The 144,179-nt window shown below is 37.0% G+C and overlaps 1 protein-coding gene and 2 long non-coding RNA genes across 3 annotated transcripts; 1 reads left to right on the forward strand and 2 right to left on the reverse strand.

The window, feature by feature from the left end:
* Positions 1–7,348: 7,348 nt before the first annotated feature.
* On the reverse strand, positions 7,349–84,910 carry FGF13 (fibroblast growth factor 13). The gene is made up of 5 exons (XM_032264072.1): positions 83,941–84,910; positions 81,942–82,052; positions 76,436–76,539; positions 11,011–11,209; positions 7,349–8,754 (listed from the first exon to the last, which is right to left on the reverse strand). Exons 1-5 carry the CDS (start codon positions 84,125–84,127, stop codon positions 8,618–8,620), a joined length of 738 nt encoding a protein of 245 aa, XP_032119963.1. The 5' UTR covers positions 84,128–84,910; the 3' UTR covers positions 7,349–8,617.
* LOC116540532 lies at positions 54,952–74,850 on the reverse strand. Its single transcript, XR_004264485.1, has 3 exons — positions 74,837–74,850; positions 73,860–73,866; positions 54,952–55,105 (listed from the first exon to the last, which is right to left on the reverse strand). It is a non-coding gene; the product is annotated as an uncharacterized LOC116540532 (long non-coding RNA).
* A 213-nt stretch (positions 84,911–85,123) lies between the features above and the next one.
* On the forward strand, positions 85,124–89,675 carry LOC116540533. The gene is made up of 3 exons (XR_004264486.1): positions 85,124–85,245; positions 87,810–87,895; positions 88,970–89,675. It is a non-coding gene; the product is annotated as an uncharacterized LOC116540533 (long non-coding RNA).
* Positions 89,676–144,179: the final 54,504 nt, after the last annotated feature.

Below are 144,179 nucleotides of genomic sequence, written 5' to 3' on the forward strand. Positions count from 1 at the left end.
ATAAGTAAACTAAGTGAAATAAGCCAGATGCAAAAAGAAAAAAAATTACATGATATCATTTATATAAAAATAATTTTTAAAAGTTGAACTAATGGAAACAGAAAGTTGAATGATGGTTACCAGGGTCTAGGTGTTTAGGCAACATGGAGACATAAAAACAAAATTATTTTAATTTTTTGCCTTTATGTACCATTTAGATTTTTCATAGTAAATTTGTTACCTTAAAAAATAAAATATGCACTTTCGATGTAAAGATGTTGTTAGAACATAATTTTGCTGATTTTTTCCCTATATGATTGTACCAGTCAAACTACCCTATAACTTGAAGAACTCCTTTTTGAGCAGGCAAAATGTAGATTGTTCAATATAAGAAAAGGAGGAATTAGTAGGGCAATCTTCTATAGCCTAATATGGAAGGTTGCGAATTATACTTTGCTTATAGTACATTTTCTTTCATTTTATCTACTGAAGAGAATGATTTACTCATTACATTTCTACAAAACATAGAGAGCAACTCCATTTCAGAGACGCTCAAATAATACAGACCTAAGTGGCTCATAATATTTTTCTGGTAATGAGATGTAATGGAATGAGGCATTGCAGAAAGATTGCTCCTTTCCCAGACAGCACTTACATACCAGGGGCTCTGCTCCTTATTGTCCAGCTACACTACGCTAATTAATATTTTGGAGATACTCAGTGCTATTTCATGTGTCTTTGATGTGAAGCTCTATGTCTTCACTTGTACTATTCTGTTCTGTTTTGTTTTGTTTGACATTGAGTGTCTACACTTCCTTTTTAGCTGTTGAATTCCTACTCATCTTTTAGGACTCTACTGAAAAATTAACTCCTCTGTGAAAATGTTTAAATTTCCCTAACCAAAAATTTTTCCTCCATTGTGTTTTTTATATTACAGCATTTAGTGTAATCTAAGTGTGATGCTTGCATGTTTATCTACCACTCTAGACTGAGAGTTTGTAGAAAGAAGATCATGTGAATTCCGTTTTTAGTACAGTTAGCCTTGCAGGTGACTCCAAGGAACTTTGAAGCTCTCTTTACGGAAATTTCCCTACGAATAGGCAGCAGGACTTCTTTATTTAGTGTCCTGCCACACATACACACACACACACACACATACACACTAGCACACGCACACACACACACAATAGGATAGTGTTTGTCTTGTATATATCTGGCACTAAATATGTTGGTAAATTTTTTTTGGGGTGTATTTTGGAACGTTCTTAAGACCCATGAAAGTCAAACATTCTTCAAGCTGTTTTATTCAGCTGTTTTACATTAAGAAGAGACTTATACCTCTGGTACAATTCAGCTGTGAGCCCATCTGGTCCTGGACTTTTTTCAGTTGGTAGGCTATTAATTGCTGCCTCAACTTCAGATGTTGTCATTGGTCTATTCAGGAATTCTATTTCTTCCTGGCTTAGTCTTGGGAGGTGTAAGTGTCCAGGAATTTATTCATTTCTTCTAAATTTACTGGTTTATATGCATAGAGGTTTTTGGTGTTTGTAGTAATCTCTGACAGTAGTGTGTATTTCTGTGGGATCGGTGGTGACATCCCCTTTATTATTTTTTATTGCATCTATTTGAATCTTCTCTCTTTTCTTCTTTATTAGTCTGGCTAGCAGTCAATCTATTCTGTTGATCTTTTCAAAAAACCAGCTCCTGGATTTGTTGATTTTTTGAAGGGTTTTTTAATGTCTCTATCTCCTTCAGTTCTTCTCTGATCTTAGTTATTTCTTGTCTTTTGCTAGCTTTTGATTTGATTGACGTTGCTCCTCTAGTTTTTTTAATTGTGATGTTAGGGTGTTGATCTTTCCTCACTTCTCATGTGGGGATTTAGTGCTATAAATTTCCCTCTAAACACTGCTTTATCTTGGAACCCACCCAAATGCCCATGAATGATAGACTGGATAAAGAAAATGTGGCACATAGACACCATGGAATACTATGCAGCCATAAAAAAGGATTAGTTCATGTCCTTTGCAGGGACATGGATGAAACTGGGAACCATCATTCTCAGAAAACTGACACAAGAACAGAAAACCAAACACTGCATGTTCTCATTCATAAGTGGTTATTGAACAATGAGAACACATGGACACAGGGAGGGGACCATCACACACCGAGGCTTGTCAGGTAGGGGGCTAGGGGAGGAATAGCAAGGGGTGGAGGCATTGGGGAGGGATAGCATTAGGAGAAATACCTAATGTAGATGATGGGGCGATGGATGCAACAAACCACCCCCATGGCACGTGTATACCTATGTAACAAACCTGCAAGATCTGCACATCAGAACTTAAAGTATATATATATATACACTTTATACACACACACACACACACACACACACACACACACACACACACACACACACATATATATATATATATATATATATATATACCCAACAAAAAAAAAATACATAAAAAAACTGAAAAAAAAAAAAAGAAAGAAAAGAAGGGAACTATATTATAGCCAGACTTGAGAACTAATTCATTCTGGTTTTGAAATTTTTGAAGAAGAAAATAACACTTGGATTATAATCATCCAGTTTGTCCCAGGGTATTAGCGACAGAGAAGTTTCCATATGTGAAGAACATAAAACTGAATAGTTACTTTCAATTGGAGTTCCACTTTATTAATCCCAGTAAGGAAAGAAAAATTCTCTGTTACTCAGCCCCAGAGTATCTTTTTCTACAAAATTGACGCAGTGTCAATCCATTTATCTTTGTGTGAATGCTTTATCCCGGCCTCAGTAATGTGCTATGCAGCACTGACAGTTTTTAAGGTAATAAATATCTACTGATTCTTACTTAATCATGGTCCCATACGTTTCGTTTACTCTAATTGCTAACTTTACACAGCATTGAAAACAAATTATTAAGAGCATACACAATTATTCAGAGTACAAAATATGCAACTATGCTAACATGTTGTAGGGCAAACCTGGGTAAGACTATTTAGCATGCATAAGTGTCATAGCTGGAAGGATAGCTTCTGAAGCCAGAGAGCTGTGGATTTTGAACTTGACAGTCCCATTCTCTTGACTGAATAGACATATGATCATCCTCTCAGAGGAAGACAGAATCTCTGAGTCCTTTTGGAGGCATATCTACGTGTGTGTGTGTGTGTGTGTGTGTGTGTGAAGGTTTGTACAAAAGAGAAATAGGCAGTGTTTGTAACTAATAAAAAATGAGAAACTTTGCTGAACGCTGTGGCTCACACCTGTAATCCTAGCATATTGGGAGACCGAGGCAGGTGGATCATGAAGTCAGGAGTTCAAGACCAGCCTGGCCAAGATGGTAAAACCCCTTTCTATTAAAAATACAAAAATCAGCCAGGAGTGTTGGTGGGCGCCTGTAATCCCAGCTACTCGGGAGGCTGAGGCAGGAGAATCACTTCAACCCGGGAGGCAGAGGTTGCAGTAAGCCAAGATCGCCCCATTACTCTCTAGCCTGGGCAACAGAGCGAGACTCTCTCAAAAACAAACAAACAAACAAAAAAAAAAAGAAACAGAAATGATATTTGATTAATTACTTTACAATTCTAAAACTGAAAATCATCCACATTGTGTGTTCTAGAAAGATTTCCTGCATTATGACAGAATTGCAACTGTTACAAACCTCTTCCAGTATGCCCACATAGAAATTGGAAAATCCCCAAAATGATGCCATATATTATACTTGCCTGTATTCTTTATTGTGGTAAATGTGATGAGAAATACAAGATACTTGTACTTATGTGATATTAGCAAAAGGGTTCATTGATTTGTCATAGATTATTGTTCTCTGCACAACAAATGCAGACCAACATCTAAATAGCAACACAATGTTTAAAGATTAAAAATGCCCAGAATATGTGATGGTTCATGAAACAGTAATTTCCAAAATTCCCCTAAGCTGGGATATTTTTTTATTCTCTCTCTCTCTGTTTCCTGGAGATAAAGAGCAGTCTCAAATTAGAGACATGTTCTTTTTGAGTATACTATTACTTGTAGCATTCTCAATTTTGTGAAACCACGAGACCACATCTTTGTGGACAGAGCAACAAAAGGTATGAAAAGTTGTCTTTTTAAATATGGCTAAGAATTTGAAGGGTACTAGTTGCCTGACCTAGCTATACTTTGCCAATTGTTTTATAATTGGAAATGGCAATCTATTATACCACTGCCATATTCCTGTACAGATTTTTGTACTGGCAATTAGAATCCTGCTGTAATAAATTTCTAAAGTGCGGAAATGGCTTTGAATAGAGGTCGAAAGGATTTTCAGAAACAATATAAAAAAGTGTGGATTGTCTTGAAGAGACTGTTGTTTAAAAACTAAGCCAGTGAAGGCATATTTTAGTTTTACCCATGAATGACATCTCATCTAAATGAGGCTTCTAAGATACATTTTTATGAAATTTGTTTAAAATGGTTATCAGTTCTGATCCCACCACCCCTTATCCACAGAATAGTTGTGATCAGCTGATACAGACGAAGAGTTATTCATTTTCCCTCATATGTTCATTTGGACAATTGATGTTTGGAAAAATTAAATCCATGTAGCTGAGGTCTTTGAAAAACTCTTCAGTGAGATAGACTGGCTTAAAACTGGAACAATATACAGGTTAGGGAGGGGAGGTGTGCCACAGATCACTTCCCTCTTAATCCTTTAAGGATTCTATGGCAATGAGCATGTGCTCTTTTTGGGTACAAACAAAATTCCTGGGAGGGGGAATTGGAGCCTGTTTTGCATTCAAAACGTTGCAAATAGCCTGAAGTAAGTGGTTGTTTTCTTTTCCATATTCTATCTTAGGCTAAATACAGTGTAACAATTGAATATACATAGGGTGGAAAACTGACATAAGTGCTATGCCATAGAACAGTGGCTTTCAAATTGTGGTGTATCAGATTCAGGAGATTCCCAGGTCAAGCCTAGAACCAAAGAAGCATACAAAACATCACAGGTGATACAGGTACCCATAAAAAGCTTGACAACCACCTGTCTACTGCAATGTTAATAGACGCTCCATGAAAATACGGCTTTGTGGCCAAATAAGTTTGTCTCAGCATCTGTAAAAGTTAAACAGACTGTTTTAACATAGGACTTTTCAGTCCTATGTTAATCTGCTAATGCACACTAATCCTGAAGAGAGGAATAGTGTATGCCAGTGTGGTATAGTTTGGTTCTGTGTCCCCACCTAAATATCATTTAGAATTGTAATCCAAATGTGCTGAGGGAGGGAACTGGTGGGAGGTGATTGGATCCTCAGGGCAGTTTCCCCATGCTGTTCTCATGATAGTGAGGGAGTTCTCACGAAATCTGATTGTTTGATAAGTGTCTGGCACTTCCTCATTCTCTTCTTGCTGCCATGTGAAGAAGGTCCTTCATCTTCTGTCATAATTGTAAGTTTCCTGAGGACTCCTCAACTATGCAGAATTGCGAGTCAATTAAGCCTCTTTCCTTTATACCAGCGTGAGAACGAACTAATACCAGTGGTTCTCAAAGTCCCAAGGACCAGCAGCTTTAGCATCACCTAGAAACTTGTTAGAAATGCCAAGATTTGGGCCTACACAAGACTCATTCAATCAGAAACTCTGAAGGTGAGGTTCAGTGAACTGAGTCTTATAAGCCTTCCAAGTGATTCTGATGTGAGCTAATATCTGAGACCTAATATTATTTGATGTGTTTCCCAGAACTATTTGACTAAAGAATCTTTTTTTTTCTTTCATCAGTTCGGTGGCAAGACTAATATTTTCTGTCAGGAGGAATGCTGCTGAAGGATGTGTCTGGGGGCGTGGGGTGAGAAATGGTGTATGTGTAATGATGTTGTGTGAAAGTATTGGTATCATCACTTGTAGAAAGGTTTGAGGGCTATTTATTTACTTATACATTTATTTTAACACCACTGTCTGTTAAAAACAACTTTAAGGCAGCTCAAAAAGAATGCTGAAGGTAAAGGATTCTTCCTGTGCATTTTGACTCCTTCCTATTAATGCCAGGCATCCCTGAGACCCCACAGTGCTAATTTGCATATTATTACCAGCAGACCTACACTATTTCTGAACAACAAAAAAGCAAGACCAGCAACTGAAGTAGTCATTAACCAAACTTTAAGGTTCTTAGAGAAAGAGGGAGACAATGTACTACTTTTCCCTACTGATTGAAAATTAGTAAGACTTACTAGGGAGAGGTAGTTGAGTGAGAGTCTCCTTGTGTTTAAACCATAGTACAAAGGCTCCTGCATAAGATAGGCAGGTGACCTTACCTCATGTAGATGTGCTTTAGAACTCAGGCAGGATGAAGCAGAATGAGGAGGACTTAGGATGAAATCACAAGGTGACTAGACTGGGCTGGGGTGGGCAGGGATAGGAGCTCATGCTGAATCTGGCCCAAACATCTTAGAAATGAGGAGCCTCCCCTCCTTGAAAAAGCATGCTGTTTGGGGCCCCAGTAATTTTATTTGCAGATGCTCTGAAGAACACTAGTCAATTACATGTTATGTATTTCACAACTCTTCCCTCCATATACGGATGTTCCTTCATTTACGACGGGGGTCACATACCAATAAACCCATCTTAAGTTGAAATTACATTTAATACACCTAACCTAGCAAACATCATAGCTTAGCATAGCCTACCTTAGATGTGCTTAGAACACTTACATTAACTTACAGTTGGACAAAATCATGTACTACAAACCATATTTTGTAATAAAGTGTTGAATATCTCGTGTCATTTATTAAATACTGTACTGGAAATAAACAGCAAAATGGTTGTATGGGTGCTTGAGACATAATTTCTACTACATGCCTATTGCTTCTGTACCACATTGAAGCCCCAAAAATGTAAGTTGAACTATTATAAGCCAGAGACCATCTGTATTGACTCACAGTGTTCATTGCCAGATAATGGCAGCTTTGGGGAGCTAGAGAAAAGTCATCAGCATTAAAAAATATTTGCATTTTCCTTCAGTTCTCAAAGGTAGAAAAGACAGTAGATATTTAATCCTGCGTATTCCCTCTAGAGAGGAGAGAAATAAGCAACAGAGAGGGGAAATGACACTACAAGTGGCAGAGAAAATACAAGCACAAAGGTCTCATTTGTATAATTTGACCACTGAATGGGAATATGAAATCCACTGTACCAATCTGAAGTCCAAGTACAGTAAATAATAAAATAAACACACTTTAAAGTGTTCATGTTAATATGAATTGCTAGACTGTAGATTATCTGAGGGCAGTGACCTTATCTATATTATATACATTATACAATATTTATTCCAGTTGCTACTTCAGTTAATGGCACATAATGGATGCTTAATAAATACATGTTGAAAGATTATTCTTTGAATGAATATAAAGAGTTTATTCGGTGCGTATTTGGGTATACAACAACAAATATTAAACAACTTTTTTAAACTTTTTGTGCACAGGACAGAAAACTGCCTGTACATGCTATGTCCACTTTTGGAACACAGATTTAAACAACTGTTAATGCACAAAATCTTACATATCATGCAACTCTATGCCAAGAACCCAACTTTCTTCCATGCAACAGATATGAAGATCTAAATGGAAACCTAGCTAATTCTTAAACACTTTTCCAGTAGCAAGTATAATATATGTTGTTGAGGGAAAACCAGTCTTAATATTTCCATGTACACAATATTCATGTGCCAAATACAATGACAGAAGGACTCATACATATATATATAAGACATCTCTTATTTTAACAACACAAAAGACAACATCACAGTTCCACAGTTCCTGTCTTTACACAAGAAGCCACAACAATAGTTTAACATGATACACAAATGGAATTAAGAGAAATCTACACTTGATGATAATTTTTTAAGTTATTTTTACTGACTGGGGTTGACAGTACAACTCAATTTCTACTCACAAAGTACAGCACAATAACTTGAACCACAATGCTACAAATCTAAAAAGAAAAAAAAAAATTGGTAAAATCACAAGAACACTGTTACCTTGAGCCTGAGATGCCAATTCAGATTCAACCCTGAATTTGGTTGATTTGGATTAAGTGACACAAAAAGTCAATAGAACCATTGAATTTCAGAAATCATAAAGTTGCACTATGCCGAAGAAAATGTACACGTGAATCAAGCGTAGATAGAAAACATTAAGCCAAGAAAACAACACAGTTCACATAATTTTGTTTGCCCCGACAAAACATTTAAGCAGTTAATTTTGTTATGTTATGTTTTGTTTTGTTTATTTTTGAAGAACAACTGTGGTCTTTTAAATTTTCTTGGTGGTAGAGCAAATTTTGATCAGCATTAGTGCTGTGAAATATTTTTGGTTTGTGATCCCCGCAGTATAGGTGAGATCATGTGAAAATTTGGCAGTCCTTCTCCCCGATTTAGTTAACTGAAATGCTTGGCATTCTTTTGCACAAGCTCAATCTAAATAATGGGGCTTTAGTATGAATGATAAGAAAGTCTAATGGCAGATAGAATAGTGAACTCTGCCTATTTGTTTCGTAAATGTCACTGACAAATTTGAACTTTTGGGTGAAGGACTGCTAGAAGAATTCAACAGCACCTGGAGGTAAGGTTCTGTTACAGAGCCCTTGTTTTGCCCTCACTGGCTACGTTGATTCATTGTGGCTCATGGATTTGCCTCCGTTCAGCACGCCAGAGACACTTCTGCTCTTGGTTGGGGTCCCGCTTCCAGATCGGGAGAACTCCGTGAGATCGTGCAGTGATGGCTCCTTGTACATGGCCACTGAAAAGCACATAAAGATGGTGTAAAAGGCCTTCAATTGTTGTATTCTTGAAAATTTCTGAGAATGGTTTGTAAGTGTTTTATTCTACACACGTAAATGATAAGTATGTGAAGTAATGCATATGCTAATTAGCTTGACGTAGCTATTCCACAATGTATACATACTTCAAAATATCTTGTTGTTCATAATAGATATGTACAATTTTTATGTCAATTAAAATAATTTAATTTTTAGAAAAAAGAGAAAAAAAAATACATTAAAAAAATGGGCATACCACACTGATCCTCAACTTTTCTTTTGGTTACTACGCTACATTGCTTTCAAGGACTCAATAGAGAGTGGACTGGATCAGATTAAGCAAAGATCTAGCTTTGGTGTAGTAGTGTGTAAAGAATTTTAATGCGTAACTTCTATTACTTATGGTTATATAAGAGGATTAATAAAAAATGCATTTAATAAAGCTCTTAGAAGTTTAAATATGATCTATAGCATACTGTGCAAGGCAAATATTAAAATTTAAACATTTTAAAACACTGATTTATATCGTTCTTTAAAATGAAACACTTTAAGACTCTAAGTGATTAGATAGTTCTTGGTACAGTGAATGGTAATATTTATTATTGCTGTGTTATAAATAACCATACTAGTTTACAGTTATGGAACACTTATAACATGCTAAATACTGCTCTAAGTTCTTTGTATGCATTATCCCATTTAATCTCTGTGAGAATCTTCTAAGTACTCTTATCCATATTATACAGATGAACGTGAGGCATACACAGGTAAATAACCTGCTCAAGACCATCCATTAGTAAAAAGTGAAGTTGGGCCTTGAATCTAGGCAGTCTGGCTCCAAAAAATGTGCTGTAAAACGCAGCGCTATGCTTATTTGAATTCAGCAGTCTCTGCCTCTACTCTAAACCCCTACTCTAACCCCAGGCTAGTAACCTCTTTGAAGTCTTCCTCTGCCTTGCCTGCATTTTCTGTCTCTTCTCTACCACATCTCACTATTTCTTATATCCCCATTTTCCATAGCCTATTCTTATCCCCCACCCTTACTATTTTGCTATTAATCTGCTAATAATGATGGGAAAACTATAAACAAAAGTTGCTGAAATAATATGTTGGGCCCTTAGAGAGGACCCAAGGAGCTTTCTGGTAAGTGTTAAGTGTAGACACATTTTTAACACCTATGTTTCTGCTCAAGCAACATTTTAGTGTAATTTGGGGGTCTTGGCTGTCTTGAGTTAGCAAGTAACTTACTTCCACATGAGTAAAGTGTCACTATATGTACATGCGCTATGGAAAAATTAAAATCAGGAGAGCAAATGTTTTTGAATGTGACAAAATGCAAGTTTTTTAAAAATAAATATCTGAATATGGAACAACAATTTCACTTTTGAAGGTATGATAAAAGACTGCTTTAAATTCTTATTTCTAAGTGTTCAACATCACTAATCATCAGGGAAATGCAAATTAAAACCACAAAGAGATATCACCTTACTGCTGTAAGAATGGCCATAATTAAAATGTCAAAAAACAACAGATGTTGGCATGGATGTGGTGGAAAGGGAGCACCTTAACATTGCTGGTGAGCGTATAACTTAGAACAACCACTATGGAAAACAGTATGGAGAATTCTTAAAGAACTAAAAGTAGAACTACCATTGGATTTAGCAATCTTAATCCTGGGTATCTACTGAAAGGAAAATGAATCATTGTATGAAAAAAGACATCTGCACAGGTATGTTTATAGCAGCAAAATTCACAATTGCAAAAATATGGAACCAACTTAAGTGCCCATCAATCAATGAGTGGCTTAAAAAAATGCGGTATATATACACCATGGAATACTGCTCAGCCATAAAAAGGAATGATATGTTGTCTTTTGCAGCAGCATGGATGGAGCTGGACGCCATTATTCGAAGTGACTTAACTAAGGAATGGAAAACTAAATATTGTATGTTCTCACTTAAGTGGGATCTAAGCTATAAGGACACAAAAGCATAAACATGATATAATGGACTTTGGGGGCTTGAGTAGGGGAAAAGTTTGGGAATGGGGTAAGGGATAAAACATTACATATTGGGTACAGTGTATACTGCTCGGGTGATGAGTGCACCAAAATTTCAGCAATTACCACTAAATAACTTATCCATGTAACCAAAAACCACCTGTACCCCCAAAACTATTGAAATTAAATAAATAAGTATATTTAGTAGCATAATCCATAGTTTCCACAATATCAAATTTACCTTTTAGTGGTTTGGGCAGAAAATGAGCTGCAGGCTTGTTCTTCTTCACATGGTTGCCTTTCATGATCTCTCCTTCTTTGTTCAGACCCAGATACCACCCTCGGCCTGACTGCTGCTGACGGTATATCATTGATGAATATGTCACGTAATAATTTTCAAACACTGATTCTTTGAATTTGCACTCAGGTGTGAAAAGTTCCTGCAACAAAAGTAAATAAAAGTTCAGTGTTTATATTATAGCTATGAATTTCCTGTAGAATCATGTGGTATTGCCTTTTAGGAGGTTAAGACATGCTTTGTTAAAGCTTGTATGACTGGCGCTCTATTTTAATAGTATAAACTATCATCATTGGAAATCAGCAGACTGTATATAACATTTCCATGATGCTTTAGAAAAAGCCATAAGTGAAAGTGCTATTGATCAATGATTAGCTCTCTTTGTTATAGGTATTGGGAACATTAGAACAAGCCACATAAGTGAACTATATTGGACAAATACAAGAGCCAAGGATTGAAAAGACAATCATAAAACTGACATACGAAGCTTTGTTCCCTTCAGGATTCAATATGAGAAAATAAACATTTGGTCCTTGTACTTAATTTTCATGGATTCTTCAATTATTATACACTATGGTTGTCAATTGCCTCAGGCTGAAACCTGTGTTACAATGCTGGTTGCCTATATTTCTAAAAGAATGCTACAAAGAAAGCCTACCTTTGACTTCCAGGTAAACCAAATTGATTTTTTGGGGGTCATTGAACCTTAGCTTGAGACAGAAAGAAAAATTCCCCCCTTACCCTATTCTTGCCTTACAGTAATACTTACATGTAAATCAATACAAAAGCAAGGAATTTATAGTAATTCTACCAGCAGACATAATAGAGCAGCCCAGTGGATTCTGAACTCAGGAATGTGGTTTTCTGCCATGCATTTGGCCATCTTTACTTTAGACTGGGAGGGCTCCTGCCCTCAATAGACCATTTCAAGGAAAAAATAAATTAAAAAAAACCTTTTGTGTGTTTGAGTGTACGTGTGTGTGTCTATGTGTACAATAAGCAGCCATTCAAAATGATAATTTCAAAGCTAAATGAAATGAATAGCAGATTTGAATCTAGAAGTAAGCCATAGAGTAGCAAAGAGCCTACTTGGAGTGGAAGATTATCAGGAAAATGCTAACTGAGCTACATGTGATAGAGGCACCAATTAAACTATCAGATTTTTGCTAATTTGCTGAGATGTTATCAGGAAAAAAAATACTTGGTACTATCACCAAAAACATGTGTACAAATATTGCAAGCTTTCTGGGGCACCCGTCTTTTAAAAACAATGTCTCCATGGTTCTACCTTCCTTCACTTTCATTTTGGATACCATTCTAAGCAATACACACTAGCTGAGAAACAATATCTGAAGCACTCTAAGTCACTTCAGCAAGGAGGGGCATATTCCTCAGGCAAGGCAGCTTTTCTCTGAAATTTAAGCACTCACGCAATTTCCTTTCCTTTTTTCTGGGATTCTACAAACACTGTTTCACACAGTAATCTGCCTAATCTCCCCCCACTTCCCCAATCTGGCTCCTATAATGCACGAATTGGAGTATCTTCTGGGGTTATTTCAGCCTAGGGGCACACTTGATAGATCTTCAGAGGATTCACACAAATTCAACCTACTCAAGAAGCAATGTACTTCTAAGGCAACTGTCACATGTTAGGAACCAAAATGTTCTATTTATGGGCTGTGAAAACTCCTCTTTGTAGGATTTCTCAACATAAAGAAAGCCAAGAAAGTACAAATAAATTTGACTAGAAGTCTCCACATTTCTTTTAGTGATGAGGACAACTGCATAGAACGTTGCTGAAATTGTTTGAGAATTAAATCACTGTATGGAAAAACACATCATCATTGGAGAATGGATTTTCCTTTCATAAGGAGTCAGAAACCATTTGAATATAAATCTAGTGAACAATGCATATGATCAAGGCAAGTGATACCAATTAGCCACATAAACAATGTATGGCTAACTCCAGACTGGTAAGATGTGATCATTGCATATTCTAAGGCAGGTCCAGAAAATGGGCTGCATTTAATGCCTTATGTGAGAGCAGCATTCATTCATTCATTTAATACACATTTTCTAATGATCCATTATGTACTTGGTTGGTCCTAAATATTCATAGGCAAGTAATATGTGGCCTCAGACAGCTTATCATATATCTGTAGGCATCAAACACGTACCCAAATGGCATAGATACAATGTGTGCTACCATAACAAAAAAAGGAAGGTTTACAGGAGGTGCTGTATGAGAACAGAAAAAGCCAGACTTAAATCTGACTGAGGGACTAGGAAGGGATTCACAGAGAGGGTGTCATTTCAGCAGAGCTTTTCAATACAGAAAACAGGGAAGAATAATATTTGAAGCACAGAGCCACACTTCCTCTACTTTTCCTGTGTTCCCTGTCTTAATAATTGGAATCCACCATCCTGGCAGTTGCTCACACTTAACACTTCAGAGGATCTTTCATTTTATTCTGATGCTTTCTAGTCTATGATCCATAACCTTCACCTTCCATTCCCATTGCCACTGCTCTAGTTTGCACCTTATTACCTCTTCACTAGACTGCTGTCATATCCTCCTAACTGGTTTCTTCTCTTCAGCTGGTAGGTTTGCTTTCCTATAGCAAAGTTCCCTTCCTTGGGAAATTTTGATGATTTCACCTTACCTATAGTAAAAACAACAACTTGATGTAACATTGAAAAATTCTCTGCAATCCAGCCACTACCATGCCTTCCAGGATCATCTTCCAGTGTCATTCACCAAAGAACCATGTGTGCCTTCGTGTTTTACTGATGCCATTCATTTCCTTTGCTTAGAATGTCATTCCTTTGTTTTCCTACTGGTTTTCCTCTAATCCCTCAAGGCCTAGCTCATATATGACTGTTTCCAGAATCACATATAATCTCTCCCAATCAGAACTGATTACACCTGTTATCTGTGCTCCCATAAACTCTACCTACATCTCTAGCATGGCCCTGTGACTCATATAACTGTATGATTAGCTCCATACAGGTAGGGAACTTGTCTTACGTTTTTCCCCAATCTACCTTCCCCTCACAAAAATGACATGTTAGCACATGGCAGACCACTTGATTATTGTTTATATAATTTGAATTTAAGAGATTCTTATTTAAATATTGGAAATTCCAGGACTCAGAAGTATCAACTAGTAAAAAGTCTGCAGGGAGTTTCCTTAATACATATCAAGAAATCAGCTATATGTAAAATGAGGCTGTTACTGCATGGATAGATTCTGCAAATGTGATTTAATATCTGTTAAAAATAACATGGCACCTACAATGTCAGGAGAAAAAAACTTGACAATTGTTACAACTATTGGAAAATAGCAAGGAAGCACTCAATGAACTGAATGCTCTGTCACATCCTGGCAATTTCTTAGTCATCACCACTAAATTTGGATTCAAAAACTCAGTAGAAAGGGAGAAAAATGAGGCCAAAAAAAGAATGTTGAAGCAACTAAAGGAGTGTTCTGTTCTCTGTGTATGACACTGTCATTTTATCCAGTGTTGAGTAGGCAGAAGAGGCTTGATTTTTATCAAATGTGGAAAAATATGAGCATCCCACCCAACACAGGCAGGTCCACCAAAAGGGTACAGTTTCACTTCTATGTCTCTGCAGCGATACATGTGAATAATAGAAATTGGATTTGCCCCAACCCATGAAATCCCTGTTCAGAGGATACTAGGTAGACGTATGTCAAGAAACCAACCTACTTCGATTAATCTGGAGATGCTCAATAGTGCGCTGGAAGAAGGTATCATAGTGGTCTTGACACATGGGAAGCACTAAATGAAGGCAGCAATCACTGTGTTCTGGATTTAACAGTCACTAGATAAATGTCTGCTATTGTAATTAATGCATGAATGAGTTAAAAAGATGTCATGAATTCCCTGCATAGTCACTGAGAAATTACTTGACATGAGTATAAAAGAAAAGATGCTTTAAGTCTTACGACCTTTTACGTGTTGATTTCCCTTAAAAGTTGTTTACCACTCTTGCATATCTATGTTTTTTTCAGACAAATAACAACTTTTTAGTTCATGAAATAATCTGTCTCTAATATCTTTCCTCTGTATAATAATGTCTATTCCCCTTGAAGTTCAATATTTGTTTCTTGTCAGTAAATATTAAACTTTTTATTTAAGAAATTCATATCAGTTAGTATCATTATAGTATAATGATAGTATTTTGGGTAAGGAATGAGGAATCTACATTTAGAGAATCAGTGGATCCAGGAGCAAAATCTAATATTTCTTTTTACCAACATACTCACATGATTAAGGAAGAAATAATTATTTGAAGGTTGAAATACCACAGACAAACATCAAACATATTAAAACCTCTACACAGACTTTGAGAGGCAATTGAATAATTCATTAGTGTAACCAGCTATGTTGAATATATACAAATAACTGCAACACGTTTTCTGGGTGTGCCAGAAAACATCTTTTTCCTGGAACAAAGGCTTGGGAGCAATATACAGTAAATTGTTATTCTCTGTCATAGTCAGAAGAAGCAACAGTGTCCTGGCTTGCCCCTGTCACAGAGGGCAAAGTATGGACAGAGTGTAGTATATCTTTGGCCTCCTGGAGCTGGAGCCAGGTCACAAGAAGTGTGGGCTATGATGATGGCTTCCCTCAATGGAGCCAAGTAAGGGCCATGTCAGTCAGCAGATGGTGTGTAGCTGTATCCTCAGTAGTCATACCAAAATGATGAGATCTAAAGTATCTGTATAACATTTATGTTGTTTCAGCGTCTTAAACACATTCCCCAATACCAAAAGATACACACTAAGATTAAATGCCTTCCTGATTAAAATAAGTAATTTGGCAAACACGGGCCTTAATAACAGGATTTTCATACTTTTTTTCCACCCTGTTCTTGTATTTTCAGCTATAGTACAACTGATAGGGTGGCACTGTTTCATTTGCGTCTGCATCTCAGCAGGATGGGAGGCTTTGAGGATTGCCATGCAGACTGTAAATGTTTCCCTTTAACACATTTCTCTCAAAAACATATTTTTTTTTACATGGGCTGTACTGATTCCCTTAGATCCAGAGAGAGAGAGAGCAACAGAGTCTACTGAAGTTGTCCATACATAAAATGGCAACACTAAGTCCTCAGTCTGGCGAACAAAGCCTGTGATGGCAGTTGCCAAGTGCACACATCCTGGTGTAGATTAATGTTTCTCAATATATTTTGTTTAATTCACATGTAACATTTGTTAAAGCAAGAACCACAGAACATAGAAAGAAAAACAGTTTATAGATATTAAGAGCAGCATTTAAAGAATGTTTGAAAATGAACCTGGAAGCACATAGTTTCCTCTTTTCAGTAGGTTCTTTAAACCTATTTTCTATAAACCTTTCTCTTCTATGTTCCCACCTGTCTCTTCTTCGCCTCTCTTCCAGTCACATTTTCAGTAGCCTGATCATCCAATTAATTGAACAATTACTGCCAATAGCAAGGGTCACTCTTCTAATTCTGAGTCATGTTCTGATGATAATTATTTTTCCAGATTTAAAGTTAGGTTATTTAAGCAGGTCTGACTTGCGTGCATCAATTATTCCTGGCCTAATGAAATTAATATGCAGATTAAAATTAGATTCTGTTGAAAAAACTTGAAAAAACAGAATCTTAAAACATAAATTGTGCCCATGAGGGTGACAATGTAACTACCTATATTCTCTATACAGGCTTGCCCTCCACCAGTTATTTCAAAATCCAGGACTAATCATTATATTTAGGGTTTTGATGTTCTCTCCCAGTTCATTTGATGTGAATGATCTTCATTATTACTGAGATCAAAGCATGAGAAGGGAAAGATTGAGAAAGAGGGAATCAATACCCAGTGCACTGTAGCTAAGCATAATTACTAATTCATGATAAACAGAATATGGATTGCTCACTCAAATATCCACTGGACTATTAGATACTTGAGGGCAGCTCCTAACATAAGGTCTGGAATACATTAAATTATCAATGCATACCTAGTGAAATAAATAAATTAAAAATAGAATATATGAAGAAACTTTGGAAGCTCCCTTGTATAAATCCAAAAAAGGGTTAAATGTGGCACTACATTTTCCAATGAATAGAGGACTATTTTAAAGTAGAGACAGACAAGTCAAACTTGTCTGTGAGGGCAGAAAATGTAGGTGATTCTCAAAGGAGAAAAATGGCCTACAGATAAATTCGATTTAAATACTGGAAAGGATGAGAAAAAGGGAAGGAGGGGAGGTAGGGGAAGAGGGGGAGAGAGTGAGGGAGGAAAGCAGGGAGGGCGGGAGAGACAGAAGGAGGAAGAGAATAGAGAATAACAAAAGAAAAACAATACTTAAGCAAAAATAAAAAGAACTCTAATAATTCAGACATAGGCAAGAAACTTATACTCTTGTTCTTTATGTCTGCAAATAATTAAATGTTGCAGTTATATTCTACTAGCCTGATTTTTGTAAAATGGTGAAAAAAATCTACCAGTTCTGCTGATCTTACTGGTTGTTGTATGAGGTTGCAATGAGATGATCTATGGTGAAAGAAGCTCTGAAAATTGTAAAGCTCCATAAACATGAAATGTGGGCTTGCTTTGATAATACGGGCCCAGAAATCAAGCCCAAATAAATAAATTCACTTTTCAAGATTCTTTTTCACTATGGGATCAATTCACCAAAAAAAGGGCCTGACTATATGTGTTTTATTAACATGGAAGAATATAAATTCTGTCAAAAATTAGGACTGCACATGAATTACACTTTGTGTTCAGCACTCTCCTCCAAGCTTGGTTCTCAGAGAACTGTTTTGCCTCCTTTCATTTTTCATTTCTGTCTGCAATACACTGAAATGGCTGCAGTAATCCAAGCTACAGCACTAAAGAAATGCACTGCTTAAAAAGGGCTTCATGAAATACCATGCCACAAAATGACTTAAAAATACACATGTTAATTAGCAACCATTTGTAAAGAAATGCAAATTAGAATTAAGAGTGTGCACATTGGGACTATTTTTTTCTCATATGGTTACACTGAATTCTTGGTAGCATTTCTAGATTCTTAGATATTTCATAAGATATTTTAATTTACCATATGTTGACCCCACAAAATACGTCAGCATAGTGTTGCTTTTTCTCCTTAGTTCTTCATAAACAAAAATAAGAAAAATATTCAGGAAACTGTCAACCAATGGCCTGTTGGGAACAGAACTAGGACTCAGATATGACCATATTTCAGCCCCAGAGTTCATTTAGTCCTCTATATGGAATTGTTCTGGATTTTCAGATATTTCTGTAAAGCAATGTCATACAATGGATTATCCAGGTTGTCAAATCTTCCAAAACATATTTGTTTTATAAAACACACTGAAATAAGCTAGAAGTTAAAGAATGAGAGCAAACAAATACAATACATCCCTTCCAGAGGCTAAATGGGTTGTTTTTGTCAAGATATAAAAATTACATTATCCAAATGCCTCACTCCTGCAAGACTGTTCAGCAAATACATTTTGACATGGAAGTAACTTGTTCAGACTCATAACAAAGAAGAGAGATAGGCCATATGTCTTCAAGATTGTGTGACTGGCCCAAGACTGTGTTAGTCTGACCCTAACTTCCCCAAAGAATACAGATTGTTTAGCCAATCCAATTAGGTGACAGAGGGTGTACTTCATATTACATAAAATTATGTGCCAGAGAGACTGTGTGAACTGCTGCATATTTTAAAACTTATTAGGGGATCTCATTGTTTAACAGAAATCTGTGGAAACGTTTTTTCAAGTGAAGAACACTTCTCTAAGGTGAATAACCCCTGAATAATTGCCTACAAACCTGCTTATTATATGTATTAATTCAGTATATTGTTTTTTTTTAATGGCAGGGCTGATCCATGTGCTTTGAAAGGTGAATCAAATGTCAAATATGATTTCTAAAAATAAAGCTTCTAGTCTTTTAGCCAGTGCTGGAATTAATTTGTGCCCATTGGATACAGTCTTTCTATCATGAAGCTTTCTAATTTGTGGCAGTCCTCTTTGCTGTATTGACTTCAGAGTGGGATCTAAATCCAGTTGCAAGAATATGAGTTCTGAAGTACATGTTATCAGGAGAACAAGCTTAGTAGGTTGTGTCTTTTTAAATAGCTGTTGCAAGCACTTGACTAAAAATTCAAAGCTTAGGAGTTCTGTAAAATTTTCCCAGAGATCCAACCAACTGTCATGCACAAGACAAAGGTCCTTTTCTCCTACATGAATTGGACAGCTCTGGCAAGGTCTATTAAAAATAAAATGATACCAGGGTGGGTGCATATAATATTCTAGTACCTCAGGAATTTTTTTTTTTTTTTTTTTTTGAGATGGAGGCTTGTTCTGTTGCCCAGGCTGAAGTGCAATGTCGCAATCTTGGCTCACTGCAACCTCCATCCCCCAGGTTCAAGGGATTCTCCCATCTCAGCCTCTCAGGTAGCTGGGATTACAGGTATGTGCCACCATGCCCGGCTAATTTTTGTATTTTTAGTAGAGACAGGGTTTTGTGATGTTGACCAGACTGTTCCCGAACTCCTGACCTCAGGAGATCTGCCTGTCTCAGTCTCCCAAAGTGATGGGATTACAGGTGTGAGCCACCGCACCTTCCAAAAAATTTTTGAGAATCATAATTTTTACTCACATTGGATAGCAGGTCTGTTACATTTGGTAGGGTTTGTCTCTGAAGGAAAGTGTCACAATAATCAGGAGTCTGCTTCTTCAAAAACTTTGAAAGGAGATTTTCTTGAACAAGTAGAAAAGTAATGCTAGACAATAGCAACTGCTCAAATGGAAGTTACTAATACATTCTTTCTACTGTAAAACATAAAAGCTGGTGTCATAGGGCAAGATGCAAAGGCCTCATCTATAAAACAAGGATTTGAATGGATGAGAATGGTGCTGCAGAGGACTATTAAACTGCTGCATCACATTACATCTGCAAATGACTGCTAAGGATAACAAGTGCTAAAGAGAGGAATCTTTTTATGAAGAGTGCATTTCTACTCTCATCAGCTCCTTGAAAGGAGCTACATGAGAGGATGCTAGTGGCAGTCATTTGTCACAAATCTGAATGGAGGAAGTCAATTTATTCATTTAAGACTCAAATAGAAGAAGCAATTCTAATCTAGGACTTACTGAAAGCCTATTGTGTCCCAGGCACTGGGACAGCCCTCTTTGGAATATATAGCAATCTGCTTTACTCTTCAAGGCACCTCTCAGTAATTACATCCCTCTGGCTTGAGAAGAGAGTTTCTCCCACTTCACAGGTGAGAAAATCACAGCAGTGCCCTTAACAAGTCATTTTAAAAATCAACTCAATTGCAAGTGCACTTTTTCACCCACAGAGTAGTCACTGGGTGGACAATAGCAGTAATGTGAATTCCCTTCTAAACATGCAATTTCAACATTTGCCAAAGGCTCAGCCCTCCCTCCTATTTGTGTGCTCTGGCCCCTTTGAAGATATCAGTTCAAATTTGCCTCTTCCACTTCCCAGTTTTCTGACTGTAGGCAATTTGTGTGTTTTCTGATTCTGCATCTGCAAGATGGTGATAGCATCTTGTGCCTCATAGGGAAGATGACAGAAGGCATGGGGAAGCAGTTAGCCTAGGCAGAAATGCTCAACAATTACCAGATCCCTTATCTTCCTTTAACTTTCCATTTGTGTGATATATAAGAAAATGTAGCATTCTCCCCACCCTGCAACTTGAAACTGGTATAAAAATAAGTGCTTGTCAATAAAAAGCAGAGAATAAAAGCACCTTTCCATTTCTGTGAGGGGCTAATGCTACACATTAATTGTATGTGTGAGAAATGCTTACAGTAGTGATTCGTTTTCAAGGATGACAATACATGAGCCTTTAAGACTTAAAATATTCTAAGATTCTAATACTAGAATTACTATAATGTGTATCACTGAGCCCACATGATAATAAAAAGATTAGTGAAATAATCCAGTATTAATAGGCCAAATGACATTTATACATCTCACTTTAATTGCTATGCTACAAAAACTACATTATTATCTCACTTCTTTTGTTACAAACCACTGTTTCACTAGTTCTACTTTCATAATGTACGTTACTAATAACAATAATGAAAAATAAGTACTTTATGTTTAAGCAGTGCCTACATTTAAAGTTTTCTACAACTGCTTGAACAGTTATGGCATTCAAGTGACAAGTAACGGACAGTTTAATAAAAGTAATTATAACAAAAGTCATGATTATATGGTTTTGGTAGACTTTTAAAAAATTCTCCAAAGAGCTTGTTTTAGAGTCAAAGAAATGAAACTCAAGATGCTAATACACTGGAACCTGGCATTAACACGTTCTGCTGGAGAACTAATCCAGTGCAGGGAAGTAGCTCCTTCAAGAGGAAGCTGTAATCTGTTTAAGGTTGCTGGTACTGGCATGTAATGTGCCTGGGGCTGCAAGACACTGAAAACCCAGAAGCGTTAACTGATCCTGAGTTCCATAAGGTAGGAAGAGGTTTGACACAGAGCAGAAGCCAGGCCAGGCAGCCTTTCCTCCAGGCCACTTCTTTTTCCATTACAACAGGCAACAGCTTTCCATTTATCTTATATAAATCTGCCCACTTAACATTCTCCTAGATCATGCCATGAAAAGTTCACTCTTCTATTGCAAAAATATTCACAACTAAGTTTGGGCACATGCTGGGTTTTTTATTTCCAGTGAACTCTACTTTAGAAGTATTCAGGAGATGATTCCAGAGCACCTTTACTGAAATTAGGCTTCTGCCTTTTCAGGTACAGATGTTGGTAACACATATAAGGAGATATATAAATTATTTAGTCAGATTTGTGTGTGTGTCTGCATGTGTGTGCACTCATATGCATACATATGTGAGAGAGACAGAGTGAAACAGAGAAACACAAAGCAGATAAGGACAATAGAGAATGAAAACAGAGAAAGAAAAAAAATGGGCAATTTGCTTTTCCCAATTCTATAAACCTGTGGACTTTGAGAAATATCCACCACCCTCATCCATGAATGTTTAATGAGGAAGGTGGGAAAATTAGTTGTCTCCCCTCCACTGGCTAAGACATCTCTGCTTCCTGTCCAAACTCCCAGCTGTGCTCAGAGCTCAGGATAAAATCTGATAGGCTCCCCAATGTGAGTAATGTTCTTCTGTAAAGTTTGTATCTATAGAGGAACCAAATAGAGGAGTAAACTTATTTCTTTGTGGAGATTTTCCTATGTACAATGCACATCCATCTATTAAAAAAAGAAAAAAAAGGAAATCCAGGACTCTTGAGAAGTTCAAGATTGGTACAAAGAAATCCTGTGAAACTTCACTAAAACAAGACACTTTGAAATATGAATGCCACTATCATAAAGTGAATCACATTTTCACAAGGGACATATAATGCTTAGATGTGTAGCTATGTCACAGTAAACAAACAACGGTTTTCTATTTATGACTAAACTGCCATCATCTGTGATGCTGCTTATGATTGTTATCACCTTATATTATGGCTCTGTAGAAACCAACTGCAGTGAAGCCTGAATTCTAAAAATGCAATGCTTTACAGGAGTGTTTAGGCCACATATCTAGCTACAATTCATAACTGAGCTTCTAGCAGCTTAGTTCAAATTAAATTTGGCTCACTCTGTATTTCCTGAAATGCTGCAATATTTTATATTAATATTTTAAAAGGATTTTGATGACATTAATTTGAAATAGGCAAACTACAGTTCTTTATCAAAATATGCAATTTAAATTTTCAAATATTTGTTACCTAAGTATCACTGAAGCTGAAAACACAACAACACAATAACATAGTATAAACTATGAAAGTATATAAAAATGATTCATACTTCATAAGCTTTGCACCACGATTACCTATCGGAAATAATGTTCAGCTTCTATTTTCAACAATGTAGACTGTTAAAGCATTTGCATGAAAATGCAAAATGCAAATTATCCCTGCAGGGAGCAGTTAAAACTTAAAGTAATTATATAGCATAGAAGTGGTTTCAGAGAGCTCAAACAAATAACAAATAATTCTACAGTCACTCTTTAAAATGATTACTATTCTGTGCTACCAGTGATCTTGATCATTAAAAAAAAAAATCCCTCTTTACGGTTACATTTACATGATCAATTCTTACTTTGTTCTTTTACCATCAACCTCTTGCAGCTGGCTCTGAAAATTTGCATGCTATAAAAGCTGAACTAGTCAGCTAGTAGAGATGAATCCTACAGTTATATTCATGCTGTGAACAGAACCGTAACACTCCCTTAATATATCTTATCATTGCACTTTTATACTAAGCGTGCATCCAAATCAAGTCCTATTTTTTACATTCCTCCTGCTCAAAATCTTTTAATGGCTCTCTGCTGCCTACAGGATAAAATCCAAACTCCCTGGCCGGGCGTTCAAGGCCCTCCACAATCTGGCACCTGCTCTCCTACAACTTTACCATAATATTCCTCAACTCAAGCCAGATTGGAGAAATAAGTCCAGTATGAAAAGTAGCAGAGATGTTTTTCTTATGAATGGAAAAATACCTCCTACAAACCAATTACTGTACTTCAAGGGTAAGATATTTTCTGTGGGTAGAGACAGAATCCTTGGGTCACAAGGAGTATGTAACTAATTGCTCCTAAATCTTTCTTATGTTCTGCAGTATTTTTTTTTTTTAATCCTGAAAAATGACTTGCAGTTCTCGAACATCCTTGTTGTCTTATCTCGTGGTTTCTCACACTGTGATTCGGCAGGCAGTGTGCTTGTGCAAGGCTGCCACCATGCATGCAATTATTTGGGGGCCACTTGATAATAACAGGCACCTTTTCTTTTCACAGCACACAAAGAAAAAGAGTCAAACGTCAGCATATCAGAAACCTCCAAGCTCAGCGTTGGCAGGAATGCAAATGCACTTTACCGTTGATTATTTCTGAAGACTTTTCACAGCATCAAGGAAGAGGATAATGAAGTTGTATCTGAGCAGAAGGAAGCTAAATTATTTATCTCATACTAATTTTTACCAGATGGCTGGTGAAGAAAAATCTATACTGGCAAATATGCTGTATACATTACCTTAAGGATAATCAAAGGGCCTAAAACTTTAAATGTCCACAATATATTTGTGTATTTAGTCTTACTGCTCACATTGATTTCATGCACAGGTTCTTCTGAGTGCACGTGATTGGTATATAAAAAATTGTTATCACCAAGTCATTATAAGTTGCATCATCTATTCATCTTATTCATTTATTCAGCAGTTGTATGGCTTCGCATTTTTAAACTCTCAGATAAAATGTATTTGGTATGTCATTACATAAGGACGGCTATTATATGCCTCAACATCAGGAGAACACAAAAAACACTCCTTCCCCAAGAGAAAGAGAATATTGCCCTCCAGTGAGAACAGAGTTCTCAGAATTAAACTCCTTCACTAAGCTTCAGGCAGAACTGGTTAAATGCTGAATTCCAACTAAAATAAAGTCAGTTGATGGAAAGGTGATGACTGTAAGGGAGACAGGGTGTACCAGATATACATTCTTTTCCTTTCCTGGCCAAGTTATGTCTCCAGGGGGAGTGTTGTATGCACTCCACATCAGATTCTTCCCTCCCCTGCCCTGTCATGGATCCATTTGCACTGCTTTGAAACCCACTACTGGGGAAAGGAGACATAGACTTGTTCTTTGATTGACTCTCAAAAGCCAGTTGTTCAGGAAAGAAGACATTCAATTATATGTGCTGGTTTATATCAAATAAAATATTTTCAAATGAGCTTTGCTATTCTATTCTGTTCTCTAGGTAAAGAAGATATAAGTTCTGACTCCAGAAAGGAAGTGGTTTGTGTAAAGAATAACAATGCATGATTTGCCTAGAGGTCAGAACTCCTTTGAACAACATCTTCATATAATGTGTGTTGTTTAGCAGAATGTGTGGTATCACCTCTGACTGACTTATGAAGATCAATTTTTCTATATGCCATTTAATGAAGAGTTTACTCATTCAATTCAACAAAGAATTCTTAAGTGCCTATCATGTGCACTGGTTTTCCTAAACTAGATTCTGATAACCATGGTGCTTAGCACTTTTGGAATAGCATGTGTCTTTTCTAGACAGTGGTCCAAAGAGGACTTCCCAAGTCTCAGCCTGAAGTCATATAGTAGTCTAAAGTGTATACTTACAGCAAGAATACAACAGATCAAAACTGAGTTCTACAGTCTACAGTAGCCAAGCAACATATAACTCTACTTTGCATGAATGTCTTCCTACTAGAATAACCTGCGTAAGCATTTATTCCATTCCAAAAAAATTCATTTGGTAATTTCATGTTATTCTTAAGTATTCTATTGTCATTAGAAGTTGCAGCAGCTAATTACTTACCAATCTCTCTTAAAAAAATGTGATTATCTTAGATCAAGGTATAGTTTAAAATTGAAATAGCTTATGTTGAAACCTAAAAGCAGATCTTTCAGAATCACACTTCAGAATGACCGAAGGTGCCATCCTGACAGGACCTATAAGAACATACCAGTTATATGTGCTAAGGCTAGCCAAATATGAGTCAATTAATTGTAGTGAACTATAAACAATACTGTACACTCTATGCCAAAATAAGGTATTAAGATTCAATTTTTTCTTTTTCTCTTTAGTTGACACATAATAATCGTACACATTAACGGGATACAGAGTGATATTTCAATATAGGTACACAAGGTATAATGATCAAATCAGGGTATTCAGCATATCCATCACCTCGAACATTCATTGTTTCTTTGTGTTGTGATCATTCAAAAATCCTCTCTTCGAAGTCAAATTGTCTCTATTTGTACACAACATCATTGTATAATTAGAAGACCCCATCGTCTCAGCCCCAAATCTCCTTAAGCTGATAAGCAACTTCAGCAGTCTCAGGATGTGAAATCAATGTGCAGAAATCACAAGCATTTCTATACACCAATAACAGACTTAAAGAGAGCTAAATCAAGAACCAACTGCCATTCACAGTTGCTACAAAAAGAATAAAATACCTAGGAATACAACTAACAAAGATGCAAAGAACCTCTTCAAGGAGAAGTACAAACCACTGCTCAAGGAAATAAGAGAGGACACAAACAGATGGAAAACACATTGCATGCTCACTGTTAGGAAGACTCACTATCATGAAAACGGCCATACTGCCTAAAGTAATTTATAGATTCAATGCTATTCTCATCAAGCTACCATTGACTTTCTTCACAGAACTGAAAAAAACACCTTAAATTTCATATAGAACCAAAAAGTACCCATATAGCCAAGATAATTCTAAGCAAAAACGAACAAACAAACAAACAAAAAAACAAAGCTGGGGGTATCATGCTACCTGACTTCAAACTACGCTACAAGGCTACTGTAATCGAAACAGCATGGTACTGGTACCAAAACTGATATATAGACCAATGGAACAGAACAGAGGCCTCAAAAATAATGGCACACATCTATAACCATCTGATATTTGAGAAACCTGACAAAAATACGCAATGAGGAAAGGATTCCCTATTTAATAAATGGTGTTGGGAAAACTAGCTAGCCATATGCAGAAAGCTGAAACTGGATCCCTTCCTTACACCTTATACAAAAATTAACTCAAGATGGATTAAAGACATAAACGTAAGACCTAAAACCATAAAAACTCTAGAAGTATACCTGGGCAATACCATTCAGGACATAGGCATGGGCAAGGACTTCATGACTAAAACACCAAAAGCAATGGCAACAAAAGCCAAAATAGACAAATGGGATCTAATTAAACTTAAGAGTTTCTGCACAGAAAAACTATCATTAGAGTGAAACGGCAACCAAGAGAATGCGAAAAAAATTTTGTAATCTACCCATCTGACAAAAGGCTAATATCCAGAATCTACAAAGAACTTAAAACAAATTTACAAGATAAAAAAACAACCCCTTCAAAAAGTGGGTGAAGTAGCTATTCACTTCTCAAAAGAAGATATTTATGCAGCCAACAAACATACAAAAAAAATGCTCATCATCTCTGGTCATTAGAGAAATGCAAATCAAAACCACATTGAGATACCATCTCATGCCACTTAGAATGGCGATCATTAAAAAATCAGGAGACAACAGATGCTGGAGAGGATGTGGAGAAGTAGGAATGCTTTTACACTGTGGGTGGAATGCAAATTAGTTCAATCATTGTGGAAGACAGTGTGGCAACTCCTCAAGGATCTAGAACTACAAATACCATTTGACTCAGCAAGACCTTTACTGAGTATATACCCAAAGGATTATAAATCTTTCTATTATAAAGGCACATGCACATGTATGTTTATTGCAGCACTGTTCACAATAGCAAAGATTGGAACCAACCCAAATGACCATCAATGATAGACTGGATAAAGAAAATGTGGCACATACACACTGTAGAATACTATGCAGCCACAAAAAAGGATGAGTTCATGTCCTTTGCAGGGACATGGATGAAGGTGGAAACCATCATTCTGAGCAAACTGACACAAGAACAGAAAACCAAACACCGTGTGTTCTCACTCATGATTAGTTGTTTAACAATGAGAACACATGGACACAGGGAGGGGAACATCACACACCCATGACGGTGGGGTGGGGGTGGGAGGCTAGGGGAGGGTTAGCAGAGGAGTGGGGCACTAGGGGAAGGATAGCATTAGGAGAAACGCCTAATGTAGATGACGGGGTTATGGATGCAGCAAACCACCATGGCACTGTATACTTATGTAACAAACCTGCACATGTACCTCAGAACTTAAAGTATAATAAAAAAGAAATCCTCTCTTCTAGCTTTTTGCAACTATATAATAAATTACTGTTATGTTTCAGCCTTTACCACTGCAAACGACAGAATTCATTCTTCCTATCTAGCTGTAATTTTGTATAATAAGGCTCCATTTTAAAATCACCTTTCTGTACAGTAAAGATTGCTTCAATCATCTGAAAAAATATGCTATGAAACACATTTTGATGTCACTGCAGTTATATTTTATGCAATTCAGATCTACTGAGGGAATGTTTACAGAATCTGGATATTTGCTGAAAACCATAGGAAAGAAGAAGGAACAGGGGGACTATAAGCCAAGTGACCAGAATAAAAGATAGTATGAAGACTCTGAGTAAACACTAACAGAGGTTCAAATCTCATCGGTTTGGGGTAAGCTCCGCAGACTATATTTAGCTGCCAGGGGCTTCGCTAATTATCTAGCATTAGAAGGACATAGGAGTAGACAAATTAAGCAGGTATGAAGCCATTAAAATAGGGATGTTTAACTCTGTACAAGCACATTAAATTATGGGTACAATCCAACAAAAAAGCAAAGAGATGGGTGTGTAAACAGTAGTGATAGGAAGACAGACATACACGTAAGCAATGAAAATAACTTCATACAACACATGTTATCTTAGCAATATTAACTCTCCATTCTTTTAAGTATTCTCAATATTAAGTCACAGTTGCTCACTGTATTCTGAATAAGTAATAATAGATTCGATTTTTCCTAGCCTGAGTCACAGTCCGGTAGTAAATTAGGTACCTAGGAAGGTACTTTAGTTCCTTGAGGCCACTGAGCCATCATTTATGCTTGCCTTGGTTTATGAAGATACTCCTGACTCACTTCAGTGGGAGTTGTTTTTGCTGCACTACTGATGGCTGAGTTAAATGAGTGTACTCATTATTTTCTTTTTGCAGTATAGATGGGATGGGCTGAACTAATTATACTTTCTTACCAATTACATTCTGACCTACAGAGCAAATGTCCACAATGTTTTGTTAAAATCTGAGGTTCATTCTTTGTCTATGAAACCAAGCAAATTAAATGAGGCAACCTACATGGAGTGGAGGTGAAACTGTGAACTCCTTGATAGCATTTCCTAATTGACCCTGTTAGCTGGCCACTAGCACCATGTAAGCTATACGTGTAGTATAACATTAATTATGAATATAAAGCAGATCATGTCATTCTTTTACTCTACACCTTCCAATGGCTTTTCATTTCACTCAAAGACAAAGACCCTGACTTGGCCTACGAGATCATCTGTGATCTGACCAGTACTACATCTTTGCTCTTATATATCATTCGTCCTCTTTTTCACTTTATACAAGTTATAGTGGCTTCCCAGCTTGTCCTTTTAATATGCTAATATCACTACCTCCGACTCCTTGAACTGGCTGACACCTCCGCCTTGAATAATTTTCCTCCAGATATCCACCTGAATCTTCCCCTCTCATCCTTCAAATACTACCTCAACAGAGAAGCTTTCCCTGACCATCCTATATGAAAGAGGAACCCTTATCTCAGCACTCTCTATTGCTCTAACCCTTCTTGTTTGTTCTCCAAAGAAAACTATATCTTTATTTGTTTAATGTCTGTCTATACTCTTTACACTATGAGCGCCCTGTGGACAGGGATTATGTTTTGCTCACTGCTGTACTCCAGCATTTGGAACAGTACATGGTACTTTGTATTTCTGCCATAAAAATTTGCTAAATTGAGGGATAGATGAATCCTCATGGCCTGGTACATTGAGAGGATAAGTTATTTCAAATTATAAGGCCTTCGTATAATTATTAAACAGTTAGACCTGTCATAAAATATTTAGGAACCTACTGAGGTACAGCTCTCAGGACTTTAATTTTCATTGCTGCTATGAACTGCATTATAATTATGAATCTGCATCTCTACCCAAAGAAACAAAATAAACCTTTATGAATACTCTTTTGAGCTAAACATGAAAGGCTATTCACAAAAAAGGTAGGGCAAGATAAAAGGAAACAGCTAAAGAGAATACTTTTGAAAAGTGTGTCAACAGGTAATTAATCATTAAAAGCAGCAAATCCTGATGGTTAGTAAATTTCAAGGACTTATCCTAGTAATATATGAAAGTGAAATCTTCTCAACATATCAGAAATGCCAATTCCTTGTATTGAACCAAGAACAAATGAATACATTTTTCCAAATAAAATTCTATAATTTTGATGATTTAATTAAAATACATTTCAAATTACAGGTTAAACATCAAAACATTGAAATAACCAGGGACCTAGTACTTATCTCTGATGTTTCATGGCGCTTAAAACTTGTTATCACTCATGCTTAAATCGCTCTTTGTAGAACATGGGCATCTCAGGCTGAACACGTATAGTATAGACGGGTTCATGGTTAATTATTCTTGCCATGGCCACATTTTATCTTCAATTTACCAGAACAATGATAAGAATCTTTTTAGAAAGAGAAATATTAAACAAATAAATGTCACAACTTGCTAATTAAGTACAACGGAATACAAAAATCAATCACTTCAGTGCCACACTTCCAATGTTGTTTAGAGAAGGAAATGATTTGAAAGGAAGCATAATGAAGGACAAAGAAAAGAAAGATTAAGTTAGTTAACAATTATGAATTATTATAATTAAAAATTAAGAAATAATTTTAATTAAAAACTAATTAAAATTAAATTAAAAGAATGATTAAATTGTGAATTACATTTTACACAAATAACTTTTATCAACAGCAGTAAACATAAAATGTACCTTTATTCTTCTCACTGGCAAGTAGATACATCAGGACTCAGTCATAGTATGTCTTGCTCATAAGTGGACTCAGAGATAACTGCATCTAATCAAATACCTGGGTGGTTTAGCCAGGAACAGAGGTTCAGGGCCCTGACCTAAGAGCCGTGAGAAGGTTTAGCTGCACTCTCTGCAAGGTAGTCTCTTTTGTATATAAACTAATAGACTAGATACTAGACTCAAAATAAAAGTAAGGCAGCAAGCACATTAGGCCCTTTAGTTGCTCTTTTCATGGAAACTGGTTTTTAAGACATGCCCACTGCAATCCACTTTCTTGGCTTGCTGATTTTGGCACACTGGGAAAAAGAAAAATGGATAAGGGGCAATTACTTGCCTTTAAAAATATCCGAACTAAAGGCTAATGGCAAAAAGCTTCCCAGGTTGGTGAGCTGTACACTTTTTTGTTCTTCACTTTATATTCTGTATTAAGGAAACTTTGCATTTGCATACTGGTTGAGTTTTAAACGCAGTAAGTTGCAGAACAATAATTAGAACCCAGCCAAATCTGTCTAACTTAGTAGCTTTGGGCAAGTAATGTAACCTCCATGCCTGTTTCCTCATCTTTAAAATGGGGAAATTATAGTACATTCTCCATAAAGTTGTTGGAGAGATAAAGTAAGTTAAGATTTGTAAAGGGCCACTCAGCCCATAATAAGAAATACAATTTTCTAAAGCAGTTAATAAATTGAGGAATAAATGGCAGTATTTTAGGATGTTTGGATTCATAGAAAACACAATTACTTTGTGCCTGAATAAAACAGCATAGCAATGGCTGCCCCCATGTATAAGCCAAAACAGGACTAACAATTAATTAGTGTCTATAGTCAGCATCACATCCGTTTCAAGGTGAGTGATTTAGGGTTTTGGTTTTTAAAATGGGGTGGTGGGCCAGGCACAGTGGCTCATGTCTATAATCTCAGCACTTTGGTAAGAGGGGTGAGCAGATTGCTTGAAGTCAGGAGTTCAAGACCAGCCTGGCTAACAGAGATACCCTGTCTCTACTAAAAATACAAAAATTATCTAGGGCGTGCTCACACTCATCTGTAATACTAGCTACTTGGGAGGCTGAGGCAGGAGAACTGTTTGAACCCAGGAGGCAGAGGTTGCAATGATCCAAGACTGCACCACTGCACTCCAGCCTGGGCAATAGAGTGAAACTCTGACTCGAAAATTAATTTTTTAATTAATTAATTAAAATAAAATGGGGTGATGGCAGGTAATGAAATTCTGTAACCTCATTTTTTTTTGGTAACCTTCATTTTTCTTTCTGTACTTCATCAGTTATCCTTGGAGCATAGGTTAGAATCTTCCAACTTGAAGAATTTAAACTATATTTCTAAACATCTGGCTAAGAAATCCCCAGGAGATTTCTCTGTAAGTGCTTTTTCCCTCTGCTCTTTCACAGCTTTTGAGGAGTAAGGCTGCTCGTTCTATTGCCAGGCAATGAATTACAAGAGCTTAAATTTTGATAGTGACCGCCTAAAAATGCATTTCATTCTAGTGTACCTTCTTCTTGTCTACATACTAGTTCCTAGGTTTTTCTTGTTGTTTTGTTAATACCCTTATCTAAAATATTGTCAAAATGTTGCTCTGCAACAATAATCTGTGTCTGGTAGTCTTCATTTGGGATGGTCATATAATAGAAAGAAGGAAACCTGGAGTATCCACTGGCTTGTAATTCAACGTCTGTTCAACATTTGTTTCTCCCATTTCATGATAAGCTCAGAGAAGGCAGAGGCAGTTTTTGGCAAGTATCAGACAATTAGTGAATTATTGTTGAGTGAACAAATGTTTGGATGGATGAAAGGATAGAAGTATATAATATAGAAAGCTATCTTGACCATGGTAGAAGGAGTAAAGATAAAAGGATCAAAAATAGATTTATTCAGAATCTTACATTTGACTAAAGAAGAACAAGAGAAGTTGAGATTGTGTATATAATTGGTGAGACTATTAATAACAGGTAGAAAAAGTGAAAAGTGAGAGAGGGTTAAGACATGCTAAGGAGGGGCTACCAGGGTTGATGAATGTGGGTGACAGTTACTTGAGAGGTGAAGGGCCTTTTCGAAGCTGCTACCCTAAGCAGATTTTAGCCAATCAGTAATGATACTGCATAATGATGGTAAAATGATAGTTATTTATTATGTAATCAAATGATTTTTAATTACATAAAAGTGCTATTATTATCCAACCTGAGATTAGTATTTGGAGCATAATTGCTAATATTAATGCTTTGCATCTATTCATAGCAAATATGTTGATTTTGCTAACCGTATGGTTTGGGAGTATAACTGGAGAAAGCACAACTTCTTTGAGAAGTACTCTTATTCTGTTGGAGTAATTCAGAACATGTGATACTAGGATACTTTTCATTCATTCATTCAACAAACACTGAACGCCTACTACATGCATGAAAAGTGTAGACATTATGCTAAAGCCCTAGGGATACTGCTTTTTCACAACTTACAGTATGGCTAAAAAACAGGAAGGATAAATGTTGCAGCTATTGTTTGGCAAGATGAGTACCAAAGTAGGAGTAATCATAGTGCACTATAGGAACTTTGAGAACACATGGCTATCTAGTCAGGGAAAGAGCTGCTGTTTAGTAAGAGCATCCTAGACTCAGGTATAAAAGCCATTTTAGACTGAGGGCCACTAGAAAGGCTCAGTCATAATAGTGGATATTTGGTAATAGAAATAGCTAACATTTATTCAACACTTATAGTATGTCAGTAATGTGCACAGGACTCTACATACATTATCATAGGGAATATGATAGCATAGCATATGTAAATCCCATAGGTGTTAGAGGGGAATAGCAGAATTGCCTTGGGAAATTTTCTAAAAAAGCTTTCTCTAGGCTGCAGTGGCTCATGAAAGCTGATAGCAATAGCAAATAAGAATAATCCTGTCACAGTATCTCTTGGTTGGCAAAAAGTTCAACTGAGCTTATTGGAGGAGCAGACCATGGCACCTTGGGGAGTTCATGATAGCTGGTGAATGACAAGACTTGGCATAATATTTCACATTGCTAATCACTAGAAGCATATGTGTTTAACACTAACAAATCTTCTGATAGATACCAGTAGGTCATTAACTTAATGCTGGTGGGTTAAAATGTTAGAAAAGTAAGGGGCACAATCTCCTTTTCAATCTTCTAGGTAGGTACTACTAAAGAGTGAAACAAACAGCAGGCAGACTTCTCAGAAAATAGACACAATGTCCAAAAAAACAGAGAAGATGGAAAGATACTAATTTGAGAAGACTGTGAGACATCTTAACTAGGGAAATGCTACACATAGAAAGGAACAAAGCACCAGCTATCAACATCGATAAGACCTAACTTTTCAATCAGACTGATGGCACTGAATGAAATAATCTGTTGTATTTAGTAACCCCTGCTAAAGCTTTTCAGAAATCATGATGGCATTTCATAGATCATCCCTGTGCACTTTAAGCTCAATTCTCAGTTACTGGTAAAATGACTCCTACATATTATTCTCCTTGAATGAAGCCTTGTTTTTTAGAAATTATTGGAAATCAATTTTAGCAAAAGCAAAGCTAATTAATTGGCACAGATATATTGATTGCCTATGGGCAGGTTACGTACTAGGTTCTTGGAAAGGAATGAAAATATTTAGTTGAAACTTTAATTTTGATCCTCTGAGGTCCCATTTGTCATGAATAAATACAACCCACTAACTTAAGAATTAGGTGTTTATGTGAGTTCATCTATTATTAAAATAACATTAATCACCATATTCTTCAGTTATCTTATTAGAACAGCAAACACAGATATACCTTTAGCAATTACTGACTTCCTACTGACACAAGCATTTAAATACGGGCATTTGCTTTTAGCCCTAACATGCCAATATTAGGAGCTTTTGCCTCAAGCCACATGGGTATGCATAAACTATTTTAAACTATTTTGACATTTTGACACAATATTATTCAATCATATTGCATGTGATGATGGAACTACATTGCCTACTCTTATTATCTCAATTTTCCATTTAATGGCTTTGGCTACGTACTTAAGAAAACCAATCTTTTACTGACAACTGGACTTTATGAAAGATTATTCTGGTAATCCAAAACCAAAATTCAGATTCTGTCTGCTAGAAATAAAAACAAGCAACTCCCAGTATGATTACTGCACTGATCTCACAAATCACCATCTGAAATATGTTAGTGATGTAGATATTTGATAATTGTGTTTCTTCCTTAACTACTGCCTAGAACAGCAGAGAATTCTAATAAAGATCTTCCCTTACAGATTTGTTTCTGATTTTTGAAGTGACTATGTTCAAGTTACTAGATCAAATATTTATTATGCTTAACTGGTTGTTTTCTTTTCTTGAGGATCAGTTGTAGTGGCAGTACCTTACTGAAACAAAACCAAGTAGTGAAGTTGAGCAGTTAGATTTCACCAGGACTACACTATTTGTGTTCCGGAGGGAAGGGTTTTTTCTATGACACAAAGAAAATAAATTTTCTGCACTCAAGTAATTTTCCCAAGTAATTTTCAGAATGAGCAAAAAATGTGAGACTGTCAAAACAGACACATTTCCTTTAAAGAAAGGTGTAAGCAAATACAATCAGTAATTACTAACAGAAATTGCCTTCACTACAACAACTATCAGCTAGACTACATAGCACATGCAAGAAACTAACCATCAAAACCTCTTTTCTTTTGTATGAATACTTAAATTAAAGCAACTAGTTAAGCCAATCTAATTGGACTTTTAAAAGTAAACATTTTTATTTATTTAGGCTAGGTATGTAAGTCAAAAGTTACAATTATGACAAATTCAAATTCAATCTATAAATATAGAATAATCATTCTTATATGATAGTATAGAAAATAAATTTTCAGTTTGTCTGAAAAATGTTTGAACATTCGAGTGTCTGGAGTAGCTTAAAGTCAAGTCCAGTTACATTCTTTTATATCCAGGAATTCTATTGGAGGAGGATCTTTGGATCTCTCACTGGTTTAAAGATGACCTTTACTAAAGCTTGGCAAATGCTTTGAGTCTTGAGCTTCAAAATTTATGCTACAGAAAGAATGATACTGATCTTTCTCGTTTACAAGTTAAGGGATGATAAATATTATTTCTATTAGGCTACATAATCATAGCTTGATTTTTTTTTCTCAATCTTGTCTTTAAAGAAGAATTTTCTTAAGTGTAAGCCCTGATCTCCTGCCTATTCTGACAAATACCTCAAATTGAAAAACATTCGCTGCTATCACCTGATATAAGTCAAAATATAGAATCTTAACTCAAGCTGATGGTGGAAATACTGGCTTGCTTTTTCTATAAATCTTACATAATCTTGAAAGTTGGTCTTCTTATCTTCCTAATCCTTCTGAAATATGAAGGTCATGAGTAATGACTTGAAAAAATGGATGACAGATCCAAACCATCACATTAATACCTTCTGAAGCAATGAGCTAAAAATGTTCTATAAAGATATTTTTTAATTAAGTGAGGCTAGGTGCAGTGGTGCATGCCTGTAGTCCCAGCTATTGAGGAGGCTGAGGCAAGGGGAATCACATGAGCCCAGGAGTTGGAGTCTAGCCTGGACAACATAGCAACACCCTGTCTCTAAAATAATTAAGTATAAAAATGAACATTATGTGCAAGTCAAAACCACAATGAGATATCATCTCACACCAGTTAGAATGGCGATTATTAAAAAGTCAGGAAACAACAGATGCCGGAGAGGGTATGGAGAAATAAGAATGCTTTCACACTGTTGGTGGGAGTGTAAATTAGTTCAATCATTGTGGAAGACAGGATGTCGATTCCCCAAGGATCTAGAACCAGAAATACCATTTGACCCAGCAATCCCATTACTGGGTATATACCCAAAGGATTATAAATCATTCTACTATAAAGACACATGCATATGTATGTTTACTGCAGCACTGTTCACGATAGCAAAGACTTGGAACCAACTCAAGTGCCCATCAATGATAGGCTGGATAAAGAAAATGTGACACATACACACCATGGAACACTACGCAGCCATAAAAAAGAATTAGTTCATGTTCTTTGCAGGGACATGGATGAAGCTGGAAACCATCATTCTCTGCAAAGTAACACAGGAACAGAAAAACAAACACTACATGTTCTCACTCATAAGTGGGAGTTGAACAGTAAGAACACATGGACACAGGGCGGGGAACATCACACACCGGGGCCTGTTGGCAGATGGGGGTTCAAAGGGAGGGAGAGCATTAGGACAAATAGCTAATGCATGTGGAGCTTAAAACCTAGATGACGGGTACAGCAAACCACCATGGCACATGTATACCTATGTAACAAAGCTGCACATTCTGCACATGTATCCCAGAACTTAAAGTAAAATAAATTTTTTAAAAAAGGACATTATGAACATAACCATTCTTCCTGGTCTCATAAGCTATGTTGTTGGTTACTAATTTAATGCATGCTTGAAGTGTTCATTTGTAAATAAAGGTTTCACATAGGTTATTAATTCAGCATTGGTCAGATGAAATAAAATATAACTGTATTTTTTTTTTTTTAATGGGGTTTCACCATCATAGCCAGGCTGGTCTTGAACTCTCGACCTCAGGTGATCCACCCACCCTGGCCTCCCAAAGTGCTAGGATTACAGGTGTGAGCCACAGCGCCCGGCCATATAACTGTATTTCTAATGTAATCTGGAAACTTACTCCTTTAGAATTGAAATGTTACACCCTTTTCTGACAGCCCTGTGGGTGGCAAACAAGTCAAAGTCTTTTTTTTTTTTTAAGACGGGGTTTCACCATATTGGTCAGGCTGGTCTCGAACTCCTGACCTCAGCCTCTCAAAGTGCTGGGATTACAGGCATGAGCCACCGTGCCCGGCAAGTCATAGTCTTTTTTTTTTTTCCTTTTACCCATCTCTATATTTTGTTAAAATAATTTACATATTGTCTAGCAAGGCAAACCAATGATTTTGAGTGCCCTTAGAAATTCTCATGACACACATTTAACTTTTTAAATTTGAATTTAAAAAATATTGTGGGTACATAGCAGGTGTATATATTTATGGAGTACATGAGATATTTTGATACAGGTAAATAGTGTGTAATAATCACATCAGGGTAAATGGGGTATCCATCACCTCAAGCACATATCCTTTCTTTTCAATACAACCCAATTATAGTCTTTTAGTTATTTTTAAATGTACAATAAATTACTGGTGCCTGTAGTTATCCTGTGACTATGAAATACTAGATCTTATCATTCTATCTAACTATATTTTTGTACCCATTAACCATCCCCACTCCCTGCCTCACCCTTTCTGGCCTCTAGTAACCACCGTTATACTCTCTATTTTCTATGGCAAGTGTTTTATTTGAATGTTGCTCTATGTAAGATGTACTTCACTTTTAGAATAAAGTGATTTGAAATGTATTACAGTTGGGGGAATTACACAGAATAACACTCACTATAGTATATATCTAAGACAAATATAACTAGGAAGTTTCATTTCTGTCCCCAAGCACTATGTTATACAATCCGAAGATCCAACAGAAACACAGTTAAGGAAGTCTGCTCATTTAGCTAATATTCACTAGAGGAGTTAGGGCTAGTTAATAGATAACAAGTGACCCAAAGTACGTAAGTTGCTTGGCTAGTATATGTCCATGGCATTTTCCTTCCTTCTCCCAATCCCTATCACAGTTTTCTTAAGTTCTCCTTTTGTTGTACTCTCAATAAATAAGAGTTTGGAAAAGCAGCATATCCCTCAAAGATCTTCCTCTCAGATACCTAGTGCTCCTCTCCAATTGACATTTTGGATACAGAGTAATGGTTTGGTATGTGCCTCTTACATAAATCAAAACTGTGATTCCATTTCTTTGCAGAGACTTACAGCTAAGGAAGTCTCCAGTTTCTTAAGCTCTGATGCTAAGTCCACTTGGTGCTTTGGAGTTCCAGTGGGGATGAATGGAAATATTTTACTGTGAACTCTGGTGATGTTACTAGTGCTGCATTACTTAATCATATTAGATGACTTCCATATTAGGAAGTCCAGGAGGCACCATGATTATTTAGAGGTTATCTCTGTTTCTCACATAGTCTTCTGTTTTAACCGATAATATTAGATAGAAATTTAATTTCTCTGCCTCAGATTACTTTGGTAAAAGAAAATGAGAGAAGGAGAGTTGGTACATTAGCTTAGAAATAAGGGTATGGGAATAGTTGAAGATCGGTATTTCTTTGTTCATTTTTACAGATACTTTTCCATTTTTACATGCTTCATTCTATAAAAATGGCTTTGTTTTATTTCATTTGATAATTGAGATATAATGAGAAATAGAATAAAGCTGTGAAAATGTTCATGACAGAATCTCACTAAGTACTATTTCTTTGAATGTGATGCAGATTTCATCAGGGGGTTCTAACCTTCTTTATTACCTTAGTCTTTAGGAACAATAAAACACAATCCTCAATAAAAATTCTAATCTGCATATTAACCAAGTTTTTCTTCTCTTTGGAGGAGGTAGAATAAAAATGCAAATAAACAATGCATCAATATAAGAAATGAGAAAATTTTCATTTACATAAAGCTTCATCCAAGTCTATGTGAGAAATGTAAAAAAATGTACATTAGTAAAGTTGAAATTCATAAAGTCCTAATAATGTTCCCCTGAATTCCATAGGACTGGCATTGAGTGATTCACTTCCTGAGCATTGACAAAATCAGATCTATTGTTCCTTTAATTTCATTATTTTTTTCTAATAAAATAGTTCCTTTTCAGACAAGAGTAGAGTAACAGGTAATGACAAGTACAATAAAAATGATAATGTTCTTAGTTAACAATGAATGATTACTGTCTTGGTAGCAGTCAATACGGTTCCATATTCTTGTGAGTTACAAGATGATTTTGGAATATTGCTTCAACCATCGCTTTAATATACGTTGTTCAGCATGATAAAGTTAGCTTACTAAAGAATGCTTTCTATAAAGCATCTGAAATAAATGCAGCAATCAGTAATACATACTGAATCCATGTCCAGAAAATTTCTGTTTTTAAATGTAATGAAGCATGTAACCCATGGCAGAGAAATAAAATGGAATTCAGGTAAAATGGTACATCTGACTCTAAAAAGAACATTTTGATTCTGTTTGAAAGTTATATCTAAACACTAAAAGCAGCAAGGATGTCTTTCAATTTTCCATTTGCTAATTATTTCTAATCTATTCTGCAATAAAAACACGGTGTGCTAACGGATAATCATTAAGAAGGAGAGAATGGTTTTCAGTTAGCTCCCATTCTCTTGAAGTCCACCAGCTGTACTTTGGAGGCTATGGTGCCTACTGGATAGCTACTGGGTACTGTCACCAGCCAGCTGACAGGCATAAGATTTGGGGTGATCCTTTGCTCTAGAAGGCTCTGAGCTTTCACATTTCCTTTGTTATTGTCTAGTCCAAAGCTTTATTCAGGGTTTCTAAACTACCTCTCATCAATAAGGAGCTCCAGCTTGAACAAGACTATTTCCTTCTCTACCCCCAAAGTCTATAGTCTGGGCTCATGGAAAGAAAGAAAATATTCCACATTAGTGAAATTGTGGAATCACAGGCCTCTATTCACAGCTAAGTTATGTAAGTAAAAAAAAAAATTACCTCAAATGCATTTCTCTTGGAGTTTCGTGTTAATATTATGCAACATGGTATTCAAGGGAGAAATTTATCTTCCGATTTCATTTTGATTAGGTGAATATTGAAATGATTGTGTATTTTCTGAGCCTCCTCAGACAAGGAGGAGGCAGTCTGAAGTGTGGTGAGTCTAAGCCAGCCTGGAATTTAACATTTTCTACAGACAGAAATCACTAATCAATCTTGCGCTAGATTGCTCAAGAAAATCCATAAAGCAGTTAACATCACCTTGATTACTTATATACAGATAGTTGAAAGTTGACTAATAAGATTTAGGTGAAAAATCTATAAAGTAGCTGATGCCACACCATAATCTAGGATGACCATTTCTATAAGGAATTCCCCACCATGACTTTAGAATAACTAAAGTTTCAACCCCAATTATGTTGAATGAAGAGTAAAGCATTGAAAACATAGACTAAAATGGTCCCCTTCCTCTTTCTCTTATCATACAAAGATGCCCCATGCTATAATTTTTCTGATTACAAATTGTATTTGGATTTTGGATAGATGGCCAGTTTACTTTTAAATAAGAGAAATATATGCCTGTTTATTTGAATGTCTGTCACTAAGATTATCCACAAACACAAGTTCATTCATTTATTATATGCTTACATATGCTAGGTGAGGGAGAGTAGTCAATGATGATTCATTTGGGACTAGATACAGAATTCAAATATAAATCAAATATCACCATTCTCAAGGTTTTAGTAGATGCATCTAATTCCTTATAGAAAGTCTCACAGCATATTCTTTTGTGATTCACCTGTATCTTTGGTATTCTCTGTAATCTGATCATCTACTAGTCTAAATTAGGTTTCATTTAACAGACCTCCAACCAAGGCCTGTTCTTACAAACAGGCAGCTGCCACTACAGCATCTCCTTAAATGGTTCCATAAATGAAGTAAAGAGTATGGCTGTTACAGTGGCCTCTTTTGGCTTAATGGTACAATCTTCCAGCTAGCAAATTCCCCAGGAAGTAACCACTACAAGAACAATTTGTTTGATTGATGCAATGGAGCCTGAAAATTGCTATGGCACAAAGTTGCCTCCAGATTGGGTGGAAACTTTGGCTAGCATAGTCCCTTGAAGACATAAATGTGACAGGCCATCTTACATTTTGTTTTGGCTAGGGCCCTCGAAAAGCTCAAATTTACTTCAAATTGTTAGTCAGGTCTAAAATGTTATATTCAATACCTGTATAAGTCTTTAAAAGACCAATCATTCCTTTGTTTCAGTGAAATTATTTAAGTGATTTTAGGAGAAAGCATTCAGAAAAGCAAGTAATCAGAATCAGCTGAAAAAGGGAAGTTGTTACAAGAGAGATCATTTACTCATTGATCTTCAAATACTAGTTTGCATGTGTGTGTGTGAGAGAGAAAAGGGAAATGAATTAATTTAAAAAAATAACTTAAGAAAAAAGTATTCCACAGATGGCTAGTTATAGAACACTTGGCAGTTAGAAAATGCCAAGAGGGTTTCCCACATAAGGCCGAGGAAAAAAAAATGAGTTTATTTCTTTTTAAAAGAAGCAGTGGCAGAAGGACCAAGAAACGGAAGGAAAAAGAGGTGGAAAATCTGAATCTCCCTCTACCAATAGCCAACAACGGTCTGATTACAAGAATTTAAGAAATATACATTACTTATTTAGGCTCTAAGAAGTCCAAAGGAAGTTCCTTTATCATCCTTTTCCACCTTTCTCACCACTGCTCCATTCAATTTTATGCCTATGTTGTTTTTAAGCTCAGTATGCACCGACCTTAACACTCAAGGGTATGCTGGATCCAATGAGCTCTCTGGAAGTGAGGGAACACAACTAAGATCTTTGTTTGTAGGAAAGGGGTTCTCCATGCCCTAGAGTTTGCTCCTTTAGCCCCTTCATTTTCCTCTCCCTTGGAGAGTGGATTATATCCCAGTTTTCAGAGATCATCCCAAGACAAGATCCAGGTCTCACTTAAGCCTAAGATTCTTTCACTCAAAACTAATTTGAAGGAACAATGCCAGGCTGTCTGCTTCTTGAACCTGTGAGGCCTGACAAACTGTGTCAATTCTTCTTCAAGTATCATAGGGATTCTACGGCTACCTGGGGTTCAGTTCAAGCCAAGGCTCTAATGATCTCAATTTATTATTGATCTGACTGTAATTAAGGTAGTTTAATCTTTGTGCACTGAGCAACCATTGTACTTACTGCAAGTGTTCCTGACTGGATAGAGGAGATAGCAGGTGAGCTGTTTCCTATGCCTTTCAAGCAGACAGAGGCAAAATAATTTTGGAAAATGTTGTGAACACTTATAATATGTGTATATGCAATATATCTTTCTGGCTGGGCCTATGGAAATATATCAGAAGCGTCTAGCATACTTTAGTTATTGCCTAAGCATTAACTCTGAACACAGAGATAATATTAAAAGCATTTCATTCCTATTTATGAAAAATATGTAGATTTTTTGCAGTAAGATGTTTTCACAGGGAGTTTTTGTCCTATTATTGAATTCCCTGGCATTTACACTGTATTTCTTCACTTATCTATATTTTGAAATCAAAATGTTCAAATGCTGAATGATGGCAGTCTAGACTCTCTAAACTGTTCAACAAAAGACATGGATTTTCTTCCTGAGAAAAGCCTGAGTAGCTATATTATCTCATAAGCCTCATAAATAAGAATCCAGCATCTAAGAGTTTTTTTCTATATGTAATATACCGTGTATTTGCATTCTTGAAAGGAACAAAATTGTGTTTTTATTGTTAAAAATCTGGCCATATTCAGTTGTCGTCTAATGAGGAAATTCATGAGAAAGCTACATTCTCCTAAGGTATGTATATGTCTTACATATACAAAATATATGTAAGACAATAATTGCATAAGAGGTGTTAGAAAGAAGCACTTAAAGAAAGTGAAGTTGGGACATGGCAAATGTACCTGAAAGAGTATTGGTTAGGAGTCAGAAGACTTGCTTTCTAATTCCAAACTCAAATTATGTCAATTATTTATTAATTGCATGTCCTTTGGAAAACCACTTCATCTTTGTGGACATGTTTCCTTATCTATAAGGACAGAATAATAAGCCTTTCCCTATCTCACAAAACGTTACAGGGATCAAATGAGGAAATAAATGTGAAAATACTATAAATTTTAAAGTTTTAGCTATAAGTCTATTACTATTATCATATATGAACAGAATACAGAAACATACATAACTTGTAAATAAAAGATCATTACTAACTATGGCATTTCCTAACACTTTTTTGAGAATTCAAGTGCCTGGTCTAAACATGAAGAATGCACACATTTAGGTGTGAACACTTTCCTGTTCCCAAAAACAAAACCAAATAAACAGAGAACAAACTAAATAATTACTATTCAACCACTAAAATGATGATTAAGAATAATATTTTAATATATGGAAGAATATTCATAATAATGAGTAAAGTGCAGGTTTGAAACATGCTATGCATAATTATTCCAAATATACATATATATTTATGTGTACGTATATTATATATGTACACATATATGTATATTATGCTGTTATATATTAGTTATATATGTATATTATATATGTATACATATATAATACATATATATTACATAAAGATATATATGTATATTTGGGATATATGTATACATATATAATATACATATATATTACATATACATGTACATGTTTATTTGGAATATATATATATATGAAGAGAGCAAGAGAGAGAGAAAGACAGAGAGAGACAGACAAAACACTCGAATTCCAGCTAGCCACTATAAGGATTTACAGCAGAACATTAATATTGGTTGTCTCTTGGTTGGAGAATATTTTTTTGCAGATACCTTTTTTGTATTTTCCAATTTTTCTGCAAAGAACATATATAACATTGATAAACAGAAAATAAACATGCACAAAATCAGTGTTCAGAGAGAGAAGCTCAATTCGAAATTTAAAATTCTTTTTGAGCCTATGACTGTAAGAGTTACAAAGACATTTCAATAACTACTAAGGAGACTTATAAGTTTCTTCTTATAAGAAGATCAGTTGAATTTTCATGAAGAATTGGGCCGGTGGGGTAGATTCCAGGTGAAATGGCTTTGAAGTTGAGTTCCAGTCATCATTTGCCATACGATGGTAGTCTGTGCCCTCTGTATGGGAAACCCTGCCCTGCGCTCCCTTCAATAAGAATACAGATAGAGTGCAGACCAGGGTCTCCCAACAGCAGCTGATTCAACATTCCACTCCATATTTTCTGTCTTCTGTTGTGATTCTATGTGGGAAATGGATGGCTCGTTGAGTTACCTTTTCCTATTGAGTTATTCCACTTCAGCGATGGGCACTAACTGATGAGGGTAGACTGTGACCTTTTGGATCAGTTTTTTCCCTGAAACTAACTGTACTTTTGGACTTTACATAAATTTTACTTAGTCTTAAAAAACAAAATATGACAATTCAATACATGATAGGATTTCCATAGTCTTCCAAATATTATAGGCTTATATATTGGCCTGAAGTCAACATGTTATTATATGGACTTTAACAGCAAATAATATCAAGCATTTGTTAACTCAATTAACATTAAAATGCTGTGCACGTATTATCATTCCATTTAATCTTCTTAAGAACCCTATGAGGTCTATACTATTATTGCCTCCATTTTATAGATGAGGAAACTAAAGGGCAGATAGATTTATAATTCCTTTGCCCCAAATCATAAACCTTATAAACATTGTGTTTCAAACCCATGTAATGTAAGCTCCCTCCCTCTTAACCACTGCAAGCATTTTAAAGGCAGATATTACATACCATTTATTATGATGCTGCAGCCTGCTTAAAATCAAGATATCAAAAGGCTGTTGCCACAGTGTAAGAAGGCGAAGAAGTTTGAGGTAAGATAGTGTGTTCCATTTCAGAGACAGAGACAATGACTCCATTTTTGGCTATTTTAAGTTTAAAGAGCCATTTGTGATAGGCTAATATGCAGCAGCCATTTGGATATATAAGTCTGGCTCTCAAGACAAAAGGTATCTGCATATGGATGGTAACTGAAACCACAAGAATACATTTAATAATCTAGAGAATACAAGCAGAATAGAAGACAACTACTGAGGCTGGAAATTGGGAGTGGGGAAGATGCCTAACATTTGAGAAGAGATGAGGGAAGTGTAAAACTTAGAGAAAAATAGTGGCAGTGTAGAAAAGAGAAAAGGTAGTGTTGTGAAAGCCCAGAGAAGAGATGGTTTCAATGGAAAAGGTGACCAACATGGTCCAGTGCTGCAGAAAGCAGAAATAAGGTAAGGACTGAAAGGAGAAATGGATTTTACTTGGCAGCCACTGGTAAGCTTAGCAAGAGGAGTTCATGGATGGCAATGAGGGCAGAAGATAGAATGAGGAGGGTTGAATAAGAATTAGATGAGAAAATAAAAGCAAAAGCAAAGCTGAGTAATTTAAAAATAGGCAAGAAAATAAAGAAAGCTCCTGCCTATGAAGGGAGAGACAGTCTGAAAGAGAAATTTAGAAGGGACTTTTTAGGATGAGGAGTTTTGAAATAATCTGTATGCCAGTAGGAAAAAGTTAGTAGTCCAGGAGGTACTGAAGGTGTACAGGACAAAGAATAATTGATGTATATAGGTCCGCATGCATTTGTGAAAAGATAAAATAAATGGACATATAAGCCCTGAAGAAGAAGAGGAACTTTTCTTTTGGGAGAGGGTTGTTGAGCTGAATGGCTTGTAAGGCCCTTAACAATACTGATGTAATTTTATAAAGAATGGAAAAATCCTAGTTATTATAGTGAGTTCTGGAAAACTAGAAAGAGCATGTACTCCAATGGGATTAGGCTGGCAATATATGGCACAAAACAACGTTACAAGTCTCCAGTGTACTTCAGACAACTACCAATAGCCCCTTCATCTGATGCTAAATCCAGACTTTTTTCAACAAATAACTGTCTCTTTTCCTTTCTTGTCTGGCTTCTTTTAAAAGCTGAGTGTGAAATGTGATACATTTGCATGAAAGTAACATGCAATCTACATATAAGTTGATCAGAGTATACTGGAAATATTTCACTTTAATAATGTGGATAGGATCTCTCCACCTGTCCCCTGGCCCCAAACTTATTTTTACTATCTCTGGATTCCCTCTCTTCCCTAAAATACCTTTAGGATGTGCATAACAAATAACAGCATGATTTACATTTTAGCACTTCTTCAAAGAGGTTTCCAGGTGCTAGATACAAGCTATAGAAGAGCTTGCATTTTTTTCCTTTAGATCTAAATAGTCTGAATCTCAGTATTGCTCATGGGAAATTGTTTCAAAGGCTGAAGTGTCAGAAGCAGAAAGGAAAGAAATGCGTGGGTGGGAAGTTCTTCATGCAAACTTGTCACACTCTTCTTTAATTTTCAGACCTGAATATGCAGGGATGTAGAAATTATAGCTTATTCCAAAGTTTTTATTGTCAGCATCAAATTTAACAAAAAATGTCAAGAATATCAGATTGGTATATTTAGGTGAAAATGTTCAACAGACTTCATCTTTAACTCAAATAGCTCTATCTGTTAATAAGCCCTTTAATCCCCTTTGAATATACTCCAAGAGAGAGCTCCAGGCAAAGTACAGAGTAAAATGTCATTTATTCCAATTTCACTACTTTGAAATTTATAATAACTTAAAAACAGACTAGGGAAGAAACTTGATTTCATTTAGAGATTCCTTTATACATATAGAATAAAACAATGACACTGAAAAAGAAACTTTAAACTTACTTGCAAGACAAACTATAAAGATGCATGCATTAGAATGTTCACCATAACAGTGTTTTATAACAGCAACAAAGAAAAAAAAATGCATCAGCAGAGGTGTGGATAAGCAGATTATGGTACATATATAAAACAGAATATTATTCATCTTTTAAAACAATGATGTGTATGTACATTTATTGACATAGAAATACATGCACAAGGTGTGAGTAAAAAAGTAAGCTACAGAACAGGTCATACAAAGTTATCCAATTTATGTACAATCAAGTAGATATATGTGTATATATATGTAGTGAATTTGGGATGTGTTTTATTTCTTTTTGTTTCAGAATAAAATGAAAACTAGAGGTGAAAAAGTACCTATAAACACATTCTTCTGAAATACTCAAACAATTTACATGTAAGCAACTGAAACGCTAATTATATATCATTTCATTAATTCAAGCCATCCGAGGACAACAAGAGTTAGCATAGTTTGAGTTAATCTAGAAAATTCATGTAATTATGTTTCCTTAAAAATACTTTATAAGACTGACCCACTTCATAATTATTTTTTAGCTGTAAGTGGATTTTATGGGTGTTGTGTACATTGAAAAGTTTCAATGTTGTTCTTTAGCCATGACACACATACATCATCACCACCATCACCATCGCCACCACCACTACCACCACCATCATCATTTCCATTATTAATCTCCATCATCATAAAGTATATTAAAAAGATACTGAAATTGATTACATAGCTCTTAGTGGCAATAAATGCATTTTTCAAATAGTCATAATTATCCCTAGAAACAAATGTCAGCAAGTGATAAGGAATCAATAATTGGACTATAGAAGTTCAAAATAAATTAGGCTGAATTACGTCTGTGCTTCATATAGAGAGATACTCTTAGCAAGAAAAACCTCTGGTTTTTCTATTTATATTTACCTGCTTTTGGACTAGTCAACATTTCCTCATCAAACAGCTGAGTAAAATTATAAATCTTATAAATACAGGTAATGATTATCAAAATGTTTTGCTCATATTTGATATTTATCCACTACATTGATTGAGTTTAAACATTACTCTTGAAAGCTGTTTCAATGTCTGAATTAACTAATCAATAAATTAAATATTGTAGGCAACATTTATTGAGTACCTAGTATATTCTAGGCTCTGTTCCAGGCACTCTGGAAAGATCACTGAGCAAAATAAAGACCCTGCCCTCAAGGAGCTGACATTCTAGTAAAGGAAGACAATAAACAAATAAGGAAGTACATATTCGTTCATTCAACAACAAACAGTGAGCAATACAAAAATCTGAACTGCAAAAAATTTGTATTCTACTGTGCACATACAAACAATATACAAATAGACATTTTATTCTATAAATGTATATTTAACGTATTTAACATGACTTGATCTATTTAAATGTGGTATATAAACCATGGATGCGTAAAATGGATACATAAGTAATAAATAATGAAACATAGAAGATGATGGTGACAAAGTGCTATTTTAAATTAAGTAGTCAGGGAAGCCTCTGTGAAAAAGTCATATATGAATAGAGACTTGAAGATAGTGAGGGAGTGAGCAATGGGGAAATCTGGGAAAGAGGAGTCCAGGCAGAAGAAACAGCTAGTACAAAGGCTCTAATGCAGGGATGGGTTTGTCACGATGTGAAGGAATGGCGGGAAATCCATTATGACTAGAGCATAATGAGTGGCAAGTAAGGAGCTAATAAGGGTTAGGGGGGTGAGGTCAAAAAAATAGCTAGGCTAATAGAGGCTAATTAGGAGGCTATAATAATTCAGGTGTAGAAGGGTAGATATAGAAGGTAGAAGTGGAAGTAATCAGAATTGGTTTAGTTCTGGAGTGCAGATATTCTGAAAAAAGACTAAGATTTGTGATGCATTGACTGTCTCATGTTACAGAAAGACAGAAGGCAAGGAAAACTCCAAGGATGTTGACCTAAGCAACTGGAAGGATGGGGTTGCCACTTATTGAGATGGAGAAGACTGTGACCACAGAATATTTAGGGAAATGATATGAATATTTCTCTTTGGGACTTGTTAACTGAAAGATGATACTCAGGAATCTACATGGAGAAGTCAAGGAAGCAGTTGGAAATGTGCCTGAACTTTAAAGAAGAATGCCAGGCTACAGAATTTGGGGAATCACCAGTATGTAGACAGTGTTTGAAGCCATGAGAGTAATACATAAAGAGGGTGCATGTAGATAGAGAAAATAGCAAGTTCAAGGACTGAGTCCTGGATCCCACCAAAGTTTACAGGTGAGGAAGATGAAAAAGAACCAATAAAAGAGACTTAGAAGGATCAGTCAGTAAGGTAGATGAAAAGCAAAGCGAGTTTAGTGTTCTGAAGCCAAGTGAAGAAAATGTTTTTAGTAGGAAGGAATGGCAAACTGCATCAACCACCACTGTTTAGGTCATGGAAGAGGATATTGAGGAGAAGATACCATATTTGGGAATGTGGAGGTAAGTGGTGATTTTAGGAAGAGTGATTGGGTAGAATAATGCGGGGATGGGTAAAAACCTGATTGGAATAGTTTTAAATAGAGAGAATGGGAAGAGATGAAATGGACACAATGATATACAGTTCTCTCAGGGATTTTGCTGTAAAGGGAAACTGATAAATGGAATGGTAGCTGGTGACAAATATGCAATAAAGTGGTATTTAAATTTCATTTAAATTCTCATTTAAATGAAGCTGAAAGAGGAGACCCTGTGTTTAGTGTATACTAGCCAGTTACATGCTATGACTGGAGAAGACAGTGTTCAATGTGCATAGAACTTAGGGGATTGGTTTGATCAGTCATGTTATTTACGTAGCCCACGAGAAAACCTGGCCCTTCCACCCTAGCCTTTTAATATGGAAATGCAGGGTGCCATTTTACACACATGGGGATATGAGTGAGTGGCCATGCTACCAGGCACATGTGGGGGCAAGGACAAAAGGACAAGGGTGAGAACTGCCATATTGGGTGGACCCAATTTTTAATGATTTTCATTTGCATATTAAAGGTTGCCACTTCCGGTTTAAGAGCCAGGGCTTTTATGGTAGACAAGAAACTTACCTGGTATTGTGAAAAGCATGTTGAGGATCTCTTTTTCTTTTTATTTGCCTAAATTAAATGGGATAAATAACAATAATGTTTGTATGCTGAGAGGGATATGAAGATATAAGAGAGAAAGAAAGAAAAGAGCAATTTCTAGATTGATAAATTTGATTAAGAAATATGGAGTTGAATACACTGCAAGACTGCAAGGGCTGGCCTTATATAAGAACAAGGAAAGGGATCCATAGTAACAAAGAAAAAGACAGAATATGGGTCATAGCTAGAACTGGGTGATTAGATATGGCGGTGGGGGTATGTGGACATTTTGTTCTGACTTTCCGTTTTCTCTGTGAATTAAAACCATTAGCCTTAGGAAGCGGAGAGGGAGGCATTCAGGATTTCAGGATAAAGAAAGTTCAAAATAATTAATTACATACGTATAAAGGTAATTCAATTGGGGAAATGCTAATATAGTATTACTAAAAAGGAGAAGCTGGAAGAGGAGAGGGAGAAGGAGGGAAAGAGGAGAGGGGAGAAACAGAATAAATTGAGCACTTACTAGGTACCAGGCATTATTGTAAGATTCTTTGTACATGGGAATACACTTAAATCCCTCAACTCTATGACCATACTTTTCGATTATTATCCCCGTATTATAGATGAGAGAGCAAACTAACGTCAGTAACTCATTTAGGTAGAAGGCTTATTGGTCTGCATTAATGGTCATTAAGTTAAAGCAAAACCAATCAGCACAGTGTGTTTTCCTCCAAGAGCACTAGTACTGTATAGATGCTGAATTAGCACAGATGTGGACTGAACAAGGGCTGGAGTATTCCCAGTTGATTAATTATGTTGGGAGAAACAGAAAATTGTATCAATGGTGTCTGAAAGTGTGATTATTATGAGGTTTGCATCACCTAAGATGAGGAAAGAGAGAAGTGAAGATATAGAAGCAAGAGGAAAGAAGGAGTGGAGGTTTTATCAAGATTTATAGCAGGAGTAATGCTGGAGGGTGTGACAAAGTTGTCAAGGAGCAATTGATAGTGGTGTTGGAGAGAATGATAATCAAACACAAGAAAGGCTCCCAAAGAGTTTTATCTCCCCTTTATAGGAGGTGCAATCAAGGGAGAACTAAATGGTGGTGTACAGTATAAGATAAACTAATAGTTAAGCACAAACATTTGGTTATGGTTCTGATGAGCACCCTAAACTCTTACAGCTTTCCCGAGTAGTCAGTTTATGTTTCTATCAATTTGCTACTTGCTAACTTATGTTGCCATGAGCTTTTAAAATCTATGGATACCGAGCTCACTTGTTGTAATAAGCTCAGAACAGGAATACTTGTTAGGTAAAGATTTTTCTTTAAAGTCTTGGTCATCTAGCCCCAGAAATAGCATTTACTCAAGAGCAAGGCAAAGAATAAATGGAATCCAAATCTTTCTGACATTTTAAATATTCATAATTTTGTTATGAAAATCTTGACAAATCATAATATTCATCTCCACATTTTTAACTCTACACTGTATCCTACATACAATAATAATTCTGTGAAAGAAAAATCCTTTTTTTAATTTTTGTATTTATTATGTAAATATTATAAAAATAAGTAGGAATAACAATTAGATAAATATTACAAATTGTATTTACTATTATTTTCATATTTATTCTATTTTAGATTTATTAATCTTAATTTTACTCCTTTTTTCACATTGATGCAATTCTGATAATCTAATATGCATCTTAATAACAATGCCACAAATTAATGCCTACACAATTTGAGGAGTGGAAAATTGAGATAAGTCAGACACTGCCTAAAGGGTCTATTATTCTGCATTTTTTTTAACGAAGGGAATAAAATAAAACTAATTTTAGAAACTTGGATACAGGCATAAACACATATGATTCTACCATGTGGTGACAGCCATTTTGAATATTTTTGGTGTATGTCCATCTTTAGTAGGGAAGGAAACTTAAGAGATGAGACCTGAGTCCTCCAAGAGATATTTTTGCTGCTGTTATACCCTCTCACTATTTGTATTTTGTAGTAATTCAGGCTTCTGCTAAATCATCAAGAAAAATTACAGATGCTAAAGCATCGTTACTATTAACCAACAGTTTCACTTTAGACAAGAAATAGTTGTTTTGAATGAATGGAAACATTTTTAATCTGCAGTAAAACCAAAGAAGGAAAAGCAACTAAGATTAGAGTAAGCAGAAAAAGACATAAGGAAAAAAACACTGAAAAACACTTCCATATTTTAGACTTTTAATAGCACAGTGAATACACAGCTACCTCATGCCTGGCCCTACTAAGCCTACAAGGTCTGTCAGCCTCGCAGACTGAGAAAACTGGGTGAATTGAAACTAAAGTACAGGCTAAGTTTGAGGGCCATTCAGGGTTCAAAGACATGATAAAATATGAATGGGATTAATAGACTTGGAAAACCCACTTAAATGTCCAGTAAAGATTTATCTTTATGAATTTATCTTTTCTTCAACACTATGTCTCATCGACTTCATAAAGCCTTAACTGTGCCCTCAGTCTTTCAATCTATGAAATAAGGATCCTATAAAGCATTGGTCCCAAGGCTATTTGGCACCAGGGACCTGTTTTGTGGAAGAAAATTTTTCCACAGATGGGGTTGGTGGGAGGGGTGATGGTTTTATGATGAAACTGTTCCTCCTCAGATCATCAGGCATTTGATTCTCATAAGGAGTACCCAACCTAGATCCTCCACATACACAGCTCACAATAAGGTTCACGCTCCTATGATAAGCTAATGCTGCTGCTGATCTGACAGGAGGTGGAGCTCAGGTGGTAATGCCTGCTCCCTCATCGCTCACTTCTTGCTGTGAGGCCAGGTTCCTGTCAGGCCATGAACAGGTATCTGGGTTGGGAGCCCCTGCTACAAAGCATAAATGGTTGTATCATCTGAATTATGGAGTAAATCATCATTATGGACACAGTCACTATTTCCTTGTAAACAATTCACACTGCTATGACTCTTTCCCATAAATCAGTCAATCAGAAACTTAAAACGTTGAGAATATGATTCATATTTCAAACCAGCTCTCTCTTCAAATTTAGTTGATCCTTTCACACAGACATTTTCATATTTCACTATATTATGTAGTGCCTATTATAGTTATGTGTTAATAGAACAACTCTGTAAAATAGACTATCAGAAACAGTGATGAACCGTGGGATATCTTAAGAAACAAAGTAGCATTCCAAATAAAGTATCCCTCAAAATGGATAACTAAACTGTTAGATTCACTCATGCCAATCTTTCTCATTGTAGCTTTAATGTGCTCTTTGCTCGTTTCTGATATATGTCATATACCACTCACACTGATCTCCAGTCCATGACCAGGTTAGAAGCTACAACTGGGAGCCTATCATAATGCCCTATCTGTGCACATTTACAACTGGACCATAGATTTTTTATTGCTACACAGGTGAGCCATGTAAAATCTTTGCTCTGAAACAATGGCCAAACTTGCATAATATGAACTTGAATGAGTGTAGTGTTTCTTCTTCCAGTGATAGTCTCAGCTTATTTAACTTAGAAAAGCCTTTGGCCTATACTGAACAAAGAAGTACACTCAACCAAATTAAACAGAGTAACAAAGCGCTCACAGGAGAGGTTTTTCTTTATAAAATGTTTCATTAAAAGTCCAAAAATCCTTATTGCTTTTCCTCAAGTTGCACTTTTAAGCTAAAATTAGATTTTAGATTCTACAACTACATGAGCCTAAAGAAATATTTCCAAAACTTTGGATACATAGAAGAAGGTAGACTTAGCCCAATGTTCATTCAACCACAGTAATGGAGATGGAAACGTTTATTTAGCACCTATATATGACTAACAATTCACATAAATAATCTCACATAACCCCAAGAATAAATAATGCTCAACTTTGTTTTTAGAGGCAGGGTCTCACTTTATCAGTCACCCTGGCTATGGTGCTATGACATGATCACAGATCAATGCAGCCTCAATCTCCTGGGCTCAAGCAATCCTCCCACCTCAGACTCCTGAGTAGTTGGGACTACAGGCACATGTCATCACGCCTGGCTATTTTTTTTTTCTTTGTATGTTGCAGAAGCTTGCCTTGAACTCATGGGTTCAAGTGATCCTTCCACCTCAGTCACCCAAAGTGCTGGGGCTACAGGCATGAGCCACCATACCCAGCCCCATACACCATTTTTATTAAGTATTCTATTAGGTAACTTTCCCAAGAGCACACAGATTGGAAGTGATCGGATATACAGGCATACCTTGGAGATATTACAGATTCAATTCCAGACTACTCCAATAAAGTGAGTATCTCAATAAAGTGAATATTGCAATAAAGTGTGTCACATGAATTTTGCTTTCCCAGTACATTTCAAAAGTATGCTTACTCTATATTATAGTCTATAAGTGTGCAATAGCATTATGTGTAAACATTCAGTGCATATACCTTAGCTTACAAATACTTTATTGTTAAAAAAAAATTGCCAATGATCATCTGAGCCTTTGGCAAGTCACATCCTTAGTTCTGCTTGAGGGTTTTGCCTGGATGTTGATAACTGCTGATTGATCAGGATGGCAGATGTTGAAGGTCAGGCTGATTCTGGCAATTTCTGTGAGAACAATTAAATTTGCTGCATCAATGGACACTTCCTTTCATGAAAGATTTTTCTGTAGTATGTGATGTTGTATGATATGACTTTACCCACAGAAAAACTTACTACAGAGATGTTACAGAGGTGGCTTTCCTGAAGCCTCATGAAGCCACCTCTAGGTTGCAACTTCTCTTCTGCAGCTTCCTCATCTCTCTCAGCCTTCACAGAATTGAGGATAGTTAGGGCCTTGCCCTAGGTTAGTCTTTGGCTTAAAAGAATGTTGTGGCTGGTTTGATCTTCTATTCAAATCAATAAACCTTTCTCCATATCAGTAATAAGGCTATTTCTTTCTTATGATTTATGTGTTCACTAATGTAGCACTTTTACTTTCCTTCAATAACTTTTCTTTGCATTCACAACTTGGCTAACTGGTACAAGAGGGCTAGTTTTTGGTTTATCTCAGCTTTTGACATACCTTTCCCACTAAGAGTAATCATTTCTAGCTTTTGATTTAAAGTGAGAGAAGTGCAACTGTTACTTTCACTTCAACAATTAGAGGCCAATGTATAGTCATTAGTCAGCGCAATTTCAATATTGTGTTTCAGGGAATGGGGAGGCCCAAGTAGAAAAAGAGAGATGGAGGAATGGCCTGTTAGTAGAACAATCAGCACACACACAATATTTATCAATTAAGTTTGCCATCTTATATAGGCATGATCTGTGGTGCCCCAAAACAATTACAAGAGTTATCATCAAAGATCAGTGATCACACAGATCACCATAACAGATATAACAATAATGAAAAAGTTTGAAATACTTCAAGAATTACCAGTGTTATCTGGAAACATAAAGTAAGCACATGCTGTTGGAAAAATGGCGCTGATAAGATTTTCTTGAAGCAGGGTTGCCACAAATCTTTGATTTGTAAAAAATGCAACACCTGCAAATCATAAGATGAGGTATGTCTGTACATGCTTATGGTGGCTGTATTTGGTATCAAGAGTAGATTCCCCTATATCCCTATTTTCTGTCTCTGTATACAAGGAAAACAAGGTTGTGTGTAGCTACCACTGTAATTCTTTCCCATACCTGTCTAGAAATCTATTTTGAGATGGAAAATGTCATGCATTGCCATGTCTAGTAAATATTTACACTGCCTGCACAAGTTGTGCCATTCAGGTGGGCTGTGTCTGTAAGACAGAAAACAAAATGTGCCAACAGTGGAAGGCTACATCATTGTAAGTTCCTTTCCTCTGTTAATATCAGAGTTGTGTGTGTGTGTATGTTCCTTTGTTTAATTTGCCCCCCACAGTGCAGTCTTTCAAACCATTTGTTATTTTTCTTTTCATGCCATGTGAATAAATGTGAGTAATTGTGTTAGTTAGAGGCTTTACTCCCTCGGATGGTAATTATCCAATCTATAGTTCCATTCCAAACTCAGCAAAATAGTATTAGAGAAGTTGATCTTCATTAGAAGGGATCTGTTGGCTTAACAGAATATACAAGATATGTAATCATAGGTCAAATTAAAATAATTTTACTCCCCAAAAGTACCTGTTATTTATTATGTTAGGAGGTTTTATTTGTGTTGCTGAAAAATGTCTGCAAGCTTCTCATATATTCATGAAAATCTTCTGTTTTCTATGAATTTATCAAGCCATTATTGCCTAGGACTTATATTACTTTTGCTGGCAAGAAAACATGCTTGAGAATTCTTCAGAGGAATTGTTAGCAGAAGAAACATTCCAGCTCTGGTGATCTGGAGTGAGAGGAGGGGCTAATGCACCAGGTTGGCTTTAGTTTTGCTTATTTATTCCTTTATATTGAATTCTATCAAGTATAAAAAATGTTGATATTTGGGATTTCTGAAAATTAAACCCAAGGAGTTCTGTCCATTTCCTCATAAATGAGCCAGGAAAAAGCGAGATTATAGTTTACAAACTCCTTTAGTTGATCACTAAATGGCAATGAAATTAAACACAGCTATTAGAGGACATAGAGTTATGTTATAAAATTCCTATTTATGCACAAACTATAACATTTTAAAGAAACATAGTAAGATCACTGATTCCAAGTTCCTCCTGCAAAAATATATTTGAAGACAAATATTATCTGTCAAGAACTATGAAGATTCTGAATCCACTTAATTTGCAGGACCATTAGTGCTTTGATGGAAACTAAACACACACACACACACACACACACACACACACACACACACACACAGCTCTAATGTTAAAAGAGTAAAGAAGTCGTGTCTCTTCTCTTGTATGGGGTACTGATATTTGACTTTTAAGTCCACTTGATTTGCTTCCTGAGTCATTATCAGTGGGGCAAGTATACAGACTAGGCAAGTAAGCCCACATGAAATGATTTAGCAAGTACATGCACCATAGAAGCACATGTCTAAGACCAAATGAGAATTTTCTTCAGTTTATAAATATCTTGTTATATACCTTACCATTTTCAAAAGCTGTCCACCTCCCTTTACATACAGCAAATTGCTATATTTTGACACTATTCACACATTTATTTCTTATATGAGTCATAGGCCAAGGAAATGTGACATTTTCCATAGTTCATCGGGATGAAGAGCAAGACCATTTAAGTGGAGCCAATTAGAAGGCACAAACAATCAACCTTTATTGGTCAAATCCAGTTATGTCCCCAGTGGAATTCTGTTACTTTTATATAAATAAACCAAATAATGAAAGGCAGAGGAAAATAAAAGAATGCTGTCATGAAAGATTCATTAGAAACCTACGTTCACTGTTGTAATCACAAGCAGGCAATAATTGCTAATTTCCCTAGGTATATCCCATCTATTTCAAAGATAATTCCTTGGCTACCCAGCACTAAAAAGCACTCATTAGATCTACATTCTACATAAAGTGATTGCTGTAGATTTTATTAAAAATTTAATAACAGATGCAAAGTTAATGCATTTATTACTTGCAAAATAGACTTAAGATGACAAAGGAATATATTATACACTATCATTTGATCTTTAAGGTAATTGAGAAACTGACCAAGAAAGGGAGCTGCTCAAATTCATACATTCATTTGAACAGGGGTTAGAAACTGCATTCCTGTATTTCTAATTCTTCATGGCGATATTGTGAAACACACATAATTTGAACCTCCAAATGCTTCCTTACTAAAGTGTATCATTTTGATCCAGTCACCTTTTCTTATGTAAAAGAGAAAACTCACTCATTTTTTTTTTCTCAGTCTTTGGCCTCTTACAATAGTAAAATTCTCTCCTATCATTTATTTAGCAAATATTGGTAAAATAGCTACTGGGTACTTAGTAATGAATTTGGTGTGGTGGGAAATATAAAAGAAGGAGAAGGTACCATGCTTATATTCAAATACGTTAAAATATAGTTTGGTAAACATCAGATTCACATGCAAGAAACATTTGGAAATAAAGGACATATGAAAAAAATATTATACACATTGTGCTTCAAGAACACAAAATGAGGGGTCGGGCATGGTGGCTCAAGCCTGTAATCCAAGCACTTTGGGAGGCCGAGGCAGGTGGATCACGAGGTCAAGAGATCAAGACAATCCTGGTCAACATGGTGAAACCCTGTCTCTACTAAAAATACAAAACATTAGCCGGGCATGGTGGCGCGTGCCTGTAATCCCAGCTACTCAGGAGGCTGAGGCAGGAGAATTGCCTGAACCCAGGAGGCGGAGGTTGCGGTGAGCCGAGATCGCGCCATTGCACTCCAGCCTGGGTAACAAGAGTGAAACTCCGTCTCAAAAAAACAAACAAACAAACAAAAAAACACAAAATGAGGCACTGTGATGCCTCTGCAGTCTTTTTATGAGGTTGTAACATCACAAGAAAATAGCCTGATATTACCTGATATTACTTATCTCTAATATCAATATTTATAATTGATTTAATGAAGCTCAAAAAGGGTATGTGGCCTCAAGGACATGCAATCCAATCTCTTCTACTCAAGAGGTTTTTTGCTAAATAAAAATATGAAGGCAGTGAGTCCTTCCATAAACAATTCAAGAAAGGGAACAATTGCAGAGAACATCAAACAATAAAGGAAAAACAAACCAAAAAAAATCCTATCTCATTTGAATTCAGAATGTTACACCTGAAAGGAAAATGAACTACTAAATAGTCTTACAAAACAAAATTTCAATTAAAAGCAGGAAGTACTGTTGAGCTAGTATGTTTCATTTAGCAACCACAAGGAAACATAATAAAACTATCTAGAGCAACACTTCTCCCTTTAATTAAGTGGGATGACCACTAAAGTTGCATAATTGCCTTTGGGACCACTAGCAATGTCACAACAGCAAAAGAACTTTCCAAGACTTTTGGAAACTATACAAGTCTGCCACAAAATCATACCAGAGGCAATGATTTGGGAATTCTGTACAAAATTGAGACTCATCAAACACCGAAAGAGAAGTTATTGTATCTTGCAAGAAAGCCAATTAATGGTTTCTTGACCAGCACTGTCTAACAAATAAAGGTAGTTCATCTATAACTTGTAGAATGAAATAACCCTTTCAGAGTGACCCTACACCATGAAAGAAATAACTGTCACAAATGAAAAAAAAATGGACAAAATGATGTATTGCACATCATCACTATTTACTTACTGTTACAAATATATTTACTTGGACTTCATATTTAATTCAACAGTACAAAATAGCAAGCCAAATACAGCAGTTTTCCTTCATCACTTGACAAATGCACATAGTATTATGTAAGATAATGCAGGCAATAGGACTTTAAACATATGAATTGTCATACTTAAAAGTGTGTATTTTAATATTATTATTACACTGAGCTGTCTCTATAATGCTACTCTTAGAATCCTAGAAGCAATTTAAATTGAAATTATTTTTATAGCAAAGTTTCTCTTGCATGTTACAAACTAAATTCCCTTAGGTGAGATCCTCCTATATAGAGTGAGAACATTTATTTATTTTTTTTTTATCAAGGGTATCTATGGACTTTTGACTCTCAATGTATTCTGATGTAGTAGTACTGCATGTGGCTTCCTGAAACAGTAATTTTCTCAGTATACTGAAATGCTGGTTTGTGATGAGATGGTAATAGGTTGGGCGACCACAATAACAGCAAATAAAGGTTCAATAAAATCTCATAAAAAAGAAAAATTCTTTACTACAGCTGTACTTAGATAAACTTCCTATGAAGAATATTATTGTGCTTTAACATCTTGCTGCAAACTTTTAAGAAAAAAGGTTAATCTTATATTCTAGGAGAAAAAAATACTATTTATGCAAAACTGATACTGGTTGGCATCAATTTTTCCCTAATGTTCCAACAAATATTTTAAAATGCTGTTTAGCCACTTGGTTAGGTGAACTATATTCTTATTTATAATGTATGAAAGAGTCATTAATTCATTAAGAAATTAAAAGTTGGCAACATTCTGTAAAAGAAAGTGTTATTGTGCTTATAAAAGAGAAATGGGAACATGATGAACGATTTGTGAAATAATTAACTAATGTGCTATAAATGAACAATTTGCTGGTGATACATTCCAGGATTTTTCACAGTGTGCCCAATTTTCATTTTTCATGACTTGCAAATGCTATATGAAGTTTGAGATCTGTCAGGTTCAGATCTCACAGTGTGCCCAATTTTCATTTTTCATGACTTGCAAATGCTATATGAAGTTTGAGATCTGTCAGGTTCAGAGGTCTGAGACATATAAAAAGCAAGATTGAATTATTAATACATGTTATTTATTCAATAAATCAGCAGAATAATATTTCATACTCTTACAACACATTTCATATAGAGATCTTAACATACTTAGGCCTCTATGCAAATGACACTGATGTCTCAGTAGAATTTCTTGGACTACCCAATTTTAGGTTTGATAAAATCTATATAATGTCAGCTAAGAAAATTATATCATATTAAAGGAGTGACTCAAACAAACTCTGTGACGCCTATACTTGATGATTAGCTATATTTAGAAAAAGCCTAGAATGTGTGCATATAAAGCCTCTGAAAGGTTGACTTAGTATTCAATGATGCATAATAACATTTCAGGAAATAATAATAAAACAATTAAGCATGGATGGTTAAAGCAATGTGAGAATCCAAAACAAAATAATGATCTATCTTCCTTCGGCATGCTTTTATATCAGCATTTAGCTAGTACAATAACTATCACATTCAACATATAAAAAATCAACCCAAAATGTATTAAAGATCTAAAAGTAAGACCTGAAGCTGTGAAACTAATAGAAGAAAACATTCAGAAAATGCTACAGGACATTGGTCTTGGCAAAGACGTTTTGCGTAAAACCTTAAAAGCACAGGAAACAAAATTTTAAAAATAGACAAATAATACACGAAGTTAAAAAGTTCCTGCTCAGCAGGGAAACAATCAAAAGAGTGAAGAGACAACCTACAGAATGGGAGAAAATATTTGCATACTGTCCATCTAACAAGGGATTAATAATCAGCATATATAAGGAACACAACTCAATAGCTATACACACACACACACACACACACACAGACACAATGAGCAAAAGATCTGAATAGACATTTCTCAAAAGAAGACAATTCTTCAACAGACACATGAAAAATACACTCAACATCACTAATCAGGAAAATGCAAATCAAAATCATAATGAGATATCATCTCTATCATCTCACCTCTGTTAAAATGGCTAATATAAAACAGACAAAAATAAGAGATGCTGGTGTGGATGTGAAGAAAAGAGACTCCTCATACACTGTTGGGAATGTAAATTAGTACAGCTATTATGGAAGACAGAATGGAGGTTCCTCAAAATACTAAAATTAAAACTACCATATGATCCAGCAATACCACTACTAGGTATATATATCTAAAAAAAAAGTAAATCAGCATATCAAAGAGATATCTGCACTCTCATGTTTACTGCAGCACTATTCACAACAGCCATGATATGGAATCAACCTAAGTGTCCATCAACAGATGAATGGATAAAGAAAATGGGGTACATAACACACAATGGAGTACCATTCAGCCATAAAAAAGAATGAAAGCATGTCATTTGCAGCAACATAGATGGAAATGGAGGTCATTATGTTAAGTGAAATAAGCCAGACACAGGAAGACAAAAACTTCATGTTCTCACTCACATATGGGAACTAAAAAAATTGGATCTTCTGGAGATAGACAGTACAATGATGGTTACCAGAGTCTTGGAAAAGTAGGTGGGAGTGGGAATGGGGGAAAGTTGGTTAATGGGTACAAAAATACAGTTAGAAAGAAGGAATAATTCTAGTATTCGATTGTACAGTAGGGAAATTATAGTTTACAAAAATTTATAAATTATTTCAAAGTAGCTGGAAGAAAAGATTTGAAACATTCCCAACACAAACAATAGGGAAATGTTTGAAGTGATAGATAGCCCAGTTACCCTGATTTGATAATTACACATTGTATACATGTAGTAAAATACCACATATATCCCCCAAATATGTACAATTATTATATATTAGTAATAAAATTATGAAAAACAACCTACCCCAGTAACAATACAATCTCATTTTGGTTCCAATTTTTAAACTAAGGCAGTTCACAATAATTCTGACAAGAAGGACAAGTGTTTCCCCTTCAAAATGGAAAACTGACCATATAAAAAGAAGATTGCTCAAATGCTTCTATATTTACCATAAAAATACTTTTTCAAATATTCTAATAGAAAAATGCTAAATGAACAATAGCATTTTTTGAGTATGAAATCAAAGCATTTAAAGCCTATTTACCTAGGTATGCATGTGAATATTAGCACAGATGGAGAGAAAAGCAATGATAAGCATCTTTGAAAATATCTGCCATCATATAGTCTCCTCTACTAAATAATTGAATTTCCTCCATTTTATAGTGTATTTCTTACTACAGAGGTGATACAGAGATTACTGGGCATCTGGACCAGAAGCTCTCACACTGTTGAACCCTGAGGGCAGATGCTAGTCAGAATTTCAGAGAATACTAAAAACCTTGTGGAATAAACTGCCTTTCATTTTCATTTTGATTTCCTGAAACTCCCAAGAATGGTGTCCTGACTGCCAAAAAGAAAGGTAACTAGGTCTGAAATAATTCAGAATTGTTTTACATTTACGGAATTCTTATTTCTTTACTATTATCATCTCTCATCTATCTGCTAGCATCTTTTGAATGTCTTGATTTTACACAATTACAAAGCAACACTACTATCCAGGAAGCTTGTTGCAAAACAACTTTCTCCATGTGTCCACACCTACACTCAAGCCCCAAGAGGCAGAACCTTTGCCTCTGACAGCAAGGACAATGAGTGGTTCATGCAAACAGATGAGCATCACTAGAATGTGTTATAGATACTGAAAAACAAATGAACCAAGCCAAACCAAACACCTCGCTTTATGCTGAAACTCCTATTTCTCCCCAAGGCTTCTGAGGTTCAAGACAGCTGCCCCCAAGCAGAGGAGGCATAAACATGAGTTACATAGAAGAATAAAGTCTCACCTCAAAATTTGAAGAGAAAGCATACCTCAAGTAAGTAGGCTACGGGAAAAAAGAACATGAAATAAAATGCTGTTTTGTTTGCCCTCCATGAGGACATTTGAGGCCAAGGACCACAGCAAAGAAAATAACTCGGCAAAACCACCCATCGTGGTTCTGCTGACCCCCTATTTTCAAGTTTAATTATTTGTTTAAAAAAGTCTCATGCCTTGATCAGAGATATTAGCACTTAAAGTGTCTGCTGAGTGTATTTTCTTATGTGATATTTTAATAATTGTTTGACTGAAATACCCTTGTGATGTACATGAGCTTTGATTTTTTGACAGCCCTACTGAAAACAGAACTTTTTTGTTCAAGCAAATAATTCTTCTTGGATTAGAGCAGTACGGAGAAACATAATGAGTTGGCCTGGTCGTTTCCCTTACTGGGTAAAGATAAGAGAAATATAAATGTAATGAAGAGGTTTTATAAATATGTTTTGTATCCACGTATTGCTTCTAGTGTTAACCACCCATCTAATCACAGGGAAGGGGTAAATGAGTAACAGAAATCTCAAAGAAGAAGGAGATAAAGGGTCAAAACTTTGCTGTTTCCTCATCACTCATGAAAGCCAATGGTAGAACTCTTTTTCTTTTTCTTTTTTGGAAATAAGCACTTTCTGTTCCTCAAAATACCAGGTGTTAATGTATCTTGCAGGTTATAGCTTCAGGAAGTTGTATCTCTGTCTACGGGTCAGCATTGTTTCTCTTTGTTATGTCTACTATTGTAACTCGAAATAATAGAAAAATGGAGGGAATATATCCCTGTGTCACTGGCCAAACATGCAGTGTGGACTCTGATATATCTAAAAGCTTTGGTTGGTTGAATCTACCATAATCCACTTGTGCTGGGCAAGTGGGAGCCTTTTTTTTTTTCTTTTGAGTCACACATATATAAAAATTTTAAAGTACTTTATCCTATATCATTTCTTGATATAATTGAAAACCATTTTCCAGTGTACTCAATTTTACGTCCTCAAGCCATATAAGCATGATCTTAGTGTGATCTGCTAAAGTCTGTGGTGCCACGCAAAATTATATATATTGTTTGATATAACTGGTAAATTTCCATAATGATGCACTCTCACCCACCCCCATCCCCAAGGCATTCAAATTGTTTCCCTATATGGAATATTCTTACAGTGAGTTCTGGACTAAAAATAGCATTGCCAAGCTGCAGAAGTCGGGATGAAACAGTTTATGCTGATCCTGTAGTAGATCAACTATTAACAATTACAGATCTGAATTTAGGATGAATCTCCTTATGTACACTATAAATTCCAGACATTGACAGTATGAATGGATCAACATGATCATATGATCATGGTTTGGGGTGACTAGTACCTTGTGGATATTCAACAGGTATATGCTAATCAATTGGTTGACAAAGCTCCTGGACCATTTTATGCTTTAGCTTCTCTGGGAGATTAGATGTGCAGCTGGGCTCTCTGAAACTTGAAGAGGAATGAAGGAAGTTTTCAGGAAATTTCTACTTCAAAGGTTATGATACAATATAAAAGCTCTCCGCTTCAGGTCTCCCATAGGCTCTATCTTCCTCAGTGCAAATAGCACTACACACGTTTATTATGGTGAATCATTGTCATGACATGGGAAGGAACCAGGGAATATTTTAAATATTTTTAAGAAGTCTTTAATCAAATTGACAACCAAGCACTCTAAAGAGGACTTTTGTTGTTGTAGCCTTCATGATTTTGTGGCCAGGATAGCAATAGATTTGTTATGCACAGGCTTTTTTGTTATACTATTTACTACATACAACGAAGTTTTATCTGTTCGAATTTCATTTCTGAAAGCTATCACTGTCATTTCCTGGTATCTCATTGACAATTATGAAAGTATTATGGAATGATTCACATCCTCTTTCTATCAGATATTTTTTACCCTTTGTATTATTACAGACTAAGTTATAATACTTTCGAGTTGTTATTTACATTTGACTCTTCCAAATTTTTATATTTTTTCTTGGATAAAAATGAACATCATACCTCATTTTAACTACTTTTGTTATATGATATGCCAGAATTCCTATACACATCTGAGGCCTTTTAAAAGGAGATGTTATATATTATGGCTGCTGGCTATATGCAAAATCCATCCAAGAAATCAATTGAGGCTTTCACAGTAGTTCTATTTCCAGAATTGTCAAAAGTAGTTAGCATCAGAGTACCTGATGAATAACTTAATCAGAATGTTAGTATAGATGTGGTATTTATTCACAAATTCAGTATGAACAAAACTTATTAAATGTATTATTCAGGGCCTTGCCAGTTATTAACCTTGGTTACAGCTATTATAATGATCAGAAAATGCTTTCATTTAAGATTTCCCTGTTCAGAAGTTACAATTCCCTTTAAGTGGTATAATTATTGAAACTAGTGCTGTAGCTTCCACTTTTTTTTCTTATATCTCAGTAATTCACTTCCTTACATAATTTTAAAATGTTAACACTTTATAGAACCCATGAAAGTTTATAATTGGTCTCTGTAACTTATTTAAAATATTCAATAGGCCTGACAAATAATATCGCCAGCCTTTTTGCTTTATCATATATATATCTATTAATTATTTCAATAAATATGTGTTAAAAATATAATTTTGCTAGGCTGCTCTATGAATAAGGGGGAAGTAGAGATAAAACAAATCAGTTACTAATTAATGAGCATAGCAAATTACTTCAATGCACAAGGTTCATGGGGAAAAAATATCTTGATGAGCTGTTCTTTTTTTTCTATCATGTTGTGGATTAAAATGATACAAAAAAGGAGACAGAGACTGAAAACCGTGGTCTTCACCAAGACATGAGAATCACTGGATAATCACATAAAATAAAGCTAAAAAGTCATATTTGCTCTCTTTCATAAAGCTATTTAGCATTACCAAATATGTCGCTAGAGCAATCTCCAAATGTTCAGTGTAGGTTATGCATTTAAAACTTAGAATTATTTTAGGAATTCCAAAATATCTAGTGCTGTTATAGCAACAGAGCAATGAATATAAGATTACTTTTTTCCATTTGTCTTTCGTGTGTGTGTGTGTGTATGTGTGTGTGTAAATTCCCTTACATCTGGCTTTACTTGCTAAAATTCCTCTTAGTCATTGTTGCCAATTATTTTATTGTTTAGCTTCAAAGAGTCTGGCTTTTTCCCACAAATATGAATTTAGCTTCAGAGTTAAAACCATGAAACACTCTGTTAAATATGTGCTCCATAACCTTTAATTTGGATATTTTTTTAACTTGGCCTCAAAAACAGAATACAGAGCAAATCTCATTCTATTTAGTTACAAGCAATACTGTCTCCCTGATTTCTCAGAAAGTACCATCCTCACTCATTCTTACACCTAAAACACTAGACTGTCCCCTAAATAATTTACCCGCTTTTGTTATTTTTTAGCGTCCACAAGGAGAAAATAGTTGATTTTGAAGGTACAAGTAACCAGATTTATGCAATTTCATATTCAAATAATGCCAAGTTAGATTTTTTTTCATATTTTAGTGAAACTTACATTAAACTGCAAAGAATAATAAACATGAAATAATCTGTGATATAGGAAATGTACTTTGGTCTTGAAAATTATGCTGATTTACTTGTGTTTTGAAGTAAAATCTAAAATGAATACTGCTACTTCTGTATATTTTTCACTGCAATGAATTTAAAGACTTCTATCTTAACACCAACTCAATAACTGGACACCTCTTCAAATCATAAAATCTAACTCTTTGAGCTAGAAGACCATTTAGTAACAAATAAAATTTGCTTATTTTCTCTGCTTTTTTCCTATAAAAATATAATTTTCTCTATTTTCCATTCCTACTGATAGCATTCAGAAATATATATGTATTTGTATAATTACCCATACAAACCATTAGTGTGAATGGAAACACTCATCAGAAACATTTAATCCCATAAAAATTAAGTAATTCTTCAAAAAAGTTTATCAAATCTATACTATGCATGAAAATTAGGAACTTAAGTTTTGATAGTAAATACTTTTCCCATTTTAAATTAAATAAATCAAATTCAACAATTTGTTAATTAACTGAAGTATACCAATAAGCAAAAATTGTAATGAGAAGTTAGAATATCTTTGTGCCTGTGCTTTTTATTTTTATTTGATAATGATCATTTTCTTCAATATTGGATATGATACTGCTTGTGTTTATTTTAAATCTATTTCCTTCCATAATTGAGTCCATATCACTTCCTTAAAGAGTTTTCATGATTAAACAAAACTCTTCATTTAATTCTTAGATTTGCAAGTCTCTAAAAAGTAGCCCTAGAATTTAGATATACTTGCTGATATGCCATCTGACATAATTCAAACATTTTACATGCTATAAATATTTGCTAGAAGTACATTCATCACTGTAAATTGATCAATAAGTTCATCTAAAGTTTGACATCCTTTCTATATTAGAATAAGAGCTAAAGATGCAAAGCCATCCCATTGAAAATTAGGTCTTCGATTGTCACATATTAAGATCACAGGATGTCAACAAATCAGGAAAAGTGTGAGCATACAGTTGACAGGTAAACATACTAAACATCCGAGGCATCTTAACATGAACAAATCCCCTACTCATAGTATAAAATTAAAACATATATCAGAATAGATTTTCTTGCACCTGAACAATGCAAACAACCCTTCCATTAATTGTATCTAAGGCCAGTGATTAGAATGCTGAATCCAGAAATTTCTGCCAGATTGTATTTTTTATGACATTTATTTTTTTGGAAATATATATTAATTTTTTTCTACCTTAGTTTAGCTATCAGTAAACTCATATGACATATCTAGGAATCACTGGTTATTTCTCAACTTATGGACTAATTATTTTACTTTTCTAAAGAGGTTTGAGATTACTGAAAACATAATATTAAAAACTGGGCTCTTAGGAGCAAGATATTTACATGGTCTCAAAGTATCTCCCAATGGATTATTTACTAGTTGCAAAAAATATACACACACACATACACAAATCCAGAAAACCAAGAGCTATTCAAGGGGAAATCAGACAACATTTTGATTGTATCACCAAAATTAATGTCCAACGAGGGGCAAATGAATATTGCATACCTCCAGATGTGAAACCCTAAGAAGGACATACTATCACCTATGCAGACTTTGGCTAGAAATGCTTAATCTCAATTGTATTAAGAAAAACCATCAAGCAACCCCAAAATTGTGAATGCTTACTTTAAAATTAGAAAGTGGTTCTTCTCTTCAAAAATTCCAATGTCATAAAACACAAAGAAAGTCTCTGGGAATGTTCTAGATTAAAAGAGACTAAGGAGACATGCCAATGCTGTAAGTGATCCTAGACTGGATTCTCTACTGAAGCGAAAAATGAACATATTTGATACTGGGGTCAGTTGGGGGGAAATAGGGGAGGGACAGTGGGGGGTGGGGAGTTGGGGAGAGATAGCAAGGGGAGAGATGCCAGATGTAGGTGATGGGGAGGAAGGCAGCAAATCACACTGCCATGTGTGTACCTATGCAACAATCTTGCATGTTCTTCACAAGTACCCCAAAACCTTAAATGCAATAAAATAAATAAATGAGAAAAAGAAAAAAAATTGGAATATGGACAGATTAGATAAAATACTGTATTAGTGTTACATTTACTGCAGTTCATTACTGTCAGTGTATAAGAGAATATCCCTATTCTTAGGAAATAGGTGTAAAGTGCCAGGGTACAACATACTCTCAAATGGCTCAGAAAACTGTGTGGGTGTGAGAAAGAAAGAACAAATGATAAAGCAAATGGAGCAAAATGAATTGGAGGATAGGATATACGGAGTTATTTGTAATAGTGTTATGCTTGCAAACTTTCTATGAGTTTGAAGTTATTTCCAAATAAAAAAAATTAAGCAAAGCAACTCAAATCAGACTTATAAGTAGTACATATTATCTTTCCCTTTTGAATACAACAAAGTCAGTAAATATGTATTGAGAAAACAACAGCATGCATTAATCAGGGTACTGGGAATGCAGTAGTGAATAAGAAAAATGAAATATATGCTGTCAACATGTTAAATTCTAGTTTGAGAAGATGAAAAGTAAACACACAAAATAATAATTTTAAATAGTGATAAGGCCTTGAAGAAGATGAATGTGGATAATACAAACAATGAATGTACTGCTTTAGTTAATGTGGTCAGAGATGGCCTTTCTAAAGAATGTCATTCCAGTTCAGACATGAACAAAGAGAAGGAAGCAGCTATGCAGGTATCTGGGGAAACAATCCAAATGTCCATCAAGAGACAGTGAATGAACCAATGTAAATACATATGATGGACTATTACTCAGCCATCAGATGGAATGAAGTACTGATACATGCTACAACATATGTAAGTCTTTTAAACTTTATGCTAAGTGTAAGAAGCCAGTCATAAAAGGCCATATATTGTATTTCTTTTGTACGAAATGTTTCAAATGGGCAAATCCATAGAGAGACAAAGTAAACTAGTGGTTGCCTGAGACTGGGGAAAGGGATGAGGTGTGTCTACTAATTAGTATAATTTCTTCATTTAGGGTAATGAAAATATTCTAGAATTAAACAGTGGTGATGGTTGGGCAGCTCTGTGAAATATACTAAAACAACTGAATTGTAACACTTTAAATGGATGAATTTATGATCTTTGAACTATATCTCATTAAAGCTGTTTTTTTAAAAAAGAAGGAGGTAATAAGTAATGGAAAAGTGGTCAATAATCTGGAATACGTAAAGGTCCATAAGTATGACCATGAGATTGATAAGGTTGAGGAATAGAAAAATATCCTTACAGCTAAAAAGGACCAGTTTCATTGGATGGGTCATCTACAGGGGTTTTGAAGTTACCAAGAATGTTAACATGACTGACAGACTCCATGTTAGTGTCTTTGAGAACAAGGAAAATGACAAAACACTTACTAATTGAATTATCTGTAGTAAATGCTGCATCTCAGGCTGCCATCTCGGGCTTTTCCCTGTTCACCAGCAAAAGCATTCTAAGAATATTTATGCATGTATTCATACATCATACACCTCAGTAATCAAATGATCAAATGCATCTCTCTAAAAGTAACATATTTAGCATGGTCAAATGAAGACTTTTCCATTTAATATTTATATTTCTCATATTTAGTTTATTTAAAACAGTAATTCCTGATTTTACAATGGCCAAAAATTTTTACTGTGTTGAAAAATTATAAAATTTTAATAATTAAGGTAAATGCATTAAATATAATCTAAATATTAACTCAGGCACATAACATTCTTAAAAGAAAGCAAATCTACATTGTGAAAGAATAAAACAAGTGAAGCTAAGGTGTTACAACTGCTAAAGGGCTGGTATTGTTTCATTTTTCACTATTTCTGATAGTGATTACTTCAAAAGAGATTTCATTATTAGATGTTGTGAGTGATACATAAGAACAACTCTATGTAATGAGAGAAGAAATGGTAAATTTAAGATATGTAGAAATAATCCAGTAGAGAAGAAAAATATGTTCCTTTTATTCAGATTGCAAGTCTGACTGAGCCGTTGGGATCAGTAACACAAGCTGTCTCATTCCCATGGCATCAAGCTGACTGTCAGAAAGAGAACTGCTTTCTGCTCTTGCGTCTAGTTTGCTGTGGTAGTCCCAGGACTACAAAACATGACAGTAAAATCACTCCTACAAGTTTTCCCTGGAAATGCATGAATGAAAAAGGCTTGTCAAAGGATTTCTACTTGTCTATACGTTTTGCCTGCTCCAACCTCAACCCAAGCTACACTGTGTATTATGAAAAAGGAAAAGTAGGTTTTTCTGAAACGTGAGTAATTACATGGGAAGAGCTGCTGCTAGTGAGTTCTAGAACATTCCAAATTTAAAAAACTGCTTTTGTTTTAACTTTGAGTTTTTGTTATCCTGTTTCTAATATCTGTTTTTTCTTTTGTATTAAATTTAGACAGAGAACACTAAAAATTTTTTATATTTAAGACTCGTGACTTTCTATAGTTAATGACTATTTCAAGCAGTTTTAAAACACTTATTACAAATAGCCTTATGCTATTAAATATTCATACTGTGAAGTTTTGAGGGACTCTCAAAAGCTTGTATACAACTTCCTATTACTGCTAAAGAAAAACCAAAGGTAAAGTTTTCTATGCACAATAACAATTTCCCTGCAGTCCCAGAAAGACTCAGCATATATCATGGACAAAAGCAAATATGTTATGAAATAATGGCTAATTATGATTCTCTGTGCCACAGATGGTTTTGCACTGCCACTTGAGCCTACATCAAGTCTGTCCCCCATGGCAACAAGAAAAAAAAGGGGAAGGGAGGGTGCAGTGCAAGAATTCCAAGATTAATCATGGAAAGTAAACTGCTATCTCTGTAACAATAACAATGTGGAGGTGTTGTTTCTTTATTTAATAGACAAAAGGGAGAAAATAAATGATAAAAAAATGTAAAGTTGAATTCCCCCCCTAAAAAAATTGAGGAATATAGAAGTAGAAATGCAAAAGAAGGTAGAATAAAGAAAAAGAGATAATATAAGAAAGCTCTTCCAGGGATCAGCATTTTCCGTCATCTTAAGAAACAGTCCTTCAAACATGTAAAGGCAATTTGTTGCAAGAGCAGAAAAACATTGGTATGAGGAATTTGGAATAAAGGATAAAATGTATATAAACTCATGGTTTCTGACTTCAGTGGTGGGTCCTCAGTGCCTCAGTGTCATTCAACAATCATTTTTCTTAAGCCCAGATCAGTGGTTTTCATAAGCATTAGCCAAGGAGCTTTTGAAAATATTCATGCATAGATCCCACCCTTGGATATTTTGATATAATTGGTCCAAGTGTAGCACAGAGAATGGAATTTTTTAAAGGTCTCTAAATAATTCTGATGGGTACCTAATGCTGAGAATCATTATCTGATTACAATCTATGGGTCAGCAAACTTTCTGGGAAATAAAGGGACAAGTTATTTGGTAAATAATTTAGGCTTTGTGGGTCGTAAGGCCTCTTGCAACTATTCAGCTCTGCTGTTGCCATGCAAAAGCAGCCACAGACAATAAGTAAATGAATGAGTGTGGCTATGTTCCAATAAAACTTTATTTTCACAAACAGGTAGTGGGTTGGATTTCACCCATGGCCTTAGCTTATCTACTCCTGTTTATTAGACTGTTTCCATTCCCCTTGCCCAAAACAGTTGTTCCCATCCTTCTTTACCTATGGGTACCCCCCAAAACTCTGACTTTCAGTAGATGACCTCTTATTCTACTTTAACGGAAAAATGCAGATTGTCTGGTAGAAAATTCTTCTACTTCCTGGTCTATTACTTGCAGACTCAATAAACCTGTGTCTGTATCTGTCCTCATCCCTTTGCCTCCCATTAGAGATTCAGTGTCCCTTCTTTTCAAGATGAATCTAATTCTTTCACTTAATTCCATCAGCCTTTCATCTCTTCTGCAGCTCCACTCCATAAAGAATACCATTTCTTATGTGTTCAATCAGTCCCTTTCTATTTGTTCCTTTCATTTACTTAACAAATATGATCAAGTGACATCCTTAACCAGAGAACCCTCAAAGTCTTCCTCAACCCTGTGTTCTTCCCTAAATGCACACCCACCTCTGCCTTCCCTTAAAAATTCTATACCTGTAGCCTCTACTTCCTCTCTTCCCATTCACTCTTCAAACCACTAAAATCTGGCTTCTGTTCCCAATATTCCACTGAAACTGCTTTCATTAAGATCACCCACAACCTTCATATGAAACATTTCACATTGCTGACTCTCCTTAAAACTCTTTCCACATTTAGCTTTTGTGATACCATTGTATCTGCCATAGTTAGTTATTCTTCCTCTGCTGGTCACTCCCAAGCTGTTATTCTCTAATATTATTTGCCAAGCTCTCTCCTCTTCTTATGCTACACATTCTCATAGCCATTTCCATGGCATTGACTGCCACCTACATGCGATAACTCCCAAGTTTTATTTCTAGTTAATGTCCCTTTCTCAAGTGCTAAGTCCATATTTTCAAATATCCCTTGAAAGCTATACTCAGGTATCTTCCTCAAATCTGCCTTTTCCCTTTATTCCCATTTGGTTAACAGTTTCCTGAACAGCCGAAATGTCAGAGGCAAAATTCTCCCTCTTCCTCATGACCCTTGATAATCCACTGAGCACTACTATGAAGATTTTTTTTTTAAATCTCTACCTGAAGACACCTCATTCTCATCTGTTCAGTGAATGGCAGCCATACATGTTTAACCACATATGGTAGTCCTGCTTTCCTTCCAAATCCAATCAGCCACCAAATCCTGATGATTCTACCTCTAAAGCATTTCAGCAATCCAACTCCTTTTAGCCATTCCCACTGTAACTACCTTTTAGGCAGACTATAGTCATCCCTCACCAAGATTATTTGCAATAACTTCCTAATTTTTTTAACTTGCCCACATCAGTAGCCCCTTACTTCCTTTTCTTACTTTTTCTTTCTCTTTAGGTCATTGTCCTGTTCTATTTTCACTTTGCTAAGAGGTACTTTGCAAAATCGCATACAGTATTTCTGTAGTAGAAGTGCCATGGTTTTATAAGAGAGAAGAGTGATCCTTCTTCTTTGGTTGCTGTCTCTTTTTGATGATACATGATATTTCATTGAGCTTTTGGTCTCAGCAATATAAGTTGCTGAAGTCACTAGGATAGAGGTCCATCCTAAATAGAGTCTGGACACCACACTTTAAGTAAGATGACAACAAAATGAAGTGCCCAGTGAGTATGGTATGGGATTCCCAGCCACAATCAATAAGGAGTTAATTGGAAGAACTGGAAAATAAATTCTAAAGAGGATTCTGATTTATTTCCTGGAGAAGACTAATTTGAATATTCGTTCTCTATATGAACTCCAGGACCATCAATCAGGCATATTTCCTCCTTAACAAAAACAGAGTTCCTTTTCTCTAATAGGAAATATTTAGTTAAGGCTTCTTTTTTCTTAATAGGAAACACACACGAGGTGTTCTACATTTGGGTGTATACTGGCACATCCATCATGGAAAGGAAGTTCACTATTAGTCCTCATTTCCCTGGGATGCCTTTCTTAGAAATGACCTTACATTGACGTTTACCAGTTTGCTGAAATAATGGTTAATTTGAATGGTAGGCTATGCATTTTCAATATTGATTCCTTAAGTGGAATACTGAATGCCCTAATTTTCTTGAGTGGGGGCACCTGACATATAAGCCAAGTTAAATAATTTTCCACATTATTACTTAAATATTATTTCCAAAGCACATTCTTCAATTGTGTTGTTTTAAAATTTATTATTTAATGGTGATTGCAAGCCAGAGAAATTCTGGATGATTTAGCAGTAACTATTTCATATGATATCTGGCATGTGCTTCCTCAAAAGTATGCCCAGTATATTCTATTTCCTTATCATGCCTTCACAATATTTTCAGAAAGCATCTATTTTATTAAAAAACCTACTGTTGTATCTGGTCCTGTTGAGGCAGTCTGTTGATCTAAAGGAAATTACTTAAAATCCTTCATTATTAAATTATCTTATCTTAGCACACAAATCTAAAATAAAATCCCCTTTCTTATCTTTCATAATAGCACTCTAGTAATAAAGTGACATATTTCATGAGCTTTGCCATAAAATCACATTTTTCATTTAGTAAAAAGAGCAAAGTCCCTATATTTATTAAGCAATCAGACTTATGAAATTGCCTGATAGGAATACTGATAGTGACCACGGTTTGAGGTATATGCCGATAATAATCTTTTTTTCATAACTTTTTTCATAATATGAAACAGACTACCTGATTTACCAAATAAACAGGCCCTCTGTGGCCTTAATCTTCTCCCACCTCTTTCCTATCTTGGCCTCTGCAAAACAGGGTTATGATATGGTTTTCACCATATCTGCCAAGAATCTTCCTGCACACCTGGCTTTGAAAGAAATTCAGGAAACAAGCGAGCAAGCGTGGTAAAAGGTAGTGCTTCACTTGCAGTTTGAGGAACAGATTTCTATAGTCATACTAACAACCTTCTTTAAGATTTGCTAGTAAGAAGTTCAACAAGCAATTTTCTCCATTTTAAACATTCTTTTCCTTTATTAAAATACATTAATTCAAAACAAAGCTTTAAAAAATATTCATATATTAGGCTGGGCACGGTGGCTCACCCCTCTAATCCTGGAACTTTGGGAGGCTGTGGCAGGTGGATCACTTGAGACCAGGAGTTCAAGATAAGCCTGGTCAACATGGCAAAACCCTGTCTCTGCTAAAAATATGGAGTGTTACCACTACACTCCAGCCTGGACCACAGAGCAAGACTCTGTTTCAAAAAAATTAAATTAAATTAAAAATTCATATACCAAATAGTCTCCTATCTGAAACTAGATCTACCAATAAAAAATAAAATCCTAAGCCTAATACTGTACCATTTTGCTTATACCTAAATGCTAACATTTTTTTAAAGTTTAATTTGGCCCCATATTACATACTGAATTGTAGTCTATATTGTTTATACATTCATCTGTAAAAAGTTCCATTTTTCATTCTGTTCACTCCAAAGTTACAAGAAAAAGACAAGCAAGAATTTGTAGGAAAGGAAAGGTTAAATTGTGCTTATATTTAAAGGAGAAGCAATGAGGAATCCTGTTCTAATCAAACTGAGGATAAGAAATAGAACTCTATTCTAGAAAAACCCTTCTAAAACTGATTTTCATGTCCTTGAGTTGATCTGAGGCAGAGTGCTCATTATTTTTTCTAGGAGTAAACCTGGATAAATATACGTTCAACTGAGTTAAAGAAATGACTTTGCTTCCCACAGCTGCAAAGCAAGGCAGCAAGACAGACCATTATATGCTACACAAAATGATCCAAATGACACTGTATTAAAAAATGTTCAGTGAATATTTGATTATATACTAAAATGCTTGCTTCAAATAATTGATTAGTAATAGATATATTTTTCACAGAAAGTTAATTTGTCCTTTCAATTGAATATTTCCATCAACATTCTTTCTCTCATCACAGAAATCTGTAATGATAACACATATGAAACACATTTTCTTTCATATCAGATAAAAAGTATAATAGTCAAAACATGCATACAGTAAAAGGCTTACCGAGGTGTACAAGTATCCCTCACTGTTCATTGCCAAGTACAGCTTGGTTTGAACTCCCTGGATAGCCACCACTCGCAGACCCACAGGGATGAGGTTAAACAGAGCTGAAATTAAAAAAAGAACATGAAAACAATGTTACAATTGTGAAATTCATAACTTTTCAATGTTTCCAGCAGGACTGTCTGGTCCTACAAAAGTAGTGTGTAGTTGGTGAGGATATGCGTGTACATCTCTTTATGTATACATACATACAAATACACACCTACACACACACACACACACACACACACACACACACACACACACATCAAGGCAGATAGATAGGATCTCATTCTACCTTTTAGTGTATTTAATTTCATGGTTGCAGCCAGATAACAGGAACTGTAACTACGTATTATCTAACAGACTGGAGAAAATAGAAGGCTTTGGTCACAATTCCATGGTTTTTACAGTGTTGAAGGTGGGAAATCTTGATAATTCTGGAAAGATATAGTCCCAAGAATTGTTCTGTACATTAAATAGTGTCATCCTCAACAAATTAAGGTTTTAAACTGCTCCCCAAGATAACAGCTGAAATCCTCACAGTCATATTTAAAATCTACCTGTTGGGGAGAGGCCTAGACTTTTAGAAGAGTCCAATGCCCTCATCTAAATTATTTGTTATTCCCTAAACAAAAACTCCAAAATACATCCAGGTCTTGTAAAAAGAAAATGTTATTTTGTAGCTCTATGTTTAAGAGTAGTATTTCTTAAAGGACCAACATTTTCCAAGATAAGAGTTGAGAGAGCTCCTAGCTTTTAGTCTCCAAGAGCAAAGGACATAGGAATAAAAATAATGAACTTGAAAGAGGTGTATTTTATTAATTTATTATTATTATTTTAGCACAATAGTTGCAAGTGGGCAGCCAGTTGGTGCCAGTGAGGACTTCATTTCTCCATTTGAAGATTTGACTGCGTGAAACTTACACCCAGGCTTTCCTCACAACCACACACCACTCACTGGAGACAACTAGTGGGTGTCCTCCCACTACCAGCTGTCTACTCCCTCCCACACTCTGAATAAAAATAAAACAGTACATTTTTGAAACGTAGTGCTTGCCACACACATCTTTTGAAAATAGCCTGTGCACCTTTCTCTCAGGAGTCGTACAGCAATGTTGATGATTTTTGCCTTGTTTTGTAAGTTTATTGAGGATGATAAATCAGTCTGTTATGGTTTCTGTGTACAAGAATGTAAAGGAGTCACCCTGTGGGTAAGAATAGTTTTTCTGGGATCGCTTATCACTGTGCATATATATTCTCCTGTAGTAGGTGGGGTAATATGGATGAGAAATACTAATGAAGAACTAAATATTCCTTGGTGAGCCTACAATGTATCATTCCTTTAAAACCGGGGTGTTACCAAAGAGGAGCTAGGACATATTGTACAGTTCAAAAGACAAGTGTTCCTACCACATGCCACTGATGGCACTTCATTCAATACTCATCAAATTAAAAGCTGTGCCCTTCTGTTATGCGAGGTAAAGGAAAGTAATTGCACAGATTGCAAGCCAAGGTCTCATGCTATATTTGACAATGTAATGCACAGGCAAGAAGTCTGACATCTCTGAGCATGTCATGTGTATGTCATATCCCTTTCTGTTGACGATGTCTTGCTCACAGCAGGTGTTCAACACCCATTTGTGTATTGATAGCAATCTGTATAGTGAAAATATGATACTATGTTTTTTAAAAGTAAGAGATCACAATCCCATTTATATAAAAGCTCATAGTTGAAAAATTCTGAGATCTAAAAAACTAGACCAAAACTTCCACATGGGGTTGGTTTAAAAGCCATATCACTACATACCACTTGACAACTATATTATCATTAAATGTTTGAAACCTAGTTTAGTCATAGTAATAAATGACGGAGAATAATTATTTATAGAACTTCATGTTTTTTAATAATATTCTGAACTTTCTTAGTTCTCTTAATGCAGCTTATAACAAGCAGAAAAAAGAAACAGAGAGAGAGAAAAAAAAACTGACTTGATTTTCACCTTGTTCTCCAATCACTCTCTGATTCAGGTTTTAATAAGCAATGAAATGTCTAAATTTCAAACATCAGACAACAGAAGGAGGAAAAGAAGCAAAAAACATCAGCAATCAATTCCTGTGATTATTTTATCTTGAATAATGGTATTAACTATACAGCAGTACTATGTATTTTTCATTAAGTACTATAAATTTCTATGAAGCCTGATTAAAACCCAAAAATCATCACCCCAAAATAAAAACTTGATGAGAGTAGCAAATCTAGAGACTGACTGATAATACTACTGTGATCTTTTCATTTCTTTTAACATTCAAGATAGATCATAAAATGGGTTGGTTTAAAATATGTCTAAAGGGACAGTCTGCCCAGATAAAAATGCAAAGAAATTATATCAGGTATCAGCTTAAACCAAATAAATATCTTCCTATGTGCTTTTGTTTCTCTATATCTGGTATCTTTCCTCATGGGTTTAAGATATTATTTTGATCAGGATAAAAATATTATAAATATGAGAAGAAAACAATTGTCTTCATTTATGTATTTAAAACACATTCATTAAATACCTAAAATCTTCCATTTTAGTGAAAGTTTTGAAGAAACTTTTAAAACATAGAAAGAGGCCTGTTTCTTGTTTGTTCTCTGTTGTGTCTGCATCAAACACCTTCCACTTTGAAGGGCACTTCCTCAGAGCCCTTCACCTAGTTGGCACTCAGTGTTTGCTGAAGGCAACACTGAAGCAATGCTTCTTCATCAGTTGGGCTAAGGCCAATTTCTCAAAAGAGAATAATTAATAAAAGTATATATTAATGTAGATTGAAAAGGCAACATGTTGAAGTGATAATGGTACTGCAAGTTTGAAGAGAAAGAGAAATCTAGTCTTTTAAAATGTCCTTCCTTGCACCCAGGACAGATATAATAAAACTACTGCCATAAAATGTCTATCATCTTTTCCTTTTCAAGGGAAAATACATAATTTATAATGGCTGATTTCCTCATGATGAGATTTTATTGAACGACATTTATCATTGTAATAAATCTACATAAGGTTAAATGTATATCAAACATATATTTTCAAAAAATGGATATATCTGGATAAATGTGATCTGATTTATCATGACATTGTTTACCATGTCAGAATAAAAATATTCAATTCAATCAAATTAAACTAAATGAGAAAATATGCTGAAAAAAATAAAAGTTAATAAAAATAAGAAAAGAAAAACATAGACAAAGTACCAGGAATACATGTTAAGGAAATATTATGTATATGAGAGATAGTTGAAAAAGACAATTTATATTCTTGTTTTACACATTTAAAATAATTAAACAATACCAATAAAATTGCTTGGTTTTAAAGAACAAAGAATAAGTTCGGATGGCTGGTCTTCATGATATATCAGTTTAATCATTAAACCTTCTTGTTTTGTGATGGCTTATGCCCCATAATATCCTCAGTGGCAAAGCTAAGCTAACTCACTAGCTCCTGGTCACTCTCAGCATCAGAAGCAGATCCAAGCTCTACTGACTTGCTATTTCTACCGAAATACTTTCCATGTGTATGCATCATGTTATGACAATACTTACCTTTATTTGACTTACCTCTCTATTGCAATCTGGCTAAATACAGATTCCTGTTATCAGGCTATGTTCTTTAATGGTTTTTCAATATCATCAGTAGTACACAGAAATGCCATGTATATCAGTCAGAGTTATAAGACAACCAAAGGCAGACGCTACGCATATGTAGGAACTAAAGAGTAAAACCTACTGTATGATTTAAAGCTCTACAGTAAGAAATGGAACCTTGATATATGTGTATGTGTTGTGTATCTCCTAAAATGATTACTTACAGTGAGATCTTGATGAATTTGTTATATTGCTGTTAATAGGGCACAGCACATAAATTATCTAGTATTTTTTCTTTCTTTTCAAGAAACACATGTGAACGCCAGACCCAAAATATTTCTTCTCTGATTTAACATTTTCAGAAATGTTAAAAAGGGGAGAGACTGGATAGGCTCACTGGCAGCTAATCATGTACTTCCCTTCAACAATGCCCAATAGACCCATTTTCCTGAGGCACTTTGGAAAGCAAAGCAGCTTACATCCCCTAATTCCTCCCCCAAATATCAATTTGCACAACAATTTATGGGAACGTGTGATTGCAGATGATCACCATGCACTAATATCTGTTATTTGATTACAGTAAAGCCCTCTAGTTATACTTGTGTAATTTTTTCAAATAGAGGAATAAGCATAGAAGAACAACTAGAATTCAGTATAAAACTTTAATATCACAACAGTGACATAGAACTTTTGCAAAGCAGTGAAGAACCATTCAGTATGGAGGTTTTTCATCCTCTATACCAACAGAGCTTTCTTCAGTGGTAATTAAAAGTGACTTCCTCTTGAGGTTATAGCTTGGCCATCAGTCCAGGAAGCATTCCTAAAAGGTGGGAAACTTTTTACACTTAACATTGAGACCCTCGTCAATGGCATTGCTGTAGCCATACATGTCCAAAAAGCTGCAGAGTATACTGCTTACCATTCAGACCTACTTTCCTTGACTATTTTCTCAGTGACAATGGGAGCATAAATGGGAAATTATCAAAGGGTGTGAGAGAAATTCAGTAGAAATTAGAGAAAAGAAAGAAAAAATTGTGAGAATTAAGTGCTCTAGCCTTATGAAACATTTATTAAGTCTCCAGAAATCTGTAAATTGCAAGAAAACATCAATTATCATTGAAGAAAAGCCAGTATTATTTGTGTTTATATTTTTATTACACCAAATAAATAAAACATACATAATTAAAGGTTCTTTAACATCTTAGAATCACCTTCCTTCAATAATCAGAAATAAAACCTAATTATTTTTTAAGTGTTTCTTTTTTACGCTCACCATTATAGTCTCCAATTTGGTCTTAAACCATGGTTAAAAAGAAAGAACTACAAGAAATTCCTTTACCCACCTGTGGAGGTATATCAATGTTAAAATTCCACTAGTCTCAGGGTTATCGGTGTGTGTGGGGTGGGGGTAGGGAGCAGAAGTGAAAGCCTGTAGTGATGAATTTTCATGGTATGAAACCACTCCTCTCCCTTGGGTTAAGACCCGTTCTTAACAGTAGAGATAACATGCTATTTCTGGATCAGTGTGTGGGTGGGTAAATTTTCTGTGGGAAAAAAAGTAATAAAATCCAAAGGACAGCCATAAATCTACCTAGATTTCCATGGAGATGACATTTGGATTACTCTTCAGATGGTGTCAACATTATTCGCTTTAGTTTACTATCTTAGATAGATTCATATTCAACTTCCTTTAGGTTAATCTGTGTAAACAGGATTATGTAGTGTGACTATATTTTGCATTCAATTCAGGATTTAGGAAAGCATATTTATTTTTAAAATAAATAAAAAGAACACAATGTCAACAATATGCTGGCATATACTATTTATTTTGCAGTTACTTACTGTAAGTGCTGTCCTCATCTTTGGTGCCATCAATGGTTCCATCCGCCTGCAGCTGCAAGTGGTAGCCTTGTCGGCTGTATAGCTTGGTAACTATACCCTTAAGCTGAGGCTCTGCAAAGAGAACAATGGTTTGGATCAACTGATAAATTGTGCCTATGTAGTTGAAAAGACTGGGAATTTCAATTTCTAATTTCATTTACAAATCTTAATGGAAAAGGTCAAACTACGCTTTTAAAGTGTCTGGAAGAAAGAAAACAAACTCCGAGTTTCAATATAAATATCCAAACTAAAGAAACATTTTATTTCTTCTTCGTGGAAACATTGGGAAAGCTTCTGAAAGTGTCTATAGTTTCTGATAGCTTTACCAATGACTTGCGGAGTGGAACTCTACATCATTGAGTATTTGAAAAGGGTTGGTAAATGGCTACTTTGCCTTTTGAAATTGCACCACTTTTCATGCGAAAGGAAAAGGAGAAAAACAAAGATAATTCAGAGTTGTTTGCCAAACAACCAAAGACCAAAAACCCACTAGCAAAGATATCCTTCAGAATGACAATTTGAATAAATAATCTCCTTTATACTAAGAAGGTAGAAAATGCATAAATAACCTGGAACCCTATTAAGGAAAGTGTATTTGGAAAATTGAGACTTTAATACTAAAAAAGGGAGGAGGGAGATACAACAACCATTAGCAAATCCTGTTATATTAATTAGTGAAAATGTGTGTGAAAAGAGCAGGGCTTTTGTTGGTGGGGAGGAAAAAATCATTGCATACTAATTTTGAAATTTCACATCAGAAGTATGATTATGAAAAATATGAGTTCTTAATTAAAATGATTTTCAGTTATGAATCACCATAATTAATCAAGTGTCTAGTTTACCAATAACAGCCATATTATCCAAAATTTGCTTTTACTGAATACAGACACCTGCGCTGAAATAGTATTTATGTGATTATTCGAGCCATATCAGCATGCTTTGCAATCACTTAAGCCTTTTTGAAACAAGCCTAATTTACAGTTAATGCATTAAAAACTTTGTGCAAACAGAAAACATTATATCTGCTTTTCCATTCCAGGATGTGTAGCACACATAAATGGAGAAATAACAGATCAGTGAGTCTTTTTCTTGTGTGTAATATTTATCTAGTAAAAGGTAGAAAAGATTGTAAAATATTTATTTGGTTGAGAATGGCAAATAAACTGCATGCTCCCTTGAAGGTCTACCTTGACGCAACCTGACACCTAGAGCTGAATATCCAGTCGCCAGAATATCGCGCCACTCTTACCACTGTAAATCTCCAAAAGAACCCACAATCTGGCTGTCAGTTTAAATTCCCTCTTCAATCTCGTATTTTAATAGCATGTAACCAATTATACTAGTCTAATCAAATTTCTAAGCTCTTTGCAGCAAGGTTCTAGAAATCCCCCCTCCCCCCGCCACCCCAGCAAACATTTCGAAGCTGCACCACAAGTCAAGTCTGTCCCAAAAAGCTTAAAAGTAATGAAAGAAACGCAATGCCTAGACAGCAGAAGCCCACATCCCTTGGAGGTGGAAGCTGGAGGGGAAGGGTCTGACAGGCAGAGATAAAGGCAAGAGAGGGATTCCCCAGGCTCTACTGGGGCGGGAGGATGGTGTCTGTCCAGCTCTAAGCCTGCAATTTCCACGCCACACACATCATAGCCATGTCTGGGTCACGCCTGCTCAGAGCCCACCCGGCATGCACACACGTGACGTGTCCAAAGCTGAAGGCAAGTCTCCCAGGGCAGAATATGCACCCAGGTTCTGCGCCTGTCCCAGGGCAGTTGCAATGCAGCAAGCGTGTTACTGTTACGAAGGAGGCAAGAAAGCCATCGCCTTCCCACGCACGCACACAGGCTAGGTGGCTCTTTCTGCACAAGATGGGCCACCGACAAACTCACCTATGCCACATATCTGCCCCCCACCGCCCCTACCACACTCAAAGTATGGGGAAAAGAAAGCAAAAACCCCTTCCGACCTGGTCTTCTTCTGCGTCTCTTCTTGGAGCCGAAGAGTTTGACCCGGGAAAAGACATTTAACTTGTTTTTGTCGCAGCTGGTCTTGCCTTTGCTGGGGCTGCTGACACACTTGCAGGCATTGGATTTCTCGCGCTCGCGGGCTTGTCTCTTCTGACGGATGAGCGAGCTGGCGATAGCCGCCGCCATGGCCACGACGCCCACCACCACCGCTTCTTTTGCTGCCCCTCTCTGGGTTCACCTCCTCCTCCTTCTCCGCTGCTTGTACGCTGTCTCGCGACTTGGCCGCCTTGGTCTCCTTAGCTGGCGTTTGCCCGGGCTTCTCCGCACTCGGGCTTCAGCCAAGGAGGGGGCTCAGCATGCCGTCCGAGCTCCTCTGGCGGCGGTCCGGCTCCCGCGCGGGCTGCTGGCTGCCTGGGTCGGAGTCGACGCCACAGCCCCGGGCCGGGATCGCGGGCGAGACTGGCAGGCGGAGGCAGAGCTGCGCGACTGCGTGCGGTCGGCCCCTGAGCCCCGAGGACACTGTACAAGTCCAAGTGGCTCGGGTCGGAGTTTCGCGGCACCCCCCGCCCTGTGCCGCGCGGAGGGGGCCAGAGGAGGGAGGCGGGCGGAGGGAGTGAGCGCGGGCGGGAGAGAGGCCGGGAGCTCGGGCGGCCGGAGGGAGGAGGGAGGAGGCAGCGCGCGGGGGAGCGCGCCCTCGCCCTGGCCCCTCCGAGTCTTCGACTAGTCCTTGCAACTTCTCGGCTTGATAATCGGGAAAAGTTGGCCCGTGCCAGCTTTCCGACAGGGATCAAACAGGTAATGGCCTCGCATCTTCGCTGTTGCTGCTGCTCTGAGCGCGGCACAGTCGCAGCACACGAATTCAGCAGCCGCAGGCACCCTCCGGAACAGCGCAACAGCCTCCCTGCAGCCCCCTCCCGCGGCGGCCCCTCCCTCCCAGAGCCGAGTCCGCGGGCTCAGAGCCACAGGCCGCCCCTCCCACCCCCCCACCCCCCAGTACCCAGCCGGCCGTTCGGCTAACACCTGTAGGGGCTTCCGCACTGCCCCATCTTCCAAATCCTTCTCCCCTCCTTTTCCCGAAAGGAGCTTCGGGAAGAAACAGTGATGGGGGAGGAACCGGGATGAGGTAGTTGGGCTGACGGAGCGGGGTTCGCTCGGCATTGGGGGATGGCGCGGTGGGGGTGTTTCCTTAGTGTTTGAGCTGACCAGATTGTACTCGGGCTGGATCCCCTAAGAAGTTCGCCAGATTCCTGCCTCTGGCTTGGACGCACCAACCATCAGCAGAACCCTCACACACCCGCGCGGAAGTATTTTGCTTGGCGATACTTGTAGCTATTCAGGAGAGGAGGCCAGAGTCCCCAGACGGGTTCAGCCCCAGCCATAGCAGCAGAAGCCGGCACTGCAGAGCTGCGCCCGCACACCACGCTGCCACCCAGTGGTTTTTGCTGGCTTTTCATTTCAAGCCAATTTGTAGAGTACAAAACCTGTTTTTCCTCTGCGCCCCTTATCTATTCGCTCGGATTTCGGATCCAAGCAGAGAGCTTGGGTCGTGTACCAGAAACACTACGTATTTGGGAAATGAAAAGTCGAACCTCTGTATTTAAGCTGTGTCCCATCTCTAATCTCCGAACTTATTTTTTTCTACTCCTCCAAAGTCAGGCAGTCTCCCTCCCTCCAGAGGAACCAGTCTGACTCTTTGCTGGCCTCACTTTATTAACAAGTTCTGTCCTCTCCCTGTGTTATATTTTATTCTGGAGGAAAAGAAAAGAGTTTTTGAGGCCAGAAATGCAGCAAAGAGAAATGGCCTATCTACATCCCTACCTTCAAACAGACAAAATTATTTGACTATTTTACTGAATTTATGAGGCCAAATAGGAAGCAAATTAGAGCAGCTCTACTACCTGGAAGCCCTACACCATCTTTACTGGACTGCTACGTGGCACCCTTATCACCTCTTTTCAGAACTGATGTAAACGCAAAACCAGATGGTCAGCTTATCCCCAGACTCCAGCCTTTTTTTTCTTGTTTGACCGCCCAAGAAACAAGCTCGGACTCAGCAATACTTAAATACTTTCAGGCTTCTTAGCCCGTAAGAGCTGAATCACCTGACCCTTCTGTAGATTCCATTGCTTCACAGGGGAAACTGTTGCTATCCCTCCTTCCACTTCTCCCCAATCTTGAAATGCCTCTTGCTCCACCAGAAGTACCACTGTGTGTCTGCAAGGCAGACTGGGGTAAATGTTGCAGTGAGTTGAGACTGATAGTTACAGGAGAATGATGCCAAAGGGTCTGACTTTTTCTACCTACTCTTCTGTACTTTTGGCTTTCCCAAATGAAAAGGGAGGACAAGGTAGACGAGAGTTTTAGCACCTCAAGTCTATTCAAGTATCGACGTCTTTAAACTTTTATTCATGGGGAAAAATAAATCCCTGATGAATGACTGATTCGTATTGATTCTGAAGAGTAGGAGTATATTTCTCAGTTCGGAATGTATGTGATTGTTGTTTAATTTACAGATACCATTGAAGGAAAATATCTTACATAAGGAGGGGTCAGGAGAAGCTTTGATCAGGGCCAAATATTTGGGGTGGGTGATGAACAGGTACAAGGTCTCCACTTACTCCCTGTATGCTTTTACCTTCTACTGAGCACCAAACCCAAGGGCCTTTTGTTCCTACTCTTGTTTCTCTCTTGGGACACTGACCCAGAGCAGGCATGCAAAAGCTAAAGAAAGATGAAGTTCTGAGTCAGGAAGGGGATAGACCTTACAAGGATAGATGGTATTGAGAAAATCATAAGGACTTTCCTACACCCTTTTTCCTCCACTTCTCTCAGATAGCTCTCACTGTTTGCTTCAGCAAACACCATTCATAAGATATTTTCAGGATGCCTGTAGAATTCATGATGTGGCCACTCTCTGATAGATATTAGAGGTAAACAGATTCAGAGAACACTTCAGGAATAGATAATAACAATGGCAGGGGCACTTATTACAAACTTGCAAACACAAACTGTAAATACATCCTTTTGTTTCTAACTCCTGTCTAGCACCCACCTGAGCTCATGGAGCCATTGGGCCAAAGCTGATAACCACATGATTCTACACGTGTTTATAGATGTCTTTCTTGCTCTAATCCTTCTCTCCCTGATGAAATTGTATAATATTGAAAAATGAAGAGTATGGGGTAGGGGGAACCAGACTCTCCTATCACACGTTCCTGCCAACCCACAAAAGGTATTTGTACCTTTTTATACCGTGCCCGCCTTGAATCTTTTGTCTTCATGATCAGGAAAATGCATGGCATATTATTAATGACACTGGAGAAGGGAGCATCTCTCTGTGATCTGTCTGCCTACAAACCTCATTCCTTCTCCTCTGTCTTCCACTAAGAGAACTCACAAAGTCCTGTGACCAGAGGGTAAATTCAATCTGGGACAGAAAGTGAAATAAAACCATTTTGAAATTGGGTCCAAATCACATTGTTCAATGAAATTAACCATTAATAAAGCAGATATTGGCTGTGTGTGGCGGCTCACACCTATAATATCAGAACTTTAGGAGGCTGAAGCAGGTGGATCACCTGAGGTCAGGAGTTCGAGACCAGCCTGGCCAACATTGTGAAACCTCATCTCTACTAAAACCAGAAAGTTAGCCAGGCATGGTGGCGCTTGTCTGTAGTCCCAGCTACTCAGGAGGCTAAGGCAGGAGAATCGTTTGAACCTGGGAGGCAGAGGTTGCAGTGAACTGAGATCACGCCACCGCACTCCAGCCTGGGCATCAAGAGTGAAAGTCCATCTAAAAAAACCCAATAAAACAAAAAAATAATACAGATATGTTCGTGTTTTCCTAATTCTCTTGTCTTTTTCCTAGGTGCTTAAAAATTCAGACAGGAGTGTGAATATTACTTTCAAATCTCTAACAGAAAACTGTGCCAAAGTTGCATACATCTTGAGAAGGTATAATGAAAGACAGAATTGCAGCCAATTCTAGAAAAGCATATTTTTCTTTTCTTTGCTGCCCCACTGCCATCTTGGACTAATAGTATGACATTTATATAGGGGAAGTAGTAAAGAACTCTCTTTTGTCACCTATTTCCAAATCCCTTTTTCTCCTGTTTTGATTTGTTCCTAGCAGTTCACATTGTGCCCTTACTATGGAACTTCCTGGATCTCCTCCATATTTGTAAATTTCAATTATCTCTGCTTAGCTACCCTGGTGGTTCAAACTCTTCTATGCCCCATGGGCCTGTTCTCCTTTGTTTCTCCCAGTTCTCCTCTCTCCCATTGTGTTGTCCACCAACCTCTCTTTTTGACCATGTTCAGAAAGAAAGCATTCTTAGCTTCTTTTTCTAACTCAACTCCTGAAGAGTTCTAGCCTGACAGGCTGGAAACATATGTTTTAGTCCTATCTCTGCCACTAACTGACTGTGTTATCTTGAGTATGTCATGTCTCTATATTACAACCTCCGTTTTCCCATCTTTAAAGTAATGCTCAGGCAAGATTGGCAGTCTTCACTTTGTATTCTTCAGCACTCTAAAAGTAATGAAAAGTAATAAAAGTTCCCTTGCCAATGTTTCAACAGTAGATTTAATCATTTTAATTCTTTTCATTCGAGTGTTTACTTCAATTTCTGTTTTCATCTGTTTTATATAGTGGAGCTCATTGTATGATTTATTATGTAAAAAATAAAAATGAAAAGATTCTGGTACTAAAAACAAAATGTTTGGAAACCTCCTGATGACATGTTCCTTAAAGTCCTCTTGGCTCTAAGAGCCTATGATTATTTTTCCCATGTGTCCCTGTTCCTACTTCTTTATCTTCCCCTCCTCATACTTCCCATCTCTCTGTTCTCTTCCCACCCCATGAGAAAATAAATTCTAAATTGAATTCCAAGGAAAAGTGCAAAAGTCCCTTTGATTCCACTTCTCGTGGGTTCACTTGAGAACTGGGTTTCATTATTCTTTTCAGAGAGTTATGTGAGTTATCAGGGCATAGAATGCTGATCATTCTCTGCCAATCTCTTTAGGCAGGACTCAGAGGAGCTGTAAGGAAGCTGAAGGGACCTGCTCTCAAGAGGCATCTCCGGGAGAGAGGCAGAAACCCAAACAGATGTGACTGTGATGAGTAAAAATGAAAGAACTCTGACAGCCTAATCGGGAGCAGCCTCAGTCTCTTCAGAGAAGAAAGGAATTGGCTGTCTTTCTGAAACTCTGAAAATGAAAGATTTCAAACACCCTTCCTCCATGAAGATAAGCTCACTCAGAATCACTTGCCAGTTTGTTCTCCTTCTATACTAACAGTTCACCAAAATGTCTGAGTGGCAAGATACCAGGTCAAGGACTGATTATGAGCTCAAAGAGAGGAAACGTTGGCAGGTTAAAACGCACCAAGGTCGAGTAACACTGGGATCTCACCATTCACTAACGAAGGCAGCAGAGAAGTATTTACCAGATGAGGTAGCCAAGTTCCACCTTCTGTGTTCTATCTAATTATGTACAGAGTCTCAGAGAAAACACTGGTTAGAAATACAAATGAGGAGAAAAGAGAAAAGCTAACAGAGTAGGCTCTTAGCAGCCAGCTGCCAGCCAGGCACAGTGGCTCACACCTGTAATCCCAGCATTTTGGGAAGCTGAGGCAGAAAGATCCCTTGAGCCCAGGAGTTTCAGGCTGCAGCAAGCTATGATCCCACCACCTCATTCCACTCTGGGTGACAGAGTAAGACCCCACAAAGAAGAAAAGCAAGAGAGAGAGAGAGAGAGAAAGACAGAGAGAGACAGGGGAAGGAGGGAGGGAGGGAAGAAAGGAGGGAGGGAGGGAGGGAGGAAGGGAAGAAGGGAGGGAGGGAGGGAAGGAAAGAAGGAAGGAAGGAGTGAGGGAGGGAGGGAAGGAAGGAAGGAAGAAAGGAGGGAAGGAAGGAAGGAAATAAGGGGAAGGGGAAGTGGAAGGGAAGGATATAGACTCTTAACACTTAACTACAGGAGGAAAAATGCAATTTAAGGAAATCTTGTTAGTGTCACACTAGAATTCCAGGTAAAGAGTGACTACTGTATCCTGTTCCATACCCTGACACATATATTAGCTGGCAAAGATCACATCATTTAGGGAAGTTATACTTCAGAAACAAAGGTCTCCAGGACTATCATTTTAGGAACTGATTGGCTCTTCTGAATTGCATTTACAACGAAAATTCAAAAGACTTTAGGCTTGCATCACACTATGATGGTGGCTTGGTTTTCATTACGTCCTGTCTCTGAGATCATTGTCTAAATACTCAAGCTATAGAATTTACTGAAGCTACCTCTGATTTATATTTAAAATCAATTGAGGAAACACTGATTAATTCTGATCCTTAAGAAAAATCCTATAACCCACATAAAAATTTCATTGTTCAGTCATAATTTATGAACATTAAAGCCATAAAACACATTGATGGTATTAATCATGTCCATGAATTCAGCTCTTCACCATTTAATTAGCAACGGCAACTGCAACATCAAGAGTTCGAGGCCTCTGATTGCCTGCTTGGCCATTTAATCAAGAAAACCTGGAGAGGAATAGCAGCCTTCTAGGGTGGAGGTTTCTTGATCTTGAGGAGAAAACACAGGAAATGAGCTTAAGCTTTAATATTTGGGGATTTAACTTCTGTACAAAGAAAACACTCTTTTCAGTGAAGGTTGTTAAATACTATAATTGATTTCTGAATTATCTTCTATAAAAGCTTTTATGAATACAACAAAAACTTTATCTAGGTGTGTATGTGGGGTGATTTCTATTAAGACTATCATTCTGTCATTAAAACGACACCACACTTTATATAACCATGACCTGCCACCAAGAAGTAATCACAGGAAATGTGGAAAGGGGCAGTAACACCATTATGAGAAGGCAAAGGTCTCCTTTGATAGGTCATGGGGATTACTAGTGGTTTTCGTTGTTGTTTTGTTTTTTTTTGTTTTGTTTTGTTTTGTTTTTGAGACTGGGTCCCTCTGTCATCCAGGCAGGAGTGCAGTGGTGTGTGATCAGCTCACTGTAACCTCCAACTGCTGGGCTCAAGCCATCTCCCACCTCAGCCTCCTAAGTAGCTGGGACTATGGGCACGTGCCACCACATTTGACTAATTTAAAAAAAAATCTATTGTAAGGCCAGGTTCTCTCTTTGTTGCCCAGGATTGTCTCTATTTCCTGGTTTCAAGCGATCCTCCTGCCTTGGCCTCCCAAAGTCCTGACAATTACAGGTGTGAGTCACAGCATCAAGATGATTGCCTTTAGAAGATCATACTGGATAAAAACTGGAGCATGTAGATAAAGGCAGTCACATTTATTTCCTAAAGTTTCTCTCATCCAACTTGCAGAAAACACTTTGTAGACACAATCAGTGTATTATTAATCAAATGGGTTGCTTTAGTGGTGACAAGAGTGTCTAGAGCCAAGAAAAGCATCAGGTTCTCTAAGTGAATTTGATTCTGCTTTACTCAATAATAGTTGAAGATATTGAAGGAACAATTTCTATTTTATGAACTAAGTGATGGCTAACAAACATAAATGAGGTGTTTCTATGATGAGACATTTATGGCAGACTAAAAATGTACAAGAATCAGAGACAAAGTATCTGTAACACTGGGTTCATTTCTTGCACAGTGAACTAGGTAATCTAAATGAAAAACTAGGGGGGAAAATGATGGAGGATTTGAGGCAAAGGCAGACAGCCTGATTTTTCTGGATCTAAACCAATTCAGGAAATAATGTTACTGGAGGGTGACCTAAACTCAGGATTTGAGGAAGAGAATTCAGTGTGGACAACTGGCCTAGTGTCTGTTATTTTTAGCATGTGGAGGCAAGATTCACAACCAGCATAAGGAACACTGGATGGATTTCCTACTTGCCAATGGCACTGTTTTCCCCAATTTCCTATCAAGAATTTCTATTTTTTAAAGCAACAGAGAGGTAATGGGAAAATAATTTGGGGTTCCCTTAGGATTAAGAGTCTTAACACATCTCTTTTCAGACACTGACCAAGATTTGAGCAGAACCACCTGGTAAATTCAGAAAAAATACTATCCTCCGTATTCTAAGGAGGAGATGAAAGACAGGTTGATAACCCACCTGAGAATTGTGCAGGTGCCCTAGATGATTTTTAAGCTTTCCACTGTGCTTTAGATTTGTTTTTCCCAAAACTGGGGTTGGAAATGGTGATAACACTCAATAAATACTATGGTTATAATTGGACAAGCAAGTTGTTAAGTGCTATAACCTTATTCCCTGTAATCCTTACAACAACTTGTAAGGTAGGTATTATCAGTATTGCCATTGCAAAGGTGAGGAAAGTGAAGCCTAGAAAGACTAAGTGATACAACTACTGGTTTCCTGGCTCGTATATAAGTGGAAGTGAAAGTATTTAAACTAAGTATCCTCAGCCAAAAAAAAAAAATATATACAATTTATGTGTACAAGGCCAGACCTTTAAATACTACTTCTTTCCTCATTGGGAGTGGATCTGGAATTTGGGTTGCTTGACAGTACTGCCTGGATGTGTATCTTGTGGCTTGAGGGAGTGAACAAGATGAAATATAGCATGATTTTCTAATCAGTTTTGTTTTTTTCTTTAACAAAAGTGAATTATGAAATAAAAATAATACATATGATCTATGCCTAGTTATGGGCACAGTTTCCAATATTCAGTAACTTCTTACAGCAATATTTAAAGAAAACATTGCTAACTTTCTCATGAAAATTATATGATTATAAATCACTACTTAATGTTATTCTAGGTTTCCTAGCCCAATAAATAGTTTGACACTAGAACCTGTTTTCTCTCAGGTATTCTGGGACTTCGGAATGCTATGAGACCCAAAGGACACTTCCTGGCCTTTTTCTCCATCACTACCTAGCAGAGACAAGAAGTTAAAGCACTCCAAACACTCAGTTCTTTTCATATAGGAAAAACTGGCTTTCCACACTGTAAGCTTTTTTGTGCCATCTGTTTTTAGCTACAGGAAGCTTGAGTTCAGCCAAAAGAGAGAAAAATATTATACACAGTGTATTCACTTCCATACTCGGAAGCCCATGACTATCCTTTTGCAATCAGGCGTTTCTCCAATATTTATTCTAACTAATTTGCTCCAACTTTTTCCTCTTGACAGTTAAAAGTACAATCAACTAATTAAACTTACTTAGTAACTTTTTGAGCCACCACTGAAGGCCTCAAGCAGTTTTATAAACTGATTTCTAAATTTCTAAAGCCTTGATGCTCACCTAACTATTTCATTTTAGAGAAGAGATCTGAGGCAAGAGAAGTTAAATACATTTGTCTTGGGCCATCATTTGTTTATTTGTTCATTCATTAATTTCTTCATTCAAAATTTACTGAGAACTATTTGCCAAGTACTGAGCTAAGATACTAAGACTAATAGCTCTAATGTATTGAGAACCAACTCTACTCCAGGCACTATTCAAAGTACAATAAATCATTACTTAGTGTCATTGATATGTTCTTGGAAACTGCAATTTTAAGCCAAATGACATAACAAAACCAATTTTTTTTTTCTCATCAACATTGTAAGGAAAAACAATATTGAAGAAAATGACATTATCTGAGGACCTGCTGTATGTCATTTCACTTAAAAGTTGCAGTTTCCAAGAACCTATTTATGACATTTAAGCAAGGACTTATTGTACTTTATCTTTGTTTACCCTTCTGATACTTATAATAACCTTATGAACTTATCCCCATTTTACAGATGTAGAAACTGAGATGAAGAAAGGGTAATGCATTCATTCGTGTAGGGAGTGGTGGAGTCAGAATTTGGATCTATGCACACTGACTTTATATCCCATGTTTTAAAAAATGACTCTACTGTCTCCCCCAAGTGGAGGAGAAAGATAAATAAATAATTAAAACACAAGTGTGATAAGCACTTTAAGAATGATACTAAATATCCAGTGTTTTCAGAGCCCAAAGAGGGCACAGCTAACTTTGTGGGCAGGAGGGCAGGAGGGCAGGAATTGAGTCCAGCTTCAGAAAACAAAACCTGTCACTGAAGGTGAATGTGGGAGGATGGGAAGAAACTCAGAAGTGAGGAACGAAATTAGGTAAATCTAGACTTCAAACCTGGATTTCAACTGTCTCCTTGTACTAGATTCTTCTTACTAGGGCATAACATGTTACTTCAGCTGAAATAACTTGCAAAGCCTTGTATTTTTATATCCCTACACTTTGAACATCAACCATTGGGGATTCGGAGAAATCAGCTGTGCTATGTGGATATTCTGATGGGCATTTGTAAGGTTTTTTTTTACTTGTTTATATATAAACAGATCGTCTTTCCTTTCCTACTGATCGCATTCAGCACATATTGTCAAAACTGATGTTCAAGTATACAGTTGCTATTGATTCTGGCCGGCAACAGCAGAGAGTTTAGTAGAAGTAATCCCTCTAGAAAGATGCCACTCAAAATGAAAATTATATTGGTATGTATGCTATGGTAAGTCAGCCATTCTCCTGATATAACTGGAGTGAGGTTGGAGACCAGAGGTTTTTCACATGGGAAGTCAAAAAATAATTTTTATGATCATAAAACTTTAAGCTAACAAATTAAAGATTGTGTGAAAATGATTGTCCAAACCAGGTAATGCCAGTAAGTCTTCTATATAGACTTCAGTATTCCTACAAGAGAGGGACAACTAGGATTTGGTTGGTATTTGAATATATTGAAAACATTTTGAAAAGTCCCCTACTCCTGTATTCCTCTTCAATTGTGCTTAATCAGTTGTTCAGTTACTGTCCTTCAATTCTTGAAATTTAGCTATCAACTCTTTACCTATTGCCTCTCTTTAAATCTCTCTTGTTCTACTGCAACTTCTGTTAGTTGCATCCTACCTATTCATCCACAAAACACAGATATAATGGATAAAATATTCATTTTGTTTAGTGTCTCCCTTATGATTCATTACATCTCTTTCCTAGTTCCATCTCTTTATCAGTCTTTGCAAAATCTGGGTGCTTCACTGATCCCCTCTTTAGCTGGATTTATCTGTTGATTTTATTTCATTGGTAGAAATACTATGTTATGTATTATACAATAATATTGTATGAATGGCATATAAAATTATATATACATATACGCAAATATATATAAAATATATACACACATATATATTAAATACTATATATATATATATGTATGTATTTAAAATTTCTGTTTGGTGTTTGATAATATGTCTGCTATTTTTTCATGATGTCCTGATCATACCTAATGAATTGTATTCCTTTCTCTATCTTACTGAACATTTTGATGACACTTAGCACTTAGGTTAAAGTCTCTTCCATATTGCCATATTTCTGGAATATGAATTACCCTGGTTGTGTCACTGCTGACTCTTCCATGGTGTTTTATTCCTCTTCTTGCTCTGTAAATTTGACATTCAACAGGAGTGTTGTTTTCTGTAAAATAGCACATGAATCCTGGATAGTAGAGTTATCTACCTCTATGGTTTTGTGTTTTTTCTCTGCTAGCACTTTAAGGGTTTCACTGATTACAGATCCATTTTTATTTTAATTTCCCAGTACAAATTGATAGTATGAGTTCAGATGTGGGTTCCAATATCTCATATTCTCAGCCCAGAATGGAAACCTCACTTACATTCTATGTCTCCAGGCCTTGGGCCCTGATTTGTCACGAACTGGATTGGACTCCTTGGCTCCAGGGATTGTGCAGTTAACTCAAGGTTCTGTATCAAGGCTGTGGATTCAACTTAAGTCCCAGGGTATATACCTACCTCTGCTACTCTTGATTGCCATTTAGCTTCAACTGCTGTGATTTGCTTTGGCTTTGAATTGTTCCTTCATTTCTATCACTTACAGAGTTTCCTTTTTTTTTTTTTCTTTTGAATTATCTTGTGTATTGTCAAAGACTTAGGGTAATATTTTATTTATTCACTATTTCTGTGTTTTTGTAGAATAGGTAGTCACAAGCAATACCTTAGTTCAACATATTGACTAGAAGTCCTCATTCATTCTTTGCCTTAATTATACCACTAAAACTACTGTTACTAAGGTGATCAGTAACCTTCTTATTGTCATATCCAATGCCTTTTCTTGGTCATTACTTTATACAACCTTTCAGCAGTGTTTGATGCTATTGACCATTCTTTTTGTAACACATGAGTTGTCTCCCTTTGGCTTGTCCAACACTGTGCTCTCCTAGTTTTCCTCATATCTGTATTTTACTATTCCTACTTTGTCTCATTTTCTGGTTCCTGTTTCCTCTTATTAACCATTTGAGTGCTTTAGGATTCTGTCCTATACCCTCTAATTTTCTCTCTCAATCTTTTCTTTCTAGGTATTTGCTCTGTTGACTTTATTCATCCATCCTATGAATGTTCTTTGAGCATCTACTATGTGTCAGGCTGAGTTGTAGGTATTCAGTGGTGATCAAAGCAGATATCTTGACCACATGAAAATTATAGTCTAATTAGGAGTCAGATTATAAACAACATAAATATGTAGTTGTAAATTGTGATTACTGCTATAAAAAATATGTCATTCAAGAGTAATGCAGAAGAACCTAACCGAAATTGGAAGGTCAGAGAAGGCCTCCCAAAGGAGATAACATTTTGCTGACTCTTGAAATATAATATGGACCCAGCAACATGAATAGTGCAGGAAAGAAGTACCATTTATACTATAACAACTCCAATGGTCTCCACTGCTTTCATCAGTTCAGTTCTGAGCTCCATATAAGGATAGTTATACCCAAATGACCCTCAGGACCTCAAATTAAACAAATCCAAAATTGAACTTATCACCCAATACTGATCCCTCTTCTCTTATCCATATGTTGATTAATGGTGTTTCTTTTATCTCAGCCCTTTCTGAATACACTCTCTATTTTAACCAAACCAGAAACCTGGGCATTATCCTCAACTCTTCTCTTTCCTCCCACTCTACATCCAAGGGATAACCAAATATTATGGCTCTGCCTTCTTCATAATGCCTCTAAATTCCAATTGTTAAGACATTCATCTATTCTTGTTTCATTTCTTTCCTCAATTTCATCGTAGTCTCCTAACTGCTTTCCTCTGCCTCTTCTCTTGCCTGTGATCAAACTGCTCTGCTCACTGCTACAATTCTAACCTATATATCTGATCATGTTATGCTCTGCTAATAGGTATTCAGTGGCTCTTCATCACACACAAGCCTTCCATTATCTAGACCCAGATTTCTTTGTCATACTTACTTTCTGCCACTCTCTGACACACTGTATTTCAGCCATACCAAAGTTTTTTCCCTTCTCCAAAATAACCCCCTCATACACTTTAGCCAGTCCAACTGCTATATCCTTGAAAATTCTAGTCCCTTTAACCCAGCAAAGTCTTTAGGACTGATCTCAGGAATTATCTCTTCTGGGACTCTTTCCTCAAAAACTCCCATGTAAAATCTTTTCTGCTCCATAGCCCTTATACATACAGCTACTTAATGACAACTGTAAGATTAATTTATTTCTACTTGTCTTTCTTTCCCGCTAAATGCTGAGTTTGCTGAGGCAGGGATTAGGACTGCATCTCTGGATGTCCACATCTAGACAGAGTGGGGGCTCAATAAATTGTAGTTTTATGAATAAATGAATTAGCTAACTCTCTTTTTCTCCCTTTGAAAATCACAGAGGAGGCATCTGAAGCAATAAAATGCAAGACAGGTCCATTTTGGTGAGTGGGTTCATATACAATAAATGTTAGAGCATGTAGGACTTAGGCCATGTTTTAATAACAAGCAGAAACAATGTTCAGGCATTAAAGTATAAGCAGAGGGCTATTTGCTTCTTGTTAAAGGGAAAGTTAAATCAGGTTAGTAATTATGTTGGTCCATATTTTAGCCATATTCTGATAGTAAAATGCTCTTTTACAAGTATAAAATTATACAATAGTTTGTCTCACAAAATTATTTCATAACCGCTATCTTATTCAATCTGCATGAGAACTGGTGAAGTAGGCAGAGTAGGTTTCAACTGGCTCTTAATATAAACTGGAAAATTGTGTCACCAAGAGGTCATGGTTTGCTTAACAGAACACAGCAAATTTATTAATTAATCGGTATAAGACTTACCTCATTCCAAAGAAGAATTGAAGTGGCTTACAAAAAGTTACACAAGAAAATAAAATTGAAACACAAATAAAGAAACATCAGAGTGAAGGACAAAGAGTCAGATAGTAGCAGAGGTCAGCAGGGTTTCCAACCAAGGTTTCTAACTCCTAGTCTCACTCCCTTTCAGCTCCATTAAGCTGCCTCCAAAAGCTTTTGAACCAGTGGGTGGTGACTGGCAGGAGATTTGTTGGCATTAATAAAAATGTAGCAACAATTTTAACCTCACAAAGCAAATAGCCCAGTATCTATTTGAATAATCTCCCATCAAATGTAAGCACTGAAAATTAAATCCAAACTTGAATTATGGCAATTATCCTGCTTGGATTCAAAGCCTAATCAACCAGCAGACACAAGTAAGGTGAAATGAGCTGAGACCACAGAGAAAATGAGCTGGACCAACCATGAGAGGACAGGGACCTGGGTTTAATTTTCAGAGCTACATACATGTTTAAAAAGGTAGCTCTGTTTCTGAGGTAAACTAATTCAGTTTTGATCACATCACATTTTATAGATATCCACCTGCTCCCAGATTTTGATGGGAGTTTAAATAATGAAGTGGCCTTACTTGGATTCTGTTTCAACTAGTATCACAGCTGTCATTTTCTTAAGTGTTGTACTGAAATTGAAAATAAGAATACCTATAAAACCTCTCTAGTACTGACATTTCCAAGTCTGTTTTCCAGCACAAACAAAATTAGAAAATGAAAAATATAACCTTTCCCACTCTGTAGTTTCTTTACAGGGTATAAAATTGAAAGGTAGCCCTTATTCAAGAATCATGACAAACTAGCAGGAATAATAATAACAGTGATAATAATAACAGCAGCGAACATTTTCCCAAACATTTACTCTGGGCCAGGCATTGTTCCAAATACTTTACATATATTAACTTATCCAAATCTCATAACAACTTTCTGAGACAGGAACTATTATTAGCATCGTGTTATAGGTGAGGAGGAAAGATACAATGAGATTAAAAATTTTGCCTAAAGTCACACACCTAATGAATGCTGGAACTAGGATACTAATTCAGACAATCCTGGTACACACAGATATGCAAATAATCCTATTTATAGTTATTTGGTCAGAGGGATGGATTGTATATTTTATGAATGATTTCAGGCCCTCCTCTACTCCCTCTTACATTCTTTCTGTTTACATCATTGTCAATTAACTTTCCAGTAGTAGAGGCTCAGAGAAGGTAAAACTACTACTAAATTTATAGAAAGTTGCATGAATTTCTTTAAGAAGTGGGAATACTCCTTTCCTCAGATTTTTCCCATTTATGATCATTGCAGTAATTTCGATCATCCTTTGCAGCTTTGAAATCACTTCTTCACATGTAAACAGCTAGTGTTGTCAGGGAGATTTATACCAATGCCATGAGCCAGGTCCTGATTTGCACATTCTGCTGATTAACAGGAGTATTTGCTAATCGCTGCCAAGCTCTCCCATCCACTACCATGACTAATCTCACCAGCTGGCAATGCATGGGATTCATGAATGCTAGAAACCCATCGTTTTAGGTTATTTAACACTTCAGTTCTGTTCAGTAACAGCTTAATTAAACCTCAAGGGAAAAAATAGTCAGCAGAAAAATAAAAGTAAACCTTTTAAGAAATTAGTTAACAAGAAGGGAAAGTTAGAATTCACTGTTGTCAAGCAGAACTAATAATACAATAATGCAGTATAACATACATGGTACATTTCATCTTGCATACTCAGGAGGTGATCATCTGGCCAAAAGGTAACTATCATTTATAAGAGAATTCTCCGTGCTTGTCAGTGTGCTAGGTGCTTCAACTTGTGTTATTGCTTTCATTTTCACAACACTCCTATGAGGTAGGTGCTTTTTTGTTTGTTTTGTTTTTTTCAGGTAAGAAAATTAAGGCCCAGAGAACTTGAATCATTAGCCCAAATTCACTTAACTGACACTATGTGAACAAAGCTAGGACCACCCAACTGTGTCCGACTCCTTGCATACCACTTGAGTGGAACTGTGCACAGAGCTTACTTTCCATCCAGTATTTTGATTTTCTGGAAGACAGAAATAGGGCAAATGAAGAGAAGCTACAGGGAAATAGATAAGGGCTCATTTTGATGAAGACATTTCTAAAAATAGGAATTGTCTAAAAATAGATAGCATGGACTAGCTTGAAAGTTGATCAATGTCCTGTCACTGGCAATGTTCATAGAGGGGCTATGGGTTCACACAGACCTGTGCCAATACCAATCACATGTGGTGGAAAGGATTCTTGCATTTAGTAGATGATTGAATAGTATCACCATAGACTCGTTTGTCAAAGCCCTCATAAAGACTACCAGAGAAACATGCTGATCATACAAAGCTGGGTATGTGAAACATACAATGCAAGGCAGAGTCCCCCTTGACAGAGTCTCAGTCATAGCTTAAAAAGGGGGAGTTAGCAAAGAGTACTTACAGGGTTTTCAAGGCTGGGGTTAGTCAAAGGTAATTCACTTTAGGAGATAAGTTTTTAAGGATAGTGCTGACAAATTCAGTTTAAAATTTGTAAATTAGGCGAGTTGCTGGAATAGTCAGTGGTCTTATCTTTAGGACACATAAGCCATATTGAATTGCTATTAAAGCAATCTGAGCTAAAAACCAATGAAAAACAAACCCTTACAAACCAGAGGAGAATGAGAAGACACAATGACTAAATGCACTGTGCTATCCTGGATTGAATTCTGGAACAGAAAAAGGGTCTTAGAGGAAAATATTGTGAAATCCTAATAAAGTCTGGGGTCTAGTTATAATAGTGCACCAGTGCTGATTTCTTAGTTTTTACAGATGTACCATAATAGTATGTTAACTTTAGGAAAACCTGGATGAAGAGTATGTATAAATTCTCTGTACTTACTATATTTGCAAATTTTCTGTAAACCTAAAATTATTCAAAATACTTTTATAAGTTTATTAAAAATATTTGGAGTTTCTTTTATCTTTCACATCATAGTTGGCTTCAATTTATCTATTTTGTGAGCTGTGGTTCAATGTGTTTCACAACTTATGGTTTGTTTCATTTCTTACCTTGATCTGGAAACCGCCTCAGAGACCATTTGGTCTGAACAGAGTTTCTACTTAATTTGAAATATGAGGAACTAAGTAATGTGATTTTATGCGGCTGGACAAGACGTATCTAAAGTAAGGCCTATTTTTCACTCATTTGTTTTTTTTCTAACTTTATAATTTCTGCAGTTAAGAGTACCATCTTGAGTACCCAAATAATACTGCACCAACAGGTCTGTAGGAAGAGGCATGCCCATTCTTTGTCCCTGCTAACAGAAAAGCAACAAGTAAAGACTACTGAAGGCCATGATATGGTTTTTTACCCAGGGGATACAGCTCTCTGGATCTAAGAACCAGTACACAGAAGTCAAAATGGGTCAAGAACAGCTCCTTTATGTCTAATTGAATCAGAAACTGCACACTTGTTCTTCCTAAGCAGTACGGTAAGATTTTTCAGCATTAAGAGTGCCAGCACCAGACATTACAAATTTCTAGTCTGTACTTCTTCAGGGAAGCTGGCTGCAGATGGTGTTCATGATTGCAGTAGAAAAATGCCATTTACAGCAAAGAATATTGATAATATAATGCCTTTTTTCCCTAATGAATGGTATTTGGCATGTAGTATTTCTACTGATATTTACTTTTAGGTGCTCAGGTTCAGGAAATTTGAAGCTCCCCCCCACACCCTCTTGCAAAAATATTGGTATTATTGGTAATGGACAAAGCATGACTTTGCATTTGCAAAAGAAAGGACTAGGCATTATAATAAGACAACATTTGTTATAGGTTTGCACATAACTGGAAACAGTGTTGAGTTGTATAAAAGTTGCATTGTCATTGCCATTTTTCAAAGTGCATGCTTGGTGGAATGATGGAAACAAGCATCCTGGGGTTTGAGGATCAGTTTCCCTACCAAGTCTTAAACTTCAGGAAAGTTCCATCTACACTCTGGGCATCTATTTCCACACTGATAAAATGACAGATCTAAGTTATATGACTTCCAAGGCCTATGAACATGAAAATTCTTCAAATTTAATTAGTCTACCACTAATCAAAAAGATAATAATTATGAGGGTTTTCAGTTTTTACATCAAATTGAAAAAAAAATCATGTAGTACAGGAATCCTGAAGCCCTTGGGTAGGCTTCCCACATAGTGCAGAAGACAGTGGACTATATGGCAGAGTGGTTAAGAGCATGGGCTTCATAACTAAGAAACTTAATTGTGAATCTTGATCCAGTAGCACATTAGATATGTGACCTTAGAATGCTATTCAACCTTTCTGATCTTCAATTTTTTCTACTGTGAAATTTAAATAACTGTAGTATCTAACTTGTAAGGTAATTGTGAGAACTAAATGGTTAATATTTGTAAAGTGCTCAGCATGTACTTGGCATGTAGTACACACTCAAGAAATTGTAAGTTGCTGCTTTTGTTATTCTTCTTGTTGATATACACTATTAAAGTCAGCTTTATCTGCACATGTATCTTGACAAAAAGTCATAACCTCTCATCTACTGTAGACCAATTGAGATGACTAATAGTTGAGACCTCCCGTGGTTTTCCATCTCCTCAGCTTACCCTGGTATGGGCTGTCTGAAATGGAAAAGAATAATAGCATATACTTATATTGCACTTACCCAATGAACCAAACACTGGTCTTATGCATGTATTAATTTACCTAATACTACTGATGAGGTAGGTAGTGTTATTACCCTTAACTTTTGGATGATAAAACTGAGATGTAGGGAGTTTAAGCAATTTGCCCAAATGGCAGCTAGTATATATCAGAACCAGGATTTGGTCACGAGCAGTCTGGCTCTGGAGTCCCTGCTTTTAACACTTTGCCCTGTTGCTATAATGACAGCTCATATTTAGTAAGTGCCTACCAAGTACCAAGCTCATTATAAACCATATCTGTAATCATTGCAATAATCCTGCAAAGTAGGTATTATGTGTATCTCAGTGTTTTGTGATATGGAAAGTGACATTCAGAAAGACTAAGTAACTGCCTGACATCACAGAACAAAAATAAATGATTCTTTTGGGTTTGTTTTAACTCAGAGGCTTTAGGAAATAAGGCAAATTTTACTCAGTATCAAATATCTAGAAGGGTTGGTAACTGCAACGCCGCAACACCAAATTCACTCCGGGAAATATGCATAGCACTATTAATAAGGCACAGGAAGCAGTAGCTTTCATTGCGGCCCCCTGCTGCTAGTTCAGCCCCCCAGCCACCCCCCTACAAGCACTGGGGAGAGCTGTATATCTCTTCAACAAGAAGATTTTCTCTTATATAAAGGGAGAGAGTTACTGAAGCACATAAAGAAAGCTATCATATGAAATTCAAATTTGTTCAACCTTCCTGAGAATGAATCTTAAGTGAACAAAATAACATTCTGACTAAAGCTGATAATCACATCAGTTTCTACACGATGAAATACAATGAAATGCATAGAGAAAATGACTGTAGAACAAATCCACCCTATTTAATTATATGGGAGAACAGTTCTAGATTTACCCTAGAAATACATAGGATATCAATGTGAGGCTAATACATTCTTTGTAATCTACTAAGAAAATGTACCTAGGAAAAATGTGGAACTAGGCTAATGATTAATATTTTCTTGTCTTTAAATTAGATGTTTGAAAGTATAGCCCATAAAGAATGCTCTCCAAAACATTACAGCGAATATGAACAATAAAAAGTTAGAAAAACATAAAAGTTCTGCAATTTTATGCTTTCATCTTTGGACATTACTTTCATATAGCTCCTTATTTCGATTTTGTGGGAAAAAAATGTCTCCCAAGTTCAAAAATGTCATAACAATAAACATGAAAAAGAAGACAGATGGGAAAACTTATATGTGAACGGTGACTTTTATTCACCCAGTATTTTAATATACTATCCTTTCCAAAGTCAAACTTAGCAAAAAATAAAGAAAAATGCATGAATTAATAATCTGATGAGGATCATTATATGAAGTAAAATATAAACACATTTATATTAAATCAAAACCTTTTATGAACCATAATCCATCAAGGAATGGCTTATATGCTAATATTCCACTCTAAGTAATATAATTTTTGCAGCTTTCCTGTTATGGTGCTGTGGGTTATAACGCCTGGTTCTCCCAAGTTTCAGAGTGGAATCCATCTCTTACCTAGCATTTAAATGGGGAGTATCGCCAATTCCCAAATACTCCATCCCTTGAGCTATTGCCCCTTGAGTCTTTAAAGACTATTTTCTTTTTTTTTTTTAATGTTTATAGCAACTTTATTTATAGAAGCCTAAAATGTCATCCAACTGGATATTCTTCAATAATTTTAAGCCATAGTTAGAAAGATTGTAAAAATATTTAGAGCAAATGATGTCATCACTTAAAATTTTCAAGAGTCTTTCCAGTTCACTTACAGAATGCAAATTCCTTTACATTTCCTACAAGGGAGTACATGACCTGGATCTTGATTCACCCTCTCATTATTTATAAACACACTAACTTCTTTACTTTTCTTTTAAAATTGGTAACACTTTTTATTTTTTTTCCCATTTATTTATTTTATTGCATTTCAGGTTTTGGGGTACATGTGAAAAACATGCAAAATTGTTGCATAGGAAGACACGTGGCAGTGTGATTTGCTGCCTTCCTCCCCATCACCTACATCTGGCATTTCTCCCCTTGCTATCTCTCCCCAGCTTCCCACCCCCACCGTCCCTCCCCTATTTCCCCCCAACTGACCCCAGTGTGTAGTGCTCCCCTCCCTGTGTCCATGTGTTCTCATTGTTCAACACCCGCCTATGAGTGAGAACATGCGGTGTTTGATCTTCTGCTCTTCTGTCAGTTTGCTGAGAATGATGGTTTCCAGGTTCATCCATGTCCCTACAAAGGACCCAAACTCATCGTTTTTGATGGCTGCATAATATTCCATGGTGTATATGTGCCACATTTTCCCTATCCAGTCTATCGTCGATGGGCATTTGGGTTGGTTCCAGGTCTTTGCTATTGTAAACAGTGCTGCAATGAACATTCGTGTGCACGTGTCTTTATAGTAGAACGATTTTCAATGCTGCCAAGGATGCAGAGAAAGGGGGATGCTTGCTTGCACACTGTTGGTGGTAATGTAAATTAGTATAGCCACTACGGGAAAGAGTATAGAGATTCCTCAAAAACTAAACATAGAACTACCATATGATCCAGCAATTCCGCTGTTGGGTATACAGCCAAAAAAAAAAAAAAAACAGGAATCAGTACATCAAAGAGATATCTGCACTCCCATGTTTATTATAGCAGTATTCACAATAACCAAGATATGGAATCAACTTTGTTTTGATCAATATCATACTGAATGCCTACTACATGCCAGGCACTGTCTTAGTGTGGAGGAGACAGTGGCGAATAAAGTGCAGAAAGCCTTTGAAAAAAAAAACAAAACTATTTTCATTAAAAATTTACCAAGAACAAACTCTGGTATCCAAATTGGAGATGGGTTTAACCAGGCAATATGTGTAATTATGGCTTAGTCAAGTATGCACACAGTTTTGGCATACTATGTGGCTGGTAGATATTTTATTTACATTATATTGAGTTCACTTACTTCCACAATAATGGTACTCAGGCACAAGTCTAATATATGCTAGTAAACAAATTTCAGAAATTATGAGTTAAATCCCTCCCACATTCTAGGCTTTACAATAAGTAGGAAATAGTGACCATCTACTATTGGGAGAGGGGAAGGAGGGAGACCTACTCTGCCACTCCTAGGTGCATAGTACAGGAAGGCTAGAAATAATATCTGAGGGATGATAGCCCATGGGCATTGAGTAACTTCAGTACACTGGTTACCATCCATTGACACTCTAATGTTGTGAAGGGTAAAAAAATATAAGAGAGAACACACCCTTCTGCCTGTGTTATGGAACACAGAGCTTGCAGAAGTATGGCATTAAGAGAACAGAGACAAGCCATCCATGTACTCATAGCTAAAGCCTTGCTGTAGATAAGGTGGTGATCCTGCTCTTAAATAAAATAAAGTCTGTGGTGAAATGAATGTCACTGAAGCAATAACAAAGCTGAGATCCAGATCAATCTAAGAGTATATTGATCCCAAACAACAAACAATGACCTAATAGAAGAAAAGGTTACCTCGGCTTCTGTTCTTTTACACATAATGACTTGCCTTCAAATAGAAATTAGGTAAACAACCAGAAAAGACTCGCAAAAAAAGGAAGAATATATTAAACATATTCAAGTGATAGATAAGAGTCTCAGAGATGGCCCAGATTATGGGATTATCAAACAGGAACCTTAAAATAACTATGATGTATATTTTAAAAGGTCTAGTGAGAAAAGCAAATAACATGCATGAATAAATGTATAATTTCAATATTGAGATGGAAAGTACAAATAGAGAAAAATTGAAACGCTAGAAATAAAACCTAGAATGTCAGAGATGAATTATTTTTAAAGGCTATTCAGTTGACTGAATATAGTAGAGAAAGGAATTTGGGACTTGGATACGTCTGAAAACAAAGTATCCAAATGCAACAGAAAGAAATAAAACAGTTTTAAAAAACTGGAACATTATGTGATATCTGTGGAACAATAGCAAATCATCTGACACGTGAATACTTTGGAGCTTCAGGAGAAGAAAGAATCAAGCAGAAGAAGTATCTGAGGGGATAATGGCCAATAATTTTTCAAAATTAATGAAAGACAACATCTTATATATCTAAGACTCTCAGAGAATATCAAACAAGACCAACAAAACAAACAGAAAACAGTGAAGCATATCATAGTCAAATTGCTAAAAACCAAAGATAATGAGAAAATCTTGGAAGCAGACAGAGAAAACAGAAACACTACCTACATTGGGACAACAATAAGTGAGATATATAATTTCTGACCAAAACAATGAGGGACAGAAGACAATGGAACAACTCATCTTTAAAGTGCCAAAAGAAAAACAAAATCTGCCAAACTTTAATTACCTATCCAGCAAAAATATTCTTCAAAGATAAAGGTAAAATAAATAAGTTTTCAGAAAAAGAAACAAAGAATTTTTCTCCAGCAGATATACACTAAAATAAATGAACAAAAAATGTTCTTTATAATGAAGGAAAATTAATCACATAAAAATCCAATACTGCAGGAAGAAATGAAAAACACCAAGAGTAAATAAATTGGTAAAATATAAAAGATCTTTATTTTAAAAATAACGTTTGCATGTATATAGAAATTACATCAGTGAGTATTGATTATTAAAAAATAAAATTGTAACGAGAGGTTTATAGCACATACAGAGTGAAATGTTTGAGAAAACAATCATGAAGTTCATAAGAAAATTGGAATAATAATGCTGTAAATATCTTACCTTGTTTGTGAAGTAATAGAATATGTTTTGAAAGTAGCAGAGATAATATAAAGATACGTATTATAATCTTGAGAAACTGCTAAAAATAATGTAATATAAAAGTTATTTGACTCACCCTCAAAACATTGAGAAAGTAAAACAGAGGGACACAGAGAAGATTGGACAAATAGAACTCAAATACTTGAATGGAAGATTTATACCCAAACACATCAACAATTATAATCGAATTGACTAAAAAACAAAATAAAAGTCAGAATTTGGGAGCTAGAAGAAGACAGACTCAATTACATATTGCTTACAAGAAACAGACTTTGAACATAAAGGCACATAAAGGATAACGGTTAAAAGATAAAAAATATACACATTGCAAACACTAACCCTAACAAAGATGGTATGGCTGCATAACTATCAGATAAGGTGGACTTCAAGGTGAAGAATACTATCAGAGAAATTTCATAATTATAAAATGGTCAATTAATCAATAATATGCAAATTCCTATATGTGTGTGTATCTACTAACAAAGGCACTACATACTTGAAGCAAAAATGGATAACACTAAAAGGAAACATAGGTAAATCCATAATCATAGTTGGAAGTTGCAGTATTCATGTTTCAGCAATTGGCAGAAATTGTATAAAAACAGTCAGAATATAGAAGAATTGAACAACACTACCAATCAATTTGACCTGATATAAATTTATAGAACTGATCAACAGCAAATAACACATTAATTCACATGAAATATTCACCAGGTAAACCATAAGCTGAGCCATAATACAAATTTAAATACATTCATAAGAAATCAAACAGAATGTTATCTAACTGCAAAATATCATTTGAAATTAACATCCAGAATGTACATAGACCACTCCCTCAATAAAAAAATCAAACATTATATATCTAAGTACATCATGAGTTAAAAAATTCAAAAAGAAAGAACATAGTTTGAATTGAATGATAAAGTATGATAAATCAAAACAATGAAGTTAATGTAAAGCAGTTCTTATAGGAAAATTTGTAGCTTTAAGTGCCTTCACCCAAAAAGAAGAAAATTAGAAAATAAGTGATTTATGTTTTCACCTTAAAAAACTAAAAAAAAAAAAAAACAACAACAACAACAACAAAAAAAAAAACAAAAACTGATTCAACCCCAAATAAGTAGGAAGAAATAAGTAATAAAATGAGAAAGGAAATCAATTACAGAAAAGAAATGGAGATAATTATCAAAACCAAAAGTTGGCTCTTTGCAAAGAGAAATACAATTTTAAACCACTAGCAAGACAGACCAAGAAAAAGAGTGAAAAAAAGAATCATTAATATAATAAATAGAAGTGGAGATATCACTAGAGATGCTACAGATATTAAAAAGATAATAAAGAGCTGTTGTGAACAACTCAATAAGATAAGAAAATAAAGATTGGCAAAAGACTTCAAAAAATACTTCATTAAAGAAGATGTACAAATTACCAGTAAGCACATGAAAAAGTATTCAGCATCATTAGTCATCAGGCAAATACAAATTATTACCAAAATGCAATACTACCATATACATGCAAGAATGAATAGAATGAAAATAATTGACAACCCTAAAAGCTGATGATTATGTAGAACAATCAGAACTCTCATCCATCACTGGTGGGAATATAAAATGGTACAGCCATGGAAAATTCTTAGGCAGTAGCTCAAAAAGTTAAACTTAGATCAACCTTATGACCCAAAAATTTCACTGCTAGATTTTTGCCCAAAAGAAATAAAAGCATTTGTCCACAAAAAGATTTGTTAAAAAAAAAAAATGTTTATAGCAGCTTTACTCATTTAAGCTAAAAGCTGGAAACAATCCAAATATCTCTGAATGAGGGAACAGATATACAAACTGGCATATTCATGCAGTAGATACTAGTCAGCAATAAAATGTAGTGACTTACTGACATACACAGAAAAATAGGTGAATTTCACAAACATTATTCTGGGTGAAAGTAGCCAGGCACACAAAAAAGCACATGGTGTAATGTTTCCATTTCTATGAAGTTCTAAAATAGGAAAAACAAACCTGTGATGATATAAGTAAGTTAAGTGGTTGCTTCTGGTGGCAGAGAGATGTTAACTAGGAAGGGGCATGGGGTAGCTTTTTGGGGTGATGAAAATTTTCTAGATGTTGAAAGAGGAATAAATTGCATAAGTGCGTATTTTGAAAAACTGATGAAACTGCTTAACATCGGAGCACTTTATTTTACATAAATTACACTTAAATTGAAGAAAATAAACTTTAAAAGGTAATACAGAACTTCTTGTGTATGGATTGGTGAGGGTAGGACAACAACGAAGACTAGTGAGGGACTGGCCTAGAAGAATACTTACAGAAGTGAGATGTGCATGGTCTTCCTGTATCAGAATCACATGGAGTGCTTATTAAAATGTAGATTCTTGGGTTCCAACCAACTCAGCTTGAAATCTTCAATTTTAGTCAGTTTCACAGAGGATATTGATGACACACACTAAAGTTTGGAAACATCTGGGTTGCAGAAATTTCAGCCCAGAATTCAGAATTTTCACATATAGAAATAATGTAGTTAGACAACATTGAAGCTAATGCTCAAAATGTGATTCTGGATATTTTCATGAGTTATGAGTGTTATGGGTCAGCTTTCATATGCCTATAAAATCGGATTATTTTATTTTATTGAGATGAGCTGACACTAATTTTTAGTTGGATCTTTGAAACTTTGGGCATCTGACAGAAACTATAACTGGGATTCTAAATATTTTTGTGTTATTTACACATGAATTGTCAATATGTATTCATATAAAAATGCTTAAGGAATGTTTAAGTATCAAAATAATATCTTTGTTTCTATTTAGCATAAAGCATTCATGTCATTGCTATTAGGAACATAAACACACATGCCTGGGATTAATAGCTACCAAAGGTAACAATCTCTTACACTGTAATTTTAAAGATCTTTCAATGAGAATGGTAACAATCAACCAATGAACAAACTAAAACTTGCTGAAAATCTACTATATCTGGGATAGGATGGCATTACATGAATCAAAGACCAACACCAGTGTTCATTAATCAGAAATCTGGGTCATGTTATTTAACCTCTCTGAGCCTCCATTCCCTCAGTGTTAAAATGAGGAAAATAATAACCTACATTGCAGAGTATAAGCTGGGGAAGGGGCTCTAGTTGACACTTAACAAATGGTAGATTTTATTTCTTGTGAATTTTTAGATCACATAGCCTAACCAAGATGGTGGTTATTTAAGACTCCTTTAATTAATGAAGAGGAACCAAGAAACTGTTGAACAACGTTCAAGTGGATCACATACTCAAGGAATGAAATGGTACAGATAGGAAAAAAATGAAAAACGGACGTTTTTTTCTTTGGACTCCATTTTCCTTTGGAGTACTAAGACATACAGGATAGAAGCTCAGCGCAAAGGGACCAAAAAATTTAGAAAAGCTATATAGGACAGGGTTATGATGTGACTTGGGGGAAAAGAACCAAAAGACTATTTGAGCTGCTTCTAAACTATATATTCCATGTTCTATTCAGTACTGCATACCTAGAAGCTAGCACAGTGCCTGGACTATTGTAGGTTCTCAGTGCATATTTGCTGAGTGAATGAAAGAAGGCAAAATGAGTCTTCACAGCTTGTATGCAATCCAGTGCAGTTCACCAGGAGACTAGATTAAGGTTTGGAATGAAACTCCCAGCCAGTAGTAGTGAGTTGTGTTGTCATCTGTCTTATGATCTTGGTATACTACTATATAGCAGGGGTTAACTAAGTCAAGGAGTTCTCAGACCCCAACCAAGTTTTTTTTTTCACATAAATGAAATGTGTAGTTACTATCATTAGTAGTTCTGTGCTATCAGTTATGGAAATAAAGTGTTTAATATGGGCCTTCCCTCTTAGGAATTTAATAATCCAGAGAGGGAAATGAGCACAAAGGTAAAAACAATATAAGAAAGTGTAGGATGAGTGTCATATGGTTGGTTTAGCCACTAAGTACTATGAAAGTTCTAGAGGGGAAGAAATCTCATTTGGTTGACAGGAGAGGAAAGGCATCTGAGGACACAAATCAAATTTTCACATACCTTTAAGTTCACGGTTAATTCACACCTCCTCAATGAGGCGATCCCAAATCCAGCCAGCAGAAGGCATCTTTCCTAGTTCTAGTCCTCTGCTGCTTTTTTGTCATTTGGGTTATAGCACTCATCATAGAGTGTCTGATATAAGCTAGCTGGGCAGCCAGATTGTGCCTTCATGGAAGGCACGGTCTATGATTCTTTCATCTTGGCACCTTCCTCGGTGTCTAGAACATCACAGAGAGAGCACTGCATAGATTTTACATTAATGAACTGGGCAAATTCCTCTAGGAGGCAATTGGATTGGCTGAAGTAGTTTTTGTAGGAAAGGAAGGACATAAGACTAGAAAGGTATGTTGAGGCAGACTATTGTGGGCTTTGCTTATAGAGTAATATCAAACACTGTCTCCAACTAGTTGGCATTCAAAGTGAACCCAGTGAAGGTTTTTATATAAGAAAGGGACATAATGAATGTGGTATTTAGAGTCTCCATTTAGATTTTATCATATTAGCTAGTATTAGAGCTAGAAAAACATCTTCTCTTATTTCGCTATGCAGTTAAGCATTAGTGGAACAATGAGTATTATAAAGAACACGTGTATTTTGTATTTACACAGAGATACATGCACATAACCAACCAAAGGAAGAGTCCTAGTAAACATCTCCAATGCTGACTGCTGTGGAGCACTAGAATATGCCTAAATAACACCTACTCTGTCATGCAAGGCGAGGTTCCTGTATCATAACTCTTCATTCTCTAAGAACAGAGTAAAGGATGGAGTACATTGGGAAAGAGCCAATATTTGGACATTTCAGCAGCATGTTGAACCAAATATAGGGAATTGGCATGGTAACAGATTAGAGTTTTGGGTCCGGGAGATAATGTGTATACCCTATTTACATAAGTAAGTGGCCATGCTAGTTATTCACAGCTCGTTTGTATAAAGTTTTTAAAAATTCTATTTTAGAAGGCAATAATATAGTGTCATATCAGATAAAGCTGCTAAACAGTAAGAAACACCAACATGCTATTCAGAAACTTCCAAATAAAGGAAGCAGATTTAAATGTAACTATTTTTAACATTCTCACAAATAAGGCATTATTACATTAAAGCATACATAAGCTTAGCAGATCTTTGTCAAATAATTCCTTCTGAATAGAATGCAGATATCTTGTTTTCATTCTAATATTTTAGAACTCAGGCTTTCAAATGGATAAATTAAAGAGGAATCCTTCTAATGTCTATTATAAAATAAGTCTTCACTTTATAGCAACACTCATAAAAAGGCTCCTTTCTTTACTGTGCATCCCATGTGGATTTCAGGTGGGATTGGATTTACATATAATTATCTGGCAACAATTTTATTTTACAAAAGAAGACAAACTTATACTGCCAGTTGAGATATGCCTAAACTTTTAAGCCATACTCAGGGGCACTGCTGGAATTAAAAGAAAAGTTATGGCACAGTCATTTTTCTCCCATGAGACTGGTATCCCAAGGGGAACTTACAGAACTCTTTCTACTCAGGACGTACTCGCTTCCTTTTCAATAGTATCCTTCCTTCTCAAGAGCTTAGCTGCTGGGTTGAATTTTCTACCACCCTGGATGTCTTCACTTCCAATAGTTTTCTCAGTCCCAAAGCCTCCAGTTTCTAAGGCAAATGGCAAAAGGCAAATATAGACTACCACTATACATTCTAAAAACCCAAATTGAAAATGGTCGTTTTTGCTTTATTTGATAAGATCAGCTTAGATTGTTTAATCGTTTTCTCAATGAAAACATATAGAAATATTTTCTAGTGGTCTATACAGTCATTTTGGATATATACAGTTACTTGACAAACACTGAGTATCTGCTAAGCACAAGCCCAGTGCCAGGCAGTTGGTGCTGCATATCATGAGAAAGCACTTTGAGGCACTGCCCAGGTGATAACGGCCTCAATGTTTGGAATGAACAATCTATAGAACAGCTGACAGTACACATTTGCAACCCCTGAAAAATGGACAAGGGAGTGTTAATAAAAAAAACAATTAGGAAATATATTGTTTCCTAAGTGCCTATACCTAAGGAACTGATTAACAAATATATTGTTACATATATATACATATATATGCAAATATATTGTTTTCTTCCCTGAGAGAAGAAAATCTGTCTTCTTGCGCTACTTGAGAAACTCTAAGTCAATATGATACATGGAGTACTAGGCAGGTGTATGAATAGCCAGTGAATAGAAAATCTCATAATTACTTAGAAAAGAACATGAAAGGACCTTAAAAGGCTGAAGAAGTAGTTGTGGACAAGCAGAGGGGACCACGACAACGACAAAAACATTCAGAGAAATAAATGGGTGAGCTAAAATAAGGTAGGTTAGAAACAGGATTGAAAAGGTAGACTAAAGAAACTAGTGCTCCTTAACTTAAATAAGCATAATTATGAGGGCTTTCTGGGCTGGGAAGGGTTACACAGAGCATAGCTGCTGTCTGTTCTTTAGCTTCCATGAGGATCAAATGAGAGGTAGCTGACTTAACCGGCAATGTGGAACTTAGGGTAACTGTTCTTGCCTTGAGAGCTGTTGAAATGAGTTCTTCCGAGATCTCGTGGATGCGGTGGCTGGGACAGTCTCATCTGTGTACAAGGGTTGAAGTGTTTTCCATATGAAGGCTAAGAGATAAACTGCCTGACCTTTCTTGCGACTTGACACCCTGCATAAACCTTTCTCCTGATCTCATTTGCATTGTTCTACTATGAACTCAGAGCCTATGCTATATCAGATACTTTTAATATTTCTTTCAGAGGAATAACTGCAACATTTTCAGTCACTAACATTCTGTCCTATAGTTTGCATTCATTTCTGCGAAGGGGCTCAGTTTCCCACAAACATACATTTATTAAAAATGGACATATCTATTTATAACATTTCATCAATCAACCTAGAAGTCTACTGTAAGCATAAAGTTACTCTGTGCTTGAATCTAACCAAACAGCTTAGATGGCAATTTGACAGTTTCCAGTTCATAGACTTACATGTCAATAAAATAATTGGTTAGAATTTCTTGTGTCACAGATCTTACTTAGCAAATAATTAATGGGCATGTGTCACTCAAATACTTTACAAGCAGAGTGATGAGTGTAGTTGCTCCAGCCACATAAACTGTACCCTGAGCTAAGGGGCATATAGTCTGTAGTCCCTTTCTTTAATGATGACTATAAGTTGTCCCCCATGTGGAAGGTGAAAACTCTAATGGGTTTCTTAGAGACATGAGTTGTGGAAATAATCAGAAAATTAAATACTGAACCAACCTCACAAATTCTATAATGATTTTCATCACTAATATTGCCGTTGATGTACAAAACTTTCAAATAAGCTTTTTTTTTTTTTTTTTTTTTTTTGCTCATTTCCATGTGGAAACCAGATAAGCAATGCCTATGCAACATAACAGATCAATCTGAATCTTCATTTGGGAATGCTCTAGGACAATTCCAAATAACTCAGGAGATCCTGTGAAGTACTCAAAAGAGAAAGCCTATTAATCCCAGTTAATTACATGAATAAACACATGCTACTCAGCAGTTTCAGGACAGAAGGAAGGATTGTAAGAAAACAAAAAGTCACCATAAATAATTATTCATCTGGACAAAATGTTCTAGCAAAATAAAACATTTTGCAAGGTTACAGTTACCTGGAATCCTTTCAGGTTCACTGATAAAGAAAGTGCAAAGCGTTTCAATGAAAGTGTTTGCCTCATGAGGTTACTTTATTCAGATAATATGAAGATTGGCAAAAAGTTTTCCAAGAAATGATGCCATTTTCTATTAGATATGTGTTAAAACTTTCCATTAAAAATGTAGCTGGAGGAGTGATTTCAATTCTCCAAAAGCATCCCTGTCCTGCTCTTTTCAAAGAGGCTTAAAACTCGTCACTCCGGCAACCTTCTCTCAGCTTGTTTTTCTAAGTGAGCTGGAAGCTCTTGGGCGTTGGTTCCATCAGCTATCTGCGGCATCTGCCTTGCCGCCATGGAGGAACAGATACTCTCCTAGTTTCACTGGGACATTATGGAGTGCCTATCGTCTGTGATTTCCCTGAAGATATACCTAATAAGTTTCTCAGAATTAACATGTGATTGTGTCCACCTTCCCCTAGCTCGGTGTCATCTTGTCTTTCTTTCCTTTCAGTAAGCTTAAATAAAAATACATTAAAAGCTAATTATAATTATGTATTCTCTTTTTTCCTCTAGAAATTAAAATTAATGTTTTGTACTGTATGCCTAGAGTAAATGCAAATCTAGAAGTAAGAAATCTCTCTTGAATAAGTTAGTGCCACCATTTTCCAAATGCAAACAGAGTTTTAAATGGTCAGAAATACACATTCACTGTTCTATAGCAAGTAATATTTTAAATTCCTCATAGAAAAAAATGATGCATTTTTCAAAGAGTCCATTCTTAACAGTCAAACATACCGGAGTGAAGAGAATCAAGAACCTTTGTCCCATCCAGAAAGAAAAAGATCTCAGCAGAAAGATCCCTGGTATAATTTTGTTAATTTCTACAAAGGCATTAATGTCCAGGATAAGCATTCAAATCTATGTCCTTCAAAAATATTGCATAAATAAATCTTACCTGAATACGACTTCCTTAACAAAGCCATGCTTCTTTATAAGCTGGTCCTACCCAGACAATTGCTGTCTACATTTGGAGCAGACACAGAGAGAGAGGAGATCAGAGAAAGTTTAAGGCATATCTAAAGTATTCTCCAAGGTACTGGCCAGAAACATCAAGCCATACTCTCGGTATAGAGAGATCATTAATGGGCATTAGTGACAGACCATTATGACTCTTCCAGATCATTAATGATTCATCATGCAGCAGTATTGTTCTGGCAGTAATCAGACCACTGCTTGGACTCAGATATAAGCTTCCCCTATACTATTTGCTTAAAGTTATTATTTCCAAGCATAAAATTTTATTTTGCCTTCTAGAATTACGAAAAAGGGTCTGTAACAGGATCCCTCAGCACATTACAGAAGTTTTTGGAGCTAGCTGCCTTATTTTGTAGACATTTCTCCCACAGTTAGGAATCTTACAGTCTGAAAGGCTCCCCGATAGTGTTTGGGATGTTGAAATGTGTCTTTATTTTGAAACTGAATTATTGATGAACAGAAAATGCTACAAGCAAAATAGTCATTTGTAAGAATTATAGTTGCTCGATCCTCTGCAACAATTACTCATAAAACATTGAAATTCTACCTGAACTTTTAGTTCCATGCCACAAAATTATATTTTCATATCAAAGTCCCTTGTTAAAACTTCAGAAAATCTATGAACAGCCTATGAAAAGGCTTTTAGCTAATTATAACAAAGAGCAAGAAACAGACTATTTTAGCATTGTACCGTACTCGTTACTGAAGCACTCAATAGTGTTAATATAGGGATCAAAATTTTAAGGAAAAGAAAACCCTGAAACCAAATTGCCATACTTTTTATTTTTGCTTTATGAAAGATTCACTATTTTTGTTAAAAATTCAAGTAGAAATGGAAATTTAAGTTATTCTGGGATCAAATGAGTCTTTCCTATTGAACAGATTGGATTCTCCTTCTGTGTGGCACTGGGAAAACTTCCCTTGAGTCAGACAGAGAAAGAAAATCTGTCTCAAGTTCTGAATATTGTCACTATCAATGAATATTGAAGAATTACCAACACCCACGGAGAGCTATATTTATTGAGCCCCATCACCCATATTCAGTGCTATATGGAAAGGAAGATAGAGTATATCCAAAAGCATTCCATGAACTTACATATTTTTTCGTAAGCTTCTCCGCATAATCAAAATTGCCTTGTGCTCGCTCCCTCCACTTTTCCAACCAACACTAAGAGCGTAACAGACAACAGCTGCAAATGCTAGCCCCTCCCAAAGGAATCCAGCCTCAACAAAATTGGTTTAGCTCTAAGGATGGGATTTCAGCAGTAGGCAGAGGATGGAGAAAATTTGTTCTGCCCTGAAATCAAACACCATTCCCTATCCCCCAGTAGCCATCCACAGCCTGGGGACCTAAATAACAGGAGCCTTTAGAACCCCAAAAGTCAAAAGAGCTGTTCTTTGGTGGGGCTACCTCCTGGACAGATGACCTATGCAGCAGCAAACAGTGCTGCTCTGAGAAGGGCCTTGCACTGGGTTTAATGCTTCACTTTCACCATTTTGAAGCTAACAAATTCTAACAAGGGTCTCTATATTTTTGTTTTGCGCTGAGCCCTGCAAATTCTGTAGCCAGTCCTGTTTCCTAGAAAACCATTATTTTAACTAGTCAATCATGCTTAAAAGCACAGACAATCTGATTCAGAATGTGACCATGGGGTATTCCCCATTGTTCTTTCATTGGGAAGCTAAACTAGTGCTTAGGTAAAAAGCTGCATATATTCAGATCCCTGTTTACAAACCAAAATGGCTAATGGAAGAATTTGGGCTTTGGTGAACTCTTTACATAGGAGAGATGCCAACATCCTTCAAACAAAAATAGAAAACCCTAATATGGAGGCAGTCTTTCTTGTCCAATGTAAGAGCTCTTAAAAAAGGCATTTCTCAAGGGACAATATTAAGTCATCTTAATATGAGTGGTCTTATCAGGTCTAATCAAGAGATCCAGTCTTTCAGCTGTGCCATATTTTCTTATAATGGCCCTGCAGGGGCTGCACTGGTCAGTGCAGTGGGGAAGGGGGTCCCCGGGGATGGGAGCAACTCAGTCTATTGATGTCTAGACAGCACAGAAATAAACAAAATGAGGGCTGACATGGAGCCAAATTGCAAGTCAGGTAAAATTTATCTCTGCTATCCTCTCTTTCCTTCCCGCTTGAACTAATTCTCAGCCATGCAGGCCCTTTGTGCTGCTCCCTAGCTGCCTGTAATTCCACTTCAAGAGAAGCCCCCTCCACCCTTAGTACCCCATGCTCCTACCTTCTTTTGCATTCCACATCTTCCTATTCTCCTAGTCATTAAAGTGGCTGGTCTTGTTCAGGTGTTGTGGAGGAAAGCAATCTGATTAATTCAGACAAATGTGTCCATTTTCACAAAGGTATTCTTATTTTGGAAGCAAGTGTCTTGTTCTCCAATTGGCATACTTTCAGGGAGTATGACAAATGGAAGGATTTTAAGCAATAGAAAGGCACAGAGAATGGTAGCGTTCACCTGTTCTATTTAGCCTTACATGGTGATATATTTCAATAACTTCATCATTTATTTACTGATTTCATTTTTTAAACCTGAGAACTAAGGTCATCCCATCCTTCAAAAAGTATCAGGGGACTCAGGATCCACCCTGCAAGACCAAGTTCTGGGAACATAGGAGGCTTTTTCACACCTCCACAGGTTTGTACAAGAATGTCCCTCAGCTTGAAGTGTCCTTGTCCTATTATCTGCCTACTAATCTTTCAAGTAGAACCTTCTCTAGAAAGAATTTTCTGGCAACCCTCCATATCTCTCAATTTGAATGTGGCCTCCTCGATCCCCTCACTGTATCCAACATAAACATCTATCATTGTGCTGGATTGCACCCAGCTGCTTACATGATCCCTCATTTACTGGACTGTGAGTAGCTAGAGGGCAAGAACCACATGTGATCTGACCAGCACCTGTGAATAGATGAAATCAGTAGAGAAGGTGAACACACTAGATGTTTGAGACTGCGTGGCTGTCATAGCCGTGGCACACACATATTCACAGGTTATAGAGTGCAGTTTACATTAGTTGACTTAGGCAATAACTACATGGGGGGCTTTCACTTGCTTTACAATGGTTTTAATCCAGATAGACTTAAGAGTTAATACTGAGGTCACCACATGGCACTGTGTCACTTAGCCTTTTGTAATAGATGCCATCAGGAAAGGACTCTCTCTCTCTCTCTGCCAATCCAACAATAATACCCTGGAGGTCATGATCTATCATCTATTCCTATAGGCAGAGTCCAACTAAACAGAAGCTGACAAATCTAGTTATTGGCTAGTGGCCTTTAATACCAGCCCAAGAAGTTACAGATCTCCAAGCTTTCATTGCATTGTGGTCAAGCAGCGCAAGTAAGCTTCCTGACTTCCTGGAGGCCTCAATCAATACTCTGCCCTCTTCTTAAAGCCCAGACACATCAAAGGCAATAATGACTGAGATTTAATCATTTCCCATTAAAATGCAAAGCTCTGTCTCCAGGCCCCCTTGACAGTTTAATTGTTTTAAAATGTCTGCAGAAGCTGCTGTAAACAGATTTCTAGTACAGTGTTTACTTGCTGTGCCACCACAGCCTCTTGGCTAATTAATGAGCATTTTGCTGCAAATTGGGCCTCTTGGCTGCATGGATCCCTCACCTTGGGAAGAATTTATGTAAAGGAGGAATTTATGGGAGTAAGAACAGATACATTTTTCATTTAAAAAGTACTGAGTACCAATGAGTTGAAATCTATATCTACACAAAAACCTACACACGGATGTTTATAGCAGCTTTATTCGTAGTTGCCAAAACTTAGAAGCAAACAAGATGTCCTTCAGTAGGTGAATGGATAAATCAACTGTGGTACATCGAGACAATTGCGTAAAAGAGTGCTAAAAGAGATTAGCTGTCAAGCCATGAAAAGACACAGAACTGTAAATGCATATTACTAAGTGAAATAAGCCAATCTGAAAAGGTTACTCATGTATGACATTCTGGAAAAGGCAAAACTATGGAGGCAGTAAACAGATCAGTGGTTGCCAGGGGTTGGTGGGGCAGGAGGAATGAAGTAGAAAAGCACAGAGGATGTTCTGGGCAGTGAAATTCCTCTGTATGCTACTATAATGGCAGATATATCTCATTATACATTTGTCCAAACCTAGAGAATATACAACACCAAGAGTGAACCCTAATATAAACTATGGACTTTAGGTGATATGACGTGTCAATGTAGGTTCAATAATTGTAACAAATGTAACACTCCAGTTGATGTTTCTAGTGGGGAGGCCTTCCAGGGGATCACATGGTATATGTCAACTCTGTACCTTAGGATCAATTATACTATAAACCTAAAACTGCTCTAAAAATGAAGCTATTTTTAAAAAATGTACCAGGTACTTAATATATTCTAGGGGTACGTTGTTTTCTCTGATCTTCAAGACAACCCAATAAGGTTTTGTTTGTTAAGTTAGGTTCTTGTGTGTGTGTATGTGTGTGTATGTTTTGCACTTTTATGGAAACTCGCTAAGAGAGGTAAAGTTCCTTGTCCAAGGTCACAGAGATGGCAATTTGGAATATGGTCAGGGGATTTAAAACCTTACTTAGTGGTTAACCTGGATACCCTTGATGGTTTCTCTCAACCCAGAGTTTTCAAGACTTTGTGTTCCTCCTCCTCCTCCATAAAATGTTCTTCAGTGAATCCAATTGCCTGAAATTCATCACAATTGCCCAAGTTACTCATTTCCTACAATACTAAAGAGTTCCAGGAAGGAAAGGAAATGCCGAAGCTCCCAAACTCTAATTAGAATGTTGGAAAACTTCATTACTGTCAACCACTATGTGCTGTACTTACTTTCATTTTTCCCAAGGCTAACAGGGGCAGAGAGAACAGCCAGGAAGATTTTTACCCTCCTGCATGAACACACGATCCAGCTTCAAATAACAACCCATGAGCTATACTAACCCACAGTGCAAATCATAATCAAGCACCATTGAGGCCTTGATGTGAGAAAGGCATAAGTAAAGACTATTATATACCCTAAAATAACATCTATTTGATTATTTTGATATCATGGCCACAATCATGCAAAAAACAGGTGGTGGAACTGGGGTGATAATTATTTCTTCATTGAGCTTTTATAAGAATTAAATGAGCTAGTGATGTAAAGCGTTCAGCACAGTGCATGGCATTCATGAGCAGTCAGTGAAAGTTAGTCCTCTTCTCTTACCCTTAGTGTCCTCTTGCCCATTCACTTGTCTCTCTTATAACCTCATCATTATCCTGCCTGACATTTTTTGGCAGCATTTTTGTGAAAACAGATCAATAAGCAAGCAATCCACAAACATTAACTGAGTCATTACAATGTATCAGGACCTTTGCCATGTGCAGGAGTGATAAATATGGAAAACACACACATACACACAGAGCCCAGGGGTTAAAGGAACAAGTCTAAAGGGGAAGACAGACATGGGTGCAGTTCAAAATATTACTCAGAATCCAAGGCCATCAAAATATGCTGAAGGTAGGAACTGGAGATGAGACATCGAAGACAAACTTTGATTTGCTTAAGCCACTGGTTACACAAACTGCACCTTTCCCTAATATTGGCTGTGTTATGTGTGCTCCCCATGATGGTTTCATAAGAAACAAATGTAAACCAGTGTAAACAACTGGTACTACTACATCTATGCGTTATTACTGACAACAGCTGACTAATGTCAAATCTCTGATATCCAGATGAGTCTTCTTCTAAAATGGTCTATCCTATATCAGAGTTAAAAGCAACACAGTGCATGCTTTTATTATGCTCAGTTGTGTTTCTGACATCATAGTACATAACACCTAAATTTGCCAATGAACAAATTTCGGATATACCACAAATACATCTTTAAACTTGATGCCTGAATGTTTTAAAGGAGCTAGGGGTATGTGTGTGTGAGTGTGAATCTTATTAATAAGAAGTCTTGCCTGAGGCATACATAATTTTCTAGCCATGATAGAGAGTTATTCCATTCTTGCACAATTGTACTCAATGCAGGGAAAATAAGAAAGTTACTTGGTTTCTGCAGTTCCTCTCTCTCTGAGGAAGAATAAATTGATAAGAGAATGGCTTATTTTGTGTTCATAGCACCCCCTTGTGGAGAGATAATGTATTTCACTTGCGTGTTAATCCTCCCAACAACAGGGCACCAACCTTGGTTTCAACAATTTCTTTTTCCTCTCAGGAGTTTCATGGAAAGATAAATTAAATATTTAGATTTTCCCAGGTTAACATCGCATGACAATAGGGACAAAGCAAATCAAATTATAGTCCTTGTTCATTTGATTTATCTTAAAATATTCTTGGTCAATTTTAAAATTAATGTCAGATATTTACCCTATTTTAGGAAAACTTCCTTTTCATTATTTTATTCAGCAAGCATTTCCTGGGTGGCCATTATATGCTAGGCCTGTTCTGGGTGTTTGAGACACAAGAATTGATCACTCCAGGTCCCTGCTAGGGAAGGAGCTTGTCTAGAGTTGAGAGATACCTGTGGAATGCAATCAGTGTCATCTTAAAGAATATAAGGCTCAGAGGCTGGACCAGACCTGGTAAGAGTCAGAGAAAGTGAGAGGCAACTAGAAAGGTTTCATAGAGCAGGTGATAGTTGAACTGAGCATTGAAAACTGAACAGCTATTCCCAAGGCAGATGAGGTTGGTGAGGGGGCATATTCAGAAGTGTGAAATTACTTGAAACTAAACAGGACACAGCTGAAATTGGAAATTGTTTGGCATGTCAACAGATTAAAGGGTGAGAGTGGGCACAGAGGAGAGGATTTGGGAGGTACACATTGAAGAAATAGGCAGGAAATAATTTACGGAGCCAGTTAAAGGAGTTTGGACTTTATCTCAATGGTGACTAGGTTTTATACCAGAAGGGAATCAAATGACATTCAGAAAGGTGACCTGGGCTGCAGAGTGGAGAATATGAGGGTGAAGGAGGAAGACAATATAGGGAGCTCTGTTAAGAGACAAAGATGACAGTTATCTAAGTTAGTCCCTTGCTTGAGGGTGAAAACTGGAGTTGTAGTTTCCTTCCAAAGACCCTATCAGAACCTGGATCATTGTGTATAAAAACCCTACTTCTATTGACTGCAGAACTGTTTCCTAAAAGTGATTGGTTCTTGCAGGAGGGGGCATAAAGAAATTATCTCACATAGCTATCTAAGTTACTCTTTGATTTCACCAACACAATGCAGATGGACTCAACCACCTCCATAGATTCACCCAGAAGCAACAAAGCAAAGTAGTGAAAAGCAGGGACCCTAGAGCCACAAGGGCATAGACTGGAGTCCTGGCTCTTCTGCTCATGCTAAGCTATGCTTCCTTGGGCCTGTTTCCTCATCTTTTTGAAACTGAGTTTCCTGCTCTGTAAAGTGGATCCAAAAATTCTGTCTATCTCATAGGTTGGTTTAAGAAGTCAAGTAATGTATGCAAAGCACTTACTACAGTGCCTAGCATATATCAAGCAGTCGATAAACGCTAGTTTCCTTCTTCATCTTCTTCCTTGGCCAGTGTGGCTAGGCAAATTAGCCTTTTATAAGATGGCTAGTATACAAGTCCCTTAGTGTCTCCCTAGGACACTCTATCCTGGGCTGTAAGCAAAGCCTCTATTTAATAGGTACCAAGTGATTTCATCTGTTTCCTTCCTAGCAAGGACAAACTCTAAGCTTTTTCCTGGTTAGAGTTAGGAACAAACCAGGTTCTCACACTTCCAAGAGCCTGATCTGTGTGCCCACCAGTTCTCTTCAGAAAGCATGGAACCTGGAAACAAGGCTGACAACAGAATCCTATGGGGAACTCTAAGTCAGTCAAGAAAAAGGCAGGTTAACAGGAGAAGGCAGCCCAGCCAAGATAGAAGGCCAAATGGATTTGGCATTACTGAGGGCCAATGTGTAGCTGGTACAGTAGGGAGAGAGCAGCGTAGGCCTGGAGGAATTCTTTGAGTCAAAGTGCATCTTACAGCAATAGCTTTTTTTGTGATTTCTTCAGAGTTACCATTCCTAAAAGAGAGTCTTGGAGAATAATAATCTGATCAAGTTTCTCTGACTGACAAGGTCCTGTGATCAGTGAGTTTGTGAAAGACTTTACAGCACACCAAACTATTGGTAATTAGTATTATGTATTTGGCTTGCTAAAGGTTCAACCAAAGCCTACAGTAAATACATCTATTCGATGTGTGAAACTCTGGAATAAAGATACTAAATTTGCCTTCAGAATCCTTTATTTCCCACAATAGCTACTAATGTTCCTTAATAGTAGCATTGAGTGAAAGCACTGCAAGGGCACACCAGGCTGATGTCTCCTGGGCACAGGCCTCTTTAGCCAGGACTGATAGAGTCACTCACAGAGGCCCCACTTAGTGGTCTCCCAAAGGTCTTAATCCCAGTTGACACTGTATTCTCAACCCATCCGTCGGATGGCCAGAGTGGGATGAGGTCAGAAAGTTTCCAAGGACAAAAAGAGAGCCCACATAGCCAAGTCAATTCTAAGCAAAAAGAACAAAGCAGGAGGCATCACACTACGGGACTTCAAACTATACTACAAGGCTACAGTAGTCAAAACAGCATGGTACTGGTACCAAAACAGAGATATAGACCAATGGAAGAGAACAGAGGTCTTGGAGGCAACGCCACACATCTACAGCCATCTGATCTTTGACAAACCTGACAAAAACAAGCAATGGGGAAAGGATTCCCTGTTTAATATATGGTGTTGGGAAAACTGGCTAGCAGCGTGCAGAAAACAGAAACTGACCCCTTCCTGGCACCTTACACTAAAATTAACTCCAGATGGCTTAAAGACTTAAACATCAGACCTAACACTATAAAAATCCTAGAAGAAAATCTAGGCAAAACCATTCAGGACATAGGCATAGGCAAGGACTTCATGACATAAACACCAAAAGCATTGGCAACAAAAGGCAAAATAGACAAATGGGACCTAATCAAACTCCACAGCTTCTGCACAGCAAAAGAAACAATCGTTAGAGTAAATCAGCAACCAATAGAATGGAAAAAAATTTTTGCAGTCTACGCATCTGACAAAATTTTTGCAGTCTACCCATTTTTGCTGATATCCAGAATCTACAAAGAACTAAAACAGATTTACAAGAAAAAAAAACAACAACAAAAAAAAAAAAAAAAAAACAAGCCCATTCAAAAGTGGGTGAAGGATATGAACAGATACTTTACAAAAGAAGACATACAAGAGGTCAACAAACATATGAAAAAATGCTCATCATCACTAGTCATGAGAGAAATGCAAATCAAAACTGCATTGAGATACCATCTCACACCAGTTAGAATGGCGATCATTAAAAAATCTGGAGACAACAGATGCTGGAGAGGATGTGGAGAAATAGGAACACTTTTACACTGTTGGTGGGAGTGTAAATTAGTTCAACCATTGTGGAAGACAGTGTAGCGCTTCCTCAAGGACCTAGAAATAGAAATTCCATTTGACCCAGCAATCCCATTACTGGGTAAATATCCAAAGGATTATAAATCGTTCTACTATAAGGACACATGCACACGAATGTTCATTGCAGCACTGTTTACAATAGCAAAGACCTGGACCCAACCCAAATGCCCATCAATGATAGACTGGACAGGGAAAATGTGGCACATATACACCATAGAATATTATGCAGCCATAAAAATCGATGAGTTCCTGTCCTTTGTAGGGACATGGATGAACCTGGAAACCATCATTCTCAGCAAACTGACACAAGAACAGAAAATCAAACACCACATGTTCTCACTCATAGGTGGGTGTTGAACAATGAGAACACATGGACACAGGGAGGGGAGCATCACACACTGGGGTCTGTCAGGGGGAAATAGGGGAGGGACAGCAGGGTGTGGGGAGTTGGGGAGAGATAGCATGGGGAGAAATGCCAGATATAGGTGATGGGGAGGAAGGCAGCAAATCACACTGCGATGTGTGTACCTATGCAACAATCTTGCATGTTCTTCACATGTACCCCAAAACCTAAAATGCAATTTGAAAAAAAGATAAAAAAAGAAAGTTTCCAAGGAAGAGGCCATCTCCACTGCTTGTAGTATTTTTGGTTTCCAGGTAAGGGTTCTTTTACGGAGTTTTTGGATGCCTGGTACCTTGCAAATAGTAAAATTAAGGTCCTTGAAGAAAGATGTCCACTTCACCTGGAAAGAATGAAGCTTCTCTGCCTGGCAACGAGATTCTGGGCTTCAAGAATAGAAACACGAAGGGATGGAATGGGAGAGAACTCAAATACCACTTCTTAAGCCCAAAGGTCCTCTGGTGCTTCCAGTAGTGCCTGCCCTGCTCCAGCAGCATAATCCCCCTCCTTTGAGATATAAGGTAAATGACACTCAGAACATTTGATCATTGGTTACAACCAATTCTGCTGCTTTGTTCCAAGGTGATTTAAATATATCTTTTCACTTAATTGCATACAATTTTGATAATCTTTGGATGTATACCTGTTATGAACTGAATTGCATCCCCCAAATGCATATACAAAAGCTCTAACCCCCCAGTTTGACTGTATTTGAAGATAGGACCTTAAGGGAGGTAATTAAGGTTAAATTAGGTCCCATGAGGTAGGGCCCTAATCTCATAGGTCTGGTGTCCTTATAAGCTGAAGAAACACCAGAGCTCAATATATTTCCATGCAGACAGAGGAAAGGCTATGTGAGCACAGCAAGAAGGTGGCCATCTATAAGCCAGAAAGAGAGGCCTTTCCCGAAACCAACCTGACAGTTCCTTGATTTTAACTTCTAGCCTCCAGAACTGAGAGAAAATCCATTTGTGTTGTTTAAGCCACTCAATCTGTGGTATTGTTTTATGGCAGCACTAGCAGACAAATACAGTACTCATTTATTTGAAAGCATATAAAACTTTGCCATTTCTTTTTCAAACAACCCCACCTAGAGGACAAGATAGCAGTCCAAGCTTAGAAAGCTATACAATGCTTGGAAAAGCTGATGTAACCAGGAGTGGTTTAAAAACGGAAATCCACTGTACACCACTGTGCTCATGGTTAACAATACTGTATTGCACACTTAAAAATTTAAGAGTCGCTATTATGCTATGCCTTCTTACCACAATAAAAATATTATATAAAAAATGGATAAGAAATTTTAGTGAAAAAAATAAGAGGCAAAATTACAATCTCCAAATGAAAAGTGAATCAGCAAATGTTTAACAAGTGTCTAATCTGTACTGCTTTCTGTGCTTGGCTAAAGGAGGTTGTGGTGGGAATCATAATTGTGAACAAAATCTAGTTCCTTTCTCCAAGAAGTTCAGTGTTTACTAGAAGAGACAGACAATACACAGGCACTTTCAATGCAAAGGAGAAGTTCTACGCCATAGAGGAGGAATATCTCACAGGACCTCCCATTGGCTGGGGGCTGGGAGGCTGAAGTCAGGGAAAGCATCTCAGCGAAGATGATATTAAACTGAGACCTGAAGGAAGAGCAGGAGGCAACCAGGTGAAGAGAGTAGCTGCTCTAGAGAAATCATACAAAACCTCTGCCCCAAATAAACTTTTAGTCCCAGGGGACAGAGACCAATACACCCCCCCTCCCCGCCCATACACACACACAAGCACACATAATTACCTTAAAAGGTGATAAGTATAATGACAGAAATGTGGCACAAGGCATTGTAAAATCACAGGAGGGAGGATAGGCATGCCTATCTACCAAACCTAGCTTCAGTGATGATCAGGAAAGCCTTTCTCAGAGCAAGTATTTAAAGCTGAGTTTTGAAGGCCAGTGGCCATTATAGGAATCAGTTGTGGGGAGGGTCAAAACGTGCTGGGCTGAGAAAATTGCAGGCAAAGTTCACAAATACAAAGACATACAGGCTGCAGACAGTGAAGCACGGTTTAGAAATGCAGGCAATTTGGAATGGCTGGAGCACAGATTTCCAGAGATGGGAAAATGTCTTATTTCCAGAGAGATAAAACAATGGAAGGTGTTAGGGGTCAGATTATGTGTGACCCCCTGGAGCAAGGGATGGGATTTGACACAATCCTTTATGCCATGCAGAACCATGCCTTTAAGCAAGGGAGAGACTTGATCGGATTGGCATTTTAGAAAGATTTCAGTGGCTGCAGCATGAAGACTAGTATAGTGGTTGTAGGTACAAGACTAGAGGTGGAGAGCCCTATGGAGAACATGCCAATTGTGCAAGAGCAACATTCATAGCCTCAATTAAGGCAATGGTCCTGTGACTAGAGAAAAGGCAGGCTGGGTGTGGTCGCTCACTTCTGTAATCCCAGAACTTTGGGAGACCAAAGTGGGCAGATCACCTGAGGTGGGAGTTCAAGACCAGCCTGACCAACAGGAGAAACCCCATCTCTACTAAAAGTACAAAATTAGCTGGGTGTGATGGTGCATGCCTGTAGTCCCAGCTACTCTGGAGACTGAGGCAGGAGAATCACCAGAACCCGGAAGGCGGAGGTTGCAGTGAGCCAAGATGGTACCATTGCCGTCCAGCCAGGGCAACAGGAGTGAAACTCTGTCTTGAAAGAAAAAAGAAAGAAAGAAAGAAAAGGCAACAGACCACAGAGCCACTGTGTAAACAGAATTCATGCATGTTGGTTATGGACTGCAATGCAGAGGGGAAAAGAAGGTAGGGTTCAAAGAGTACTCTAGGGCTTCTTACTTGGGCAACAGGATGGTTAGAGTGTTAGAAACTTGGAGTTCATTTCCCCATTTTTTTAAATAATAAAGGTTTATAATTACATGCATGATTTAAATAACTACGGTTATGTGAAAACAGTTGCTGGTTATTAGAGCAATAAGTATTTCCAGCTACATTACAATGCTAAACTGTCAGATATTTAAATCATTCAAATTAATTTAGAGATATTTTAATTTTTTCTTCCAACAGTCACCTTTAGTTAACATCTTAAATAAATCAGATTCAGGGGTGCATGTGCTTGTTTGTTACATGTATTACATTGGTAAATGTGGGTGGTGGTGGTTATGCTTCTAGTGTACCCATCACCCAAACGCATTTTTAAATATTTTTATAGGTGAGGAAACTAAACTTGCACAATATCACTCGAAAAGTGACAGCTTGTACTACATACCAATGTTTTTTGATTTTCTGCCAACTAATTGTTTTGCTGCACACATGTGAATGCACACACATATACACATACGTTCAGTGCTAGATATGCCTGTAGGGCATGCCAAGGAAGATAATCTAGAAGTAGTAAGCCGGGAATATGGGAAAGGGACCTGGTCTAGAGATAAGGATTCTGTAGAGATGAGCAAAGAGATGGTGCTTACAGTCATGGTGGGGGTGTGGGGATGGATCAGCTGCCCTAGGAAGAATGCACACAGCAAGATTAGAAGGCTGAGGACAAAACCGTGAGAAACACTAACATTTATGAGAGAGGCAGAGGAGGCAGTGAAGGAGACTAGGGAAGACCAGACAAAAGGTAAAAGTAAAAGTAGGAAACAGTGATATCACACAAACCAAGGAAGGAGAGAGTTTCAGGAACAAAGCAGGGCCTCCTGAGAGTTCAAGTAAAACCCTCTTGAGAAGTCAAGTTAGTTCAGGATTGTATATATCCACTGGCTTTTGTCATCAGAAGATGACAACCTTGGTAGGACAACCTTGTGAAAGTGGTGGAGACAGTGGGTTGAGGAAAGAAAAGAATATGAGGAAATTATTTTTCCTTCTTTCTTTCCCTGCACCCTCTATTGCCCCATTGCTAACCAATAGTATAATCATGCACTATACTCCAGACTAGCAGAATCTGGGGTCTAAGGAGTCAGAAGAGAAATGAGAAATGCGAGTCCCCACAGAACTTTTCCTGAGTTCATTCCTGCCTAACTTCAAAGTGATCCATGCTCAAAGGGATAGGCAGGTTCTGATGAGGTGGGGGAGAGGTAGGCGGAGGATAACTCCACATCTCATAGTTGATTAGATAGGAGAGTTAGTACATAAGATGTCACCCTTTAACTCCTCTAAGTGCGTCTTGGTCTTGCTTTTATATCATTTCCAGTAGCTTCTTTCTTTCACAACTTATATTGTTGAAAGGTATTACTTTTGGAGATATGCTTAAGGAGGGTAAATACCTCCTCCTTTGTTGCTTTTCTCTATGTCCATTACCAGAAAATTATGTTCACAGGCTGGAACACATGTCCTGTAGGAACAGATCCTACTTCAAAATCCTGTATATGGAATGCATCATATCAACTGGAATATATGAGGTGGATCTATGGTCAAAAACAACGGTGTGATCAGGGCAAGGCCTAAATCATTTCATATAAGAAGTGAAGAATTAAACATGTGTGTCATTGTTCTCATCATCATTAATATCATAGCAATTATTAACATTTACTATATTATTTAATTTATTCCTCACAATAACCCCCCCCAATATAGCTATTATTATTTATACCATTTTATGGATGACAAAACAAAGGCCTAAAATATGGATAGTAGAACCTAGTCAGGTTCACACAGTAAGTAGAAGAATCTGGATTTAAGCTCATTCAGTAATTCAACAAATACTATTAATTGAGCACCTATGATGGACTACATGCTAGAGAAGGGTTCTCCAAAGTGGGATGCATGAGCCTCAGGAATGCACAAGACAGTTAGATATGGAGGGCCGGGCACGGTGGCTTACACCTGTAATTCCAACACTTTGGGAGGCCGAGGTGGGTGGATCACTTGAGGTCCGGAATTTGAGACCAGCCTGGTCAACATGGGGAAACCCCATTTCTACTAAAAATATAAAAATTAGGAGGGCGTGGTGGCTCACGCCTGTAGCCCAAGCTACTCAGAAGGCTGAGGCAGGAGAATTGCTTGAACCCAGGAGGTGGAGGTTGCAGTGAGCCAAGATTGTGCCACTGCACTGCAGCCTGGACAACAGAGCGAGACCTTGTCTCAAAAAAAATAGATATGGAAAGAACATATTGGAATATGCATTTTTCTCAGCTTTTAAAATTTGTATGTTTGTGTATATTCTATAATACAACAAATAAAAATATGAAATATATTAGTAGATCTATACATATGTGTAATTTATATATAAATAAATATGCACACTCAGGTAGAGGTGTGTGATCAGAAAGTTTATAGATAGCTAGTCTAGTGATAGTGTCAAACAAGAACTCACTACCCTGGACCTCCTGGAGTTCACACATTCAGACATCGAACTGTCTGTCCTCTGAGCCTATGCTCCTAAATCTCTCAATTTTATACTGCCTTGAAGCACACAAATCCTTCCCGTTGTTTGGACCAAAGCACAGACCATGGGTTTAATCTAAAATATATTTTTGTGAACAATTTATTTTCCAGACATTTATCCTCTGATGCCATTTCTCATTGTCAGAAAAAAAATCAAAGGTATCTATGTTTGAATCAGCACCTTCCATAACTCATTTTTATTGATGATGAATTTTTTATAGTTCAAACATGAAAAGAATCTTAAAATTTGAAATACACACCCAGATAACTGACCATATTACAGAATAGTTTCAATTTTCACACACTCTCTAATTACTATTTTGTGTTGGTATATTTAATTAACCATTCTTTCAATAACTAATTCACCAGGTATTTATTGAGAACATGCTGATTTCTGGAAACTGTTCTGTTTTTCTAGGCACTAAGGAATTCAAACGGTGATTCAAGTTGTGCGTCAGCATGTCTCAAAATTTTTGTCATTTCCAAGAGCTAAATGCTAGGGAAAGCTTTACTTATCTGGAGTGCTGTGCTTTTTTTCCTTGCTTTTTCATAGCTACCTACAGCAGATTGGGAGGCATTGTCAGTTACTCAGCTTTGCCAGATAAAAACACAGTAAATATACAGAAATGTATTCTATTGGTAGAAACAAAGTAACAGTTCCAAAAGTGGTTTCCCATTTTCATGGCTATAAGATACACTTTGGATTTTTTTTTTTTTTCTTTTTTTTTTTTTTTTTTTTTTTGGCAGAGTCTTGCTCTGTTGCCCAGGCTGGAGTGCAGCTTGATCTTGGCTCACTGCAACCTCTACTGCCTGATTTCAAGCGATTCTCCTCCCTCAGTCTCCTGAGTAGCTGGGATTACAGGCTCCTGCTACAGTGCCTGGCTAATTTTTGTATTTTTAGTAGAGATGGGGTTTCACCATTTTGGTCATGCTGGTCTTGAACTCCTGACCTCATGATTTACCTGCCTCAGTCTCCCAAAGTGTTGGGATTACAGGAGTGAGCCACCGCACCCAGACTACAGTTTAGATTTTTAAAGTACAGACATCAGGATAGATCTGATTAATCAACTGTCTACCCTATCAGCATACTAGAGTTCCAAGACAGCCTAATTCAATTGAAAATAATGTCAATCTATAATTTTCATGGGACTTTGAGATGAGTGTATAAATGATGTAACCATCCCAATCTCTTCAGTTTTGTGGCCAAATCTGGGAAATTTCTGAGTGTAAGACTGACTCTGAGAAAGTAAACGTTTCTTTTATGAAATGCCTCAAGTTAAGCCAAGAGGAACTCTCAGTGGTATAATATGGAGACGAGATTGAGATGTGTCCTGGCTGACTACACTAGACAGTTAACAAGAATAGTTCTAGTCTATTAAATGGCAGCATTCTTGTTGACTTAATCAAAATTGATCTGATACTAGGCTTCCAATGGTGCTCCTTTGTTTGGATAAAGCTGATTGATCTCTTTACTGAGATGGTTGTGTCTTACTGCTCACTAAATAGCTAACAGGTTATTCCTCATTGCAGTTATAAACGACAACAAGAAAATCACACTGCCAGCACATAAATGGATTTCTGATCATGGGACTCACCACTGACAAAATGCCAAGGCCCCTTATTAGAGGGGCAACAAATAGCTTCCAATTAGAATCAACTTTATCAGCACTTAGTGCATGCAGGTTACTAATACACAGATGTAAATGGAATTTTGAGTAGAAGGCATCTTCTTGTTTCTTCTAATGAGGGAGTGTGCCAAATATATGTAAATGTTGATGTTTTGCTCGAAACTGGAGAGAGAATTTCCATAAAATACATGTAGCATAATTCAGTGCATGCATATAAAATGCACTAAAATGTAGGCTTCATAAGGACATGAGTATTTGTTTGATTCCTTGTTATGTCCTCAGTTCCTTATATAAAATCCAATGCACATTTTTGAATGAATAAATGAATACGAATATCACAAAGAGTGTCCATTTGATTACCCCGACTCCCTCACCTTCTCTTGGGCATAGCAAATTACTTTCAGTTTCATGAGTAAGTCAGGCTCCCTCTCGCACTAGGCTTTTGGATCTTTTGTGGCTGTCATTGGGCATCATCATTTCCAGAATACTACCCCCACTCACGTTACTTTACAAGTCTCAGGGCCTGAGACTTCTGTCCTGAAGAAAGGACTGCTTGAACAGTTAGTCCTTGGCTGATGTCTGGGAACTTTGCTGGCAAAAGTTCTTTACGCTGATATAAAATTTGCTAAATGTTAAAGTGTCTCACTATGTTTAAACAGTTTTGCAAAAACAATGTGGTTTAGATCAAACACCTACCTGTTTCCCTTCTGGGCATGTAGGATTTTGGTACATTCCAGGCAGAAGATGCCTATGTGACCAGCCCTCAATAAAAACAGTAGGCACTGAGTCTCTGTTGAGCTTCTCTGGTAGACAATATTTCATGTGTTCTGTCACACTAGTTTCTGGGGAAAATAAACATGTCCTGTGTGATTGCCCTGGGAGCTTACTCTTGGAATCTAGTTTTCTCCAGATTTCTCTCCATGCACCTTTTCCCTTTGTTAATTTTTCTGTGTGTCATATTGCTGTAATAAATCTTAGCCAGGAGCATGAGCTGAGCCCAACTTCTAGAGTGAATCATCAAACCTGGGGGTGATCTTAGAAGCCTCCAACATATCTTTTAGTATACCCTCATCACATTTAATGAAATAAGCAAATAGCCTCAGATTCAATCTACACAGTTTTATGAGGAATACAGCCTTCCTGGTTTCACTCACCACCATATCCCTAGCACCTAGCTCCATGCATGGCACATTGTGGATATTAAAAATATTATTGGAATTCAGGAATCAGTGAAAAAATAAATAAACAAACCAGAGAATTCTCTATAGGAAATTAAATTAATCAAAATCTACAGTTACAAACCAATTGTTAATAGTAGAGGAATGGCTATAAACTCAATATTCGTTTTGATTTTTACACTTCAAGGTTCAACAATTTCTTGTGGAATACATGTCTAAACTTATAATAAGAACTAATTAAAAATATGATCTAATGCATTCAGCTTTTTCTCTCTCACATTTAGCCTAGTATGTGGCATGCATAAGGCAATAAACATGGTTATTAAATAACAAATACATGAAAATATATAACAAGTCCAAACTCTATAATGAAATTACATTAGTTTACTCTCAGAATAAGAAATCACCCTGAACTGTGAAACACCATTCGTTAGCAAGTCATCACAAGCATGCATTTCTTTTCTACAAAATTTATCTGTGCTTTATAGAATCGCTGATCTCTAAGCTTCCATTATTGTAGTGATGGGGAGACAAACGTTCAGGACTCTCTCTTAACTGTATGAAGGGTGTTATGGATTGAATTGTGTCCCCACAAAATTCATAGGTTGAAATATCGCCAATACCTCACAATGTGACTATATTTGGACACAGAGTCTTTATAGAGGTAATTAAGTTAAAATGAGGCTGTTAGGATGGGTTCTACTTCAATCTGATTGGTGTCTTTATAAGAAGATATTAGGACACACAAAGAGACACCAGGGACGCATGCACACAAAGAACGGCCGTCTGAGAACACAAGGAAAAAGTATTCATTTGCAAGCGAAGGAGAGAGGCCTCAGAAGAAATCAAACCTTGAACTTGCACTTCTAGCCTCCAGAACTGTGAGAAAATAAATTAGTGTTGTTTAAGTCCCCCAGTATCTTGTTACGGCAGCTCTAGCAAACTAACACAAGGAGTTTCTCAACCTTCAGATGAAAACCTTTGCTGCAATCCCTGTCAAACCAGAGAAAAGAGAAGGCAGCTGGCAGTCAAGGATTCCAGAAGCCCTGGGCAGTTTCTCCCTCTCTCCAGCTGTCCAGTCAAATTTCAGGCTGGAGAAGCCAAGCTAGTCAGTAGGAACTGCGGTGGGGGTGGAGGAGTCTGCCTGAGCAGCCAGTGTGAAGCACTCCTGCTGTGTGCTGGCTATTAGCAGGCAGGCTCCTAGAGATGGCAGCATCAGCTAATGATTGCTCCTTCAGGCAGGACAGCTGCCCTTCTGCTTTTTTCTGAAGCAATTTGTGGAAAGGAGAGGCTAAGCAACAGGCTCAAATACAGCAAGGACCCTTGCCAGGGCCATATGTTTCTAACTGAAACGGGGAGCCCTAGAAATGCTTTTACAAAGAACCATTTACTCTTAGCTAATTGCAATTCCCCTGCCCCAGCCCTTTGGCAGACCATAGCCTTCAGGAATACCAGGCTGCCTGGGGGTATATTGTACATTGCATTGCTCAGTCTGGGGTGTAAATTTCCCACTCCAGTCGTCCCGTTGAACTCACAGTTCTGTCCCTCCTCCCAATCCTCCCTCCCCAACATGCCATCCATATATCTAGCTCCAGGTGGTGCACACTGTGTACTCCATCTGGAATACCCTCCTTCTTTCTTTTTATTTAATTCCAATCCTTTACCTACTTCCAAGCTGAATTATGCCTCTGTTATCTGTGAAGCCTTCCTTGGGCACTACAAGCTGCAGTAAAGCTTATTTTCCTGAATTGTAATGGTGCATTGTGAGAAGGGACCTATACTGGAGCCACATAGAAGGAGTTGAGCAAAAGGTACACAGAGGCAGGGGATGGAAGCAATGAGAAGCCATCCTGTCTATGCACCTAGTGTGCCATTTACTGGCTTGGTACTAATCCTATGCTGCCTGAGGAACATATCTAGCATCATGGTTTGACTCTTGGTCACATTACACATTATATGCATTGGTCACTGCTGCTTCAGGGTTCTCCCTGTTAACCTCACCCCTTTCCCACCCTCCCCCACCCTTTGAGCACCACCTATGGTGTATGTCGCTGAATTCCAAGTGGCATGCAGTTTTCTGAACTTGGCATTGAATGTACATTTAGAGGTGAATTCAAGAGGTGAAGTTCCAGCATGGAACTTCAGTGAATTTCTAAGAAACTCTAAAAATAGCTATTTTGCTATGTTTTCTGCCATCCTTAAAATGTCAGTTAAGGGCTTGAAGGAAGAGCTAGCTGCTCTGTGAATTTCTCTTTCTGTACCTAGAAATGTGTGTGAGCCAACAGTGAATTGGCAGTATATGAGACATGGCAAAGGGGCACAGGAAGAAAGACACCAAAAAAAAGCCCAACACAAGATCTCTGACCTTGAATTGTTTAGACAAATAAGAAAGACAATGTACTCAGTGCTATAATGAGGGATAGGCAAGGAGATTTGGGAAGAGCAGGAAGGCAGAAAGGAATGGAAAATACGGAAGGTTTACTGAGAACCTACTATACACCAGATTCTGTGATAGCTGCTATACATGGATGATCCACTTCAATTACTTTAGCAACCCTGTGAATTGGTACTATTATTACATCCATGTCTGATATAACAGAAATCAAGGATAATTGAGTAGCCCAGAACTACACATCAAAAAGTAGTAGGCGTAAGAATTGAACTCAGGTCAATTGTACTTCAGGGACTGTACCGTTAGTCACTGTGCTGAACTAGCACACACAGTACTGAACTTCAGCTCTAAATCCATGGCAACTCAAGTTTTACTAAGTGGGAATAAGGAAGCTGTGTCTGCTCCTCAAAGTCAAGTTGGAAGGGGAGAAACAAATGCAGGGGAAGCCCGAGTGATCCCTAAATGTCATTACTACTACTCTTCTTCCTCCAATCAGAGGTCAGGACACCTAGTCCTCTCCTCCTTTCTCAATGTACATACTGGGGGAATGTACTCTGGGGAAGAGAAAAGGAACTGTCCCGTGTTCACACAGCATGTCTCCTGACTCTCAGTGCACTTTTCTTGCACCTAGCTTTTGCTCCTGGAATGTTATACCTTCTCAAAACGAAGACCATACATTTCTGTGCATGGTTTTGTCCAGATACAGCCCAGCTAGGGCAATCAACAGCCAGCAACTCAGCAACTGGACCACTGAAGCTGACCAGAAAAACACAGCAAGTTCCTAGGTCCCCATGCCTGGCATTTAAGCTCTCCACTTATCTCTGCTCTGGCTCTTCAACCCTCTCTTCACCGTGACCACTAGCTAATGGTTGAGATGAGTCCAATCTGGCTCCTCTCACACAGGAAATGCAAGACCTTTGGCATACCATGTATCTCCTCCTTAAACTGCTTGGCTCCTGCAACCTACCCTGAAGCATTCTGGTCCCACAGCTCTTTTTGCTTTTCAGCAAAAAAGAGTTTTGATTACCAAAACTCTCAGAAGTCAGAACATTTATCCTCGTTAAAGGACACAGCCAAAATCAATATATACATTCTATCCAATATAACAGTCATTTCATTTATGCTAATTAAATAATAGACCCACAATCAATGATTTGGCTATTTACTAATGGAAAATAATGAAAGTGACTCATGTGAATAAATTCATGCTCCTCCTTTTAATCATTTTAGGATGGTCTGCAAACATTTTAATACAAAAGTGCTCACATTCCAGGTCTGCTGGAACAGCAGTCAGGTCTTTTCCTTGAACAACAACAACTCTTTAAGGCCACCAAGGTAGCAAAGAGTAACAAGTGGCAGCTGAGAGGGTAAAAGTATTTACTGCATTTAGTCCACTTTCGCTTTCCATTACAGGTTTGTCTGAGTCATTGCTGGCTTTTGGTTCATAAATTTAAAAAGCAGATTTCTGAGTAATTGTAGATTCCCTGACCAAGATCTTGGGATGGCATCACGTTATCTGATGAAACCGCTTTTGCTTCAAGATCTCAACACTCCTAATCTTCTGCAGTAGATTGGGAACACTGCATACACCAAGCGAATATTGATGTCCTGACATCCTCTTAGGGCTTATTTCAAACTGGTTGCCTTCCCTGTAAAATGCCATTTATGGCAACTGGCTGAGAGGGAGCTATTTATAGTAAGCAAAGCAGGGCATTGCTCTCACAGACACCTCCAGTGTGTTTCTCATCACCTGTTTCTCTGGACATACAAACAAGGGAAGAATGTAGCTTTAATATAGGCTGAGGAGAAAGAAAATGTGTGGAACAGCTACAAAGGACCACCTTGCTGTACTCAGGCCCTTGTTTCCAAGGGAAATGGGGTAATCTTTAACCTTCTCAGTTCATTCCTGCCTGCCTCACTCTATGGCTGAATTCTGGCCACTGCATTGTCCTAACTGGCCTACTTTTGAAGTGCAGCATTGGAAAAGTGGAAGGGGTATGGGCTGTGGAGTCCAAGAGACCTAAGTCCACTCTGCCACTTAGAAGTCATGTGACTTTGGATAATTACATCGCCTCTCTCAACTTTAGCTCCTCATCTGCAACTTGGAGCTCTGTAGGCTTGTTGTGAGGCTAGAGCAGTAAAGCAGCTGACACATCATAGGCCTTCTGTAAATGGCAATTGTTACAGCTAATTGTGAAGGTCATGATTCTGTATTTCACCTCTTCTCTATACCTAACAATGATTAGCACAGTGATTTTGTGAATGAAAGCAGCCTTTAATAAATCCTTGCTATATACCTGGAACTCTGCTGGATGCCATGCATGCCTTGTTGGGGTGTATGAGGATGTAGTGGGGGTAAATACGGAGATGATTGTTATAACGAAAGGAGTTCTCTGCTTTCTGAACTCCTGTCACCCTTAGCAACCATTATTAAGCTCAAAGATGTTTGTGCCAGAGTTCCTAAACAGTGCACAGTTAATCCAGATCGATGTTATTTATGTTGCCGTTCACCTAACACATATTTACCATCTTTCAACAATTCTTTGCATACATCCTAAACAGAATAAGTGGAAAGGCACTACTGTGTGGTTTGAATGTCTGCGTGTGCACGTACATGTGTGTGCACACTTGGACCGAAGAGAAGGCAAGGAATAAAATCCCTTTGCAAGTGCTTAAAAAGCAGTTTCTTTACATTAACCCTCTTCCCCTTCCTTTGAGTTCCAGTGTTGATTCCTGGGGAAGAAGGACCAGACAGCTGACACAAGTCTGCCTTGGTGTTAGCCTCCCTTTACAAAGTTGGGGGCACCTTAAAGAACTGAGATTCTGGAACCTACCAAGGTGGACGGGGAAGGGTGTTGGGGGGATCTAGCCAAAACAAAGGAAAACACAGACAATTCATTACAAGTTAGAAGACTGAGGGCTAGCAGCCTTGCCTTTGTCCATATCACTCCTTCTTATCCACAAAACCGTGTGAAGCTCAACAAGGTTAACTATTTTGTCCAGGGTCACCCGACTACTAAGAGGCATAGCCAGGATTCCACTTCAACATGGGCTTACTGTGAAGGCCTCCAGCTTTTCTCCTGTACCATAATGTACCATGAGGACTTGACTGACAGGTCACTGAGTCAACACAGAGCCAGATTAGAACCAATATCTAAACTGTTAACCTACGTTCTCTAACATCTCACGGTACCTAGACAGCTACAAGTAAAAACAACAAAACCCTGGAACAAGCAAATAAGGTCAGGTCAAAGTGAAAGCTAAACTTTCTCCCAGGTTCCAAGAACATGTGTCTGGTCACGCATTGCATTACCTCAGGTACTGGGTCAAAGTCCTGATCATGTAGATTTATGTTCCTCTCCGGCCCTGATCTCAGCAGAATCACCACGTTAAATGTGCTTAAAAGAACTTCAGGGGCTTAATTTAAGGCAACTTAAAAGGCCCTTGACAATACTTTTTTATGGCCCTTGAGATTTAATATTCTCTACAATGCTGCCTGCTCTCTCTCACTTGCCATTCAGATCTTGTTAATGGTTACTGATGAATTTGACAAAGGTCACAGACATGACTTTTTATTCTCATTACTATACTCAGTCATCACCCTTGAATTGAGTAGTACTGCTCTCCCAGAGTTCTGAGTGCTTCACCACTACTGGAACTGCTTTAGGAATGTTTAAGGTCAAAGGCTTTGAAAGAGCCACTGAGGCAGCAGAAAGGTAAGGAGCCATGCTGTCGTCCACAGGGTTAAGGCTAGTAGCAAGCCAATAGCAAGTCAGTTGCTCAAAAAGCAAATCAATAGTGCAGTTCTGCATGATATCTGCCCTATTGGGTTTGAAAGCAGTGGTTGTGACTAGGGACCTCCACTGTCCAGCACAGTTCCAGTAATAAAGCAGCCCATCATCAGCACCCACCATGTTTGCTCCAAATGTCCACTTCCAGAGTTTATTTTTGACCTGTAACTTCAAAAGAGCACTTGCCAGCACTGAACGCTGAGAACCACACTTCATTCTTTCATATTCCCATACCTTGTCTTTCCTGACTCTGCATTATCCTAGTTATCTTTCCATCAACTCCATATCCTCCTTTGTCTCCTTTACTGCCACATTTTCCATTTCCTGACTCCTGATTGTAGGTGATGCACAAGGTCTATCAACACCTTTTTTTCTTTCTCTTCTTGCCTTTTTCTCTAGATAAGTGCTGTGTAATAGCGCTTTCTGTAATGATAGAAATGTTCTATACCTTTGTAGTCCAATATGGCACCCACTTGCTTTTTTGTGGTCATTGAGTAATTAAGTGTATCTCGTGTGACTGAAGAACTGAATTTTTAATTTCATTTAATTTTAATGTTTAAATTTAACTAGTTCGGTACCTATGTTATTGGATAATGCAGTTCTAGACATTTGCGTGTGGCAATCTCATCTCATGTCATTTGATTTGATACCAAGTACCCAAAAGTGCCTTTGACTTGATAACCACTATATGTGGAAGAATTTCATAGCTTCTACCTCCAATGAACTCTCTCCTTACAGCCACAGTATATATAACAAATACTCATTTAATGAAAGGATGAACAAAGGATAGGTAGGTAATTTTAATTTCATCCATTTTTGTGAGAATTAGATTTTTTGGACTGAGAGGAAGACTGTTAGACAAAGAAGAAATTAATTGGGTGGTGGTTCAAAGATAAAATGTATACCTTTCTTAAAATTTATTACATTCCTCCACCACATTTAAGACCTTATGAGCTTAAATTCTGTCTTCTGAGGAAGAAAACAGGGTTAAGATCTTGGTATTGACAATCAAATTGTCTGGGCATGGATCCTGGCTCTACCGCTAACAAGCTGTGCGACAGTAGGCAATTCACTTAGCCTTTCTGTGCCTCAGTTTTCTGATCTGTAAAATGGTAATAATAGTAGTACTTACTTGATAGGCATATTGCAAGAATTAAATGAGATCATGCATAAAATTGCACCTAAAGCAATATCCAGCATATAATAATGATGATAATAATACTTAATATTTACCTGAATCCCATTCTTGTGTGTTCACTAAATCTGGCTTGGCTATGTCATCCATTGGGAAGCCTAGGAGTGCTGCATCTCAGGTTCAAATGAAGTACCCTTAAGGAGGTCCCCAAACCCCAGAATCTAAGTTAGCAGAACTACTTAGTAGACATAGTCTTGTACATAATTTCCAAAATGGCTGAATTTTGTTTTTACCATACCTGACTGTAAGTAAAGAAAATGGAGACACCTGCTTAGCTCACAGCAAACTTGGGAAAAAATGTTTATGTTTATGCATATGTATTATATCATACACATATAATACATATTTTATATTATATATACATATATATATTTCAAAGCATGCTGTGAGTTAAGCAAAGGGAACCATTGTTTCAGTTATACTACATACATATTATATAAATATATAATATATTATGCAGATCACAAACTGTATTTTATATACATATATGTTCTATATATATGGAGGTGTTTCCCTATTTGAATGGATAGACTTAATACCTACCGGTCTAGCTTGGAAATCACGTGTGTCCTTGCTGGTTTGGGAACCAATACAGACACACTCCACAAGTGTTTGTAGTTCTTCCATGTCACATCCAACACATTTGCCTGTGCACAAAAGCGGCTGCTGTATCTATAAAGACACTGTGTCTCTTGTACTGCAAGCAAGATAATTGGATGCTAAGACCCTAAAGTCAACATTTGCTTTTGGATTGAGTGTTCTGGTATCAGTTAATTAGCATCCTCATGCACAGTATTATCCTCTATCCTAATCACGAACCTCAACATGAGGGACTGCTTCGGTGGATACTAAAGGGTTGGCATTCTTCCCTTTGTGCACCACCCCCTGCCCGCCTTTAATTCACCAGCTGTAAAACATGGCCTTTAGATCTTTCTCCACATGGTATTTTGCAGATATATGCTATATCCAGTGCTAAGAATACATCTTCAGCAATGGGACAGCTGTCACTCTTGCATTTATATATCAGATAGTGAGAAAACAGAGCCAGGGAAATGGCTGTACCAGGGCAACATGAGGACAATAAGTGCTCACACACCAGCTGGCTGCTCCTTAGAAAGAAGCAAGGGGTTGTCAACTAGATACTTTGCTATCTACCCTGTGCCTGAGGCATAGTAGAAAGGTAAACGCTGCCAGTTCCACTGATCCAATCATTCCAAACCTGTTTTACTTCTCCCTGCATGAGTAGCCTTTGCTGATTGTAGTTCTAGCTTAGATCCTGAGCTGAGAAGCCCCTTCCATTCCTAAAGAACCTCATATCTAGGGAACTGTGAGAACAATCCAGCATCTCAGGAACAAACTGTGATTAGGAAGCATGTCATCTCTGAACCTGGGCCAATGGACTCTTGGCAGCTTTTCTAGATGATAGTAAGTGTAATTAACTCTGTGATACTCTAGCTGAATAAAAAAAAATTCTATTTTTCTGCCTGAAATAAAGTTTGGATATGGGGCAATCCACTAACCCCTGCTGATGGAAACACTCAACTTTTTGCAAATGGTGTAACAATTACTAGGCATACACCTTTGGGTAGGCTGATTAAAGGCAAGCTGTGCCCGCAAGGTCGAATCTGGCTCAACGCCATCTATGTTTACACAGCAGCAAGTTTAGAGTGGCTTTTACATTTTTAAATGGTTGAAAGAAATAAAAACGAAGAATATTTCATGATATATAAAAATTATATAAAATTCAAATGTCAAGGTCTAACTACAGTTATAGACCTTGCCATTAGTTATAGACTCGATCATACTCATTTGTTCTGTAGTCTATGGCTGTTTTCTAACCACAAAGCGTAGTTGAAGCAGAGGCTACAAATCCTAAAGTATTAAATACTTACTGTCTAGCATTTCACAGGAAAATTTGCCAACCCCTTTCTTAATGCTCCAATAGCCTCTTTTATAAAATGTGGTGAACTTTAATTTTATTTTTAGACTTTTGTAAGGATGCAATTAGATGGTACATATAAACATGCCTTTTTGGGGATCTGAAAGGCAACACAGAGGCAGGAAAGAAATCTGGGGTCATCATAGAAATGGCCGTTAATTCTTTTTTTTCAATAAGCTCCTCCACAATAATGGCAAGCATCCATTCAACATAATAAACATATGCTAAGCCACTGAACGGCAAAAAAATGGTTAAGAGCTCAGGAGTTGAAGGGATCTTGCTTTGAATATGAGTTCTATCATTTCCTTAATATGTACTTGGAAAAAGTCTTGTGACCTCACTGAGCCTCTTTCTTCATCTTTGAAATGAGGCAATAATGTATCATTCCATATAATGTTCACAGCAGTCCAGTGAGAGAAGTAATTATTAATAAAGTGCTTTGTATGCAGCTGAGATTATTATTACATGTACTGTCTCTCCCTCATTCACTTGCTTAGTCACGCCTTCAGAAAATTCCAGATCTATTAGGCACGCATGGCTTCTCTTTACAGAA

The sequence above is a fragment of the Sapajus apella genome, unplaced genomic scaffold (genome assembly GCF_009761245.1).
Source record: "Sapajus apella isolate SASKATOON/1434 unplaced genomic scaffold, GSC_monkey_1.0 scaffold141, whole genome shotgun sequence".
Classification (NCBI taxonomy): domain Eukaryota; kingdom Metazoa; phylum Chordata; class Mammalia; order Primates; family Cebidae; genus Sapajus; species Sapajus apella.

What these genes read in the sequence shown, in the direction of transcription:
- FGF13 (XM_032264072.1), bottom strand. Translation starts at nt 84,127, where the DNA reads ATGGCGGCGGCTATCGCCAGCTCGCTCATCCGTCAGAAGAGACAAGCC. An exon ending in GAGACGCAGAAGAAGACCAG is followed by an intron (nt 82,053 to 83,940) that starts GTCGGAAGGGGT and finishes TTCTCTTTGCAG; the next exon opens with AGCCTCAGCTTAAGGGTATA. An exon ending in TCTGCCCAAACCACTAAAAG is followed by an intron (nt 8,755 to 11,010) that starts GTAAATTTGATA and finishes TGTGCTTTTCAG; the next exon opens with TGGCCATGTACAAGGAGCCA.